General features: G+C 40.4%; 1 protein-coding gene across 1 annotated transcript; it reads right to left on the bottom strand.

Moving 5' to 3' along the window:
• Positions 1-34,887: 34,887 nt before the first annotated feature.
• LOC126263519 (uncharacterized) lies at positions 34,888-36,656 on the bottom strand. Its single transcript, XM_049960612.1, has 3 exons — positions 36,562-36,656; positions 36,233-36,358; positions 34,888-35,337 (listed from the first exon to the last, which is right to left on the bottom strand). The coding sequence occupies exons 1-3, from the start codon at positions 36,640-36,642 to the stop codon at positions 34,888-34,890; spliced, it is 657 nt and encodes a 218-aa protein (XP_049816569.1). The 5' UTR covers positions 36,643-36,656.
• Between the last annotated feature and the right edge of the window lie 107,523 nt (positions 36,657-144,179).

Genomic DNA, 144,179 nt, shown 5'->3' with positions numbered 1-144,179 from the left:
CTGTTGTTTTTTGAGATTTATGATACATGGAGTTGTTCTACAGTAAATTTCAGTTGTGCATTGTCATCATAATTTTGGATAGTCTGCAGGCAATTGACAGCACACTTTAATTTATCTGTAACACTAGGCAAAATTTCCCCTTTCTCAACCACTGAGATTACATTTTGTAAAACGTTTATGGAAGTAATTTTCTTCACATCATTGATGGATGCATTAATTGCAAAATGAATTCCTTCACTAACATTTATCCTAAAGCTCAAATCACTATTAACAGTGATGAATGCAGTAACACAAGGTATTCCCCTGTCTAATCCCAAAAGATATTCAACTTTCCGTCATCTCTAATCACAGACCACTTGTTGCTGCTAATTTTCTGGCCTTATAGAAACACAGAAATGTCATTGAGACACTAAAGTGAATTTTGTTGGAGGTGTAAGTTGTTTGACTCAGTACTGTCCTGAATAGCTTTTTGAAGATTATCGTCTTCCACATCAGCAAGGCGCCTCACTTTTGTAATTGATTTAGAACAGTACGAGGAAGTGTTGGGAAAAATAGTTGGCACAGCATTTTCGGTGAGTTTTGGGATTATTCTGGGAAATTCTTTCAGTTGTCCTCTGTCCATAATTAAGTCCACTCGAATTACATATGATTCATTGAAGTGTTTTACACAAATATTTGGCCGTTTTAGTTTGGTTAAGTGTGTTAGGATATTTCGAAGCCACAGTGCACGTCGACTCTCGTCAGATGGCAAAGAAAATGTAGTCGTTCTCTCGGTTTCGGAATCCTTATTCGACCTATAGCCGAACACACTACATCGACATGGCATTTCAAGAGTTCCAGATCTAGAAATAAAATGAAACAGTATTTCAATACATTACTTCGAAGTTACAGTGAGTTTGAAGATCTCGAAATCACGTCAGGATAAACACATACAGACGGTTAGAAGCTTCTAAAGTAGTAAACGAAGATGCATTTGGCTTACAGTTATCAATGTTTCGCACACAACACCGTAAATGTAACAAATTGTGGATGTATCACCACCACACAGATTAGATTATATTAGTACTTGTTCCATAGATCATGAATACGACACTTTGTAATGATGTGGAACGTGTCGGGTTAATAAAAGGTGTCTATCCAAGATATTACATTACACAAAATATTCCATGGCACTCAATATTTTTAATTTTTTTGTGGGGGGTTGGGAAATTACCCACTTACTATATCCAAAAATTCATCTATTGAGTAGGATTTGCCATTAAGAAATTCTTTTAATTTCCTTTTAAATGGTATATGGCTATCTGTCAGACTTTTGATGCTATTAGGTAAATGACCAAAGACTTACGTGGCAGCATAATTTCCCCCCTTCTGAGCCAAAGTTAGATTTAACCTTGAGTGGTGAATATCATCCTTTCTCCTAGTGTTGTAGTCATGTACACTGCTATTACTTTTGAATTCGTTCGGATTGTTAATAACAAATTTCATAAGTGGATATATATATATATATATATATATATATATATATATATATATATATATATATATATTGTGAGGCTACAGTGAAGATTTCTAGCTCTTTAAATAAGTGTGTACATGATGATCTTGGATGAGCTCCAGCAATTATTCTGATTTTCTGATTACGCTTTTGTGCAATGAACACCCTTTTACTCAATGATGAGTTACCCCAGAATATGATGCCATACGAAAGCAAGAATGAAAATACGCGTGGTAAGCTAATTTACTGAGATGTATATCGCCAAAATTTGCAATGACCCTAATAGCATAAGTAGCTGAACTCAAACGTTTCAGCAGACAATGCATACACCTAGAAATTTTGAATATTCTACCTTAGCTACCGATTTCTGATCGGAGTCTATATTTATTAATGGTGTCATTCCATTTACTGTGTGGAACAGTATATACTGTGTTTCGTCAAAGATTAATGAGAGCCCATTTGCAGAGAACCACTTTATGATTTTCTAAAAAACATCGTTTACAATTTCACCAGTTAATTCTTGTCTGTTGGGTGTGATATCTGTACTTGTATCATCGGCAGAAAGTACCAGCTTTGCATCTTCGTGAATATAGAGTGGTAAGTCATTAATATATATTAAGGTCAGCAGAGGACCCAAGACGGAACCTTGCTGCACCCCATTCTTGATTGTTCCCCAGTTTGAGAAATCACCAGTTTTTTTGCATATTATGTGAACTGTTTATTTCAACTTTCTGCACTCTTCCAGTTAGGTATGATTTAAACCATTTGAGCACTGTCCCATTCATACCACAGTACTTGACCTTATCTAGAAGTATTCCATTATTTACACAGTCAAAAGCCTTTGATAGATCACAAAAAATCCCAACGGGTGACTTCCGGTTACTCAGAGCATTTAATATTTCATTAGTGAAAGTATATACAGCATTTTCCGTTGAAAAACTCTTCTGGAAACCAAACTGACATTTTGTTAAAACTTTATTTTTACAAAGGCGTGAAGCTACTCTACAATACATCACTTTTTCAAGAATTTTGGATAAGGCAGTCAGAAGAGAGATTGGGCGGTAGTTGTTGACATCAGACGTATCCCCTTTTTTATGCAGTGGTTTACCACCGTGTGCCCGAATAGACTACTTCCGCAAGCGGATTCCTATGGTTGAGAAACCGTGCGATGGAGTGAACTAGCGCAGCGCAACCCAGCCCAGCACACGCGTCCGCTCACTCCGACAGCTACTCAGCGAATGACTCTCAGCTACACAAACGACTCAACCTTTTCAGTGGTTTGCCCCGAACTGCTCCCGTATCTGTCGGATTGGGCTCTATACAGAGGAATCACGATTAAGATCCTTCTGTCCATTCCCGTCGCTGCTTCCCAGGAGGCACAGGTCCCTTAAAGAACTACCTGACATTAAGCTCCTTTCCAGTTGCTGACTTGGTGGGACTACTTCATACTCAGGGCATGGACGTGCAACTAATATTACCTGTACATCTACTTTACTACTGAAAAACAAAATAACTAACTTGTTAACTACTACTCATTTATTTTTGTTATTCTACTTGTGTCTTTAAGTGGGTGACATGATGTACAGCAAGAGATTTTCTCGACTTCAGACTTTCGAGCTCAACAGAATTCGCATGGGCGATCCTGCGTACATTTACAGACCCATAACAGACCGCAAATAATTTGACACAATCTTTTCTGCCGGTTAGACAGACAGTGGGATTTCACAGAACTTTCTGGCCTATCCGAAATTCCCCGACTGTTGCTTTTTGTCTGCTTGTTCTTTGTGTCTGTGCCCTGCTACTTTTATATTCTGGAGCACCTGACGTACGATTTCCTTGTGCCTAAGTCTGGGTCTTGGTGGGAAGTCTACAATGTCACGTATTAATTCTGGAGGGTGCTTGTTTAGCACTGTGACCGGAAGGTTAACCTGGTGTGCCGTGTGGCAACCCATTGATTGCGTCTTGTAAGTTTCGCAAGTACACGTCCCATGTCGCGTATTTCTTAGCACAATATACTCTGCAAAGGGCCCCCAGGTCCTTCATAACGCGCTCATTGGATTGGAAGTAGGATGGTACCTTCTGATGTATATCGGTCTGATGTGCTGTTGCAATGTGTCCTGCCACTTCTGTGAACGGTATTGCGGGACATTATCTGACAGCATGCGTTCGACCCACCCCACTTGGTGCAAGAAGTCCCGACGCATTGCGTTGCTGATGGCTGTACCTGTTGCCATTTTTAGAGGGGTCAGCGTCACAAATTTGGACGTCAACTCAGTAACAACCATAATGTATGTATACTCTCGTGCTGTTCTAGGCAGGGGTCCCATGAGATCTGACGCTGCTGTTTCCCGCAATTTGGAGAGAACAGTTGGATACATTGGTGCCTGCGTACGTACAGTAAGTGTTTTGGCTCCTTGACACTGTTTGCAAACGCCCAGTACTTTGCGTATTCTCCTCTCCATGCTCTGAAAATCACACAGGTTCTACAACTTCAAGAAGAACTTTTTCGGGCCAAAGTGAGCACTACTGAGGTGCGTGTGCCAGATTACTTTGTTTACAATGTCATCTGGCGCACACACACTACCCAGACGGTGCTATTCACCTTACACCTGTAGAAAAGTACTCCTTTCCTGAGAAGGTAATGATGCCTGAGCTGCGTCTGTGTCCTATCTCTGTATTTTTCTTTCACGCTGTGGAGGTATGGGTCCTTATCTTGTTCCACCTATATATTCCTCATCGATGTTGTTATAAAGTTTTCGAATGCCACCTTTTTGATATAGTAAATCCAGAAGGGTTCGTCCTCAGCATCTCTACCCTTTCGATTCCTGGCTCCCGATGGGAGACCGAGACAGTGCGTCAGCGATGATGTTTGTGGGGCGTGGGACGTAGATCTGTGTGAAGTCATACTCCTGGAGTATGGAATTCCACCATCCCAGGCTCCCTGTTGTCAATTTTGCAGTCTTTAGAAATTCGAGTGCCTTATGGTCTGTGTACACTCGGGTCTTTCGGCCAAATAAGAAATATCTACAGTCTGCTAGAAAAATGTATAAACACTTCAAGGAACGAAAAGTATTAATTGTGTGTTTATTTTACATTTAATAATTGATCACACATGTTGTACAAACCTCAGTTAAGCCAATGGCTATTTTAACACTTTATAGGGCACAACAGTTTTTTCCTTCAAAGCAGCAAACACAAACATTACTAAGTTTCTATTCACACATGGGAACAGGAAAATATGGCTTTTCACACTGACAAACAAAAATTGATTTTTACGAATTTTTTTGCTTGGCAAAAAAATCCATTTAAGGTCACATACATTACCTGAATGTTTTGTGGTCCATTGTTTCGACCACAATCTTTAGATTCATGTATTTAACTCATACATTAATAAAAAGTCATCTCTTGAAGGAGGTTAACAATTTCTTCCTGGGTTTGACATTAAAACAAATACTTTGAACAAAATTCACATTTACAAAACAATTTTTCTATTGAAAAAAATTCACCTTTCTAACTAAATTGTGTAAGCATATCCACCTTTCAGAATTATTTTGATAACCAAGCAAAGTGCATCCAATAACACACAATCATTTCATACCGTGAAATGGTGCAAAGCATTGCTTGGAAAGTGCTACCTTGCAGGAACTACAATTAAGAGAACTACTTTTCGGTTTTGCTCGGGTACTGCACATTGCGCATCTCCTTGAAGTACCTTTCACAGGCATGTGTGCTGCAGTAGTAGGAGACAAGCTGATCTTGGAAGTGATGTGTGATTTATTCTTACTAATAAGAACCAAAAGGGTGTGGTACAGTTGCCGTCCTTTATTTGGAACAAAAACTACCTATACCAATATGCTCCGGAATGTTAAATGTGACTGCTGTTTGCTGTGCATGGTTAGTTTGCTACTGTCTTTGTGCAGAAAATAGGCATTCGCTATTGCTGCATCTATAAAGTAGTAATAAATTTTCATCCAGCCACGTCAGGGATTTTCTCTGCCTCGTGATGACTGGGTGTTGTGTGACGTCCTTAGGTTAGTTAGGTTTAAGTAGTTCTAAGTTCTAGGGGACTGATGACCATAGATGTTAAGTCTCATAGTGCTCAGAGCCATTTGAACCATTTCATCCAGCCACGCCTAGACTCCCATATAGCGGTTGTAATCAACAATGGCTTGAGGGCAAGGGATCATTTGCATCCTCCCCTTCTTGTCACGACGTGTAACGAATGTTTTCTCTGTAGGATTGTGCATACTGCTTGCAACAATGACTGTAACAAAATGGAAAGATAGGGGTACTAAGTCAGACACATCTCCTGACATAGTGAAGTCAGATTCCCCCATACTAAGTTCTTTATCGGTTGAGAGAACTCCCTTTGGGAAATACCCCCTCGAAGATCAAATCGTCCCACACCCGAAAGTACATTTCTGCAACAATTTAGATAGAGCTGTTACAGAGCAGCATAGGCTAGGTAATAACTGCAGCATCTTCATGTTCATCACAGGTACTATCACTGAAGTCTAATTCCTCTGTCGAACTGCCACCCTGTACTGAATGAACTATCAGGGAGGCACTGACTGGACCCACCGACAGAGCTTCCAGGTTCTGTTAGCATAGTTTCGTTCTCACTTCGAGAGCACTCTGTTTCCGAAGGTGATGGTTTTGTGTGTCCTCCCATTCTCCATGTATTCCTGAAAGATGACAACACAGAGACCAGTTTGTGACCTATCTGTGGCCATGCAGAAGTCTTCCGAGAGGTTCGGATGTGACAAGATCGGAGCCGCGACAAAAGCTGCCTTTAAACTGTGAAATTTTCGGTCCGCGATCTCGTCCCACACAAATGGCGTTTTCTTGCCGGTCATGACACACAGTGTTGGGGTGGCTAATTGTTCCACATATATGAACTTGTTATGAAAATTGACCTCTCCCAAAAATCCACAGATCTCTTTCCTAGTCTGGGGTATACCGAATTGGGCTATCGCCGCCAACTTTTCTGTGACTGGTGATATCCCATCACCTGAAATTGTATGCCCCACGGAAAGTACCTGATTTGTCCTTATACTGGACTTTGTGATATTAAAAGTCACCCAGTGTGCTCTCACTTTGTGTAGCAACGCACCAAGTACTTCGTTGTGGCTACTCCAATTGCGTTCTCCTATCAAAATGTCATCCACATAGCATGTTATCCGTTCCCGGACCGCGAGTAAACGTTGCAGAGGACACATGGTTGGCAGTTGAATTGGAAACATCGTCCGAACGCAATGAAGGCTGTGTACTTTCGACACTCCGTCGCCAACCAGTCTGACATAAACTGGACCGATGATCGATGGATGTGAATACTGAAACGCCTTGGTAATGCTGCAGTAGCTTCTCCAATTTCTGTTGCCGGTCAGTTTCCTCTATAATGATTGTGTTTATCTGGTGTGAGTCGAGGACAAGGTGGATACTCCCATTTCACTTATTCACGACCCGCACCGGACTATTAAATCTCGATGTTATATATTCAGTTATACCATCGTTTAGCATTTTCTGCAATTCCAGCTGTACTTTTCCTCGATACGCCAGAGGAATAGCGTAGTTCGCCCTATCTCTCTCGCCTGTTCCAGTTAATTTATTTAATTTTTCATCAGTGGCATGATGGACTTCATACATTGATGCATCAGCCTGGTTACTGTTACTCAACCCTCGATTGTAGCGTGAATGTTGGTCAGTTTGTTTATTATCCTGCTTCTCCAATCTTAAACAGTGGTACGGAATTTGACCTTTTGCGACTTCCTCTTCAAACCGGATACAGATATCCTCACCTTTTCCTAATACAATGGTACCACGACCCGTGTCCTTTAATGCCTTCTGCCCTGTAAAGGCGCGTGTCCACTAGCACGTAACTTCAAGTACTTTCTGAGGTGTTTACATTAGTACGAAAACTTCCGCAAGTACTTGCAGCAAGTTCATGAAATAAACTTGCAGAAGTCAATTTGCGCAAGTGTATCCACTACAGTTCGCGTTGTGAGACAGGCAGGGCCGGCCTTAGCCATCCAGGTGCCCCGGGCGAGTCGTCCAGTTGGCGCCCTTTATTGTATAAATAGCGAACCTGGCAGTGCTTTGCAACACGGTATTTGACTGTTTTCTAGAAATCGTCTTAAGTGGTTAATGGCGTCATCTTATGATCATAACATGGTTTTTTCCATCGTAAATTTGAATATTTTATTTTTTTAAATGGAAATGAAATCCAAATAATCTGAAAGCCCGCTAAGACGCTCCATGTGAGTCTTGTGTAGCCTGTGTCGTCAGTCCAGCATGCTGCTGTCGCTGCCGTAACAGTCAGTATAGCAGTGATATATTGTTTGGGCATTCACGTTTTGGGAAATTGTCTAAAAATATTGCGTAGTACTGCACTGTACATCTACAACAACTCCAGAAAATTATTTTTGCGTGTTCCAAACAAAGAAAAGATGCGTAAAATGTGGTTGAAACAGGCTCGTATATCCCAAATATTTCTTTTCTTTTCTGAAGCACCCCTGTACTAAAGCGAACAAAACAAAACAAAAATTATTCAAATTGGTCAAGCCATTTCTTTGTTTTGGTGAGACTAACACACAACAATTGATTTTTATATATAGGAGGTAATATGTATAACGAAAAAACACTAATTTTGAATTGGGTACCATATTTTTATTGAAATTAATATAACTGTAAGCCATAAACCTATATTTTCTGTCAGTCATCTGAACACAAAACATATTACGCCTAATGAAAAACAATTATAAACGACTAAAATTTTACTTTTCTCGCTTTTCTGTCGGCAAAGTCTCTGATCAGATTAGCAAAGTCCAGGTTTTCTGCAACTTCATTTTCAATGGACAGTGAGGCCAAACTGGTTAGTCTTGTTTGAGACATTGTAGACCGCAAGTACGTTTTTATCAACTTCAGTTTGGAAAAACTGCGTTCGCCGCTTGCGACAGTCACTGGTATTGTTAGCAAAATACGTAACGTTATCCAGATGTTGGGATATAACTCTTGAAGATTATGCTTTTTTATGAAGTTTAAGGCTTCAATAGGCGTTGCCTGGTTGTCTTCGAGATAGTGTTGCAGGCCTAAAATTTCGTCGCACAGCAAATTTCCATCAATATCTGACTTCATGTTGACAGTTAACTTTTCTTGTAATTTAGAACAGCATTGTATTAGTTCTTCTTTATTTTGATTTTTTTAATGTCAAACAAGAAACTCCACGTCGCAGAAAATTCTTGCATCTGTTCAAATCTTTCTTTCATGGATATGTGCACGGTGTCCAACAGTGCATTGAAAAACTCTACTTTAAACTTCTTTTTTGGGTTAGTTATTTGATCATCAACAGCCTCTTCACCCGGCCTGCGTTTAATACGTCTTAATTGCATTTGTGGTTTAAATAATGGCTGCGTATCAAGATCCGAAGCCAGTTCAGTTGCTGTTACAATAGCTTGTTCGAAACCTGTTTGTCTATATGTTTCCAAGTAAGAGCAACATTTGTCAAGGATTCCCATAAACGCGACAAAGTTGATTGTGGGTGACTGACTTGCTTTACTCACAACGTTAATTTGAAACAGAACATCATACCATGTCACGAGAGAAACAATGAAGCTGAAGTGTTTTAATTGTCCTCCTAGTGTTGTCGCTTCGTGTGACACCGCAGCATCGCTTTGTTCAGTAGCATCAGCCAAGGAAACCAAAGCGTCATGCATTTCGCATAATTGATAACGAACCGCTTTGACGCTATCAATTCGAGCTTCCCAGCGTGTGTCACTTACATTTTTCAGGGTATATATCTTCAAATGGTCGGTCAAAATTTTCCATCTATTTACCGATCCAGCAAATAGATTAAACATTTTTTGTAACAGTGTCACGGATTTTACTGATGATTTTGCCGCATCACACAATACCAAATTATAACTATGACATCCACATGGCACAAAAAAAGCTAGTGGATTTAACTTCTTAATTCTGTTCTGGACGCCTTTATTTTTCCCCTTCACGTTCGCGCCGTTATCGTAGCCCTGTCCTCTGCAGTCATTAATGTTAAGGTCAAGATCACTCAATGTTTTTAAAATGCTTTCTGTGAGGCCTTCACCGGTTGTATCATCTATTTGCAGAAATGAGATGAAATGTTCTTTTACACTTACGCCATCCTCTGTTATGTCGGCGCATCTTAAAGTTATCGAAAGTTGTTCTTTGTGGCTTATATCTGGAGTACAGTCAGCTATGATTGCATAATACTTTGAACCCTTTATGCGGGATACGATTGTAGACATAACTTGTGATGCCATGAGTTCTATTAATTCATTTTGTATATTTTTGCCGCAATAATGGTCAGCCAAATCACCATTCAATGCCAGTCTGACGTGCTCTTCCATGATTGGATCAAACTTTGCCAATAACGGTACAAGACCTAAGAATTTTCCATTATTTGGGGTAAATAATTTATCTGATAACCCTCTGAATGCCATATTATTTTTAGCCAAATACAAAGTAATGTGCATCAATCTTTGAAGCACATTGCTCCATCGTAAACTTTCTTTAGAAATTAGCTTTTGTTCTTCCTTGTCAATAGTTAATCCAGCTTTAAACCTGATTTCAGCTTCAGTCCATTGAGTAAATGCTTTTTTGTGGTTAGGACTATTTTCATGCAGTTTCAGAGCTTCACTTAAATGTTTCCAATTTCTGAAACCCACAGTGGTAGTCAAATTAGTAGTTGACTTTAAATCAAACAGTCGACAACAAAAGCAAAAGACACTGTCGTTTGATACAGAGTAAACTAGCCACCGTCGTCTGATACTTTCTTCGTTTGATAGTTTTCTTGTGTAATGAGTTGAAGAGAAATGACGCCCATTTTCATCTTTTGGAAAGTTATTTAGACGTACTTGTGAGGGTCCACATATTATAATGCGATCTACACTCCTGGACACTGCGAGAGGGCTGTACAAGCAATGATCACACGCACGGCACAGCGGACACACCAGGAACCGCGGTGTTGGTCGTCGAATGGCGCTAGCTGCGCAGCATTTGCGCACCGCCGCCGTCAGTGTCAGCCAGTTTGCCGTGGCATACGGAGCTCCATCGCAGTCTTTAACACTGGTAGCATGCCGCGACAGCGTGGACGTGAACCGTATGTGCAGTTGACGGACTTTGAGCGAGGGCGTATAGTGGGCATGCGGGAGGCCGGGTGGACGTACCGCCGAATTGCTCAACACGTGGGGCGTGAGGTCTCCACAGTACATCGATGTTGTCGCCAGTGGTCGGCGGAAGGTGCACGTGCCCGTCGACCTGGGACCGGACCGCAGCGACGCACGGATGCACGCCAAGACCGTAGGATCCTACGCAGTGCCGTAGGGGACCGCACCGCCACTTCCCAGCAAATTAGGGACACTGTTGCTCCTGGGGTATCGGCGAGGACCATTCGCAACCGTCTCCATGAAGCTGGGCTACGGTCCCGCACACCGTTAGGCCGTCTTCCGCTCACGCCCCAACATCGTGCAGCCCGCCTCCAGTGGTGTCGCGACAGGCGTGAATGGAGGGACGAATGGAGACGTGACGTCTTCAGCGATGAGAGTCGCTTCTGCCTTGGTGCCAATGATGGTCGTATGCGTGTTTGGCGCCGTGCAGGTGAGCGCCACAATCAGGACTGCATACGACCGAGGCACACAGGGCCAACACCCGGCATCATGGTGTGGGGAGCGATCTCCTACACTGGCCGTACACCACTGGTGATCGTCGAGGGGACACTGAATAGTGCACGGTACATCCAAACCGTCATCGAACCCATCGTTCTACCATTCCTAGACCGGCAAGGGAACTTGCTGTTCCAACAGGACAATGCACGTCCGCATGTATCCCGTGCCACCCAACGTGCTCTAGAAGGTGTAAGTCAACTACCCTGGCCAGCAAGATCTCCGGATCTGTCCCCCATTGAGCATGTTTGGGACTGGATGAAGCGTCGTCTCACGCGGTCTGCGCGTCCAGCACGAACGCTGGTCCAACTGAGGCGCCAGGTGGAAATGGCATGGCAAGCCGTTCCACAGGACTACATCCAGCATCTCTACGATCGTCTCCATGGGAGAATAGCAGCCTGCATTGCTGCGAAAGGTGGATATACACTGTACTAGTGCCGACATTGTGCATGCTCTGTTGCCTGTGTCTATGTGCCTGTGGTTCTGTCAGTGTGATCATGTGATGTATCTGACCCCAGGAATGTGTCAATAAAGTTTCCCCTTCCTGGGACAATGAATTCACGGTGTTCTTATATCAATTTCCAGGTGTGTATATCTCTAGCATTAAGTACTTTTGGCCACGTACCTACATCAGAAACATTGTATTCTTTTATTGCAAGAACGTTGATACTTTCGTCGACCACAGATGTCATGTGTTGATTTTGACTTGGAGAAATATCAGAGGATTCATGCAAAGATGTACTGCGCTGGTCAATTTGATCACCTTCAATAGGTTGCGAGGTGCCGGGGCTAGCAGTGTATTTAACACTAAATTCTTCTAGAATCTACATATGTAAATGATGCTCTAAGCCCCCCCCCCCTATTCTAACTCCGACTTTTGCTGTTGCACAAGGATTAAAAAAAACACGCGAACTGACTCTAATCAACCCTGCCAGTGGAGTAGAAGAGAGTTTGGCACCTGCAATAATTTAATTTGATAAATAAGTTAAATAAACGAAGGTTTCATTAACATAGTGAGAAATGATGGGTTGCTCTACCGATTAACAGAATGAAAGTTCTGTCCAAAATAACAATATGATTTATTAAGACTAAACACAAAATAATATAAAAATAAACACATGAAACATTTATAATACATCAAATTGGCTCAAATTGGAGACTCATACAAACACTGTGAAGGTGAAGTTGTCCCTAAACTAGATTATGAGGTTTAAGACGAAGTGGTATGTGGAGCCAATTCCTTGCCACTCAAATCTTAAGAGAGACACACAGCTAACCCAACATTAATTACTGCTACTCAAGACAGAACAAAGTTAGAAAAAGACGAACAGGCGCGCTCTGCTGAGCTCTGATTATCACCTAGGAAAATCCCTATCTGCTGGTGCTGCGGACATACATTACCAAACTGTCTTCTTAACTGCCAGAACACGATCTGGCGTACCGGAGGCGATGGCTGGTTGCTTCGACGTCCTCGACCGAAAAGGTGAGAGCCGACTACACTAGAGCACCCGTACATGCCGAACACCGAACATTCCCGCCCCCACGACAGTGGCCGTGGTTAAACGTTCCAATCAGCAACTCGAAAACCGGCGGAAAATTCCACTCCATTGCTGGAACACTACCATTCCACCAATGGAGATTCTTGGCGCCAATTTCTACGCTGATTTTGCTACGTCACGGAGCTATGCCCTGAGCAAGCCAATCACAGTTACTATTTTGCAGAAAGCGCGGGAATTTTCCCGCCACAACTGCCTGGGTACACAAGTCATTCCCACGCCACGCTGGTAGCCCGCCAGAAAGTGTTTTCGCTAAGTTTCTGCGAAGTAACTGAACCTCTAGCCCAGCCGCTACTTCAGGCCCCTGCGGGCGTGTCTCTTGACAATGTAGGCGTCTGGAAAGCATTCACTCGACTCCTTCACACGCGTCGGCTTAACCCTCTCGAGATCCGCAGAGCCCGCCTGTCACCTTCTTAATATGGAACACTAATACTCACATCACACATCCATACCCAGGGAGCCCCTTCCAAACACCGATTCACACAGACATTCACGCTCTAAATATGGCCCGGGCATGTGAGCCAATTATGGAGCAGTTTATTCTTTACAATCAGAGTTGGAGTGCTCCGCAATTAAATGCCCAAGATTTTACAACAATTTGAATCATGAAACTAACCTGAACTCACTCACACATGATACTATTTAAGTTAACAATCTCTTTGCGAGCTTTCAGAATCTAGTTACAACCTCCGATTCATTCTGTCTCCCTGCAGCAAGAATAACCTTAACAAAATGTTCCCTGAACTGATGGTCCATTCACAATGACAGTGGTGGTATCTGCTTCAGTTTACGGGGACTTCAGGCACACTGTTTGCATACACACAACAATAAATACAAAATACAAAAAAAACATGGTTTTGAGAACAATACAGTAATTTGTAATAAGAATTACAGTGTAAAAACACAAACACATACAAGGTATAACATACATTACAAAAACAACACTAGAGAAAGAAATTTAGAAAAAAAAACAAGGTTCATGGGGCATCAAGTTGTGCGTACACATTGCACAAAGTTCACGACTGTGCTGAGAATGAGGCACTAAATCACATTGTTAGAAATATTCGAAGCACTTCACAAATTCCACAGTACTGATATCACATAGGGCTAAACGTCGGGTGTTGTTGCTACGTTATTGCAACGGCAATAGGGTATGCTGGAGAATCTGCAGTACTCTGTTGAGATTGCACCAAGACCTACGCATATGATCACGGCAGTACGGTAGGAAGACACAGTGATAGGCTCTCCTCACGTCGATTAATTGTCTCTGAGGTCTATTTGTTGGGATACATCACTAGTCTAGGTCTCTTCTCTCGCTGGACAGTACTTTACGTTTCCCAATATTGCAGTTCGACGAGGGATGATGGAACGTGGAGTGACTCCACAAGTGTGTGAGGACATCCATACAGGATCGAACTAGGAGCGACGATTGCTAAAACTGCTCTCTAATAGAGAGGAGAAGTTAGAAATGAGACCATACCTTTGTTAGTGAGACACGATACTGCTTTGTGTATACAGATCGGCCAATGCTAGTGAGTTGTAAAAACCCAAAGAGGTGAGTATAGAGCGTCCCTTTCTGTCCTGAGGCACATGAGGCGCAGGTTCTGACACGATATGTGATCTTCTTCGTGTACTCACGACAACGTGGTCTGCCGCAGGGAATCCCTCCAAACGGCTGCTGCGTCCGGAGAGCTAGCAGGCTGTCGCGTGTGGGTCGCGTGTCAGGGTCAACGGCCAGCCTCACTTTCGCTTGTGGCCCGGCGAGGATCCCGCCTAATCCCTCAGGTATACGGCCCGGTGACTGTCAGCTTGCAGGACCGGACGCTCGCCCTCTTGCAGGTAGCCGAAGACCTCTTGTTTCTGCGCTGGCTGGCCTCTGCATTGCCACGATACCCGTCATCTGCACAGTTCTGACAAAAATCTTATGCCTAACTTTTTCCCATGACCTATGTTATAATAAATTTACATAATGACACATTGATGGTCTGTCATTTCAGACAGTCTTATTTTACTTTTATAGTTATCAATCTACGGCTATCATTATAACAATCTTGGTGGATGTAATCTAGACATGGAAATAATCTATCTTGATATTTGTGCAGAGACCGATCTCACTACTGTACATGGTGTGTGACGCTATACTGGATGAACAACTAAATGTGCGGGACTGCACCAATATTATTATTACTTATATAGATCGACAGTAGACATGCTCAAGAATCAACTACCATTTGCCAACGATCTACATTCTATGTCTTTTGAATAAATTATGTTATTATGCAGGTCGAAGTTTTACTGAGCTTATGAAGAACAAGCAACTATTCTACGTTCGCTCGCCGGTCGTCCCTCCATCTTGGGTCTGTGATTTGATGACCTGAAAAATAACATCCCAACAGGCGCACGCCAAACACTTGTGGTAGAAAACCCCCACAATATTAATCTAGTTATTGTTAAATCCTACAGTTTAACTTATCCTAGTATATCGTACCTTTTTTCTATTTTTATTTATTTATTTATTGTTTACCTTATACAATACTCTTACGTAATTCCTGTTACGTTGAGATGTCTCGCTGCTCGCCGCTATTGACGACAGTGATGTGCGTGCCGTACGACATGACCTCCGAGATTTCATTACGCCTCACTGAAACTCCGGAAACTGGGTTAGCCATGGCTATACAAGACAATAAATTTATAGTTGAACTTAATTTTGTATGTGATGCAGTTTTAGCAATGAAAGCGCACCTTTCCAGAGGCAATGTAATATTACCAAGCCAAGACTGGTTCCTGTTGAGGATTCAGTCGCCCACCACACGCCAGCTACAGAGTGTGTCACGAATCTCCAAGTATAATTCCTTGGTTATTCATCTGTGACAGTCACGAGCAGCACGCTAAATCCCCAACCTGCACATTGGCATGGTAGGCTTTATGCTCGAATTTCTATCGTCTAGGGCACTATTGGGGTCAAACGCTCACAGGTTCACCCCGACTTGCAAGACAACGATGCTGGCGCAGCTCTGCAAAAACTATACTGCCCATATTCATCCTCGAAATCACGCAATATACCACAATCTTGCAGTGCACTGACGCGTGCCTGCAAGCATTTGTATGAACGGTTGTGGCCGCTATGGAGCGTATCACGACTTCTCAGAACGCTTCTAAGAGCACGTTCTTGTATGCGCCCATTTGTGCGACATCTCGTCACTCATCATTATCCCTCAACATGGACACCAGATAGGAAAGGACAAAAACATTGCTCATGAAAAGGTAGTGTCTCCTACTCCATCGACATTGGAGATCGCGAACATAAACAAAAAGAGGATAGCAGCAGTAAATTCTTATGCAAGACAACGCAGCGTGTTAATACTTTAGCAATCTTAATCTATTAATGTAACGATTATTGTTCCCCGAAGAAAGGTTCATATATTTGCCTATTCTACTATGTACACCACTTAAACTACTATTATTCCACGAACTTCTTTGTGTGAGAGTTGTGGTGGAGTCCTATGGACTAGTGCCAATCCCTTGTCAGACTCCCCCTCCTCTGACGTGCATTAGGATTTGCAGGTCTAATTTCAATCTCCTGGTTCTCGTGTGGTCCTTGATTTCGCTCTCTCCAGTTACGGTCGCTTTGCCGTTCGTTATTCCTCCTGTCCCAGATTCCTTGTCTAGATTGACCCTGTTCCCTGACGTTCTGGTTTCCGTGTCTCTGGTTTCCATAATCTTGAATTGCGTAACCTTTATTTCCGTAACCCTGGTTTCCTAACTGACGAGCGCGATTATGCGATCTGTTGTCGTCTGCCCTTGCTGGCCCGTGGTATTTGTTATTTTGCGCCTCCTTCCTGTCCTTTGCGTCTTGTTTATCGAAGACTACTTCGAGTTCGCGCAATAGACTCTTGAATGCTTCTATGTCAGATCCACACTTGCCGACAAGTGTCTGTTGATACCTAACAGGCAATTTGGAAAAACAAAATTTGATGATTTCTCCCTTGCTATATGGACTATCTAAAAATTGATTCTTCTTGAGTAAATCATCAAAAAATTTGGTTGCGCTCCTTTACCCGGACACTTCCAGTTCAGGACAAAATATCATTTCCTCTTTAATCCTGTCTTGCGTTTCCTTTGACCAGTAGATCCCCAGGAACGCATCAACAAATTCCTGATAAGTCTGACACGTCGCTGCCACACCCCGCATCTTTTCCGCGGCTTGGCCTTCGATGTGTCCACACATGAATTCTAATTTTGCCAGGGTTGGCCATGATGACGGTAATGAATTTGTAAACTGCATCACCCAGCTCTTGGGATGCATCGACCCTCCATTATCTCCGAACTTTTGGAATTTTAGTATCGACAGGAAGTGATTGTGATCAAAATCCTGTCCGATCCTCGCACTGGTGTTGTCACTCGTTTCCGATACTTGCACGTCTGCTGAGTGTCCTGATCTATCTTGCTGATAACTGTGATGTGCTACCTCTGTATTACAGTGGCAGTGGCACTCAGAATTCACTCTCCTAAGTGGGCTAAAATTATTGGAGCTATTACTAGGTGTTTCTGCGTGTGCATTGTTAGTTCCGCACTCTGTCACTGGGCTAGAGCACGGCGGGCTTTTCCTCGGAGACACAATTCTGTGTACTCCATCATTGGTATCCGAACGCGCAGTGCTCGTGTGCCCGTTTCGCTCTAGCTTTGCTATCCGACTCTCTACTTCTTTCATTCGTTTCGTGATGTTCGTAACCGCAATATTACTTTACGTTTTTAAGAACGCTAGGGATTTTGAGTGGGCTTGTGTCGCACGTCGCAAGCGACCTGCAAGTTGAGAAGTTACTTTTGCGATTCTCATTGCCCCTGTTGCTGCCGTTTTGGCTAGGCCTGCTACTTTTTGTGCTACCATTGACAATTGTTTTGCTTCTCCACATTCTTTCTTTATTGTTAGTAATTCCCCACGGATTTCTCCTATATGCGAAAGTATAGTCTGAGTGTCCTTCTTACGCTGTTTCTCATCTTCTTCTTTCATTGATCGTAGGAGGCTCAGTATTGGGTTAATGTCATCTTTTTGATCCTCGTCACACATGGGCGATGTAACTCTGGACACCTGGGCACTAGAGCTCTGACGTGACCGAGCTGGCCCCTGTCTGCTCTCGTTCGTTTGATTATAAACTTCTGCTGCCGTCTCGACCTGTGTGCCTGTCTCTGTTTCATCCTCTACCTCACTCTCATAATCACGGTCGCGACGTTGCTCTAAGATCGCGTCCAAATCACCGTCCTCATCAATGACCCTATCGTCCTGTCCTGCTAAAAATGTGCCCATCTCACCTCCGAACCGATCCCCGTCAGTAACGTGCCCCTTATCCATTATAGTATCCACTTTTGTTTTAGCTTCGCTCACTAATAGTCGTGCCTTACCTCTCGTTATCATTCATGAAAAACAAATTTATCTAAAATGCACAATAAAATTAATCTACTCCATATATTTTACACATACACATAAAATTTCAACAACGCCTCTCCAACGCTGTAATTATACACACGATTTGTTGTGGTACAGAAACCGCACACAAACCCGACAAAGTGTGATGTGATACGGACACACCATCAAAGGAACACAAAAACAATGAACAAAAGAATATATACACTGAAAACAAAAACTGTAATCATGCGCCGCTACTTAAAACTAAACGCGGAACTACCAGAAAAAAACCTTGGGTATTAATCAATAAAAAATTAAGCAAAAAAAATTAAGAGTGTCCCTACTACTAATAGTACTTGCTTATCAGCGATTCGCAGGAAAGATCCGAGGCCAAGGGTCGCCATTTTATGCGAGGTGCCGGGGCTAGCAGTGTATTTAACACTAAATTCTTCTAGAATCTACATATGTAAATGATGCTCTAAGCCCCCTCTATTCTAACTCCGACTTTTGCTGTTACACAAGGATTAAAAAAAAACACGCGAACTGACTCTAATCAACCCTGCCAGTGGAGTAGAAGAGAGTTTGGCACCTGCAATAATTTAATTTGATAAATAAGTTAAATAAACGAAGGTTTCATTAACATAGTGAGAAATGATGGGTTGCTCTACCGATTAACAGAATGAAAGTTCTGTCCAAAATAACAATATGATTTATTAAGACTAAACACAAAATAATATAAAAATAAACACATGAAACATTTATAATACATCAAATTGGCTCAAATTGGAGACTCATACAAACACAGTGAAGGTGAAGTTGTCCCTAAACTAGATTATGAGGTTTAAGACGAAGTGGTATGTGGAGCCAATTCCTTGCCACTCAAATCTTAAGAGAGACACACAGCTAACCCAACATTAATTGCTGCTACTCAAGACGAACAGGCGCGCTCTGCTGAGCTCTGATTATCACCTAGGAAAATCCCTATCTGCCGGTGCTGCGGACATACATTACCAGACTGTCTTCTTAACTGCCAGAACACGATCTGGCGTACCGGAGGCGATGGCTGGTTGCTTCGACGTCCTCGACCGAAAAGGCGAGAGCCGACTACACTAGAGCACCCGTACATGCCGAACACCGAACATTCCCGCCCCCACGACAGTGGCCGTGGTTAAACGTTCCAATCAGCAACTCGAAAACCGGCGGAAAATTCCACTCCATTGCCGGAACACTACCATTCCACCAATGGAGATTCTTGGCGCCAATTTCTGCGCTGATTTTGCTACGTCACGGAGCTATGCCCTGAGCAAGCCAATCACAGTTACTATTTTGCAGAAAGCGCGGGAATTTTCCCGCCACAACTGCCTGGGTACACAAGTCATTCCCACGCCACGCTGGTAGCCCGCCAGAAAGTGTTTTCGCTAAGTTTCTGCGAAGTAACGGAACCTCTAGCCCAGCCGCTACTTCAGGCCCCTGCGGGCGTGTCTCTTGACAATGTAGGCGTCTGGAAAGCATTCACTCGACTCCCTCACACGCGTCGGCTTAACCCTCTCGAGATCCGCAGAGCCCGCCTGTCACCGGACCACCTGGGTGACGAGAAACGCTGCGTGGGAAGTCCGCGTGTGAAGGAATAGCAACTTTTCACCGCATGCAATTAGAGACGAAAATCGTAAGATAGAAATATGAGAGGGGGCTCATGCCACCTCTCAAGGTGATTGTATATTTTTTGTGTATAATTGTTCACAGTCTGAAGAAATATTTCCTGATACATGGACTTTTGATTCAATATCTGAAGTATTTGTTTTAGAATTTCCTTTAAGGTACTTATAAATATTCATGTGCTTTTTAGTTTCTTCAAGAACTTTTTCTTTTTCAGCTTTTCTTTTTCGATTTTCTGAACCAGAAAGCTTTTTTTTTTAATCATTTCCTTCTCTTCTGGCATGATTTAATAATTTGACAAATTATTGCTTGGACACTGCTCTATTTCGCGACCACAATATTCGATCTATAACAAATTCACCTATCAGTAGACGTAACTAGAAAAAAACCTGAACTGAAAGATAAAAATGTTTTTCGCACCTACCAGAAAATTAAAATGTTGACACAGTCACGACACTCGTTTCACTCACAATTATTCAGCCACGAAAACATGACCGCTGCCTCCGACTCTTACTGACAATTACTGACATGCGGGTGCAAATCGTAGCGCTGCCAACATATGCAGTCTAACAAACATTGTGTGGCGCTGTATTATTTCAGTAAGTTAGGGGAGAATTCTCTATGAATGCAGTGCACGCATTGCATGATCTATTAATTAATGTACATGAGTCATTAAGTCACAAATATTCGATATAAATACATTCGTATTAATTAAATCATAATGTAATGTATATTTCACAGTCTGTATTTTCTTTTATTTGGAGCGACCGGTAGTTTCTGTTGTAAACGAGAGATGGTGAGGCTGCATGGGCTCTTCCTTGTTGCAGTTCTTGAAACAAATAAGAGAGGCGCTTTGGTAGAGCCCGTGCTAGCCCGCGTCAAACATGGATGGTTGCAGACAATACGAAGATTGCATTCAGCATGATTTCTCTTCTGCTACCCCGAATTCATCGCGCATTCGTGAGATTAGCGACGTATGTTGAATGAGACTGAATAATATTTTAGTTTCGCGAAATGGGTGATTGTAAATTGTAATTTTTTTTTACATGCGTTTAGTACGTGGCGCCCCTTGGGCCCCGGCGCCCGGGGCGACCGCCCGAGTCGCCCCACCCTAAAGCCGGCGCTGGAGACAGGCTAGTTGTAGATTAGTGTCGTGTGCACAAACCAGAGCAGCCGCCAGTGTTGTTGTATTGTTATTGTTAAAGAAAAAGCGTGACTAAAAACGAAAAGTTAAGAAAAAGAGTGATTTCAGTTCGTTCAGTAGTGTTTCTTGGAAACTGAGGTCTTTGCTCAGACTACAAACTTTCTGAGAATGTCTTTTGCAAGTTTGGAACACCTCTTATCAATTGTAGAATCAAATATTCAGAAACATGATACAAATATGTGGCAAACTATATCACCAAGAGGTCGCCTTTTAATTACTCTTAGATTTTTAGCCACAGGTAAGAGAATAAAACACTTAGATGTCAAATAAATATTATTGTCAACAGTCGTACATTTATATTAATTTCACTGAATTACTTTTTTTAAATTTTAGGCGATAGTTTTCACTCTTTAATGTACCTTTTTCGAGCACCCGTTCGCACAATCTCTCAAGTTGTTACGGACTGCTGTGTGGCTCTATATGAATGTTTGAAAAGAGAATATTTGAAGGTTAGTGTTTTGATATGTCATAACTCACAAAATAATTCGCTTAAGCAGAAAATTTACGAAACAGTTACCTTGTAGAGGATGAACTTGGACAGTATCAGAAATAATAATTACTTTCTCTGATGGTGTGGAGATGAAACTGCTTTCACCTGTCATCCTCAGATACTTAGAGTATTGCCTTTTGTATTATCCTACTTAATTTTTTTCGACTTGACATTTGTGTTAATAGCCTTAATTCCGGTGCCGCATAGTCTCCAAACACCTGATGTTCACCAACAGGTTTGTGCATCGCTTCTGTTGCCTTGTTTAGAATAGTTTCTGAATTTTCCTCGGTATTTTTTTTTCTTTTCAAAATTCTTCTTTCCTGTGCTTTTTCCTGACTGTGTCTGTCTCACACTCATCTTCCTTGGCGTTTTCTGCTCCCTGAAATAAACATTGTAATATTTATCTTCAAAGGGATAAATTTGAGAGATACGAGTAATTTTGTTTTCTATAATTTTAGATAGCTTCAGCAGAAGAAGAATGGTTACAAATCGCTGCTGGTTTTGAGAGTAGATGGGATTTTCCAAACTGTATTGGTGCTATGGATGGAAAACATATAGTCGTACAGGTTACCAAGAAAGAAGGCAGTGTGTACTTTAATTATAAAGGGAACCACAGTATTGTGATACTGGCACTGATTGGACCCGACTACAGAGTTATATGCTTCGATGTGGGCAGTAATGGTAGAATATCTGATTGTGAAGTTTTTAATAATTGTAGACTGTTAGAATGTCTTGAGTCTAATTCTTTGAATGTACCAGTTCCTCGAAATTTACCTGGTAGAACTGTGGAGATACCTTACGTCATTGTTGCTGATGATGCATTTGCTCTAAAAAATTATAATATGAAACCCTAACCTTTTAGAGGCCAACCAGTGCAAAATCGTGTGTTTAACTGTCGGCTATCTAGAGCAAGAAATGTGTCTGAAAACTTTTTTGGTCTTATATGCACACGTTTTCGAATATCACGAACGAAAATTCTTCTAAACCCAGAGAAATCTAGGCAAATTGTCAAAGCAATTTGTTCTCTTCACAACTTTTTACTCACAGTAGAGAGTTATGCCCCACCTGGCACATTTGATTCTCAAGATTTACAGACGCAAGGAGAATGGCGCCAAGACATATGGACAGAAACGAATATACCGCTGGAACCAATAAACATACGTAATTGGCCACAGATGGCCACGGAACTCAGTAATGAATTCACAAACTACTTTGTTTCACCAGAAGGGGAAGTATCCTGGCAATACAGACGCCTTTAAATTTCAGTTTATTTCTGATGAGAGTGTAAACATAAATACATCTGTAATAAAAGTAATAAATACTATATGCAGAATATTATATTTGTTTCACGTACCATATTATGTTCGGTTTCTTTTGGTGTGTAGGAACGAAACATAAATTTTATGGAATCAAAGAATTCCCATTTACTTTTATATAAGTCGACTGAACTTTGTCAACTTTTCCTTTTCTTCGATTTATTTAGTTCTTGATTATAGTGCGTACGCAAATTGTGGATTTTTTTCCCGTATTTCTGGCTCTGTAGTGTCGAATTCTGACGCAATAATTTCCAATGCGCCTTGTTTTTTAACCGATTTTTGAAGTCCATGTGTTGTGTGTCCCAAGACACGGGAAAACACTCCACTCGCCGAATAAGCCATTGTGTTTTTTCACTCGTCCACACGAACTTCAAGACGTACGGTGTACACTTCTGCAAGTTCCGAAAAAACTTCCCCGCAACTGGCAAGTCCAGCATGTAATTGCAGCAAGCTACGGAGAAACGTTACACTAGCATGCGGAAGCTACTTCTCCAAGTTGACGAAACTTGCGGAAGTCAGCTTGATGCGGGTGTTTCCACATGCAAAGAACTTGCAGAAGTAGTTTCTGCAAGCGACTTGCGGAAGTTTACTTGCTAGTGGACACGCGCCTTAAGAAAATCCATTCCTTGGAGGACGCTTGTAGTCAAGTGGGGCACTACAAAAAGATTTGCCACGAGAGGATTAACCTGGCACATGAACTCTAATATTACCTTACGCGTTATATCCGTACTTCTGCGCGAGATCGCCCCCCCCCCCCCCCCCCCCCCCCCCGATTTTCGTCCTCTGAATTGTTAGCGTTGGTGCATTTGTACATGCGCCACATGGCTTAACTATCTGCTCGGAGATAGCGGACAGCTGACTTCCCTGTCCAGAATAGCATTGACTTTAATGTCCCCAGTTATTATGTCTTCCATGGGGTATAAATAATGTTTTTGTTTGATTTTCGCTTCTTCCATCAGCATAATCTAGCATTCGAATGTGACTGTTACCGGTTTTGTCGATTATCATTACCGCGCCAAATATTTGGCCCCCGGTTCCGATTATTTACCGGATTACCGTCACTACTATTCTGCTGATAGTTACTTTGTGATTGCTCGCCGCTGTTCTCTTTCTGTTTACGCTAGGTCTTTGTTTGCTCTTGCGATATCACGAATTCTTCTCCTCATAGGATCGCTTGAAAACCCTCAATGCCTTCTCCGCATTTTCCTACAGGGGCATGTTGGTACGCTGGCGGCAGCTTCATAAAACACAGTCGGATTATTTCACTGTCCCCCGCAAGGCATATCTAAATGGTGATTTTTCTTAAATATTTGATCAAAGAATTTTATTGCGCTCTTGAAGCCTGACTCTTCCATGTCTGTTTGCATCATTATTTCTTGCTTGATCCTGTCCTGTGGTACTTACGACCAGTACCGGTTCAAGAAAGCATTACGGAATTCATTGTAGTTTTGCATGACTGTGTTGTCTTTCTCATCGTCTCTGCGACCATCCCCTCTAGATGTGTGCACACAAAATCCATATTATTATTATTTTTTTTGTTATGGTCAATACGGTTGTATTGCTTCCGTGAACTGCTCCAGGAAACTACGAGGATGGAGCGCATTGTCTTCTTCTTTAAATCATCATCATCATCATCATCATTTAAGACTGATTATGCCTTTCAGCGTTCAGTCTGGAGCATAGTCCCCCTTATAAAATTCCTCCAGGATCCCCTATTCAGTGCTAACATCGGTGCCTCTTCTGATGTTAAGCCTATTACTTCAAAATCATTCTTAACCGAATCCAGGTACCTTCTCCTTGGTCTACCCCGACTCATCCTACCCTCTACTGCTGAACCCATGAGTCTCTTGGGTAACCTTGCTTCTCCCATGCGTGTAACATGACCCCACCATCTAAGCCTGTTCGCCCTGACTGCTACATCTATAGAGTTCATTCCCAGTTTTTCTTTGATTTCCTCATTGTGGACACCCTCCTGCCATTGTTCCCATCTACTAGTACCTGCAATCATCCTAACTACTTTCATATCCGTAACCTCAACCTTATTGATAAGGTAACCTGAATCCACCCAGCTTTCGCTCCCATACAACAAAGTTGGTCGAAAGATTGAACGGTGCACAGATAACTTAGTCTTGGTACTGACTTCCTTCTTGCAGAAGAGAGTAGAACGTAGCTGAGCGCTCACTGCCTTAGCTTTGCTACACCTCGCTTCCAGTTCTTTCACTATGTTGCCATCCTGTGAGAATATGCATCCTAAGTACTTGAAACCGTCCACGTTTTCTAACTTTGTTCCTCCTATTTGGCACTCAGTCCGTTTATATCTCTTTCCCACTGGATGCATCATCATCTTCTTTAAAATGATGGAATTTTCGATTTGCAAGATACTGCTCATGATTGAATGCCATCTCCAACTCTATCCGTTCTCGGCTGATCGGGTGTGACGAGCTCACATGCGTAACGTGGGAGTCACAACGTCGCCGTGGTATGCAGTTGGAAACTGACTGCATCACTGACTCTCTGTGTATTTGGTTGTTTGCATGCTTCCGGTACTTCGTACGGTGTTCGGCGATGCAATTCTGTCCTCTGTCGGTTCGTTCCTTCGCACTGCCTATCGTCTGTGTGCATGTGTACGGGTTCTTGCGTACTTGCTTGCGGTCACACCGGTATTGACATTTGTCTTGAACTTTGTTTCGTCACCTAGCACCGTTATTACACGTGTTGACTGCTCTCTCTGTTCAGCGATTCAACGTTAGCATTAGTGACGCACCTGTCCTCACTTCCTTCTTGTGCCTCTGCACTGGAGCTGATCGACGCGTCTTTCCTCTAAACTTCTTTCTATTGGGTCATTCCATGGCAAATCAACACACTGAATTCAGACTTGATGTCTCAGATTTCCATGATTTTTGGTATGCAGCGATACATCGTAGACTTATGGAAAATACCAAATTTCAGTTATGAAGCACAATTATCTTTGAAGGTATTAATTTTTAAAGATTTAAATTTTTATGAGGAAATTTCATGTTTTGGCACCTTTGGATGCATATAGGCTGGCAACGAGTGATGATATAAACCTGAGAGTGGTCTCATTTTAAAGCTGTTGAATGGGGCTTTAATATGATCTGCCACAAGGTAGGGGATACAATTTTTTTAAAAATTAAAAATTTTAAATTTAAAAACGTCTCAAAGTGGCAATTTTAAAAATTCCAAAAAATCATCCAATATAGTTTGTAATGTCTTAATACATATAGCAAAATTCTATCATGGGATCTCAATGGGATCAGGAGATACAGGCCTTCAGAAATACACGTTTTGCGAAAAATATCAGAATTAGTATCGTTTCAGAAAATTTTGAATAGTTCATTGAATGAAACTAGCAACACATTACAAGGAAACAAGCAGTAGCTATTGCTTTTACATTTTTTTAATGGAGAAATATCACATAGACATGTAAGCGTAACATTAAAAATCCAATATTATGAGTAAAGTTAAGGCCCGTTGCACACTTAGGATGGTCCGAGGACCCGCGTGATGGTTCACGCAGTCGGGCGGATGCGTGTGGTTCTGTGCAGTCGAGTGAACGCGGTCTTCCCTGCTCTGTGCTGGATCTCATCTGTAGTGTAACACATCGTCCTGTTTGATCGGATGTATAGAGATGAACTCGTTTCAAGTAAAAGTCATTTCAGCCTGTATGATATACAAACAGAGAAATTCCACGCTACAGAGACGGTTTTGGGTGCATCCTATTGTGGAACAAAGATTTACGAAAGGAGTGTTCGTCACAATGTATTCCGAATTGCGCAAAGACGAAGACAAATTTAATACATATTTTCGTATGTCTATTCGTTGCTTTGACGAGCTTGTCGGTAAAATACAAGACAACCTGACACTTGAAAATCTCAAAAGGATACCTATTACTCCGACAGAACGAGTAGCATAAAATCACCAAATAAGCAGCAACCAGTCGTAAAATCGTGTTTTATTTATTTACTTTTGCAAATCGATTTGCAAAAGTAAATAAAGGAAACATGATTTTGCGACTGGTTGCTGCTTATTTGGTAATTTTATGGCTTACGGTCGCTGCACAACTTGGGAACCATATGGAGCCCACCATTCAGAACGAGTAGCAGTAACCTTAAGGTAAGAACATCAATATGTATACGGATGGCGATTAATTTTAATAATATATTTAATCATTCATAGCTTTGCTACAACTATGTATTACATTCGTTTGGCAATAGACAATTTTACATTTGTATTTTATTACTACTGAATTCCTATAATTTTCATAACATATCCCAAGATGATGATGACGTTGTTTGGGCTGGAGAGGGATGGGGAGTCGCAACTTGTGTCTGTACGGACGGATCCTCGCGGTACTGCATTGATTGGTTAGGATGCTGTTGGGATATTGAAGGTGGGGCGTAGGTAAAAGAGGTCGGTGGACAGTGGAAAGAGCTGATGGCAACTGGGGGGGGGGGGGTGTATGTTTAAATTAGCTTGAGTTGTTTGCTTAATCGACATAAGCAGTTGAAGTACCTGAGTACGAAATAATAGCTTCTGATCAACATTTAATGTCTTCACAGAGGGCAACAGCGAAACAAAGAATGCTCGGTCGTCGTCTTCCTCCTTTTCCTTACCATATTTTAATAATGTAAGTAAATTATCTTCAAATTTTGTGTTCTTGATAGGCCTCTTCCTCCTGAAAGATTGTTTTTCGGTTTTGACATTCAGTCGGACATCATCGGTTTGTTCTTCAGAGGGTTCGTCTCGACTGTTTTCTGTGAGTGCATTGTTGTTATACAGATTATCTTGCACGACCGATACTGATTCAAAGTTACTCTCTGTTGTTGCATCTCGGAGACGGTCAAGAAAGTGTAACTGCTCATGGTAGATGTATTCAGGTCTCTTAGACGCTGCTGATCCGGACCTCGTTTGATTTATTCTAGTGAGGCTTTTAAAATAGGCATCCCGTGCAGTTTTCCATCTCGTCTGGATCTTGTCAACTGAAATAACAAGGCCGATAAGTCTTTTATTACTGAGGACGTGTACATGTATTATTTTAAGAAGGAATACATCTAAGGTTTTATGTCAGCGTAGCCGACTTAATACCTGGAATTAAGTCTACTTTCCTCTGTGAATGTACATAAGTATCAAATATATGCTTTACACGTTACGGGTATCTTGGAAGCGAAACACATTTACAGATCTGCATTACTCTTATTTAATGGGTGCATCAACGATTGGACAGATTACAATGCAGGTGAGCGCCACTATTTGAACTACGTTAAGAGATGAATGCATGCCTGAGCCCGCAACAGACAAATGGAACAAAATTAGCCATGGTTTCCAAAATGTCGCCAATTTTCCTCATTGCATCGGAGCCCCGGATGGAAAACATATTCGTCTAGTAAAACCTATCAAAAGTAGATAACTTTTCTTCAATTACAAGAATTATTTCTCCCATTATTCTTATGGCTATCTGTGACACTAACTATTGTTTCACGTTCATTGATGTCGGAGGATACGGAACTTTGATTCAAATATTTTAAAAAACAGCGTCTTTTGGAGGTAAATGGAAAATTAGCGTCACCCCCACCAATGCCACTGCCAGGTACTCACGACTCTCCAGTGCCATATGTTCTTGTGGCATTCGCATTAACACAACATGTGTTAAGGCCGTATGCGCGAAAAAACATGACTCGCAAAAAGAAGATTTTCAATTACCGACTTACCCGAGCCCGAAGGTTTATTGAATGTACTTTTGGAATACTAAGCCACAAGTGGAGGGTTTTTCACCGGTCTCTGAAAGTCAATCTTGATCTAGCAGTATCTATTGTCAAAACGTGCTGCATTTGCATATTTTGTTCGAGTAAGAGAGGAATACAACTTTGAAGATACCCTGTATGTTCCGGCTTCGAAGATGTGGCAGAAACTACACCTGTCAGTAAATCGGGTAATACTGTACTAGGTAAATTTGCGGAATATTCTGTCGGTAGAGGAGCTGTGTCCTGGCAGGAATCAAAAATTCACTGAACAGAGGCCACTTATCTCAATGACAGGCATTTGCGGTTGTGTACAGTTTTTCTACATAATCAATGTTTGTACTGTGCATAAACTGAACTTGTGAATGTCTATAATTCTATAATTGTAAATCGTTGTATTTTGTATAGAACTACAATAAAAACACAAGGAAAATATTCGTCTACTTACCACAGTTTTTCTGATCTGCCTCGTTCGGACCTTCAAAGCCGAGTATTATATTTGCCCAGACGTCTAGCCACGCCTTCAATCGCATTTCACGGTTCTTGTAGTCCCCATGCGATGGATCCCATAAGTGATTAACATGTCTGTATCGATTTCACAATACATTCTGGAAACTTCTTAAATCACACCCATATTTACCACAATAGTCAAATGCTACGGCTGAAATGAGGTACTGTGCTTCTACTGCGCGCGCGGTATCCGCAGGACTGTGCACGCACCAACTTATTTCTGTGTATTCAACTGAAGAGGACGGTCCGCAGCGCGCAAGGGCTGCGCGGACGGCTCAGCCGCTTGCGGACCGTCCGCGTAACTGTGTAGTGCCCCATTCGAATACGTGACTACCAACCGCGCGCGGAACGGGGAGCGCGGACCATCCGCGTAAGTGTACGTTTACACTGCCTGTGACGCGATGCGATGCGAGGCGAGGCATAATGGCCAAAGCGATGCAATGCGATGGAGCGTTCACATTGCACACGATACAGCGCGCGCGCGACCTGGCCAGCAATTGAGCAGTCTCGGCACGATGTCGTTTTTCCTCGACCCAGTAAATTCTTTTTTATTAGAAAACAGTGCTCTGAGAATTCAACGCAGTCGTGAATGGGTGCATGAAATCAACAAGGAGAGGAGCTCTTTAGGAGAATTTCATCATTTGTACAGTGACTTGAGAAAAGATGAGGATAAATTTTGGAATTATTTCAGAATGAGTACAGAGACATTTGATTATATAACGTCGTCGGTTTCAAATAGATTACAGAAGCAAAACACAAATTTCAGAATGGCTATTACCCCTGAAGAGAAAGTTATGATCACTATCAGGTAAGTACACAATATTAAGTTTACAGTAATCATTTTATTATGAAAAATTTACAAATTGTGATAGATTCAAACTTTCTTTTAATAAATTTTGACGTAGTTGACAATGAGAAGTTAAATACATCACAGCTCACTCACTTAAGTATCAAAGTTTTCAGAATCTTGGTGGCTTGAAATAACAATGTCATCAGGTTGAATTTCAGAAATGACTATTTCATTTTGCGGATTTCCAGCAATTATGCACCTGAAAATCCAGTTGAAATCCTAAGGTGACATCAACGAATGTGCAGTGGATGTGGTTGATTGTTCCAATTCTTCCAAAAGCACCTGCTGAATTTTTATCCTGGCTCTCAACTGAGCTGCTGGTGATAGTTTTCGCATTGCTGGCAGCAAACTCACTACAAAATAATAGCTGTCATCTTGCGTTTCTGATTTCGACAGTTGTTGCTCAATTAGCTTCAACTTTTGCTTCTCTATATTTAGCAACTCAGAGTTTGTCGATTTCTTGGATCTTTTGTTTTGGTTTGTGTATAGGGTGGGTGAGGGAGGAGGCAACGAAACGCTACCCTCTGAACTTACAGAGAGTGTTTCACCGATGAAACCAACCAAGCCAGGTCTTCAAGACTGTCTGTCTCTGTAAAGAGCTGGTGAAAATGGTACGTCGTCGTGTTGCGAGCTGTTCTTTTACTCTGATGAACATTAGTCTTCGTCTTCCGTGGCGTCATTATGTCAGTCAGGAAGGTCATTAGCTCGGACCACGGCCAATTGGATTGGAAAGGCGGCATGCCACCTTCGTCTCCTGAACGTTCAGCACGAGTTTTTTTGAGTTCAGAACGGAAAGTGTCACGTAGGTTCTTCACCTTCGTCTCCGGAACGTTCAGCACGAGTTTTTTTGAGTTCAGAACGGAAAGTGTCACGTAGGTCCTTCCATTTATTCTTCAGTACCTCGCCTGAAAATATAGACGTGAAAATATGCGTAAATAATTAAGTACGCTGTATACTTAATACATTTTTTGTCCTTAGCACATAACTGCAAATCCTACGGAGATCCTGTGGTGTTACCGCCAGACACCACACTTGCTAGTTGGTAGCCTTTAAATCGGCCGCGGTCCGTTAGTATACGTCGGACCCTCGTGTCGCCACTGTCAGTGATTGCAGACCGAATGCCACCACACGGCAGGACGTCCTAGTAGAGATGGGCAAAACTGTTCTTTTCAGAGATCGGATCAGAACTGTTCACTCACTGAAATGAACTAGCTCTTTTTCATGACTCACCACTCATTCACAATAGAAAATAAATGGAAGGCACATTGCCCTTTAAACTTGGTTTATTCCAGTACTATACCTGTATTTTGATCTTATTTGATCCTATTTTGAAGTAACACAGATAATGAGTAAGAATTTTGTATTGTTTATTGAAATTTCCACGATATGACAAAGTTTTTGATTATTGATTTATTTTGCACTATCGTGGTTTTATGGGTGATCGGAAAATGTTTTAACTTGAGATTTAAATTAACAATATATTTGGCTATAATGTATTAAAATTTCATTAACCTCGTACAAATACATCGCAAGCCATATATTTTTAAAGTGAACATTTCCTTCTGAAGACGCCTAAAACCGTAAAATCCGTACCAGAATAAGAAAAAAAAATATAAATTTGACTGTAAGACTAAAGTGCTGCATATAGCCTTATGCAGAATAAAACAAGGAAAATATTGGCGTATCACATTTTGCGATACGTTTATCGGTTCGCTCGTAATTAAAGCGTAAATTCGAGTGTCCGTAATAAAAATCATATAGTAAGAGGAGTCGTCAGGAACCTAATCTGATCAGTTTAAACAAATAAAAATAAAATAAAAACAAATGATGTATACATAACATAATAATGTAATATACATAGCGGTATTACTACGAAGAACAATATCCAGTAGAGACAAACTCCAATGCAGAGGCGCTGAGTCAAGCAGGTCGAGCCGCGAGCTGTATTACTGCGTGAGCTAAGACCGCAGAGACCAGAGTGACACCTGAGTTGCTTTGCTCAACGTTCTGGCTAGAGTCGAGAATGGTGGGGTGAGCGTTCAGCGGGCGAGTTCCGAGGGTGGGGGGAGCGGTGAACGGCCACCAGTCAACCGCTCCGAGACAAATCGTCCGTTCTCTTGCGAGCAGGTTGTTGCAAGTAGTTCTTATGTTCTCCGCTAGGAGGCTCTCTGTCTTGTTGCTCGCATCAACCGCCCAGAGGGCAGGACGTGCGACTGAAACGATCGCCGACGGAGTGCGATGCTAAGTTAAGCTGCTCCAGACACTGCACGCGGCAGAGGAAGCACAGAGACGGCACGACATATGAGAAACACAAAATCCAATGGGGCACTGCACAATGCAGGCAGCCAAGGCAGAAGCAGGGCAGAGGCCGGCGCTGGCTGTGTTGTGTGGCTTGCTGTGTGCTCTGACCAGCAGAGGCCCCGCTGATCTGCTCCGACTCACTCTCTCTCTCTCTCTCTCTCTCTCTCTCTCTCTCTCTCTCTGCTGTGGGAAACGTTTGGAGCTACCGTTCTTTTTTTCTGAATCACTAATTGTTCATTCCTTTGAAAGATTCAACTCTATGAATCAGTTCAGGAGCGGATCCCCCATCTCTACGTCCTAGCACTCGCCCCAGTTGTACAGCCGACGTTGCTAGCCATGGTTCACTGACAAATTACGCTCTCATTTGCCGAGACGATAGTTAGCATAGCCTTCAGCTACGTCATTTGCTATGACCTAGCAAGGCGCCGTATTCAATTGATATTTATCTTGTGAAGCATGTACAGTCAAAAGCGATGTTCTCCAATTGTGGATTAAAGTTAAGTATTCTACCAGTTACCTCCTGTTTTGCGAGTCTTACTTCTCTGACCTGTTCCAGACCTCACGCCAGTCTGCGTGTAATTAAACGCGTGCATTTCGGCCTCCTCTAGCAACACGGTGTTGGCTCTTCTGCCAACACAGCAGATCCTACACATCCTTCAATTACGCTCATTTCAGTCTTTTTCAGATATTTGTCGGTTGGGATGTCTTTCCATTCACTGTCACAGTCGTTTCGGATGAGTCTAACTACAGTCGCACAATGTGTGCATGAAACGTGCGCCACAATATGTGAAATTCTGAGCCCTGTACACCTGCCTTCTCCTACTATACCACTGCTTCAAACCGCTGCAAAACACATGTATGCCAACTGGAATTTTCCGAATTGTGTGGGGGCCATTGATGGTAAGCATGTTCGGGTTAAATTTCCACCTCATTCTGGGACAATGTATTACAATTACAAAAAATATATTTCGCTTGCTTTACTAGCTGTAGCCAATGCTAATTGCAGATTAATAGCAGTTGACATTGGAGGCTATGGCAAGCAATCAGATGGTGGCACATTTAGAGCAAGTAACTTGCACAATATTTTGAACGAAACTGAAAACTGGCCTCCACCGAAAGAACTACCAGGTACTTCAGTAAAAGCCCCATTAGTGTTGGTTGGAGACGAGGCCTTTCCACTACTGGAAAACTTAATGCGCCCTTTCCCTGGACTATCACTGACTGAGGAAGAGAGGTTATTTAACAGGAGGCTATCGAGGGCTCGAACGGTGGTGGAACGCACTTTCGGAAATATGGCCAGCAAGTGGCGTCTTCTCCGAAAGAAAATTGAAACTTCTGTAGAACATGCAGACATTATTATTCAGTGCATCTGCGTCTTGCACAATAAAATAATCGATAAAGATGGGCCTGACATTTCCCTTCAATTGTCTATTGACCAGGACATAACAGAACACAGTGCTTTAGCAGCATGCTTCCAAAATGACAGAGCAAACAGTAGTGCTTCAAGAAGAGCGAGGAGTGTCAGAGAGGCCTTCAAAAACTATTTCAACAGTCATTAATGCAAAAATATTTCATGTCAAAATTATCAAATACTGTAACTATTGTGAACGTCATTTCATTATCAAAATACTGTAATAGTATCTATACACAATTAAAATTATAAAATAAACGAAGTTGTTTGTGTTACTTATTTCTTGGAGTCTTGTAGCTATTTATTTTACTTTTTTCTACTTACTGGCTGTTCCACAATCTTCAGCTATTTCGTTCCATGCTTGACGAACAAAATCCCTATTGTGGTAACATTTATTTTTCCGGTCCCACAACACGGGGCGTTCACGCACATTGTTAATTAGTCTTTCGACGTCCATCGCAAGCAAGCAATTACTCCAGACGCAAGCGCAAACGAGCAATCGCTCCAAACACTCGCGCAAAACGCAAACTCGGTTGCGACTACAGCGGAGTCATCGCATCGCACCGCATCACATCGCTCGGCCCAGCCTGCAGTCTAAACGGTCATCGCTCTGTTGCCACTGTTAAACCTAGCCTGCTCATTGTCACGCGATTTCAGCGCTTCATCGCTCCGCTCGGCTCGGCATCGCATCGCATCGCGGGCAGTGTAAATTTAGCCTAAAGCCCGTCTCACACGGAGCAAGGTTCGCGGCGAGATGGCGTGCGTGCATGCCTGCCGGCTTGCAGGGAAAGGAGCCGGCTATCTTCCATGCCGAAGCTCTCCCACGGTGCAAGATCGGCAGCTAGTTGTGTTGTGATCGGCTGCGTGTTGTATCGAACGAAGATGGCTGCTTCAGGTACAGATGTTCAGAGCAAACTGGCATTATTAGCTCTTTTGGTGCTAAACGATGCAGAAATACATGCTACTGAGAGAAGAAGAAAGAAAGAATGGACGAAAAACTGGATTAAGAGGAGAAACGCTGGGAAAGGTGTGCCCTCCATAAGTAAATGACATAAATGAAGTAATGGAATGACAATTTTATAATTCAATGACTGTCATATTTCTTTACTGTATGTTGCACAACAAATAAAGATATTGTTGGCCCAGATGTTAGTGGAAATTAAAGGGAACTTGGAAGAAAGGAATAAAGTAAATAATTTTAAATACCATTTATTTTCTGTACATCATGAAAATCACAAACTTACACAATTTCACTTTCACTCGAGTTCTGCATTTGTATCTGTAGATCTTTCAGTTCTGCTTCTGTTGTTACATTAACAAGGTCTCTTATTAACTGCATTCTGATTTCATTGCTCTTGATTTCCTTTGCAAGGTTACCAATGAATATCATGCAGCTATCCAAAGTTAGCTCTGCCGAGGGTTGTTGGCGGTCTTGGGTGGCACATATTTTATTAGCTATGACCTCAACAGCACTCATGTACCCATCACCAGGCCTCTTTCTTCTTCCATCCCTGCTTTGAGTGGCATGGGTAGGTGGTGGTGGTGGTGGTGGTGGTGGTGGTGATGCTTCTCCACATTGTTCCCCAATGCATACATCGTTCAGCACATCCACATCAAGACTATAACAGCCTTCGATGTTTTGATGTGGTGATGGTTGTATATCCACACTTTGAGAAGAGAGACTGCATGTCTGTAAATTGCAAAAGTTCTGAAATTTATTGCAATACTATAACTGAACGAAAGTTTTGTAAATAATGTAAGAGACAGTTACTACATAAGGGTTAACTTCTATATAAATTACATTTTGTTGTTATAAAAGTGGGGGGGGGGTGTTCTTTGCCCCAATTTCAGGGAAACTGAGGCAACTTTTTCCCTCTGACAAATTTGATCAAAATAGCTCCACAATATTTTCATTGCTGTCTTTCACACCTGAAGCAACTTGGGATGAATCTTAACACATTGAAAGGAATACTGCTTAAGAGATTAGTGTTATTACAGTGGGTATGAATGCGAACAAAAGCCAAGAGCACACCAATATGCAAATTACAATACACACAAAATCTGAAAGAATTCCAGTAATCCATAACAAATGGAACATTTGCTAAAAATGTCCCAAAATGCTTCTGAATCAGTAAAAGGTACTAGTAAACAACCTGATAGAAGGAAGAAACCAGGCAGTGCTTGATTATTCTAGTGATGAAGACCTATCATAAGAACAAATTGCAGATGAGGAAGTTCAGATGAAGACTGGGAATCATACAGAAGAAATAAAACCATATCAAAACCACAGAGAAAACTGACACCTATCCACAAGCAAATTAGGCCTAATCTGCACTAGGGCTACTTTGCTCCAGTTTTTAAAAGGTTAAAAAATTTAAAAAATAATCCCTTCAGGGTTTACTATGGTTCTTAAATAGCTTCGAACAGAATAACCTCATTTTCAAAAGTAATTTTACAAAACTACTACCCACTACATGATTTTGTATGAATAACTACGACAGTGGAGCACAGTATTCTAATTGCATTTGTAATGTGTTTAAGACCCATGAAATTCAGTTTTTGTCTTAAGTAAATAGGTAACTTACCTCTTCACTTTCATTGTCCTCAGTCATGGAATGTTGAGTCAGGCCTATGGCTGTGCTTTTTCGTGGCAAGCAATGATCCGCCAAAAACATTAACTTCTCGTAATACCATAAAGATGGTTTGTATATCTGAAAAATTGTAAGTTCATATTAACATAGTAAAATGTACGTGGGAGAGCTACATCGTAATCCATTACCATTCAAGATTATGTGCTTTCAAAAATCGGGTGAATATTCAGTGTGATATTTCTAGGAAATAGTCTTAAATGTGTCCGATTTTTGCAAATAGTAGGTTTCTACATTCAACACAAAATTCATAGTTTCGTACTTACGTCGTTCATCCCAGCGCCACTGCTTTTCGTTGATTTTACTTTGGCGTGCTCCACTTTAAATTGAGTTCGTAGATTGTGCATTTTGCTGTAGCACTCCTTGCTCGTCGTGTATGGTCGAACAAGACACACGGCACTTGCAACTCTTTCGAGTGCTTCTGCACGCAAGTGTTTATTGTAATAATTTGCGCTTTTCACGGCGTACAGACACTGTTCTTCCCTATAAGCACATATCAAAGTTTCAATCGCTTCCTTGGACCACTGCGGAGCCATTATTTAATAATTATAACTTCCTACCGCACCTCACAACAGCAGAAAAGCAACTATGAACAAAGGCTTCCAGCTCAAGCTTTCTGCGTCTGACGTCACAAACGAAACGTCTCATGATTGGCCAACGCAGGTAGCATGCAGGGAACCTTACAAGAAAAATAGCACCGGACCCATCCTGGAAATCTTACAAGGTACCCAGCAAGGTAGCCCGCTAGCAGACGACTGAGCCTGCAAGGCAGCTGTCACGCGAGCCAGCAAGGAAACTTGCAGCGAATCTTGCTCCGTGTGAGACGGGCTTTACTAGAGGCAGCCGAAAGGCACGCATTTTAGCTCACACAGGCTGGCGTGAGGTCTGGAACAGGACAAGGAAATTAGAATTTAGAAAAACGGACGTAGCTGGTGGAATACTTAACTTTAATCCGTTAATAGTGAACGTCGCTCTTGACTGTACATTAATCACAAGACCAATAGCAACTGATAATGGCGCCTTGCTAGGTCGTAGCAAATGACGTAGCTGAAGGCTATGCTAACTATCGTCTCGGCAAATGAGAGCATATTTTGTCAGTGAACCATCGCTAGCAAAGTCGGTTGTACAGCTGGGGCGAGTGCTAGGAAGTCTCTCTAGACCTGCCGTGTGGCGGCGCTCGGTCTGCAACCACTGATGTGGCGACACGCGGGTCCGACGTATATTAACGGACCGCGGCCGATTTAAAGGCTACTACCTAGCAAGTGTGGTGTCTGGCGGTGACACCACAAGAAACATAATAAATCCAACAAAATCACTGAAAACATTTTTATTTACATTTTACAGAATGTCCATTGTAATGGACAAAGAGTATCAACAGTTGTTACATCCTGCATTCTGGAACATTTTGAAACAATTCCTTCCTTTGACAAAACATAGATGAGCATTACATTTCTCACAAAATACATGAGTTTTATTCTTACAACCAGGCATTTTGCACCTTGAAGCTTATTTAGTATCATGGTACTCAGGAAAATGTCCAGTATCATCATTCCGAATCTCTGGTGCCGGACGAATCTCAGTTCTTGCTCTCTTTGCTTTTATGTCCTGTAAATCACTACTGGGTCTGTCACGTTTCACTTTGGTACTAGTGCCCATTTTTACAAGAGCCTCTCCTATTCTCATCTTAAAATGAAGCAAATCCATTGTCTCTTTCTCTCCCAGTAATTCAGTATTTCTTTTGTATTCCAACCAACTGTTCACACACGCTAAATCTACAGTGTGGAACAACATTCTCAATGTCCATTTTCTAGATTTAATAAAAATCCTATACATGCTAATTAACATATCTATTTTGTCAACCCCACCCATAGCATGGTTGTAACGACGTACAACTTCAGGCCGTGAGACAGAAACATATATCTTTCTTGATTTTTCCCAGCGCTGTACTTCATCTTGACTACCACATCCTACAAAATTTGATGCCAGAACTACGGGTCTGTTGTCAAACCATTTACACATTACGTCAAACCATTTACACATTATCACTGCTTCATTCATGCTCACCACTTCTTCAGAAAAACCACGCCCTTTCTTTTTCAAATCCTTATCACTGGTGAAAGGTACATTTGGCATGCGACATAGTCTTGCTGTTCCTGCTGCATATATATTTTTTATTTTTAATATTTCTAGTAAGTTGAATGTTGTGAAGAAATTATCAAAATATAAATAAGCATGTTCCCTGTTAATTCTCTCAACAAGTTTTAGAACAATAGATGCCCCTAAACCAAACTTTTTTACAAAAGTGTTTGAGATTTCTGGAGTATCTCCTTGGTACAACAGAAAGTCATAGCACAGACCACTTCTTCCACATAATAAAAACAGTTTTATACCGCAAGGTTTAGGCTTTCCCTTACAATACTGTTACTCCTAAATGACCTTTGAAAGGAATCATTTGCTCGTCAACACACAATTCTTCCTCAATCTGTAGTTCCAAACATCTACATCTAATACAATCATAAATGGGTCTCACTTTGTAAAATTTGTCTTTGCAATTTTCTGGCCTTGCCAAATTGTCCACTACATGGAAATTTGATCTCAGTTGGAAAAATCTCTCTCTTGACATACTTTCCACAAAGAGATCTAAATGCAATGCTGAATCCCAATACATTCTAACTCTGGGGTATTTCAAGCATCCCATAATTATATTAAGCCCTAGGAAAGCCTTTACTTCTGTTGCATTTGTCGGTGTAAATGTTTTCCCATGTTGCAATACAAACATGTTGATTTTTTTCAACCATTTTTTCTAAGCAAGCATGAGAAATGTACTCTGAAAAATATTCGATGAAAAATATTCAGTGGGTGTCATATCACACACTGATGGCTGCACTGAATACTGGTCTTCACCTATAGGTATGCTTTGGAGTGTAGGCGATTTTCTTCTCCATCTAATATTACTTTTTTCAGTAAACACCCACTCAGATGGAATAATAGAGTCTTCAACATGTGAGTCCTGTGCATAAGTATGATTTTGGTCATCTTCTTCTGTGCTGCAACTATCGTCCTCCAGTTGTTCCTCTTCGTAGTTTGTGACTACATCAGCACCTAAAAATGACAATGCAGTATAGCAACAACCAGGTCAAAATATATATAATAGTCAGGTGAGATTGATCGTTTTATTATTACATACCAGGTCTAGTGCATTGTGGAATAGATTCTGCATCATCAGGGCCACTTTCATCGTTCTCTGAGGGCTCTAAGTCAGAAACCTCACTTGACATCAGCAAATCCAGTATTTGGGAAGCATCCCTCTCAATATGATAAAATTCTGAAAATCAATACGTCAGATGTTTCAACACTGTTCATGAAATTGCTTACAAGACGCAAATACCAAGTCTGAAGCAATAACATCAAGTACAACTACTGCAATATTGTACATAAATGCTTGGAATTTTATCTACTGAACCTTTGGTAACATAAAATAAATTAGTTTCGTCCCCTACGTTACAAAAAAGGCGCAGTTGCATCAGAGAAGTTATTTTCATATAGCAGAGATATATTACAAGCACACAAGTAAAAACAACCATTGGGACTAAATGTCCATTTCAATGGACATAAGTTTTGTAACGTCGATAATACAGTGATTTTCCGAAAGCATGTATCTAATTTTGCTATAGAAAGCATCCAAAACCTTACTAAAACAAATAAAACTTAAAAACAAGGGGAACTCTAACCTTTAAACACGTAAAATTGGTCGAAATATGTACCCACCTTTTACATGCTTCCTCTGTACGGCCATCTTGTGTCAAACAACGTCCAAATACTTAGTGACTTCACCACTAGATGGCAGGATCGCCCATCAGATTGAACCAAAAGACTTCCATTGCGACGTACAAGCAATCCTAAAAACATCTGTGCTCTCAGATATGAGATATTACTCTCGAAAAGTAGTGTCCATTGAAATGGACAAGGGGTCTGAAAGGGTTAAAAAACAACCCTCGTATATTGGCGCTTGGCCGCAGCTGCCTACGGCGCGCCACGCTCGAGGCTATTCTCGCTCACAATGCACAGTTGTGATGTGTTTATTTTCCACATGTCGTCTATGAAGGCATTTACAGTCACAATTTATGTTAACGTTACATCTTTAAAAGGTTCATCATTTTAAAAGTAGAAAAAGACATTTGCAGATTCAGGTGCAGAGTTAGCTATTTGTTGTATGTGTCATTTTTTCTTGTCTATACTGTTTCATTAACAAAACATTAAACAACTATTATCAACACAATTTTTAAGAAAGTAAGTAAAGTCGACCTGGTAAATGTTTACCTTGCTATTAAATGACAATAGAGACGAGAAAAAGAATACACTTTGCATTCTAGTACAGCGCGAAATGTTCTTAGAATGAAGATAGTTCGCTTCGTAGCCGCGAGGCGGCCAAGCAAATAGACTGAATTGTTCTCTCCTTTCTTTTTTTTAAGCTGGTAGTCGCGATGGATACTCGACACTGTGCAGTAGTGGCATACGTAGGGTTAAAAATACTGAAAAAGAGAAAAATACACCGAAAGTACTAGGTGCATCCAGTAGTGAGTAGTCGGTTGTTGCAAGGGGCGTTTTACGTTATATTTAACTAGCTACGAGAGGATGAAATGAAATTTTTCAACTATTTCCGAATGTCTTTCTCAAGCTTCGATGAATTACATCACACGCTTAGAAACGCTTTACAGAAGCAAGACACGAACATGAGACTCGCCATACCTTCAATGGAAATGCTGGCTATAACTTTAAGGTAAGTGAATTCTAATGTGTAAGTATCCTGTCTCAGCCAAAAATTATCTCCGCTAAAATTAAAGAACCCAGTAATGTCTATCACTAGTTTTAACAACACTTTCATTGCAATTTTTTTTTAAAAAAAGATAATGATTAGGTCAATAAACGAACAAGTTTAATTCTCATTTCTTCATTGATATTGAATGAAATGTTACATGTAAATCTGTCTATTGAGGATAAGAAACATCAATTAACTGTAAATGAAATTAACAGAATGGACATGCAAAAAGGGAAAGTAACTCCTTTTAATTCACTTTTCTGCAAAAACCCTCTACTCAAGAGTCAGAATCAATAAACTCTGCTGAAATAGAAGGCGATTGTTCTCTAGACGTCAGAATTCTTTCAGCTCGATAATGTTGAGACTGCATCTGCACTAATTGAGGAGCTGCACGCTGGTTGTACATATTTCCTTGTGTATGTAATGTTTGGAAATGTCCTGGGCTTACTGCATGCGTTGGTGCATGTTGCATAGGTTGCTGACACGCTGCATAACAGCCATGAAATGGTTGCGATTTTGCGTTTCGGATGCGCTGAAGTAGGCGTAAAACTTCCATACGGAATTCTAGTTTTTGATCAAAATCAAACTTACGCAGCGTGGGCAACAAGGAATCAAAAAACGATTTGTCTCCGTCCTCAGCGGACGGAGAACGAATTGGAGGACTATCCAGAAATAAGCATAATTTAGCTTCAAGGTCTGTTTTCACGCTTCTCACTTTCGTTTTCTTTTGTGGAACTGATGAGCCTACTGAAATCTGCTCAGGTGTTGAGGCGTCAACTGATGTTACCGGATTGCCGGTGTCGTCTTCTGCGAGGGAAAATTCCAAAGGATGTTCCAAGTGCTGAATTTCGTCTTCCTGTAGACTTGAAACTGAATCTCTTGTTTCTAAAACAGGTGCCAAGAACCCCAGCTGGTCAGTGTACACGTATTTTGATATTCTTACTGCTTCTGAACCAGATTTTTCACTTTCCTTACATATTTCCGATAATAGTCCCTAATGTTACGCCACTTTTGTTGTGCATTCTGGCCTACAAAGGAGAAAAAAAGAAACGGAAATTTAACGTAACTTTAAAATCTTTAACATTTCTGGCCTACAAAGGAGAAAAAAAGAAACGGAAATTTAACGTAACTTTAAAATCTTTAACATCATTAAATAATGACTAAATATTGAACGTCATTTTTATACATTTATATCTTTGGTTTTAGGTATTTGGCTACTGGTTGTCACTTAGTTGATCTGCTTTATACATACAGAATAGGCAAGTCAACGGCCAGTGACATAGTGAGGAAAGTGTGCTGTGCGATTTGGGGCTGCCTGCGTGACAAGTGTCTGCCTCAGCCGACAGAGGAGGAGTGGAAGAATATTGCCAATGGATTCCAAATCCGTGCAAATTTCCCAAATTACATAGGGGCAATCGATGGTAAACACATTCGGTTGGTCAAACCTAAGACGAGTGGTTCACTGTTTTATAATTATAAGGACTTCTTTTCCATTGTTCCTTTAGCAGTGGCAGACTCAGATTATAGATTCGTTTTTGTTGGCATTGGCTCGTTTGGAAAAGATTCAGACAGCACAATTTTTAAAATATCAAATGCTTCGTCACCAACAAACACATACGGTGTAACTATCCCAGTGGCATTTGGTTAGCCAGAGGGCTCTGGTATACACAATGTATTTCCGGTCAGACGTTTCCACAGGGTAGGACTCTCAAAACACGTACTGCGACCATATGGTCGTAAAATGTTGACACGCGAGAAGAGAATTTTCAACTACCGTTTGTCACGGGCTCGTAGGTACGTTGAATGTTCCTTCGGCATATTGTCGAACAAATGGCGCTTGTTCCAGCGAGCCATGAATGTGAAATAGGATTTTGCTGTTGACATGACAAAAGCATGTTGTGTTCTGCATAATTATGTGCGCGAGAGAGATGGGCACCAAATTGAAGACACATTTATTGTGAATGGATTTGAGACTGTAACAAACTTGGATGAAAGAAGTGTGTCAGCAATAAGAAACAGAGTGTAATGGCAAATTATTTTGTAAGTGAGGCTGGTAAAGTGCCTTGGCAGAACAGCAAAATCTGAGGTGTTACATAGAGCAGAAAATGAACTTTTTTATGCATTTTCCTTAATATTTACAGTTTTATTAATTTTATTGTTCTGGCTTGTTATTATCGGTAATTACACCTGTAAATTCACCTGAGACTTAATAAAACTAACTAATCGGCTATTGTTTACTCTTTCATACACTATCCAGAAACTCGTTTGAGCAGTGCTTACTGAACCTGATTTGTTTAATGTTATATTTTTAGTGATTTATCACTCTATCCAAGATTGTAATTGTCCAAGGCGATCATGTGGCTTAATTCATGCGATGCAAAAGAATCGTTACCATTATTGCCAATTCTTACATATTATTGTCCAAATATGCTGTTCTTTTCTATTGTTATATTTGTGCATTGTTGTTACATGATCAATGTGTAACATGTCAACAATAACAGTAATGCAGGACTTTCTCAACACTTATCATTGTTCAGCAATCTCTAAACAAAAATACTTAACGAGTTCCAGAAAACTAATTCGTTAACTATGTCGCAATTCAGTGATCTTTTAACCAATTGTGTTATTCTAATAGTGGACGAAAAACTTACCAACGGATTTTTTCTCTGTGCTTGAATGATCTGCGAAATCATCGAATAATGCACAGCAGTTTTCATGCCATGCTGCATCCTTCTTATTTCTGTCCTTGTATTCCTCGGTCCTTACATCCCAAGTACAAGGCCTTTTTTCCACTTCCATTATCAGAGAAACTCCATATCTCTTTTCTGAATGTCTAGTGGGCACCTCGTGGAAGTCACTTTGTAGTCACACGGAACGGAGCACGCTACTGCCTGCTGCAAATGGCCACTCTACTCCGCTCCCAGCACTGACTGCTGTCAGCTGGCCCTTCTCCGCACACCTGTCGCACCGCCCGTGTGAAATGCCCAATTGATTCTCATGACCCATAGCGCTGCGTGTGCCGTAGCAGGTTTTTCCGCCTCGCTATGGGCGATGCGGCTGGCAAGCGGCAAAATTCCGCAGCCGCAGACGTTCCGCCCCGTGTGGACATCTACCCCATGCAGCCATAGCGGTGCGGTCATTTACTGCGCTTCTGACGTTCCGCAGCTATTCCGCTCGTGTGGCCCCGGCCTAAGTGTGCAACGGGCCTAACACATCGTTCTGTTTGATCGGATGTATAGAGATGAACTCGCTGCAAGTAAAAGTCATTTCAGCCTATATGATATACAAAAAGAGAGATTCCACGCTACAGAGACGCTTTTGGGTGCACCCTATGGTGGAAAAAGATGTACGAATCAATGTATTCCGAATTGCGCAAAGACGAAGACAAATTTAATACATATTTTCGTATGTCTATCCATTGCTTTGACGAGCTTGTCGGTAAAATACAAATGTCAGGTTGTCAACCTGACATTTGAAAATCTCAAAAGGATACCTACTACTCCGACAGAACGAGTAGCATAAAATTACCAATTAAGCAGCAACCAGTCGCAAAATCATGTTTTCTTTATTTACTTTTGCAAATCGATTTCAACTGATTAACAGCCATCATCGGTGCTTTCAACAGACAATTGTGGAATGAATGAATGTATGTGACTCCGTAAGTTATTATATCGATTTATGTGGCAAGTTTGATATTGTACAATGAAATTTGCTCCTGTATTAAAGTGTTAATATTTTTAAATTATATTATTTTAACATACACTGATTTTTCTCGGTGAGTTGAGTTCGTGTTAAAATCTCGAAAACAATTTCTACCCTTCACAAGGCAGAAATGAATCTTGCATTCTGTGCAGAAAACTCGTGCTCTTACACTTTTACATCCTAGTCGTCTACAACGATGAGTCTTTTCATCGTTCGTGACCTCTGGCATGTGAACAGCACTGCTCTTTCGTTTAGCATCACTCGGAATTGGTGCTGGAAGACTTTGTCTTTTCGAGGAGCTGGAAGCAGTAAAAACTTATTTATCTACACCTTTAGATTCGTCATTAATATCAGATGTATCATTTCCTGAATGGATAAGCCACTCTGATACCTCAATTTTAAATTGTAGATAGTCCATCGTATTTTTCCTTCTTTTCTTCAGTGCATTTGTACTCTATCCATGCCGCAGCACAAGCAAAATCAAAGAGATGCAGGATCATTCGCACTGTCCACTTTCTTGTTCTTGCACTTTGTCTGTGAACAGCCATGATGCGATCCAGGATGTCGACCCCACCCATGTATTCATTATATTTTTCGATAGCAAGAGGCCTTCTGATATTTTCATATTGTTTGTGTTGCTTTGATCAACGCCTACACCGTCCTAGAGGCAATTTTCCTTCTGCAGATGAGGCAACAATTACAGATTTGTTGTCATACCATTTAATAATGGCAATTTGTCCATCGCCACGAACAGACTGATCAACTGCACTCCGACCTGACTTTTTCATTTCTGCATCCGACTGATGATCGCTAGCGCTTGAACTTGACAAGACCGTATTGTCCCTGTAGCCTGACAGCGTCTGTCTGACTGCAGCAAGGGCGCGGCATCTGTGCACACCCGCCGCACCGCTTCCACGTACGTTAGCGGTAACGCGGTTGACACAGCTGTCTGTACTGGTTCCGCACGTGGCACCTCGACAAGGCGGCGATGGGGGCAGTTGGATCGCACGTGGCCTTCCCATCCACAGCCGGCACACGTCCGCGGTTGTCCGTCGTAAATAATAATGGCTCGGCAACCTCCGATGAACACGTACGACGGCATGTGTTTGCGGAGTTCGATGCGTAACTGTCGGACGCCTTTGAGCACGCGATAGGTTTCAGAGGTGTTCCACTTCTCTCCCGTGTAGCTTAGGACCGTTCCATATGGCCCCAACGCGTCAGTAACGAGCGCTGCCGGGACCTCGAACGGCAGTTCGAATATGCGCACCGCGCGCCACACCCGTGTTGTCCACGGTTACCGTGCTTACGTTACCGTCAGAGTGGCGAAAGCGGTAGCCGTTGGTGGAACGTGTGACTAGTTTGTCACACGCTTCTTCGTTTTTCATCTTGAGATAGACAATACTGACAGTGATAGACAGGTGTATGCCTATCAGCTCGTGGGGTTCGACATGCATGTCGTCTCTCACAAACCGTTCAATTTCGTAAGCCTTTGGACGCGCGTAGGAATCGTCGAACGTTTCACCGTCGTCTGACGGTAAGAGAACGCCATATCTTGTGAGAGCTCTAAATCACAACAGCGAACGCATTACCTCGCGCGGCGAGTAAACATACACGTGCGGAGCGCTCCTTAGCGCGCCCGAGCCGCGTTGCGGCTAAATGTCGACTCGAGTGACTGGTGCCTCGGTGTCTGCGAGACTGCCTCTTCCCGCGTTAGCGCCGCGGCAGCTGCTACACCTTCACCGGTGGTCTGGCTTTCGGCGGGTCCTCTGCCACCGGCGCGTCGATTTGCCGCACTGACTACTAGACGATCGGCGTTGTGGCGCGCGGCGCCGGGTTGCCCCCACCACCACTCTAAGTGGAGGAGGGGCCCCGCGCGGCGCACTGGTGTTCGCGTCTGTCGATCTTCATCTTCTGTTGTCCACTCTTTGTATTCCTGCACCGTCTTGGGAATTAACATTTTACGACGCCTTCTTCTTCGACGGCGCTTCTTTCCCGTAGATTTCCTGTCTGCAATTCTGTTGTGGCGGGAGAATGCCGGGTAGTCGCGCCAACGTGCAACATGGGGCCCGGCGCAGAGGGCGCAGGCAACACCGACTGGAACGAAGGCCTCGGCGCTTGTTCGTGACGTCACGTCACCTAGGCACGGCGAACGCCAGGTCTGTTGCAGGCAGAAACGCCTGGGCGTGCTTATCACTATAAATCTCTTATTGTTAGACAAAATGTTTGGTATTGTTTTGGATACTGCAGTTTTATTTAGATGAAAGATTTTCTTACTATCGTAAAGCTACAAATGAAGTTCATAAGTCTGTATTAATGAATCGTGTCGAAACAAACGTAGATCAATATGAGAAGATGCTTTGCCCCATTGCAAGCTTCGGAAATTTTACATTCAACTGCACTTCTTCTTGGTGTAGCATTTTAAATGGCCAGTACTGTAGAGGATAAACCGGAATTCATTGGACAAATATATTATACTAGAACTGACAAGTGATTACATTTTCACGCAATTTGGGTGCATAGATCCTGAGAAATCAGTATCCAGAACACCAACTCTGGCCGTAATAACGCTCTTGATACGCCTGGGCATTGATTCAAACAGAGCTTGGATGGCGTGTACAGGTACAGCTGCCCATGCAGCTTCAACACGATACCACAGTTCATCAAGAGTAGTGACTGGCGTATTGTGACGAGCCAGTTGCTCGGCCACCATTTACCAGACGTTTTCAGTTGGTGAGAGATCTGGAGAATGTGCTGGCCAGGGCAGCAGTCGAACATTTTCTGTATCCAGAAAGGCCCGTACAGGACCTGCAACATGCGGCCATGCATTGTCCTGCTGAATTGTAGGGTTTCGCAGGGATCGAATGAAGGGTAGAGCCACGGGTCGTAACACATCTGAAATGTAACGTCCACTGTTCAAAGTGCCGTCAGTGCAAACAAGAGGTGACCGAGACGTGTAACCAACGGCACTCCATACCATCACGCCGGGTGATACGCCAGTATGGCGATGACGAATGCACGCTCCCAATGTCCGTTCACCGCGATGTCGCCAAACACCGATGCGACCATCATGATGCTGTAAACAGAACCTGGATTCATCCGAAAAAATGTTTTGCCATTCCTGCACCCAGGTTCGTCGTTGATTACACCATCGCAGGCGCTCCTGTCTGTGATGCAGCGTCAAGGGTAACCGCAGCCGTGGTCTCCGAGCTGATAGTGCATGCTGCTGCAAACGTCGTCGAACTGTTCGTGCAGATGGTTGTTGCCTTGCAAACGTCCCCATCTGTTGACTCAGGGATCGAGACGTGACTGCACGATCCGTTACACCCATGCGGATAAGATGCCTGTCATCTCGACTGCTAGTGATGCGAGGCCGTTGGGATCCAGCACGGCGTTCCGTATTACCCTCCTGGACCAACCGATTCCATATTCTGCTAACAGTCATTGGATCTCGACCAACGCGAGCAGCAATGTTGCGATACGATAAACAGCAATCGCGGTGGGCTAAAATCCGACCTCTATCAAAGTCGGAAACGTGATGGTACGCATTTCTCCTCCTTACACGAGGCATCACAACAACGTTTCACCAGGCAACGCCGGTCAACTGCTGTTTGTGTATGAGAAATCGGTTGGAAACTTTTCTCATGTCAGCACGTTGTAGGTGTCGCCACCGGCGCCAACCTTGTGTGAATTCTCTCAAAAGATAATCATTTGCATATCACAGCGTCTTCTTGCTGTCGGTTAAATTTCGCGTCTGTAGCACGTCATCTTCATGGTGTAGCAATTTTAATGGCCAATAGTGTATATTTACTTAATCAGTTTTGTTATCAAAACTTAACCCAACCTCGTTACAATGAATTTGTTTTCTTATTATTCTTATTTATTTATTTTCGTTTAACATCGTCACTGGAAATGTGAACTAATTTACATGTGTAAATGTCCAACTGTTGCCAGTCATTAGATTACAATCGTTTTCAATGAAAGGAATTCTTAACAGGAAACAAAATAGCTTCATACATCGAAAATAGTGCTGAGCTTAAACTTTTTTAAATATGCACATTAGAAAAGATAAATATTCCCCTCTTGCAACTGAAAGGAGAAAGTTTATAAGATAAAAAAATTTTATGTGGTAATACAAGTATCTCTCTCTTTCTCTCCCCCACCCCCTCGCCCAACGTGTACAATCGCAAGATATTTCATCAACATTCGGTGCTCCTCACCCCACAGTCAACCAAAATACCTAAACAAGAGCACCAATATGTTCACAGTTTCTTGTAAAAGCAACCCAGTACAGACATAACTTCCTCAGGTTTACAAATAAGGTAAGAAGCCCACATTTCCACCTGTTTTAAGGATTGACATAAAAAAACAACTTCATGGTCCAGCACCAACAGAATTCAAGTTCGGGAGTACACTATTTGTTAAGAAGTGTAATAAGTCGCATAATTGATTGATTGCAGAAATCTCTCAGAACAATGTGTGTTGGTCAACTACCGCCAATAGTTTCACATTTTCCTATGTCAGAGAGGGAGACACCACCATTATGAGTATAATAAAGATAGTCCCAGGTGCTAACGGTTCATACACATTTAAATTTTTGACATACAACTCTTTCACTAATATGAAAGAGTAGCTATGAAACCCACTATGCATGTGACACATTTTCAGATCCCTCAGAATATACACTGACTGTGCAACAAACTAAAAGTTAACTGAGATTCAAGTTCAGCAGTATATGCTTTGCTATGAAGTGTGATGAATTATGGATTTCACTGGTTGCACAAGTCACTCAATACAAAATGTGTTGCTCAACTCAACTGTCATGTTTTCTTGTTAATAGGAGAAACACACTACCATTATGAATGTAATGGGAAAGAAAACAATCTTATGTGATAACACTTCAGAATGTATGCAATAAAAATTAAATTTCACATCTTGCAGTGTAATGGAGAAACTTTATAAGCCAACACAATTTTAAGAAATAAAATAAATATCTATGTTTCTTTCTTTCTTTCTTCTGCCGCAATGTGTACAGAGACAAGAAATTTCATTTCATTAACTTCCAAAGCTCGAAATACCATGTTGTTGTGGTCTTCGGTCCTGAGACTGGTTTGATGCAGCTCTCCATGCTAATCTATCCTGTGCAAGCTTCTTCATCTCCCAGTATCTACTGCAACCTACATCCTTCTGAATCTGCTTACTGTATTCATCTCTTGGTCTCTCTCTACGATTTTTACCCTACACGCTGCCCTCCAATGCTAAATTTGTGATCCCCTGATGCCTCAGAACATGTCCTATCAACCGGTCCCTTCTTCTTGTCAAGTTGTGCCACAAATTTCTCTTCTCCCCAATCCTATTCAATACCTCCTCATTAGTTACGTGATCTACCCATCTAATCTTCAGCATTCTTCTGTAGCACCACATTTCAAAAGCTTCTATTCTCTTCTTGTCCAAACTATTTATCGTCCATGTTTCACTTCCATACATGGCTACACTCCATACAAATACTTTCAGAAACGACTTCCTGACATTTAAATCTATACTCGATGTTAACAAATTTCTCTTCTTCAGAAACGCTTTCCTTGCCATTGCCAGTCTACATTTTATACCCTCTCTACTTCGACAATCATCAGTTATTTTGCTCCGCAAATAGCAAAATCCTTTACTACTTTAAGTGTCTCATTTCCTAATCTAATTCCCTCAGCATCACCAGACTTAATCGACTACATTCCATTATCCTAGTTTTGCTTTTGTTGATGTTCATCTTATATCCACCTTTCAAGACACTATCCATTCCGTTCAACTGCTCTTCTAAGTCCTTTGCTTTCTCGGCGAACCTCAAAGTTTTTATTTCTTCTCCATGGATTTTAATACCTACTCCGAATTTTTCTTTTGTTTCATTTAATGCTTGCTCAATATACAGATTGAATAACATCAGGGAGAGGCTACAACCCTGTCTCACTCCCTTCCCAAACACTGGTTCCATTTCATGTCCCTCGACTCTTATAACTGCCATCTGGTTTCTGTACAAATTGTAAATAGCCTTTTGCTCCCTGTATTTTACCCCTGCCACCTTCAGAATTTGGAAGAGAGTATGCCAATCAACATTGTCAAAAGCTTTTTCTAAGTCTACAAATGCTAGAAATGTAGGTTTGCCATTCCTTAATCTTTCTTATAAGATAAGTCGTAGGGTCAGTATTGCCTCACGTGTTGCAACATTTCTGCGGAATCCAAACTGATCTTTGCCGAGGTCGGCTTCTACCAGTTTTTCCATTCGTCTGTAAAGAATTTGCGTTAGTATTTTGCAGCTGTGACTTATTAAACTGATAGTTCAGTAATTTTCACATCTGTCAACACCTGCTTTCTTTGGGATTGGAATTATTATATTCTTCTTGAAGTCTGAGGGTATTTCGCCAGTCTCGTACATCTTGCTCACCAGATGGTAGAGTTTTGTCAGGACTGGCTCTCCCAAGGTTGTCAGTAGTTCTAATGGAATGTTGTCTACTCCCGGGGCCTTGTTTCGACTGAGGTCTGTCAAACTCTTCACACGCAGTATCGTATTTCCCACTTCATCTTTATCTACATCCTCTTCCATTTCCATAATGTCCTCAAATACATTGCCCTTGTGCAGACCCTCTGTATACTCCTTCCACCTTTCTGCTTTCCCTTCTTTGCTTAAAACTGGGTTTCCATCTGAGTTCTTGATATTCATACAAGTGGCTCTCTTTCCTCCAAAGGTCTCCTAAATTTTCCTGTAGGCAGTATCTATCTTGCCCATAGTGAGATAAGCCTCTACATCCTTACATTTGTCCTCTAGCCATCCCTGCTTAGCCATTTTGCACTTCCTGTCGATCTCATTTTTGAGACGTTTGTATTCCTTTTTGCCTGCTTCATTTAGTGCATTTTTATATTTTCTCCTTTCATCAATTAAATTCAATATTTCTTCTGTTATCCAAGGATTTCTACTAGCCCTCGTCTTTTTACCTACTTGATCCTCTGCTGCCTTCACTACTTCATCCCTCAGAGCTACCCATTCTTCTTCTACTGTATCCCCCCCCCCCCATTCCTGTCCATTGTTCCCTTATGCTCTCCCTGAAACTCTGTACAACCTCTGGTTTAGTCAGTTTATCCAGGTCCCATCTCCTTAAATTTCCACCTTGTTGCAGTTTCTTAAGTTTTAATCTACAGTTCATAACCAATAGGTTGTTTTCAGAGTCCACATCTGCCCCTGGAAATGTCTTACAATTTAAAACATGGTTCCTAAATCTCTGTCTTACCATTATATAATCTATCTGATGTTTTCTGGTATCTCCAGGATTCTTCCATGTATACAACCTTCTTTTATGAGTCTTGAACCAAGTGTTGGCTATAATTAAGTTATGCTCTGTGCAAAATCCTACCAGACGGCTTCCTCTTTCATTCCTTAGCCCCAATCCATATTCACCTACTATGTTTCCTTCACTCCCTTTTCCTACTCTCGAATTTCAGTCACCCATGTCTATTAAATTTTCGTCTCCCTTCACTACCTGAATAATTTCTTTTATCTCATCATACGTTTCATCAATTTCTTCATCATCTGCAGAGCTAGTTGGCATACAAACTTTTACTACTGTAGTAGGCATGGTCTTCATGTCTATCTTGGCCACAATAATGCATTCACTATGCTGTTTATAATAGCTTAACCGTATTCGTATTTTTTTATTCATTATTAAACCTACTCCTGCATTACCCCTATTTGATATTGTATTTATAACCCCGTATTCACTTGACCAAAAGTCTTGTTCCACCTGCCACCGAACTTCACTAATTCCCACTATATCTAACTTTAACCTATCCATTTCACTTTTTAAATTTTCTAACCTACCTGCCCGATTAAGGGATCTGACATTCCACGCTTCAATCCGTAGAACGCCAGTTTTCCGTCTCCTGATAACGACGTCCTCTTGAGTAGTCCCCGCCCGGAGATCCGAATGGTGGACTATTTTACCTCCGGAATATTTTACCCAAGAGGACGCTATCATCATTTAACCATACAGTAAAGCTGCATGCCCTCGGGAAAAATTACGGCTGTAGTTTCCCCTTGCTTTCAGCCGTTCGCAGTACTACACAGCAAGGTCGTTTTGGTTAGTGTTACAAGGCCATATTAGTCAATCATCCAGACTGTTGCCCCTGCAACTACTAAAAAAGGCTGCTGCCCCTCTTCAGGAACCACATGTTTGTCTGGCCTCTCAACAGATACCCCTCTGTTGAGGTTGCACCTACGGTACAGCCATCTGTATCGCTGAGGCATGCAAGCCTCCCCACCAACGGCAAGGTCCATGGTTCATGGGGGGACACAGTATACACTAACTTCCTTATTAATTGTATTAATAATGTATAAACAGCAACAGCTCTGTTGGTGTTGGACTATGAAATTTAAGCATGACAATATATGCTTTTACACAAGCAGTACAGTATGCAATTCATTAAATCCCTTGTCAGTCACTTGAACGGTATGTGTTGAACACTTATGGTGTAGTACAGCATAAGTTTCATATTCTTGTCTGGGAGGACCATAATCATTAAAACGGAAGCAGAAATTTGTTTGTCCTAGCACTATAAATAAATTTCAACTTTTGACCTACCACTCTTTTACCAATACTTGACATAATCTTCTATCCATGTATGACATTTTCAGTGCCCCGAGTGGCTAGAGTTTAGAGAATAAATGAAAATCAATTTACTTTTGTTTTAATAATAAGAAGGCAATGACTGTTACATTCATATATTTCTTAACTTAAAGTCTGTACTTTCCTCTTCTTTTTAGCATTACAGCAATCATTAATTTTCTTCACATAACCATTGAGGAGAATATTTGTAGAAACAAGTAATAGCTCACTCTATCTTTAGAATGTCCTTTTTTACAAGTGAAGTGTGGTACGAAGAAACCTAATGTGTTTACCCTGTTAGTTGTCAAATTAATTACAAGCTCTCTCTGATTGCTGTTTCTAAGGAATTCAGTCTCCCTGCTACTTTCAGTTAGCTTCTGTACTGCTATGTAATTGTACATGATAGCATTCAGCATATCCAAGTGTGGATACAGCAGGTCTCCCCTGTCCTTAGCTGCTATTAAAGTATTATTACCAGTACTGTGTTCAGGTAATGCTTCCCTGTCCAAAACCATGACTGAAGCACAAAATTCTCACTTAAGTCTCTTTAGAGCAATCCGAGTACAGTAACCAGATAATATGTAAGAAGAGGAAGCGGTTTCTCCACCTCCTTTACATCTATAGGTGAATATTCAATATGAATTGTGACACTAACAGTAGATAGAGATGATCCTTTTCATCAGTATTTGCAAGAGAAACAGTTACATTCCCAAAGAAACTGGATTGCAATGAAATGAGGTGTTGAAGTCTTACCTTACATTCAGTTTCAAAGACTTGTCTTAACGATACTTAGTATTGTGAACTTGCATATGTTCTGTAATTGCCAAACCTTGCCTCAAGAGCGTATGTCTGTATTTTACCTGGTAAAAAGTACTTGAAGGCAAGTTCATTAATACAGTACTTCGCCATTTCAATTAGACCATGAGTGGTGTTTGATAGTGCCCACTGGGTGCCTCGTGTAAACAGTTGTACTTTAACCCTATCTGGTCCCAAACATCTAGCCAGTTCACAAACTTATTCAGAAACAAGAAATTATTCTCATTTCCTGTCACAGTCGGTGGATGCTTATGTAAATTTTTCAAACGTTCACTTTTGCATTTTGTTTGTACATTCACCACTGACCACCAATTTTCAATTAAAGTCATAAAATCTGCAGTACTCTGATATTCATACAGGTTGTGTTCCTTACCTAAAGTGAGAAGCCCCTGTACGTTTAAAGCATATTTCACATTCTGCCTTTCAAAATTTCATGGACAGAGAGATTTCATAAACAAGCATAGGAGTACTTAATGATTGAGATTAAAAGTTGCTTCATTTTCTACTTTGAAGAAACTCCACGCCTTGGAAAGTAAAACAAAGTTTTGTCCATGTTTTCAAAATTTGGATATGTGAGGACCTGTTGGGAATTTTTCTGGTTGATCCAATTGTTCCGAATGCATTTCAACACATGCACACTATCAATGATAAAAAATAATGGTGAACGAGGGTCTGAAGGATGAGGATGAACCACACTCTTTTTTTGGTGGTGTTGAGAAATGTGCCATACATTTTCTGTTTATGGAATTGTTATCAGTCACAACACAAATCACTTTAAAACCAATACTGTGCAAGCCTTTTATATCATTTTTAACGTATGTAAAAAGATCACGTGCCTGAAGAGTGCTTACAGGCAGAATATGTACAACTTCTTTAAATGAAGACAAAAGGCTCTGGATCGTAAAAGCACATACACAGCTAGCTGCAGTGGCACCATTGAATGCAGTCCCAAGAATAGTGGCTCCCTTATAGTCCAAGTATGGTCTAATGTGCTTCTCATCTATCATTAATGAGACAACATGGTCCTCTGTCTTTAAACATATCTTTTGAAATTTGGTGCAAGCCATCATTTAAAGTGTACGAGGATGTGGCACAAACATATAATGAGACTTTCTCATAAACCTCTGAGCATGTGGGGAAATTGAAAATAATATGGCACAGAAAACTATAAATTCAGGAGAATACTTCAACCGTTTTTGGGTTACAGTCAACAGCCTAACTTGTTCCACTAGAAATTCTATATTTCTCTTTTTCTTCTATAACTTTACTAATGTTTTGCAACACATCACAGATTATATTAATGTTGTCTTGTGTGCTTTGAACATTGGCACTTATGGACAGAAGTAGTTCCATAATATCATTCACTTGACCAATATCCTGCATCTTTTTCGGGAAAATGTGACTCCCTACAATTTTTAAGGCTGTTTGTTCTTTAAAAACATTTATCTCTAAATCACAAGTTATACAAGCGGACACTAGTAAAAATGGCACAAAATTTGAAGTCTCGATAAAAACAAATAATACACATTCCTTTTTCTTCACCACAGTCCAACATTCACTAAATGTTTCCCATTCCAAACAGTCCATATATTCGCTAAATGTTGTGAATCTTGCCCTTTCCACAAACATTTTATATGTACACAAGGGTTCAGATATTGCAGCAGACACAGCGCTGTTGTCCAATCATGTTCTTCTTGCCTCTGTGTCTTCTCGTTTATTCTGTATCACTGTCAGGCATTGAGGACAGTTAGGAAAAATTGATGGCACAGGTTGAGCTCTTTAAGTCGCGGTGTGTAGAGTGGAGCCACTATTTTCCGTCCAGTTTTCTGATCAAAGCACTGCTGTATGTTTCAGAAAATGCTCTTTTGGAAAATGTAGTTCACATACCTGAAAATAATTTCGAAAATAATGACTGAAGTTGAACACTAATTTGATTGTATTAGAGCTCATAACTTCGAATCTACACATCGTACTGTTATTTTCAATGGAAATCTTTGCTAAAACCTGACTTGTCACAACACAGCTAACAGTATGATCTTTCACTCTGAAAAGCAGTCTTTGCCTACATGCAGGTCAAATAAATCGTGCCTTCGAGTAAATAAAAAATAATGTAGAAAACGCGATTTCGTCTATTCAAGTGTGAATACTAATTGCTGAACTGACCGGTCAAAATTCGTTTACTACGTAAGAGTGACGACACAAAACCAGTAGTGGTGCCTGTGTACAATATCGTACAGGTCTTCAAAAGGTATAAATAAAGAATAAAGGACTATAAAAACTGAAAACATGGGACACTATCGGATTTACTTACTTTGGAATATTTGGTTGGTGAAAATCCATCCCTATGAATGGCGGCAATCCACTGGCGACGAAGGTTTTCGTCGTTAGGAAACGAAAACACATGGACCTTCGGTCCATTTGGATAATTCCCGTTACAGCGAGGAACACAACACTTGTACACTATGGTGAAAACTCTCACTATAACTGCTGTAGTCGAAAAAACACAATAAGTAACACAAAAGGAACGCCACTGCACAACCAACACTCACGATCATACGCCATGTGGCATGCCTAGGCGTTGTGACGTCAGTCACGACTGATGACGTAGCACCAGGGCCTTCTATAGAATCCGTGCTGGTGCAAGTCGGTTTCTCTTCTCTTCTTTGGTCGCACGGGAGTTGTTGTATCTTGTGCACTAGGCATAGGCACAGCGCAGGGCGTTACGGCAATACTTTGCCATGTGGCCTACGTTTTGACACATGAAGCATTGTGGCTTCGTGTCCATGTTGGGCAGGAGAGCTTCCATCTTCATCGGGAAGCCTAGCAGCTTCTTCTGTGCGAAGATGTCGTATACCGTTTACACGACCACGACTAACAGCGGCGGCTTCGTCCGGTTATGCCACCTGACGTATGCGTTTCCGAAACCGGCGCGCGACAGTCCTTCCATGACTGTCTTCTCATCGCAGACCCAAGGCAGTCCGCGAAGTAGGGCCTCGGTCATCTTCTCTCACCATTTTGGTGGCGTCTGTCTCCTCAGACGCCTCCACGATGTGGGCGGCCAAACGCTCTTGAGTGCTTCGTGGTCGGCCATTGTTGCTGCCTGCAGCTCTATAGAGGCATCTGAATCGACAGACTTGACACTGACTTCTTGTTTGCAGCTGCTGAAGATCGCGTCGTACATTTCTGTCCATCCCACGTCCCTGTATTTAACGTGCAGAGCGGGAACTGGTGTACTATCGGCTTCTTCCCTTCTACGATCGGCAAACTTGCTGAGTTCGACGATCGAGGGTCCCTTCACTGCTTCTGCTCTCTTCTTTGCTATTTGCCCATGCTGCTGCGCGAGAACATGACAAAAATTTGCCTTGTGTCTTTAAAGCAACACGCAACACTATTGCTTTGCCTCGCGGCAACCGAAGCATGCCGTCACAGCTCTCTCGCAGTCGCCAAATAATTATATGCCGGGTCTGCGCTCGGCAGTCTGCTGGCTGAAAATTGTTTTCCTGTTAGAATCGAAGTATTAGCCTACTGGCTTCGGCTTCGTACTTGCCTTGGACTGGGATTGGGTGTGGCAAGACTGTTGTGGTTGTCATGTCTATTATCTGCAGTAATGCCTTTTTTTTTTTTTTTTTTTTAGTATAGTTAAATACGAGATAGTTGATGATGGGTATGAGTGTATGGTGATGTTTGATGGATTGTGGAGATATGAGAAATGATTTTGTAGATAGATAGAGACGAGTTAAGACATGAGCAAGATGATTAACGTGAGTTATGTTATGATCTCGTATACATTTCGTGTTAGTGCGTGTACTTCTAGGTGTGACAGTTTTTAATATACCCACAAAAATGCTATGACTAGGCTAAGATCTAACAGGTTTTTACATACTCCCTAAAGTGCTACATGTAGAGTTAGTGTTTTAGTATTTTTTTCCTTGTTAGATACTTAACCTAGTTGCTGAATTTGGCGTGGCATTCGAAGTGGCCGTGCGGTTAAAGGCGCTGCAGTCTGGAACCGCAGGACCGCTACGGTCGCAGGTTCGAATCCTGCCTCGGGCATGGATGTTTGTGATGTTCTTAGGTTAGTTAGGTTTAACTAGTTCTAAGTTCTAGGGGACTAATGAGCTCAGCAGTTGAGTCCCATAGTGCTCAGAGCCATTTGGCGTGGCATTACAGTGTTGACCTGGTAATTGTATTAGTAGCTTAGTTGCTATCGAGGTGTGTCTTTACATTTTAGATGATTTTTCGTATCATATTCAACACAGTGTTTACTTCAAGGAGAACACTAAACGTTAGATTATAACATATACTGGAGTGGCGTTTACGTGCATGCTTCTAGTATGTGACAAGTTTTAATATACCCCTAAAAGTGTTGCATCTAGTAAGTAAAGTGTGTTTTAGCTGTTGTTGTTAGGTGTATAACGCTTAAGATACTTAATCTAGATGGTGATATCAGCCTTATTGATCAGATTGGCCGAGACTTACAACGTTGACAAGGACTTGATATATCGACTTATTTACTATCTTGGTATCTACTTACAATTTCAGGATGATAATGCGTATCATATCCGATACAGCATGTTTGCGAGAACTCTAAAGAGAACATTAAAGTAAATATACATTTTGTTTAACTGACTTGTTTGCTACCCAATGGACTAAATTACAGGTGCGATCGTTCTCAGTTCCTCGTTAAGTCTGGCCATCTTGTGTTGGCCAGTCCGTGTATTCTGCGTCCTAGATTTGAATTACGGTGTTGTGTGAGTTCTGCGTTTTCTCATAGAATACCCGCGCTGACTGGCGGATTCTCCCCTATAGTGGTTGGACTTCTGCGAGGTGATGCAGTTCAGCTGTCGTGAAGTCTAGTGGCAGGTTTAGTCCACGCCTGAGGATGCGGTTTTGCACTCTTTGTAGTCGCCTGATGTGGGTGTCAGCTACATTTCCCAGCACGACCGCGGCACACTCGAGGACTGGTCTCGCCATTGTGAGATACAGCACGTTCCTCAGTAGTGGGAGTAGGAACGATGCTGGGTTCAGGACTGGGTAGAGTTGCCTGAGAGTACGCAGTGCTTTTGATCGGTCTGTCTCGATGTGGGGTTTCCATGTGAGACTTTTGTCCAGGGTTAATCCAAGGTACTTGGCTGGTAGTATTCGACTGTATATGGCTGTGGCCTGGGTCTGTTTGGGTTAAAGGACAGGCGCCATTTCTTTGCCCATTCTGTTATGGTGTCACAGGCTCTCTCTAGTCGCTCTTGTAGGCGACTGGCGCTTCTGCTCTTAGAGTACACGGCAGTATCGTCTGCATATAGGGCGAACTGTGCTCTGTTCACCGTCGGGAGGTCCGCAGTGCACATGATGTGAAACAATGGACTGAGCACACTTCCCCATGGTATCCCTGCTTGTATTTGTTGTACTCCGGGTATGCCGTCCTATGCCCTCACGTGGAAGATGCGCCCACTGAAGTAGGTGTGGCTCAGCCAGACGTGAGACACTGGTACCCCTGTACGAGTAGTTTGTACAGGAAGCCCGAATGCCAAACACAGTGGAACGCGCGTGATACGTCAAGTAGCACTGCAGCAAAGTACTCCTTGCGCTCGATAGCGTCCAGAGCCTCTTCGACGAGCCTCAACAATTGATGTGCGGTGGCGTGCCCGCGTCGATAGCCAAACTGTTCTTCTGGCAGCAGTTGCTCGGCTTCTACGTGTTGGAGGAGACTTTTAGCAAAGATCCGCTCGAATATTTTTGAGACCACTGGCAGAAGGCATATCGGGTGGTAGCTGTTTGGCGATCTGGGGTCTTTTCCCGCTTCGAGTATTGCTGTAATCTCTGCATGTTTCTCCATGCTAAGGGGTACTGGGCAGAGGTCAGGATGGTATTAAATGCCCCAGCAAGTAGTGCGTTTGCAGTTGGCAGCATCTGTTGAATTAACTTGTTTCTTACTAGATCTGGACCACCGGCTTTTCTTGGGTTGAGGGCTTGAATTTCTTGCTCTACCTCTTCGACTGTGATAGATTCTATGGCAAGCTCATCCAAGAATTACGCCCGTCGGGCGCGGCCGGTCTCCGCGGGCACAAGGCATTGTAGCTCAGCGCCCCGTACACGACCGTGTGTTGCTAGTGCCGGCATAGGAGCGAGAGAGAGAGAGAGAGAGAGCGCTGCTGGACTGTCCCGCGGTCAGACCCGACGTAAACAAAATAACAGAGGAAGCGCAGCTCTGTAAAAGTGGTCTGTGAGCGGTAAAACAGGCAAACCATTTACTGTTGAGGTAACAATTAGGGTTCGTGTGGCAGAATTACTACGCAAAGCTGTAGAAAACAATATCCAAAAGAAGAATCGAAGAACAACTTAGTAGTTTTCTGACCTACAGGTTGATTTTATTAGTATTACACATGCACACTCGTCTTATGTACAGTAGGCGTCTTCTGAAAGATACATCAATTTATTAAATGAACTAATGTCATAAATATTCTGTTTCTTTTTTTTTTTTTCTTTCGAATAACCCATTTGGAGGGTACGATGAATCAACTTTGGCTACTCTTCATTGTATTAGATTTCTTCAGTTTCCAAATTTCCTTCATCCTTTTAGAGTGTTGTTCCCTTTCTTCTTGAGTCCACTTTCGTCTAGTTATTTTCGATCTCTCCTGAAATTCTGCCTTTTGAACTGCCTTTCTGAAATGTGTTCTGTTTTCTATTGTGTCTGTTGTAACTCCAGCATTTTCAATGTCCTTTTCAGTCTCTATGAACCATGCTGGCTTGGATTTGTAGCTATTGAGTAATGTGAATATCCGCTTGGTTAGTCTGTTGTTATCCATTCTGAATATATGTCCAAAAAACTGTAGTCTCCTCTTCCTCATTACATCAGTTAGTTTCTCCGTTTTCAGATATAGCTCTCTGTTTGGTCTTAACCTGTATTCAGCATTATCGTTTCTTTTAGCTCCCAGTTTTTCCTTAAAATTCTTCTTTCGACGTTCTAGTTTCTCAAGATCTCCATTTCTTGTTAGTTAAGTGTTTCTGCCGCATAGAGAGCTTCAGGTCTGGCCACTGTTTGGTAGTGTATTAATTTCGTGTTCCAGGACAAGGATTTTTTATTATAAACCTTTTTGGTCATATGAAACACTCTTTCCATTTTGTGCACTCTAGTTTCTATAGCTATCTTTTATTTGGCATTGTATGTAATCCACTCTCCTAGGTATTTAAAGGAATCTGTTTTGTGTATTGTGTTGTTGTCAACTGCAATATTTTGAGGAGCATCACAGATGTTTGTCATAAACTTTGTTTTTTCATAGGATATTTGTAGCCCTACTTTGGCTGCTTGTTTTTGTAGTTCTCTTATTTGTTCTTGGGCATTGTCTAGTGAATCTGTAATCAATTCCATGTCATCTGCGAAGGCTAAACAGTCGACAGTGATCTTGTTTGGATTTCTCCCTAGCTGAATCCCTTTAGTATTGAGTTTGAGAGCTCTCCCCTAAATTTTACTTTCGATTTTGTATTTGTCAAAGTACCTTTAATTATTGCAGTTGTTTTAGCATCGAGTCCCAATTCTTTTAAGATATCAAGCAGTGTATTTCTGTCAATTGAATCATAGGTTTTTTTAAAATCCACAAAAGTAATTACATATTTTAAGTTCCTGATTTTCCTCATTTCTATTATGTTCTTTAAATTTAGTATTTGTTCTGCACATGACCTTCCCTTCCTAAATCCAGCCTGATACTCTCCTAGCTGTTTGTCAAGTATCTCTTCTGCTCTTTTTAAAAGCGCCTTAGACAAGATCTTATAGGTCACTGGTAAGAGGGAGATTGCCCTATAATTGTTAGGATCTGTTTTCTTCCCTTTTTTATGTAGTGGATGTGTTAATGCAGATGTCCAGTCTGGTGGTAATCTGTGTGTTGTCCAGATTTCTTTTAGTATTTCTGATAGACACTGTATCATGTTGTCACTAGAGTACTTCCATAGTTCAGCCAACTATATTATCCTCTCCAGGGGCTTTATTATTTTTAAGCTCTTTTATGATTTCTTTTATTTCTTCTGTGGTTGGCGGCTTGGAGTCTGGTGGTGTTGGGTTTACAATATTGAAATTAAATTTTTCTTTCGGTGGATAACAGTTATGTAGTTCTTCAAAATATTCAGCAAGTATTCTACAGTTCTCTATGCTATTGTATGCAGTTTTCTGCGTTTTTGGGTCCGTGAAAAATAGACTAGGAGGAGAGTATTTCTTTAAGTTACTTTTGAAATTTTTGTAAAAGTCCCTAGCATTGTTCTGTTTGAAGTTGGAGTCTATTGATGCTAGTTGGTCTTTTATGTATTGAACTTGGATCTTTTTAAGGCCTTTTGAAGCTTGCTTCCGGGCTTCTTTTAGGGAGTTCCTATTTTTATCATTTTTGTTGGCATTCCAAATGTTCCAAGCTCGCTGTCTTGTTAGGATTAGTTTGTCACACTCATCATTCCACCAGGCATGTTTCCATTTTTTGGTAAGGAGAATGGTTTCTTCTGCTGTCTGTACTATATCTTTTTGAAGTTGTTCCAATGTTTTAGGTGTTTTCTTTTTCCAAAAGTGTCCTGAAATTGTGTTCCTTGGTTAATTTATGAGTGTCAAACTTTTTAGGTTGATATTCGCTCTTTCTTTTATATATTGGTCTAATTTTGAATTTAACGACAGATAGATAGTGATCTGAATCTAAACTTGCACTCTTAGCAACTTTTACATTGAGTATCTCTGATGCAGACAGTCTGCTTATAGCAACATGGTCAAGTTGTTTCTCCCCACAGACTGGATTCGGGGATACCCATGTAGTTTGTTTTCTAGGGAGTTTTTTGAAATATGTAGACTTTAGAACTATGTCATGTTCTCTGCATAAACTAATAAGTCTTTCTCCATTTGCATTGGTTCTTTTATGTGCAGGGAATTTGCTTACTATGGATTGGTGATGTTCTTTGCCGATTTGAGCATTAAAGTCTCCCAACAATATTATTGTGTTTTTGGATGAAATCTGGTCTAAGGTGTTTGACAGTTCCCACCAAAAAATTTCTGTTTGTTCTTTTTGTGTTCTGTTTTTCTCATTTGTTGGTTGTGAGTTTACAATGGTATACAGTTTGTTTACTGATTTGAAGGTTAATGTTGAAAGCCTTTCATTGACAGATTTAAATTCTACTATCGAGTTTAATATATTTTGGTTTACAATGAATCCTGTTCCAAATTGGGGTACATTCTTCATAACTCTTTTTCCTGGCTTCCATTTGAAGATTCTGAATCCCTCTGTTTCTGTTTAAGAAATAATTTTACATAATGGACATAGAATCTCATTTTTACTGTTAGTAGTTACAAGTAAATATTTTTTGTTGTACTTCGTGCTACAGCTTTTTGTATCCCTTTTCGGAATCTGATACTTAGTTTGCTGTTTTATATGCAATAATTTTAATTGACATAGTGTGAAAACGTCTTCTTTAACAATGTTGACTGTAAGGATTAAAGGTCTTTATAACCTTAATCCTATTTCTAATACAAGTAACATTTTACACGTTTTTCTTTCTCGAGGAAATGGTTTTGTCTAGGTTTGGTACATAATTCCGGGAGAGTGCTAACCTCAAAGAATTAGTCAAATTTGGCCGCATGCTTGTGCAAAAGATGATACTTCTCTCGTGGAAAACAGCTGTAAAAGTCATCCAAAGCTTTACTCGTAAGAAAGCGGTACTATCGCACTGCAGGTCAATCAGCTCTACTTGAAACTCTTATGAGACGTCCTCTGCCCGAAGGAAAAACGGGCGAACCGATATACGAGGGCCGTTCAGAAAGTAACCTCCGGTTGATTTAAAAAAATACACCAAGTTAAATAAAAATATTTTAATATATACATCTTACAACTACATCTTTGCACTATTTTTCTACATAGTCTCCATAGCGATTGAGGCACTTATCGTATCTCTTCACAAGCTTTGAAATTCCTTCTGCATAAAAATCACCCGCTTGTGCCTGGAGCCAGCCTGTGACCGCATCTTTGAGCTCTTCGTCGTCATCAAACTGCTGTGACTATCTCGTACAAGAGAGTCTTAGAAATCTGTGGAAAACCAGTAGAAAACTCCGACATTGAGAAACGTCGATTTTCACGAACTTTTGCATCAACTGTCTGAACGAGTTCGTCAGTCACCAATGATGGTCTACCACTCCTCTCTTCATCATGAACGTTTTCTCGTCCACTTTTAAATAAACGTACCCATTCACGGACAACTCCTTCACTCATAACTCTTGGTCCGTACACGGCACAAAGCTCACGATGAATAGCTGCTGCAGAATATCCTTTGGCTGTAAAAAACCTTATGACAGCACGCACTTCACATTTGGCGGGGTTTTCTATTGCAGCACACATTTCAAACTGCCACAAAAACTAAACTAGCGCAGGTACGACGTTCACTCGACCACGGCTTGATGCCGACTGACCTGTTGAGTGCGTGAACGCACAGATGGCGTCGCTACTCCCCCCACAACCCACACTGTGACTAATCGGAGGTTACTTTCTGAACCGCCCTCGTATCTAAGGCGGTTGAAGCTCACTTATCTCCAAAAATCTGTTTTCATTCTCTTCTTGTAATTCGCAAATAATTTGCACATAAACTGAAAAATCCATATCTTCTTTAAAGCTGTCTAATGCAGGTAAGTGTCCACAGTTATCCTGGTAGGGGATGTCTGGGTCTTCAGTCCTGAGACTGATTTGGTGGAGCTCTTCATGCTACTCTAGCCTGTGCAAGCTTCTTCATCTCCCAGTACCTACTGCAACCTACATCCTTCTGAAACTGCTTAGTGTATTCATCTCTTCGATATGAGCCAGAAATTCTTTAAATTGGTGGTATATGAGGAGTCCATGCTAGCGAAGATAATTAACCGTTGGAACAACTGTGTCCATAACATTTTTTATGTTGACAATTTTCGCATAAAGTGCGTCCTGGTATATCGGACAATGGACTACCGCGAATAACGAACAGGCGACTTCAGCGACTCCAGTGCGTATCCCTCGTTGCGCAGGGACTCCATCCATTGTTACACTGGTCAGACGTTCCCATTTTAAACCCATTGACTCGAACATGTTATCCACGGATAGAAAAATATCCAGACCCGCGGTTGTGTCTTTTAATGGTATAAGGTCGAGAAATTCGTCGGTGTCGCGCGGATTGTCGTCGACACCCCGAATGAATAAGACGAGCTGAGATATGTCCGCAAGGTCCGTGGACTCATCAAGAGCGATAGAAAATGAAACGAAATTTGCCGCTCTCTCCATTAATTGCCGCTCCATATCTGAGACCATATCTTCGACTCGGCGAGCAATAGTTTGAGGCGAAAGAGCTAGTTTTTCAAATTTTTCCGTGAGGTCTTCTGAAGCTGCCGAGTCGACCTGACAGTCCTTGATGAGATTCCCAGACGCAAAGGGTTTCCCTGCTTGAGCAATTCTCAACGACCATTTGTAACTTGCGCGCAAACTTTGGACACCTGTTTCGCAAAAAAGAAAACGTGCAATTAATTTTGCACAGTCCTATTTTTGAAACACTTCTATCATTTTATCAATTGTTTGATCCATTGAAACCAAAACAAAAACTAACAAAAAAGATTAGTTTTAGCTGCGTTTTCCGCCAGTTCCTCAGAAAAGCGGTCATACACTCTAGCAAGGACAGCAAAATACGGTCGCAAAATAAATTTTTTTCTATTGGAATATTTGCGTTTTAATTAATTGAAAACAGATCAAACTAGAACATATGTTTTCCCATCCATCAAAACACAAATGCACAAAAACAAAGATTGGCTCTTAATGACACTTTGTCGTCCGAGAGAGCGCTTGTGACGGCTCTTCAGAAAGTGACAAAAAAACAATGCACCTGAAACTTTTTCTTATGTCTGTGTCACGCGGTTTAATGCAACCCAAACACAAAAATTAACCAAAAAGAGATGTTCCTTGTTGCTGACAATCTGATATTCGATAACTGGCACATTGCCAAGTGACATACCAGATTATAAAATACAGTTTTATTTATCATCTTTGTAAATAATAAAGATCATACGGTAGGAAACACTGACTTCACTGTCATGCCGCTTGAAATTTTCTTTCTCTTCAAGATTTGACTGGCGTTCCTCTTGTGGGTTGAACGGCCAAATTCCGGTTTTCCTGAAACCACTTAAAGCACTACTAGTAGTAGCAGCTTTCCCATATGCCTCAAAATATTTCAGCTCCCTGAAATTGAGTTATGACTCTTCCAGGATGATTTTTTAACCACATTGTGGTGTACTGATCATAGTAAGTCTTCAGGGGGCCATAGAAACATACGTCCAGAGGTTGCAGCTTGTGTGTGCAATGAGGAGGAAAAGAAATCATAATTATGCCGTTTTCTCTCGCGTAAGTGACTACTTCTAAGCCTTAATGCGTACTATGTCCATCTAATAGTAATAAAACCTTGTTATCCTTGCTTCCATTTGCATACTTTTGAAAATCTTTAAGTCAAGTGAGAAATGAATCTCCAGTCATCCAGCCAGACTCACTAAAGAGCCCTAGTGATCCTGTAGGGCCAGCCGGTGTGGCCGAGCGGTTCTAGGCGCTTCAGTCTTGAACCGCGTGACCGCTACGGTCGCAGGTTCGAATCCTGCCTCGGGCATGGATGTGTGTGATGTCCTTAGGTTAGTTAGGTTTAAGTAGTTCTAAGTTCTAGGGGACTGATGACCACAGATGTTAAGTCCCATAGTGCTCAGAGCCATTTGAACCATTTTTTTGATCCTGAGGGTGCGCCATCTAAAAGCTCGTGCTTCCATCTTTTCCTTGGGAATAGTAGAGTTGGCGGGATAAAGTTTCCTGATGAACTCGTGCAGCATACAACAGTAATACAAAATTGTTAAGGCTTTCTTCGCCCGACGTTCATCTAATAATTTTTCTGACTTTTCGCCAGCACGAGTGGCTGGCATAGTCAAAGCTTTACCCACCATTGCCGGTGGTGAACTGGAGCCGAGCTCGCGGCCGCAGACTATATGTACCTGGCGCGCCAACGTCCGAGGGATTCTCCGCGGTCATTTCCGGTGCGGTTCTCCTCTTGCTACGTGCGACGGTCGTTCGCTGCAGTACGGGAAGCCAGGATCCGTTTACCTTAAGGCTTTCCTCTTTCTTATTGAAACTGTTCGCGTGTTTTTGTATTTATACAGCTTCTCTGAACGAGCGCGTGTGATAGTGCTTCTCTACAGCCAGAACTTCCGTCTCGGCGAATTTTATTACGTGGTCGGTCTCATTCAGTGCGTGCTCTGCCACGCCCGATTTCTCCACCTGCCCCAACCTGCAATGTTGCTTATGCTCTTTGATCCTGGTGTTAATTGATCGTCCAGTCATTCCGACATTAACTTTTCCGCATGTGCATGGTATACGGTATATTCGCGACATTGCAAGTGGGTCTCTTTTCTCCTTCGCCGATCTAAGACACTCTTTGATCTTCCTTGTCGGTTTGAAAATCGTCTTTACGCCATGTTTGCGCAATATACGGCCGATTCTGTCCGTCACTCTGGGAATGTATGGCAGAAAGGCCGCACCCGACATTTCTTTTTCTGGTTCGTTACTTCGCCGAGTGTTTGTTCTGAGGAGCAATGGGTACTCCACAAATTATATTAGAAGCGTAACAGAGCCAGTTTCCAGGTGTTGCAGTTCTCGTTTGAGGTGTTGCGGCTCACATATTCGTCCTGCTCTCGTTACGAGCGTACTAATCATGCCTCTTTTCTGGCTCGGGTGGTGGTTTGACAGTTTGTGCAGGTGCCAGCCACTCGTGTTGGCGAAACGTCAGAAAAATCATTAGATGAACGTCGTCCGAAGAATCCGAGACAGAAGCCAATAGGCAGTTTGTCATACAACAGTAATATGCTGTCCTCTGCACTGGTGATTGTCCCAACTTGTTTTTTATCAGTTGACACAAACACTTCTTGAGGTTTCTGCTCTGTTGAAAGTGCTGATTGGTCAACATTCCATACCTTAGCGGGTTCAAAATTATTTTTCTGTAATGTTTGTTTAAGAATGTTAAAAAAATTTTCTACTAGCGGTTTGTTAAAAGACTGGGCTCTAGCTGCTGAGCCGGCCGCGGTGGTCTAGCGGTTCTAGGCGCTCAGTCCGGAACCGCGCGACTGCTACGGTCGCAGGTTCGAATCCTGCCTCGGGCATGGATGTGTGTGATGTCCTTAGGTTAGTTAGGTTTAAGTAGTTCTAAGTTCTAGGGGACTGATGACCACAGATGTTAAGTCCCATAGTGCTCAGAACCATTTTTTTTGTTGCGGTGTGTAGGGTGCTGTCAGCCTCTGAGTAACGCCTTCTGCTTGCAGTATGTCCTTAACTTCCTTACTGTCGAATTCTCCACTGTTGTCACTCAGCAGCTCTTTGACTGTATGACTCAGCATCTTTGAATGTTGAAGAACATATTTCAATGCATCTTTATCTTCAGACTTTTGCCTTACAAGGAAGCAATACCGAAATTTTGTGTAGCTGTCTTTGAACACAACCATATATCTCTTCTTCTGAAAAGATTCATTGAAAGATCCGCAGACATCAGCTGACATTAGTTCACCTGGGCAGGTTGACTTCTCTCTGTGACCAAATGGTAAGCGATGTGCTTTGCCATAAATGCATGGCTCACAAAGTGACTTCTCCAAGGGAACATTTATGCCTAATTCCCTTTCTGACATTCCTTTGACATGGTGTTTATCCTGATGTCCCCACCTCTCATGATACAGCTCCAATAATGAAGTTTCTTCAATGGCATTTACTTCAGCAATTTCTTCTAATTTTTATTACTTCTAATTTTTCTAGTGGTTCAGTTTGCTTAAAATAAGGCACCGATGACAACAAAAACTTTGTCCCCTCACATTCGGCTTGTGACTCCAAAATTTTGATCTTTTTCGCTTCCATTTCAAGTAGTTCTCTCTCAAAACTAGCAGATTACCTCCACCGTCACTGACACGGTCAGCGAAGAGAAGACAGTGATGTGACATCCATAGAGTTATGGTCTTCTGTGCTGGGCACGAACTCCTCAGTCAGAACACAATCAACGTGACCATCGAAGACTATACCTTCACCAAGATCAGTTTCTGGCACTTCAGTGTCACTGTCACCATTTGATGACCGTGATTGTCGATATTCAAGCGCCACATTTGTTCCAGTCTCTCTTGGTGTCATTATGTCCTTCAGAAACGTCAACGCCTGGAAATAACACAACTTGCTTACTCCATGCATTAGCTGCATCACCTGATGATGTTATTGGTATCTTCTTCAGTTCTCTTCGGAAACAGTCTCTCAGGGATTTCCATTTGTTTTTGGCATCGTCTTCTGAAACCAGATAAACAAATATGTAATAAAAGTTATCTTTGTGACTGTGAATATGTAAAACAACTGCAGTATACCTGGAAATATTAGCCAAAATGAAAGGAAAATGTCCTCAGTTTTCCACTTGAGCAAAAATGATAGAGAATAAGATGAAAGTGAAACTTGTTATTCCACAAATTATATACTACTTAATTTTTAAGTACCATTGTAAAGTAGTCAGCTAATTCTTTGGCTTCTTAATTATATTAAAACATTACGTATTCTGAGTCAGCTATCAGAACAGTATTCAGGCCTTACACACACATAACAGCTTCAAAATTTATAATCGGAACAACACAAGCAGCAGTGAAAAATGTAATCCACATACGCTGCAGCTACCACACATATCATTAGGCAAGTTACTGCATATTAATTGGATTTCAAAACATCCCTGCATAACATTCTAATACTAAGTAGCATAATTACAGTCGTCTTCACATTGTCGAAAAAATAAAATGATATTTCATTACATATATATTAATGAGACTGCCTACAATAGTTAATGAACGGCAAACTATACCAGAATGTTTAGGGATATTTAAGAACACGATAACTTTCAATTCCAGTCCTTACATTGTACTTACAAAATACAGAAGAAGAAAAGCAAACGTAGGGCAGATGCCATGAAAAAAAGTAAAATCTTTTGAGTCATGGATTTGTACAGATGAAGAAAATCTGACGTTGAGCGCAATGTCTACGTTTGCACACCTCATATACAGCAGACATATCGTTATAAAAGTCAAAACTGAAGCGTATATTCAGAAAAGCCTTATTTTAATGATAAATAAATCCCTAATGTCTATTTTTGCGCGTATTGTGTAAATAAAATATAGAAAATTTAAGTGGTGAAAGTACGTAATTTCTACATTCATCACAGACGCCAATGTACATTACTAAGTATCGTAATGTAAAATGCGTCGTAAACAGTAGTTCTAATCAAATATTTGAAAAGTATCGTACATGTTTAATCACTTTTTGACAAATGTAAAACGGAATCAGAAAAGAAATAACTCCAATGATATGAAATTGTAACTGATATACGGTCACAGACAATAAAACAAACTTTTTTTGGATATCGTAATCACATAAATATGAATATTCGCACATGCAAAAGAAAAAAAAACAATACTTACTTGTTGAGCCCACTGCATTGGCCACAGCCGCCCATTCTTGGTCACATATGAATCTGTTGTGCTAGTTTTTCTGTCTTATATCCCATAAACAGCGCCTCTTACTAACTTCTGCTATTAAAATTTCGACGAAATCCGTCGACATATTGTCTGCTGCCTCACAAAACCGTGTACAGTTTGGACTATGGCTGCCGCTGTCGCACACGCTACAAGTGACAAGATTCAAACGTCGCCAGTTGCAGCGGGAGACAGATAGCGACACAGATGTAGCTCATGTAGGACACTTCCATAGCTATACCTGCGGTTGTATTTTGTCGCCTGAAGCTGCCGGTCGCTTCTGTCGCCCACGTAGGACATGGTCTAATAGCAGCGTCGTGGTGGCAGGTGGTAGAACAGGATGCAGGCAGTCTGGCTTGAGTACTTATAAGTGCGAATTAATTTTGTCAGCTCCAGCTAGTGGTTATTTTGCAAAAGGGAAGTATTATATTAGCTGAAGAAGCAGTAAGTAAATACCTGAAATTGTAATGGCAGATGAAAAGTCGATGGTGAACTCAACTGCCAAATGCGCACTATGTCACGGGGGTGATCCGTACGGGCGACTCCAGGGGACTGTAGGAGTATAAATTAGTAGCAACGGGGTAGTGGGGGGGGGGGGGGAAGAAAAGGGGGGTGGTATGGACGTGTTGACAAAAGGCTTACACGTCCACTTCATCAGCATGAGCGCAAAAGGGCAGGGTTGCATAATCAATGCTTGTAATCGGTACGTAGGCGGAATTCGCGGTATGTAGGAGTTTCATAAGTGAGTTTGCTGAATTGGAAGTACTGGATGTTGAGGTTTAGAAAGAAAAGCGATTTTACCAATGGGAAGAATCGTGTTGCGTTTAACGCAGAGTTTGTTCTGTGTATATTGGTGTACAGCCGTCCGCGATCGCAACGCCAGGGTCGCCCGACATACTGGCCAGTTATGCCGAGAGGCCCACCCACGCCGAACCGGGAAACAGGCTCAGGTAACGGGTTTCAGAATAAAATTGATTCAGCGGCGATACCTACTAGTTGCAGGGTACGGAGATAAGGGATCGGATATACACGTCTACTGGGTGATCGGACACTTGCTCGGATAACTAGCCAAAACGCAGATTTGTCGCAACGGTAATACCTCAGAAAGTAGTTAACGGGCCACTGCAATCAAGGGAGGAGCGATACCTCTATGAAATGGCTGGAAAAGCATGTCTAATATACAGGGTTATATTAGTTCTTGTGGTCCTGCCAGAAGGCATAGCCAAGCTACCCTTCCCTGACAGAAGAAAGGAAAAAGACAGAATAGAAACGTTGACCCGGCAGTAGGGTAAGAGAAAAAGGGGAGGGCAAAAAATAAAATAAAATAAAAATATCTGCAGCGACTAATACGGCAGTAGGGTGTTACCGTCCGTCCCCAGGGACTTCCACAGCAGAATGAGTCGCCTAGCGCCAGCCTAGCAGGAGAGTAAGGAACCGAGTCAACGAAATTTGGCCTCTACTAAACTGGGTTTACAGTGGGCCAAAACAGGTCTGGTCTTAGTTAACCGGCAGGGAACCGAATATGCAGCTAGAGGAGCAGGAGGCTAAACGCGGCGACAACAGAGAAATTCCGACTGCAGAAGTCGTATTGGCATAGGAAAGGCTTCCTTCCCCCTCCCTCTGGGGAGGAGCCAATGACGCGTAGATAAAAGAGATAGGTAGGCGTTATACATAAAACATATTCAAGTAAATGCAGTATCTTCAATAGTGCAGAAACGCTAGGTTGTTACCCGGATCCTCGTATATAATAGGTTTTAGTAAACAGCGACAAGTGTCGACACGGTAATTGAGAAGGGTCTCAACAATAGGCACATATGCATGTGGACAGAGGGAAACATAGCTTGGTGCTCTAACGAGAAGTGAGAAATGAAACAGAAGATTCAGAGTGTTGGAGTCGAAGAAGAAAAGATGACAGACCCCAAAGACAGGAAAACCCCCCACTGTTCCAATACTTCACTGTGGCGCCGGAGGGAGAAGTGTGTTCAGCATTCCCTGCAGAACGGACTTGCCACAGCTTCACCTTCCCAGTCCCCGAAAATTGACCCCACCACTCCCTATTAACTGATCAATGAAGGGTAAGCAATTAGCATTTTGCAAGACAAAGTAATGGATATCGAATTTAAATTGCAAATAACACAGGAGCTTCATATCAGCATTGAAAAAAATATTATGAGGTGAAGGACAAGGGCCCAAGAACAGGTGGATAGCCTAGGGGCATGACACTGAGTGAGCCTCTTCGTTCAATGGCAAAATAACCTGAGAGTAGGCTGGGTGCAGGAAGAACACCGCTAGACAGTAGTATTCGTATTGAGAAACAAGAGCCACTGACGCATAGACGAAAGGGATAGGTAGGCGATCGACTTACGAAACCGAAAATTGAAAGAATAAATCGATCAGCTGGGCGCTCTGCGGGCACTAACCGCAACGTGTAAGGTACACGGCCCTGGAGGGACGTAGAGAGTAATAAAAATAATTATGTATAAAATATCTCTGTATAACCATGGAACTACTTAAATATTGTATAAAATATCAATTAAAAGCTTTAAAATTACTGTACAGACGATGTATACTCAGTGTGCCCTCTATGGACTAAGGTGGTACTACCAACTTTGGTTGTGTTGTAATTCATGATCATTCACGGTTTTCCAGTGGAACCATCTACAGGTTTATCATGAAACTTGGTCGAGATCAGTCGCGTGTTTCTGTTCTTTTCGGGAGACAAGTGACAACAGCGTAATATCTTGTGCAAATCCAAATTTTGTATCATTCGGAGGTCTCCTGCTGGAAGCGTGGAAATCTAGAGGTATTTCCTTTTTTTTTTTTTTTTTTTTTGGGGGGGGGGGGGGGGCGGCTTCGAGGAGAGTTAGCCCTCGCTTTGTGAGCTCCCTGCACAACTCGACAGAAGAGAACCAATTGTCAGCAGCTGTGTTCCTCCCCGTGTTTTTTGGTATGTTGGCTAGTCATAGAACTGATTGTGTTGGGATTTACAGTTGTTATTCTTATGTATTCAGCCCAGTACCTTCTGGCTCTTAGCCTGTATACAGATATGTGTTGTAAAAACATAAATTTCTTGCATCAGTGAGACACTTGATTTTGAGGACATAATTCGTAGGTTTATTGGCATATACTGCTCGAATTTACGTCTCCCCCAAAACGGCACTAACAATTTGTCAGTGCAAACAGAGCTGCTTAGGCTCATAGGGGCTTGGTAAATTCTTAGAAACCTTTCAAAAACGAACGAAATATGAGCATATATGTCATTTGTTCTCCTCCTCACCCATGTTTTCGCATTATCAAACCTGATGGGTGTCCTTAAAACTCAAACCGTTTGACTGACATGACAGCACGGAAAATTGGTCTTCCTTGAAATCCCAGTAAAGAAAAGAGACTTTATATGTTCAGTAGATGCTTTTTAAATCGAAGTGACATGCAGCAATTTATTTAATCAGACTTCGTATCTCGGTAATTCCCCATTACTTTCACGTTTCTTCTTGCAGATCCGTTCATCATAATCCTGTTATTTCACGAGCTGAAGCCAGTTTCTTGTTACCCCATAAGACTATTTCGTCAATAAACACCTTATCAGTTAAAAAGTCCCAAAGGTGTTTGGCTGTTGGTTTGTCCCCAAGAGCACAGGCAGGACCTTTCACACCTGAAATAGCGGTCAGAATATTACGTCCTGGTGTTCTTACTCTCTTACTAGGAGGTTCCGAGTGCCTTTGAAAACCATCTGCAGCTTAGTAAGTTTCAGGGATGCGTAAGGAAACATTTCGTTGGGGCACCCTTGCGATTTCTTGTTCAGTATAGTGTTGTTGTGGGCGTCGATGCCCACTGCTGTCTTCATAATCGCTGTCAGTGTCACCATCATATTCATCTTCTGATGAAGGCTGACAATAATAATCTTCTGTGTCATCAGAGTCAGCAAGTAAATTGTCTTCTACTTCCCCACCAGCACCATCTTCTTCATCCGATGCTGATCATAATTTCCCTTATCGATGTATGAATCATCTTCAAACAAAATTCTGTGCACCATTTCTGGAAATTCCGGATCGTCAATGTGAAATCTGTTGTGTGTGTGTGTTTTTTTTTTCCCTTACTGACAACCGAAATTGCGCGCACGCGCGCGCGCACACACACACACACACACACACACACACACACACACACACACACCGAAATTGCGCGCACGCGCGCGCGCGCGCGCACACACACACACACACACACACACACACACACACACTTGATATTTAGACACAAACACAGATTTTTCCCAATTTTGCAGGCTTGCTGTCAACTTTGAAAGGAAGAGGGGGGGGGGGGCGGCGGCGGAGAGAAAGTACAGCGTGAACATCGAGGTCTTTTTCACTGGGAATGGAGAGAGCAATTCGGTAACTACAGAACTGCAGACAGGCGCACAGCAAAGATAAGACCTACCTCGCATCTCCCTTGAACTGGGTATTTCCTATGTTTCAAATGTGGTTCATGTTGTTATTCTGACTGATTATAACATTTAAATAGCGTTTACGATCAATATTGTCACAAAATGTTATTTTTATGTAATTAAAGCTTATAAATCATTAAATATCAAGATCTGGTCACGTGATCGAAAATGCTCTTTTATTGGGTGATGCTCTGGTGATTTCACAGACTAGGAGTAAGACGAAGCTATATTTGTGTTACAGGAGTCTTAGCGGAAGTTACGAGGTTTTACATACTTTTACTGCAAACAGTTTAGCTATTTAGTGATGGAAAACGCAATTACAACTTTTAAGTAACAATAGAAAGGAATTTTGTGAACACCAATAGTGGAAGCTTTTCGAAAGTTGATGCTTTTGTTCTCCACCCATTTAGAACTGGCATATGTGCAACGACACATTCTTTTCCCTGCTCCGTACATCATTACTAAACTCGCTCGAAACTAAGGAATTGTCAAATGGGTCCATTTAGTATAGCTAGACTTTGGACTGTCAGCCATGAGCTACGACCCAAAACACAATAAAACTGTTTTTGCCAAAACTTAGCGCTGTTTTCCTTCGTAGAAGAAGTATAGCAGAGACGTTTGTCCAGCAGGCGTTCCATTGTGCAATAGATTGCGCATTCGATTGCGGATAAAGAAGTCACATGATCGAGTCCTGGGAGTGTGAAAAATTATAAAAGTTTTACACGAAAATAGCGTTAGCAAATACTGATTGTAGCAGTTGTTTCGATTGTGAGATGTGTTATACATAGCTTCACATTAGTCTTAGTCTGGGAAATGGACAACAGATGATAAATGCATTTACTTTGCGAATAAATAATTCACTTTTTTGGAAAGCGTTGCTAGTAGTGAAAATGTCACCATACGCCCACAATACAACGAGGTGTTGGACGACGAGAGGTTACACGGAAAGGTATAAGGCGTCTACAACATGCAGGTGACAAATGTAAGGGCTCTGATGTTTGTGACTGCAAATTAACGTTAGCGTTTGAAGCAGACTAACTTCATCTTTGTGTAAGATGATAAAACTGCAGTAGTTAAAACAATAAGGATCCTAGCTAGACAGTCCAAAGATAAAAAACATTGTTTGTAGTTAAGTTAAAAGTGTATAGTCACATTAACTAGAAAATATCGTTTTGAACGTGTTTGAACAGCAATTGAAAATGTAAGCGTGTGTAAACAGCCAGGAAAACATAATATACTGTTTCTGATCGATGTGATAAAATTTTGTAATTTTGATGCGGTTTTCACACGAGAGGACTGTAGAGTCGTTTTACAGATAAGTTAAGATGTTCTTTTGTGTGAGATTAGAAACAGCTATCTATGGATATTATCTTGCAAAATTCGACAGTCTACCTCTAACCACTGACGTGTAGTTGGGTTAAACAACGATTTTTAGAACACGCTTAATTTCGTTGAATGGCGCTATCCTTCGTTGATAGGAGTAACTATGACTCTCCTTTCTTGGGTAGTAGCTACTTGGGAAGTGATGCGCAATACATGGGCCTAGCCCTCTTAGCCTCTCCTTGCCTGCGGCTTCCCCCCTTCTCGTGGGCCCGCCGATACGCCAGCCCTCTTTGGCTGGTAAACAGAGTGGAAGTCCGCACTAGGGGCTTTGGGGGGGGGGGGGAGGATTACCAGCCCTCCATCGCATAACCCTTTATGGTTGGGACCACAAGAAATAATGAAAGTACGGGTACCGGGCCTTCCGCCAAAGGTCCTGGCCCAACTGTCCCGACTCCTAGCCCGCCAACCCTTCCTGCAGTAGGAGAAGCCGGAGAGCTGTAGTTCCAAAGCGGCATCTGCAGCCGCGCGTTCCGAACCAAGATTGGACTCCAACAGCACCGCCGCTGCACCCATCCATACGCGGCGAACGCGGATGTAGCCACCAAGAGGAAGCGAGCTCGGTGGATGGAAGAGGAGACGTGGGAGCTCGCTCTGGCAGACGCCAGGCTTCTCTGTGCCAGCGACTCAAAGTTCCTATTTGCCAACCGGGAACTGCTGCCCTTGTTCCTGCATCGGACCGTGGACGCCATCAAGTGTAGGAGGAGGACGGCGGCGACAGGGCCATGGTGCAACAGTATGCAGAGGCACTGGCGCGAGAACAGCAGGCACAGCACAAGCAGCGCCACCCACCCGCCATAGAGTTGCTGCCGGAGGAGCCACCCCCTCCGCCAGAGCTGGAGCACCCGCCACCAACATCTGCAGTTGACGAGGCAATATGGAGGCACCTCGGCAGACTGCCGCGATCTGCCTTACGCCTCTTGGCCTTGGGCAACATCATGAGTTTAGGGCCGGGAATGCTATTGTTGGTGGTCGCAGCCAGGTTGCCGGAGGCCCTCCTCGCCGTCGACTCCGAACGGGTGGGAAGGAGGAGGATGAAGCTGCTGAGCTCACCATCTGAGCGGCTGCCTGGTGGTGGCCCCCCACTCTCCAAGCAGAAGCTCCACCAGTGGGAGTATGCGAGATGCCAGGATGCCTTTAGGAGGAACCCTGCGTGATGCCTGCGAAGCCTCCTGGATGACACCCTGCTCTTGCCGCTGCCGAACATCCCTGGGCTGGTGGACTTCGGCGCGACCTCTTCATGTCGGAGCCACCCTCCACTGCAGGCTCCATCCCGGAGCGGCTCCTCCCACTCTCGGAGCCAGTAGACTTCTTCAGCAGTGATCGGCCCCCACAGGCACTCAAAGTCACAACCGCCTTGCTGCCCAGAGGCTCCGCTGTTGGCACAGACGGCCTCTCACCGGCGCACCTGCGCCGCCTTCCCGCAGAAGTCACCACCAAGCTCCTCAACCACTTCCTTCTTGCCCGCAAGCTTCCCTCTTCCCTCCTCTGAGCCAGGACCACCTTGCTGGCCAAGACAGCCGCCCCAGCATCCCCAGTCTGCTCGGTGTTAGCCTGAACCTTCCATAAGGTTCTGGCGACTCGCCTCATTCGGACGTGTGCTGTGGATGAACATCAGTGGGCTTTCATCCCACGGGATGGGATGCTGGAGAACACTTTCCTTCTCGAGCGGGTGCTTGTTGGCACCGTCTGCCACTGTCGCTCAGTCTTTGTGGCCTCCCTCGATGTGTCTAAAGCGTTTGATTCGTTGGGCCATGCGGCCCTTCGCCCTGTGCTAAAGCCCATGGTCTTCCGGATGAATTTGCCGACTACATCGAGGGTTGCTATGCGGACAGCACGACGGTAATTGCGGGGGGTGGGGATGAGTCCCCGGCTGTGCGGCCAGCAAGAGGTGTTCGGCAAGGAGATCCTCTGTCCTCTCTCCTCTTCAACCTTGCCGTTGATTTTGTTTTAGACCAGTTGCCCTCGCACGTGGGTGTCAACGTGCTGGGCCGCCAGGTCAACGCCGTGGCTTTCGCAGACGACATTCTGCTCTTCACCTCGACGAGGGGGGCCTGCAGTCCTTCACCAATGTAGCAGTAGCAGCCCTCGGCCAGCTGGGGCTGCAGGTGAACCCCCGGAAGTGTCTCACCCTTGCGCTTGTGGCGTCCGGCTGCGATAAGAAAATGAAGGTCGATGCAGGCGTCACCTTCACTGCCGGCGACACTACTGTGCCAGCACTGAGCTTGGGAGAGATCTTCCACTACCTCGGACTGCAGTTCTCCTCCTCTGGCTGGTGCGTCTTCCACCCTTGGCACCACATAGAAGAGCAGCTGTCTGTCATCACGTGGGTGCCGCTGAAGCCGCAGCAGTGGCTGTATGTGCTCCATGAAGTCCTTCTCCCGGGCCTGTGCCTTCTCCCGGGCCTGTGCCATTGCCTAGCCATGAGCCGCACTCACATCGGTGTGCTCAAGGCCATGGACAAATGTGTTCGGGCTGCGGTAAGGAGATAGTTCCACCTCCCAGCGGACACTCCCCTGGGCTACTTCCACGCTCCAATACCCCAGGGGGCCTCGGGATTCCATGTGCCCGCTGGATGGGGCCGACCTTGAGGCGAGGCACACTCCTTGCCTTGTTGCAGCTCGAGCACTCCGCCACTGACGCAGACCTGGGGGAGGCACGTCACGAAGTGGCGGTGCTGGAACGGCACCTCACGTGGGAAGGTCACCTGCTGCAATTGGCTGTGCAAGTCGGAGACATGTGGGTGGCACGCCTGCATGTCACCTTCGTCGGGGCAGCTTTTTTGTTGTCTGCCAGAACACCAGGCCAACATAGCTGGATAGAAGACACCAGTCGCTTCCTGTTGGACCGCAGCACTGTGGATTGCGTCCACACTTGGATTAACATGCTGCCAAGCAAATCACGTTGTCCTGGACTGCGGACTCACCAGTCGAGCCCATGTGCGGCGTCATGACGCAGTGGTGAAATACGATGCGCGTGGACTGGCTCAGCGCGGGTTCGACATCTCTGTCGAGCCACACTTCTGAACACCAGAGGGAGTCCGTAAGCCCGATATCGTAGCGGCATAGGACGGCGTGGCGCACGTCATCGACGCGTAAATCGTCAACGACCACCTCGACACTGACTGGTGTTACCGGCAGAAGGCGGCAAAGTACGATGTCCCGCCAGTGCAGCGCACTGTTGATGCTCTCAGTCCGGCAGCCAGCAGCACGGAGTTCAATACGGTGATGTTGAACTGGAGGGGGACATGGGCACCAACATCCGCCCGCCAGATCCTCCAACTTGGCTTCTGCAGGCAGGAGCTCAGCGTTATAAGCACGCTGGTGCTCGGGGGAACCACCTGGATCTTTGGCCTATTCAAAAAGATGACTGCCCTGAGGCCGATGTTCAGGGAGAGCATGGGCTAGAGAGCCGGTTTGTTTTAGGTTAGTTAGCCCTGACTCCTGGGGCTTCAATAGCTGGAGCAATGCCGTGCTTTATTCTTGTCCATTTTGGTTATTTGCATTATGTTTAACTATAAGGTATCTGCGGTTACACCACCAGTGGTAACCGGCGCCCCTGTAAGCTCCCTTCAGGGGATATTGGCGCACTATTTATAAGAATTTACCTTGTTTTATTCACATGTGCTAAATTGGGAATACAAGATGGCTTTCGTAGCCAAATAGTGGCATACTGGTTATGAACGGACTCTGCTTTTCGAAGTACAGTCTTCTCTTGACTGGCCTGCTGCTGTAAGGCTCCATCCTTGTGCTGTAGCTACTGGGTGAGTGATGCACAATACATGGGCCTATCCTTCTTAGACCCTCTCACCTGTGGTTCCCCCCCCCCCCCCCCCCCCCCCCCCTTCTCGTGCGTCCGCCGATACGCTGGCTTTTTTTAGAGCCGGTAAGCTAAGTGGAAGTCTACAGCAGGGGATTTTAGGGGTTACCTGCCCTCCATCGCGTAACCCCTAAACAGTTGGGAACACAAATGAAGAGAGTACAGGTACTGGGCTTTCTGCTGAAAGTCGCCGCCCAACTTTCCCGACTCCCAGCCCACCAACCCTGCCTGGAGTAGAGGAGGAAGGAGAGCTATAGTTCCACTACAGCATCTGTCGACGCGCCTTCTGGACCAAGAATGGCTTGGTCAGCATCGCCGCAAAGCACACTTGGAGGCAGCATAAATGGAGATAGTCACCGATAGGAAGAGAGCTCAGTGGACAGGTGAGGAGTCGCGGAGCTCGCCCTGGCGGAGGCAAGCTTCCTCTGTTCCAGGGATTCTAAAGGCGGCGGCACATGGGAAGAGATAGCTAACTTTGACCTGGTGCTCTACGAGTTTTGTGACGTCACTTCCTGCTATTCCACGTTGAGGAGCCACTTTCTCATGTGAAACGCTTCTGTTCTGTTCTGCGATATTTCGGTAATGTGTCTCATAAAGTAAAACCAATAGGAACCAAGAATGCTCTCTACATCACAAACAGCAATGTTCTTGCTGGTTCTGACTTCAGACATATTTTCCTAGGAATAATGGCTACCTCGTGGATGAAAGAACAAATGTTGTTGTTTTTGTGGTCTTCAGTCCTGAGACTGGTTTGATGCAGCTCTCCATGCTACTCTATCCTGTGCAAGCTTCTTCATCTCCCAGTACCTACTGCAACCTACACCCTTCTGAATCTGCTTAGTGTATTGATCTCTTGGTCTCCCTCTACGATTTTTACCCTCCACGCTGCCCTCCAATGCTAAATTTGTGATCCCTTGATGCCTCAAAACATGTCCTACCAATCGATCCCTTCTTCTAGTCATGTTGTGTCACAAACTTCTCTTCTCCCCAATCCTATTCAATACCTCCTCATTAGTTACGTGATTTACCCACCTTATCTTCAGCATTCTTCTGTAGCACCACATTTCGAAAGCTTTTATTCTCTTCTTGTCTAAACTATTTATCGTCCATGTTTCACCTCCATACATGGCTACACTCCATACAAATACTTTCAGAAACGACTTCCTGACACTTAAATCTATACTCGATGTTAACAAATTTCTCTTCTTCAGAAACGCTTTCCTTGCCATTGCCAGTCTACATTTTATATCCTCTCTACTTCGACCATCATCAGTTATTTTGCTCCCCAAATAGCAAAACTCTTTTACTACTTTAAGTGTCTCATTTCCTAATCTAATCCCCTCAGCATCACCCGATTTAATTTGACTACATTCCATTATCCTCGTTGTGCTTCTGTTGATGTTCATCTTATATTCTCCTTTCAAGACACTGTCCATTCCGTTCAACTGCTCTTCCACGTCCTTTGCTGTCTCTGACAGAATTACAATGTCATCAGCGAACCTCAAAGTTTTTACTTCTTCTCCATGAATTTTAATACCTACTCCGAACTTTTCTTTTGTTTCCTTTACTGCTTTCTCAATATACAGATTGAGTAACATCGGGGAGAGGCTACAACCCTGTCTCACTCCTTTCCCAACCACTGCTTCCCTTACATGCCCCTCGACTCTTATAGTTGCCATCTGGTTTCTGTACAAATTGTAAATAGCCTTTCGCTCCCTGTATTTTATCCCTGCCACCTTCAGAATTTGAAAGAGAGAATTCCAGTTAACGTTGTCAAAAGCTTTCTCAAAGTCTACAAATGCTAGAAATGTAGGTTTGCCTTTTCTTAATCTTTCTTCTAAGATAAGTCGTAAGGTTAGTATTGCCTCACGTGTTCCAACATTTCTACGGAATCCAAACTGATCTTCCCGGAGGTCGGCTTCTACCAGTTTTTCCATTCGTCTGTGAAGAATTCGCGTTAGTATTTTGCAGCTGTGACTTATTAAACTGATAGTTCGGTAATTTTCACATCTGTCAACACCTGCTTTCTTTGGGATTGGAATTATTATATTCTTCTTGAAGTCTGTGGGCATTTCGCCTGTCTCATACATCTTGCTCACCAGATGGTAGAGTTTTGTCATGACTGGCTCTCCCAAGGCCATCAGTAGTTCTAATGGAATGTTGTCTACTCCCGGGGCCTTGTTTCGACTCAGGTCTTTCAGTGCTCTGTCAAACTCTTCACACAGTATCTTATCTCCCATTTCATCTTCATCTACATCCTCTTCCATTTCCATAATATTGTCCTCAAGTACATCGCCCTTGAATAAACCCTCTATATACTCCTTCCACCTTTCTGCCTTCCCTTCTTTGCTTAGAAATGGGTTTCCATCTGAGCTCTTGATATTCATACAAGTGGTTCTCTTCTGTCCAAAGGTCTCTTTAATTTTCCTGTAGGCAGTATCTATCTTACCCCTAGTGAGACGAGCCTCTACATCCTTACATTTGTCCTCTAGCCATCCCTGCTTAGCCATTTTGCACTTCCTGTCGATCTCATTTTTGAGACGTTTGTATTCCTTTTTGCCTGCTTCATTTAATTGATGAAAGGAGAAAATATAAAAATGCAGTAAATTCAATATTTCTTCAATTACCCAAGGATTTCTATTAGCCCTCGTCTTTTTACCTACTTGATCCTCTGCTGCCTTCACTACTTCATCCCTCAGAGCTACCCATTCTTCTTCTACTGTATTTCTTTCCCCCATTCCTGTCAATTGTTCCCTTATGCTCTCCCTGAAACTCTCTACAACCTCTGGTTCTTTCAGTTTATCCAGGTCCCATCTCCTTAAATTCCCACCTTTTTGCAGTTTCTTCAGTTTCAATCTGCAGTTCATAACCAATAGATTGTGGTCAGAATCCACATCTGCCTCAGGAAATGTCTTACAATTTAAAACCTGCTTCCTAAATCTCTGTCTTACCATTATATAATCTATCTGATACCTTTTAGTATCTCCAGGATTCTTCCAGGTATACAACCTTCTTTTATGATTCTTGAACCAAGTGTTAGCTATGATTAAGTTATGCTCTGTGCAAAATTCTACAAGGCGGCTTCCTCTTTCATTTCTTCCCCCCAATCCATATTCACCTACTATGTTTCCTTCTCTCCCTTTTCCTACTGACGAATTCCAGTCACCCATGACTATTAAATTTTCGTCTCCCTTCACTACCTGAATACTTTCTTTTATCTCGTCATACATTTCATCAATTTCTTCATCATCTGCAGAGCTAGTTGGCAAATAAACTTGTACTACTGTAGTAGGCATGGGCTTTTGATAGAAGCAGTGAAAGAAGAAAAGTGTCTTTATAACGTGAAAAGTAAAAATTGTTATAACGAACACTGCTGTACGGAAGTGCTCTTTCATGCTTTTTGAAAAGTGAAGCGTGTTAGGCCTCAAGTGAGTAACCAAGCAAAGTTCTGTAACATGAGAAACATGTGCAACATGCAGAATAGAAATGGAATGGGAGCATGAGAAGCAGAGCTGGAACACATGATGTAAGTATTCACCGTTCATCTAGTGGATTATTAATAACTTCAGCACCAGTATTCAATAGTGCACTCTAACCTGGAAATGAAGTAGGCCTACCGTACAGCACGTTTCATAATTTGTTTTCAATCGTTTTTCAGGTGTATACGCCAGCTTTGTGGTACATCCGCAAGTTAGAATTTCCAGAAGAACACTACATCCCTCCCAATACTATGGCAACACCATTATCGTAGTCATCCTCACCATCAAGTGAACACACTTATAGTTTTCAGGTTTGTACATTTACTTAAAACCGATTTTGTCCTAGTGTTTGGTATTCTGAAAAGCACTGTTAACTACTTGGAATATTTCCCCGTTATTTATCTAGTTATATTCAAATTGCAGACTATTTGTGGTATTAGGAAAGAAATGTGTTGTGTATAGTGTACTTTTCTAGATTAGATTCAATTAGATTAATACTTGTTCCATAGATCATGAATACGACATTTCGTAATGATGTGGAACGTGTCAGGTTAATAGAAGATGTCTGTACAAGATATTACGTCAGACAAAATATTGCATGACACTAATGTTTAAGTTGTTGTTGTTTTTTTTTCCCTTTAATTTATATCTAAAAATTCAGCCAATGAGTAGAAGGAGTTGTCATCTAGAAATTCTTTTAATTTATTTTTAAATGTTAGTTGGCTATCTGTCAGGCTTTTGATGCTGTTTGGTAGGTGACCAAAGACTTTTGTGGCAGCATAATTTACCCCTTTCTTGCCAAAGTCAGATTTAACCCTGCATAGTGAAGGTCATCCTTTCTCCTGGTGTTATAGCAATGAACACTGCTATTACTTTTGAACTGGGTTGGATTATTAACAACAAATTTCATAAGTGAATATATAGACTGTGAGGATCCCTAGATCCTGAAATAGATGTCTGCAGGATGACCATGGGTGGGCTCCAGCAATTATTCTGATTACACGTTTTTGAGCAATGAATACTTTTCTACTCAACGATGAATTACCCCAGAATATGATGCCATACGAAAGCAGTGAATGAAAGTAGGCATAGTAAGCTAATTTACTGAGATTCTTATCACCAAAATTTCCAATAACCCTAATAGCATACGTAGCTGAACTCAGACGTTTCAGCAGACCATCAATGTGATGCTTCCAGTTTAACCTCTCATCAATGGACACACCTAAAAATTTTGAAAATTGTACCTTAGCTACAGACTTCTGTTCAAAGTCTATATTTATTACTGGAGTTGTGCAATTTACTGTACGGAACTGTATATACTGTGTTTTATCAAAATTTAAAGAGAGAGTGTTTGCTGAGAACCACTTAATAATATAGTGAAAAACATCATTTACAATTACATCACTTAGTTCTTGGTTTTTGGATGTTATTACTATACTTGTATCATCAGCAAAAAGAACTAACTTTGCATCTTCATCAATGTGGAATGGTAAGTCATTAATGTATATCAAGAAGAATAAAGGACCCAAGACCGAACCCTGTGGGACCCCATACTTGATAGTCCCCCAGTTTGAGGAATCAGCTGTTGTTTTAACATTACATGAACCACTTATTTCAACTTTCTGCATTCTTCCATTTAAGTATGAATTAAACCATTTGTGCACTGCCCCCCTCAAACCATAATGATTTAGCTTATCTAAAAGAATTCCATGAATTACACAATCAAAGGCCTTTGAGAGATCTGCAATGTGCAAGTAGAATGATTGTTAAACTTGTGTCTATTTACATAGTAGCATCATATGTAATATCTAATTGAAGCATTTCGTGAGTTGAGAGTGCAAAGAGAGGATGGGAATATTACTTTGTCAAGAATTTTCACCTTTGAAAGTGAATCTGCAATTGTCTTGAAGTGTCTCTCTGTATTTCACTGTTAAGTTCGCATAGGTCTCTTTTTAACCTGTTACGTGGTACTGTTGTTTATTGGTTGATTTTAATACTCACCAGTAGCAGGAGTGTACAGATTACTACTATCAATTAATCTTCATTTGGAGTTTCTATCTTAATGTTTTTTAAAATATGATTTGGATGTTGTCTGGCAACCCATCCAAATGCATTCTGCTGCTGCTGCTGCTGCTGCTGGTGGTGGTGGTGATGGTGATGGTGGTTACTGCTATCAGTGTGAATTTATTGTCACATGCTCATACAAAGTAATTTTTGTTTACACCACCCTAAAATACAAAGATGGATACTTTCAGCTGAGTTGTTTTATGTATTTTAGATGGATGAAAGCTCAGTCGAGAATAATGTTGTGGGAGCTTCCACACATGATGTGATAGCGGAGAATGACATAGACTTCAGTGAAGAAACAGAATTAATAGTTGAAGTACCTTCACCAGTAACTACATTGAGTGTAGGACAGAGTGGTGCAGCAAGAAATTCTACACCAAAAAGAAGGAAGCGGTGTGAGGAAGGGAACTATTCAAGTACTCTTCAATTAATAGCTGAAAGATTACAGACTAATAGTGATTTATTTATTTATTTATTTCTTTATTTATTTCATGTTCCATAGATCCATATGGGAACATATCCCTGGATACAGAACGAGTCAGGGTTTTTTAAAGATTATTGTTTGTGCACAGACACATTGATCTTATCATTAGATAAAAGAAACTGTGAAGTTTAGCCTATACCCTTACAGATTAGTTAAGATACAGGACATCTGAAAGAATATACAGTCATACATAAATTTGGGTATTGTTCTTAAGTTATACAGGTGTCATATACAGATGTACATAAATTTGGGTATTGTATTAAGTTACACTGTACTTACGGAGTATCATTAATCAATTGTAGAGGTCACACAGTAAGGTTTAAGCACAAACAAGAGATTCTATGAATTTTTGCTAAGAAATTCATCAATACTGTAACAAGATTCGTCTAAAAGGAACTGCTTCAGATTTTCTTTAAACTTTGGCAGGTTTCCAACCAGTTCTTTAATGTGCGGTGGGAGGGCATTAAAAATCTTGGTGCCACTGTATAAAACCCCCTTCTGGACCATGCTTTTCGTTTTTAGCTCATAATGGATATCCAGTTTCCTTAGAGTGTTATAACTGTGGTATGAGCTATTGATTTTGAATAAGTTGCTATTTTTTTAAACAAAGCACATCAGGGAAAAATATATTGGGCAGGTGTTGTGAGGATTTGTAGAGCTCTAAACAGATCCCTGAGTGCCTAGGATGTACTCCACACATCATTCTTATTGCTCGCTTCTGTGCATGGAACACTTTTTTTGCTAGTGTTTGATTTCCCCAAAATGTTATACCATAGGCCATAAGATGATGAAAATAGCCAAAATATGCAGTTTTTATTGTGCTCATTTCCCTAGTGTCTGAAATTATTCTTAAGGCAAATGTTGCTGAGCTTAGCCTTTTGCACAGATCTTGAATATGGTGGTGCCACTTCATTTTGCTATCTATATGCAGACCCAAGAATTTGGAGGACTCAACCTTCAAAATCTCGTGCTCACCCATTTTTAGGTTAATTTCATTAGTAACATTTGTGTTAGAAGAGAAATGAATGTAACTTGTCTTCTTTAGGTTGACTGTAAGGCCATTGGTTTCAAACCAGTTTGTCAAATCTGCAAAAGCTTTATTTGCAGCCTCATTTGACACATTCCCTGAGAGATTATTAACTGATAAAGTGGTGTCGTCAGCAAACATGAGTATTTTTCCATATTCTGTACATAGTGCTAAGTCATTTATAAATATTAGAAAGAGCAGTGGGCCCAATACTGAGCCTTGAGGCACTCCTGCAGTAATGGAGCCCCATTCTGAAGATACCTGGGCACCATGCTGTCCTTCCATGATGACTTTCTGCTTTCTACCACACAGATAGGATTCAAGCCACATGCCTACGGTTCCACCCATGCCTAGGGTCTTGGTTTTACTGAAGAGAATATGGTGACTTACACTGTCAAAAGCTTTTGACAGGTCACAAAATATTCCAACCGTCATCATATTATTATTTATGTCTTCCATAACATTGTCAACAAAGGCATGTATTGCATCCACGGTTGATACCCCTTTCCGAAAGCCAAACTGGCTACTGCTGAGGCTGTTGTATTTACTAAGATGCTCAACCATTCTGCTATGCATCAATTTCTGTAGTACCTTGGAGAAAACTGAGAGTAATGAAATTGGTCGATAGTTTGTAGCTTGAGTCTTTTCTCCCTTTTTATAAATTGGTCGTATAAGCCCATATTTTAGCCTGTCGGGAAAAACGCCTTCTTCCAATAACGTATTACTAATATGGCAGAGGACTATACTTATTTCTTTACAACAGTATTTTAGTAACTTGCTGGAAATGTTGTCAACTCCAGCAGAACTTTTACATTTTAAAGACATAATTATTTTTTCTAATTGTATCACTGTAGTTTTTCGAAGATGCATCTCATCTATTTTGTTAGTTAAAGTGTTATGCAAGTAATCTGTAGCTTTCTTTACAGGACCCTGGCATCCCATTTGGTTGGTGACTGTTAGGAAATGATTGTTAAAGATATTAGCCACTATTTCAAAAGCATCCACTGAAAGGCTCCCAGTTCTTAAGCTAATCACTTCTTTGGCAGATAGGCTTTTCCCCATCTCGCTGTTAATATATTTCCATATGGTTTTTATTTTGTTATTTGATTTGTTAATTTCCTTTTTTAGATACATACTTTTAGATTTCTGGATCAGCTTCCTTAATACCTTAGAGTACACTTTATATTGCCCCATCACTGCTGTATTGTTAAACTGTCTGGCTGAGGCATACAATTCTCTTTTTGTTTTACATGAAATTTTGATGCCCTGGGTAATCCATGGCTTAAATGCAGGGTTACATTGATTTTCTCTGAGTCTTTTATTTGGAAATACCTCCCCAAAAGATTTGATGTTAAATTAATAAATACATAAAATTTTGTGTTGACGTTGACATCTGCTGAGTTGAATACTTCAGACCAGTCTACTAACTGTAGCTTCTGCCTGTATGTCTCCATTGTTTCTTTATTTATTGGTCTCACATTTTTCCAGATAGCTTTCGGTTTTCTGTTAAGATTTAAATGGGGGATTGTCAGAAGTATAGCATCATGGTCTGACAGTCCATTTAGGACCTGACTGACTGTCAAGCTACTGTGCCTAGACTTATCAACAAACACATTATCAATTAGAGTACTGGAGTGGTCAATTTCCCTAGTGGGATATTCAACTACTTGCATTAGATTGTAACAGCTCATTAGTTGCTCCAGCTCCATTCTGTCATATTTCATTCAGGAAATTCACATTAAAGTCACCTAGTACTATGACTGAAATGTTTTTTCTGTACAGTTTTGATCACATTGCTTCAGTCTGTTTGAGAAAGATCCCAAGATTCCCTGCATGTGCTCTATAAATTGATAATATGGCTACTGATACACTATTTGTTGCCAGTTCTATACCACACACTTCAAAGTGCTGCTCAATACAAAATTTGCTTACATCAAGAGTTCTAAATACTACATCATTTCTAACATAAATCACTGTTCCGCCCCTTTCCATGTTAGATCTGAAATATTAAACTTAAACGATTTATTGCAGCAAAATAGCCATTATAGTTATACATTAGATTACAATCATTTGAGAGTGAATTACGAGGACGTATTGAGTGTCTGCATAATTCTTAGTAGTAGATTACATCCAGTGCAGGTATTATAACAGATTATCATTTGAACCATTCATTGCATAGTCTTTAATTGATCTGGTCCTCTTGTTGCATATTTCTATATGGTATCTCTCACAAGACTGTCAACATAGTGTACACTTGCAAAGGTTTGACGGTTTGTGGTATGTTGTATTTGCACAAATTTCATGGTGGAATCCGTGTACTGCGAGTCTTGTAAGTACGTGTCTCATCTCAAAATTTGCTGCTGTCCAAGTGCGGTCGATCATGGCCCCGGATCCATAGAGTTCCGTTGGTGCTTCCTCTCTTTTCTTGAGTAGTGATCTTAGTAGGTTCTCCGATGCTGATGTGTTGGGAAGTAAGAACCTTGTCCTTAGATCCTCTATGAGGAAAGATTCTCGGGTGAGAAGGTAGACTAATCTTGATCTTGTGGTTTTTGCTACCCCTAATGCTCTTTTGATATAGGTTGCTTTTACTCTTTCCAATGTTTCTAAGTTCTTTTCATTTAGGTGTATCCATATGATTTCTATCCCATAAGCCAGTATCGGTATTATTTTAGATTTGAAGAGTGCCATAGCTGTGTCTAGATTTAGTGTTCTGATGGAGCTTATTTCGTTTATCGCTCTGATGGCTTGTGTCGCTTTCTCTGTTGTGTGTTTAGTGAAGCACTTTACGGACAGCTGGAGTGTTATCCCTAGAGATTTGTAATCTTTTGTGATAGACATTTGGTTTCCTTGTAGTGCAATTCTTGTCATTTTTGGGATTTGCCCGCCTGGTCTGAATACCATCATTTCCGTCTTTCCGGTGTTGATTACGAGCTTGTGTTTTGTGCACCGTTTTTCCACGTCTTCTATAGTCTCCTGTAGTTTCTTTAAGTTTTCTGAGCCTATCACAATGTCCTCCACATAGGCATATGCTTCGACATCTTCGTCTTGAGCAATTTCCATAATGTCCTTTGCTGCCAGAATGAACAGGAGTGGGCTTAGTGGGTCTCCTTGGAGTACTCCGTTTGTTTGCCTTATTGATTCAGACAGGTCGAGGTTGTCAGAGATCCTTCTCTCGTTCCATTCATTTATGGAGTTTATGATCCTCGTCCAGGCGCTGTCTCTTCCCAGGGTTTCGTCGAGCATCCTTTTTACTAATGATCGATCGAGGAGGTTGAAGGCCTTTGTGAAGTTTATGAATACAGCATAATATTTTTGCTTCTTGTCGATTGTTTCCCATATGTTTTTTAAAAGCAGCTCCACTGCTGTGATAGTGGATCTTTTTTCCCTGAACCCGAATTGAGATTCTGGGAGGTGGTCTTCCAAAGTGTGTCTTATTATTCCTGTGACTAGTTTTGTGAATACCTTAAAAGGGTTGTTTTCCAAGGCTATTCCTCTGTATTTGTTTGTGTCCTTTGGGTCGCCCTTCCCTTTGTACAATACCCTTACTATTGATTTTCTCCACTGGCCTGGGATTTTTGCTGTTTCAATGCATGTGTTATAAAGTTTTGTCCAGGTTGGTGCTAGCAGATGGGCTGTGTCTTTAAGGTATTCGTTGTAAAGCATGTCTGGTCCTACTGCTTTCTTCCTTTTTTGTTGATTCAATGATGTTTAGGACCTCATTTGGAGTGAGTGGGGACCAGGCTGGCATCTCTTGCAGTGTGAGCTCTTGATTTGCTACCTGTGCTCCTTCTCTACCATCTTTGTTGAGAATGTCTTTGAAATGTCTTGTCCATTCTTCCATGCTTATATAGTGTGACTGTGCCTGCTTTCGGGGGTGGATTGCAATGAATGGGTCTCTCCTGGCTTCTTCAGCTAGTCTTCTTCCCTCTTCTTCCCTGTATGCCATTGTCTTCTCCCTTGTTAGTGTTTTGTAGGATCTTCTTTTCTCAGCGTATGTTTGTAGTAGTGAGTGATTATCTATGTCCGTTTTTAGTCGTGTAAAGCTTGGAGTACTTCTTTTCTTTGCTGATAACACTCTTGATCGAACCATGGTTTAGCTCTTCTCACTTTCCTGGGGGTAGTTGCTTGTTTTAAGCATTTCTCCAGTTCAAGCGCTGCCTCCTCTACATTTGAGTTGTCGATTAAGGACTCAATTTGTTCTATCTGTTCGTGGTATTCTTCCACTTTCCTTGGATCCAGTCTCCTCGAGAGCGGTTTCTTCTCTTGGTTCTCTCTTGCCTTCCAATCACTTTGTATGGCTATGTTCATCGGGATGTGTTTTCTTATAGGCGTGTGGTTTGCATTCCAAAGTGGGCTTATGTCCCCTTTTATGTTTCCTGTTATGAGGGCGATATCAATAGCACTTTCGCGATTATGGCAGAAGTATGTAGGGACGTTTGTGTCGTTTAGCAGGATGAGGCCTCCTTCTTGTAGTGATGCGATTACTAATTTTGTTTTGTGATTCTGTACATCCAACCGACAGTTTAGATCTCCTGCGATAAGTAAAGGGATGTCTTCCTTGCTCCGTCTTATTTGTTGGCCCAGTTCATCAGTTATGTCTATGGCCGATTCACTTGGCTGGAAGTAGGTTGCTAATATTGTGATGTGTTTTACTTCTATTACAATGGAGTGATTTAGTTCTGTTGTCGCTATAATTGGTGCTATCTACGGTTTCAGTAGGACTGTTATTCCCCCTTGGGGTCGCCCCCTTTCTCCTTGCTTTGCCAGCATATTTATGCTATAGAATTTTGGGTGTTGCCAATGATCTGTGAGAAAAGTTTCTGTGAATATTGCTACGTCATAACCTTCGAGAAAGTCTGTTGGAGCTATGCATCCTGCGTTTTTCAATCCTTCTACATTCCGTAACATTATCTTCATGTTTTTTCTCCCTTCGTTTTCTCCTGGTTTTGTCACCTCCGGGTACATCTGGTTTTGACACTCTAGTACCAGTGTGCTTCTCAGATTGTCTGCTATGTTGTGGCATCTCTGGTCTTGGGCCAGTGAAAATCCTGAGTTTCATTTGATGATCTGAAATATTTAGATGCTAAACTGAATCTATCTAAGCACAACATCTGAATAGCACAAGTGACATGATGTTCAGTGAAGCATAGTATATCTGGTTGCTTTTCTCTTTCAATGTCATTTATGTTTATTAGTAGCTGGTATAGTGAATTTTTAAGTCCTCTTAGGCCAATTTCCTGATAGAAAATTGAGAGTGGTTTAGTCTTTCTAAAATCTGCACCATTTTTACAATTAGGCTTACTTGGTATCAGGGTATTTCACTGTGGACATGTAGGTCTACTGTTGGTTTGAGCTTCAGAACTTCTGCTATATCCTCTTCCTCTGCATTGAAGGATACAAAAATCCTCCTGGGGCCTGGAAGTTATCTTTCTTCTTGACTGCTTCACCACTTTATGGTCGCTGCTGGAGATTCCAATGGTTCTCTCTGGCTGGTTTGTTGAACACTCTTTATGTTGCTGGCACAGGATACAGTATTTAAGTGAGCTGGCAAATCAGTTGAGAACGAACTGTTTTCGTAAATTAGGCTACTTAGTTCAGTCTTTTCTGTAATCAGTTCGTTTAATCTTTCACACAAATATCGCTTCCCCTCATAGTTCAAATGTAATCCATGTGCAGTATGCATGCATTTATCTAATGTCCCTATATCCAAAATCAAACATTTTTCATATCTTGAACAAAGCAGTTTAATCCTTGCATTTGCTTTTCTGATCTCTTTGTTAACACACGAATGGTATGTTAAATCATGCTGATGTGGAATGGTATCAACAAGAGTATTTTTAGATTTGTTTTGTTCTAGAAACATGGACAAGCCTTCGACACAGGTCTCAGCTTCATTAAACGCCACGTCATTTGCGCCTGCTATACATATGATAAAATCATTGTCCAGCAACATTTTGCGTTCTAAGTCTACATTTGCTACGATGTTTTTGGTTCTTGCTCCTGGCTTCACCAAGCTGCTTACTTGGATTTTATTGTTTACACTTTGCGGGGTTTCCGCTAACTTTCTTCCATGGCTATCAGCAAGCAAGAGAATATTGCACTTCGATTTGGATTTCCGAGTGAATTTACAGTTGTCATCGCGCAGTTTATTGGGCTTGTTTATCTTGTTAACTGTCTTCTTTCCAGTTGTCTGGACTGTTTCACTACCTTTAGTTACAGGGCTTCGATTTATGTAGCAGTTTTCTTTTGTGACCTGGTTTGTTTTGATACTCACTCGCTGCTTGTGGAGTTCATTGTCCTTAGTGTGTTCATCACTATTTGTCGACAGTACTGTGAGCCTGTTTTTTTCGGCGAACACAATATCATTTACAAAGTTAGATGCATGTTTTGCACATCCTTTCCGCTTCTCGAGATAATCTACAGCTCCAGTTTGCTATTTACTTACAGTATTATGGTTAGGAACATGACACACCTTCTGCAGCTCGGTATTTTCATTTCTGAGTTGTGGAATTTCACGTCTTAGGACTTCCACGATTTTTTGTATACTTGAAATGCGTTCGTTTAATTTCGCTATTTCACTGCCACACTTCCCACAATTTCCTTTTTTTATGGCAAAACTGTAACTTTTTTTCACTTGATCACTATGAATTGATTTGATTTGATTTGATTTATTGAGCATTCGTTTTATCATGTACAATGATATGGGATTTGTCATGTGTTACATACAGAAAAAATATGAATAACAACATATTATGTAAAAGATATCAGTGAACAAATCTGAATTAAATATATAGGCAAAAACAATTATAGCTTACATGATATAAATTTGTAACAATATAGGACACAAATAAGTTACATATATTCTGTGTATAATGGACAGCAACAAGAAACAATGATTATAACACTCTATATTGACAAATTAATTAATTTTTGTGTGCACATAAAAGAGTCTACCCCACGACACAAGTTTGTATATGAGTGAATTATAAGATAGGTGAAGGCACACTATCTTTCTGAAGAATTCATGTATTCACTAACACTGTGAAAACAATTACTAATTAACATTCTTTTGAGTTCACTTTTAAAACTGCTCAGCTTCTGAATACTTTAATTTTTAAGGGAAGAGCACTACAGAGAATTTTCGGGTGGTATATTGCACTCTTGTTGTACTGGGCTTTCTTATGCACTTCTCTGTAAAAGTCATTACTCTGTCTTGTTGTATAGTCATGGAACTCACTGTTTAAAGAAGAAAGCTGGGGGTGAGACTTCAGAAAGATTACGCTTTCTTAGATGTAAATGAGTGGAAGCTTACGCTTTCTTAGATGTAAATGGGTGGAAGAGTCATGATTTTATATTCCTTGAAAAATTCCCTACATGGATCTCTAGGTGCAGCTCCTGTTATGATCCTTATCACTCTTTTTGAATAATAAAAGAGCGTTTTGCCTGACTTGAATTGCCTCAAAATATGACACAATACCGCAAAAGACTACGCATAAATACATAATATGTACAAAATACTGTTTGATCACTGCAGCAATTTTTGAGCATTCTAAATACATAGCAACATTTACTTAATTTTTTATTGAGCTCATCTATATGCTTATCCCACTTTAGATGCTCATCTAACCAAATTCCTAATAATTTTGTATTTGGCGTTTGTAGTATATTCTGTTGCCCTAGCTTCACAGCTATATTGGGCTTCAGATTATTTGACACGTCTGTAATTCATCCATAATGTTTTTTTCTCATTCACAAATAAACTGTTGTCCCTGAACCATTTACTTGCTTCAACTGTTGTTGTTTCAATTTTCTGTTAAGGTCAGTCTCATTCTGAGCTTTAATAAAGAGACTTGTATCATCAGCAAAAAGTACACAATCAGCTTGTGTTAAATAGTTTGGCAAGTCATTTATAAAGATAAAGAACAACAAGGGTCCAAACACCGAACCTTGGGGCACCCCATAACTAACTTCCTTATAACCAGAAAAGTATGACTTTCCATCATGAACTATTTCTATTTTCTGGCATTTGCCAGATAAGTATGACTTAAACCATGCATGAGCAGTACCACAGACTCCATAGCAACTAAGTTTTTCGAGCAGTAGTTTATGATCAATAACATCAAAGGCCTTTGATAAATCTAAAAAGACCCCACAATTTACTTAATTATTATCAATGGAATTTAGGACAAGTTTTAGAAAGTTGTATATTCAGTTGATCTATTCTTTCAAAAGCCATTTTGTTCATTGACCAATATTCCACTTTTTTTAAGGGAATAGAGAGTCTTCCATACATTGCTCTTTCTATAATTTTTGAAAAACAAGATAACATTGATAAAGGCCTGTAGTTTTTTATATCATATAACGATCCCCATTTTTGTCTAATGGTTTTATAATTGATTGTTTCAGCTTTCTAGGGAAAGTGCCAGTACTGAAGGATGCATTAATTATATCTACAAGAAGAGGAGTAATATATCTGCTGTGTTTAATGATTTTGTCTGGAATGCCGTCAGTGCCACAGGATAATTTATTTTTTAGTTTGTTGATAGCATTCTCTACCTCATGTACTGTTACAGGATACAAAAACATAGTTTTGGGATTCAGTGTGATGTTATGTCTGATGCCTGTACTACTTTGGGTTCGTATGAGGTTTTGAACTACACTTGTATAGTGACAGTTGAAAATATTGGCAATGTGTAATGGATCATTTATAGTTTTGTCCTCAGTTTTAATAAGTGTTGTTCAAAATTCAAATTGGTTCTAATGGCTCTGAGCACTATGGGACTTAACATCTGTGGTCACCAGTCCCCTAGAACTTAGAACTACTTAAACCTAACTAACCTAAGGACATCACAAACATCCATGCCTGAGGCAGGATTCGAACCTGCGACTGTAGCAGTCGCGCGGTTCCGGACTGTGCGCCTAGAACCGCTAGACCACCGCGGCCGGCAATATGTGTTGTTGTTTCTTACTTTGCTTCTTCCTAAATTACTATTGATCACTTTCCAAACTGATTTTTTTTTTTTTTTTTTTTTTTTTTTGTTGCCATTATTTCTACTGATATATGAATCATTATTTAACTTTTTTGCTGCAGTAATTACTTTCTTGTATAATTTCCTATAACACTTAACACGTTGTTTCAAAGCGGGATTTTGCCTTGCTGATTTACTTAACATTCTGAGTTACTCTGCAGATTTTCTTATGCCCTGTGTTATCCATGTGTTAATTTTGCCTTTTACTTTCATTTTCTTAAGGGGAAAAGCAATTTCAAAGTTATGTTATGTTTGTAATCATCTAGAAATGACTCAAACTTCATGTCTATACTGTCATGTTTATCTAGATCACAACTTTTATTAATGAGGACAACATTAGGATTTTTAATTCCTTGTTAAAAAATACATCTCCTGTGGGTGTGTTTCTCACTTGGCCTAGAGTTTTACAGAGTACATTATTTATACTAAGTTTTAGTGCTTTATGATCCGAGAATCCAGTATCAATCACTTCTACGACATTGTCTAGTTTATGTAAGTCAAGAAATATTTGGTCTATTATTGTTTCAGAGTTCTTTCCATGTCTAGTGTATTCAAAGATAGTTGGTGCTAAATTATGTGAACAAAAGACATTGCTCAGTTTTGTAACATTTAAACAGTTGGTTTAAAGTTGACATTGAAATCTCCAAGTACAATAATGCTTTCTGTAGAATGTCTTAACTCACTAAAAAGACTTTCAACACTGTCCAAAAATTCCATAAAGTTGCCTGATGGGGAAAGGTATACACACACAATAATTATTTTAAGGTCTGTAAGTTTGCAAACGCAATATTCAAATAGTTTTTCAATGTTTTTTAACTTACTGAACTTGATTTCTTTACATTCAGTTCCTTGTCTGACATAAATGCATGTTCCTCCCCTTTAAAAGTTTCTCTACAGAAGCTACTAACCATTTCAAATCCTGTTATTCTGGCAGTAAAAGCTTGATTTTATTTTAGCCAATGTTCACATACACATAAAACTGAAAAATCCTTTAGTTCATCAAGCAATAGTACTTCTAATTCTGGAATCTTACTAATTATACCCTGTACATTTTGATACAAAACTACTAATTTTTTATGCTTAGCATCTGTTGCAGTGCTCACCGCATAGGCTGATTGCTGCCTGCCTCCAATAAAAAATCTTTGAGATGGCCTAGTGGTGACACTCTTCTTTTGCTTAAGGGGCATGTGGTTTTCATTGCTTCTGCTGGTTTAGTTGGTACTGTTGTTGAACCTGTCAGTGAAGTAAGTTGATCTGCTTCTACTGAAGACAGTGATTGTAGTACTGGAGAAGATTCTGTAGACTGGGCTATTGGAGGCAGAAGAATAATGGGCTCACTTTCCGTAGTAGGTACTGTTGTTGAAGCTGCCAGCAGTATAGGCTGATCTGCTTCTGTTGGAGATGGTGATTGTTGTCCTACACACGATGCTGTAGACTGGGTTACTGGAGGTGGAAGAATAATGGGCTCACTTTTCTTGCATCTGCCTAGTGAACAAAGGAAGTCTCGGATTTTTTGTCCTAATAGAATCTTTCCCCTGTTGTTTAAATGCAGACCATGTTGGGTATAATGTTCTCTCTCCAGTGAATCTACACTCATGAAATGTGAGTTCTGGAATGCTTTGCATATCTTCTTGAACTGTCTGTTAGCCTTAATGATTTCTTTATTTACAATAGAAGTAGTCATAAGATCGTGTCTATGGGGAATACCAATGACAATTACAGGAGTTGTAGCAAAGCTCAAAAATTTCTTTCAAATTGTTAGTGGATTTGTAAAGTTCATTCCTGTAGACATCATTAGCTCCACCTGTTGTAATTGTACACTGAGTTGTGCTGGAGCAATTTCCGACTTTTATGTTTGTCGTGATTTCAGACATGGGTGCCCTCGGTTTTACAATGGTGGTTGCATTTACACGATAAAATTTCAACAAGACCACGTCCGTGGCTGTCAGAATATATACACACATTTGATTCAGAAATCTGTGAATGTAACACTGTATTAATTTGCGCATGTTCCTTTGTGTGGTTTACAGTACCGGTAGGCCTACCTGTAGTTATTTCACTCTGCGTATTTATCGCTGTGTTTACAGCAGTATGAAACATATTTTTACACTGTTTCTGACGCACTGCATTAGACATAACGAATTCTTCCCCGTACGTAGTTTTACCTGTACTCACACCTGCCTCAAGTGCACTGAGACGTACGTTTATTGTTGTGTGAAGCATGTTTTCACACTGTTTACGATGCACTGGATTAGTTGTAACATATTCACTACTGTTATAGTCGTTAATATTATCTGAGTTGTTAAGAAGGCTTCTCATCATTTTCTTAAGTAGATTTGTATACTGTTCGCACATTTCCACATCACACTGTAGAGAACATAATACACTTTTGTCTTGTCCATCGGCAAACATTTTGGCTGGAGTCTGTCGGCCGTTACACATTGTTACCCTGCACTCACAACTTGGATTATTGAAGTTAGTAACACCAAAACATTCTGTATGGTACCATTTTTGCAATGTAGAACAAATTTTTATTCCTTTATGTACTATTTCACTACATAATACACACTTTATAGACACAACACAATTAATTTTCATGGAGCGATTCGTTAGTCCTACTATACCAGATGCCATGTTGATCACACACTAGACACCATCTTGCACTCTGAACCAGCACAACCGATGATGATGATGTTGACACATTTGTGAAATATTTGTCCACTGAGATGAAGGCCATTAGAAGCCATGAAACAGGAATGTTAGTTAAACAGCAAATTCTCCAACTCGTGTATGAGCTGTTGTCAGTCAATAAATGATGCGTGAATTCTAGTTGTTGTTTTTTTGTTTATCTACTCATTCTTTAATGGAACCCACGGAGAATGTATTTTCTTATCAACTATAGAGATCTGAGTGTAGCTTATTCATATGATGTGTGGCTTATCAAAATACTGCCAGCAGCAGCAGTTATGTACCTTTTTGCTTCCAAATCACCTTCATACTGATGGGATTTGATAACTATGGTAAGGTGTGGGTAGTATTAGTCATAATTTCTTGTATTTTTCCATCATTTGTGTGAGGATTTGTGTACCATAACTATGGGACTAAACTTTTAAAAGCTCACAAGTGAAAATTGTAAAAGTAGCTGCACGATTCATGTGTACATTGAACACTACTGCTGGCAGTGTATGTTTTGAAAAGTAAATCAGTGTAAAAGTTAAAGCATGGCTCCACAGTTTGTGTGTACTTAAACCACAACTCCCATTTTTAGTGTAGAATTTTGAAAGGTAGGTAGGTTAATTTTTTAGTTATCATTTGGAAATGGCAGTGTGAGTATAGTTGTTACACATTTCAAATCCACATTCTCAGCACAGCTTTTTCAAAGTCATAAGTGATTATTGTAGAGTTCAGCCTCAATATTTTCTGTTACTCATTTTATACATGAGTATCATCAGTTCTTAGAGGCAGTGTACAACCTTGAGGTTTTGTCATCTTCATAACCAGAAGCAACAACAAATGATTAATAACGCAACAGTAAATAATTGATAATACAATTCATACAAAAAAATGATAAACGTAATTTAATAAAGTAAATAGTGATGGAAAAATTTTAGGCCTATAATAGGCTTCAAGTTCACCTAAAAGTAATTCTCACCCAGAATAATGAAAACTGTCATAGGGGTTGTTAGGCTCAAATGGCTCTGAGCACTATGGGACTCAACTGCTGAGGTCATTAGTCCCCAAGGGTGTTAGGCAACACCTCCTTATAGCCAAGAAAAGTTAACACTACTGAGCTGCTACTTTTATCTTATATTCCAAATGAAGTTGGTGTAACTTTAACCCAAAACAGATACTGGTTAGTTAGTTTCATGTTCCACAGATCATTTGCACGAGAAATTGTAGCGACACAGAAAAAGTCATTTTTACATACACATTGTAAATTAGTTTTGAAATATGGCTATATGCTGGACATTTATAAAAATTGTTTAAAACAAAAAGGTAATTCCTGCCCACCACCTTTTATACATTACAGTAATAGAAATTCTTCTAGAGAATAGGAGTTGTGAAGGAGAAACTTAAGTTTGCTTTCAAATTTTACTTTGCTGTTGGACATTTTATATTACTGGGTAAGTCATCAGTTTTTGTCGCAGCCTTGTGCAAAACTTCTTTCTGCTAAAGACAACCTTAAAATCAAGTAATGAATGTCAGTTTTCCTTCTGGTATTGTAATTTTATACATTGTTGTTCCTATTGAACTGCAGTAGCTTGCAATAAATTTCACAAGGAAATATACTATGCAGGAATAGTTAGTTCCACTCCTTAATGACCACAAGATCATAATGGGTGCACCAGGTATTACTCTTGCAGCACATTTTTGAGCCATGAGTGACCCCAAAGCATTATTCCATGACAACTTACTGATTTAATATGATGATCTCAGTAAACTGGTAAAACTGAAAGTTATTAATGTATACATTATTGTTAACCAGTATCTGCATACCACAGTTCAACAGTTTTTGAAGAGTATTTCACTGTTTCTGGTAAATTATTTGTGTAGATCAGGAATAAGACAGAAAAGTACTACCAAACCTTGGAAAAATCTTAGAAAATAGCATCAGGAGTATTTATGCTGTTTGGTTCTACCAGAACACAGTTCATGAGCTCATATATTTCTCCAGTATATTTCATGGAATACACCGCTTTAGCATTTCCTAATATTGTCAGGAGTGTTATGGTAGGGAACAAACCAATGTTGGATATTGGTAACTGTGCCTTAAATCAGTACTATTAGAGACTGAGTAAATATTGAAATTACCACCAATTATGATGTAACAGTTAATTATATTTACTCTTCTGTATAATTGTGAGCAATAAGCAAAACTTCATAATAATTGCTGTAAGTCTTTATTGTTATGGAAAACTAAAATTTTTTCCCAACTGGGCACTGGTGTATTATGTACAACTTCTGTAAACAATAGATGTTGAGTACAAATTGCAGAACAGAAATATGGATGATTTACAAAAAAATGTTTCTCCCATAACAGATATAAAATACATAAAAATTAATGACATATAAATGTGTACTGTTTTCCAAAGTTCTACTTTCATCACCGCCTCCCAGCATCGACAGCCTCTTCTTGCCATAGGACAGCACCTATGGAGTTGAAATACATCTTGAAGTCATCTCTGGCTTTCAATGCATCTGCAGCTGCATGTTGTACTGGTTGTTACCTATCTCATTTCTTCACAACTGAACAATTGTGGAATCTTACACGGTATATTGTGGTAGGACCACACTCTCACCACGTGTCTTTGAATGAGAATAATACGAGTAGTTCCAGCACAGTTTCAGCAAGACTTATTTATTAGTAGCTGCTGAAAGTTTACACACTGCAGATCTCGTTTGTCTAGGGGTTTTCAAAGTTTTGTCTGCAAAATAATTACTCCAACAAGCATGGCCTGGGTTTTCTTCTTGTTTGAAATAAACACTACCGGATTCAAAATACTTTCAACTAAAAATTATATTTATTCGTACTTTTTGTTTAGTAACTGCAACATTTTCACTATGAACATTGATACTCTAAATGCATTATATTGTACTGGTCACATAAATACGTCCATCTCCCTCCAATACCGACAAAGAAGTGGCGGGCAAGCCAACATGTGCCCGGAAGTTGCAGACATTCCTGCATTCGTTTGGTCTACTGACCTTAATAAACTCCAAAGATACATATAAATAAATACATATAAATATACAACATTTAACATCTCAAACGAATCCATTATTTATCCTAAAAGAAAATATTCATAATTAAATAAATTAAACACATTTTATGGCAACATAATGAAGTTGCCTTAACTCTTTACTGTGGGCATTGTACTTTTCGCATGAGATGAACTTTATCTCTGACAGCTAATTACATTACAATGTCTTCCATGTTGTCTTGGAATTCCTTCCACCCTTGAGTCCATAGATATGTTATGTATGTCTCCTGGCACATACCATCTGGGATTTTGCTCCAGAATAAATTTGTGCAGAACACAGCAGGTTCTGATGATTGTGTCACCCTTATTCAGAGATAAACGAATTGGGTTTAGTAGAATTCCAAATTTTTTTGACATCATGCCAAAAGCATTCTCCACTACTCTCCGGGCTCTGCTTAATCTGTAATTAAACGCCTTCTTCTCTTTCAACAACCCTCTCACTGGATAGGGTTTCATCATATATGGTTTGAGAGCAACAGCGTCTGCCACAAATACACATGGCAGCAGGTCAAGCCCTTCGAAACACTTCACTTTCACAGGAGGTGGCAAATTCATGTTATTGCTCTGTAAGGCCTCTGATAGTTTGTTTTGGTTAAAAATTGCCCCATCATTAACTCTACCATTGGCACCAATGTTTGTACATAAGAACCCAATAATGGGCATCAACGATCGTCAGGAGTACAATGCTGTTGTGGCCTTTATAATCTCTGAAGTAGGCGCCTACTACTCTTGGCGCGCGGAAGCTTATCTTTTTACCATCAACTGCACTTATGCAATGGGGGAATTGCCACAGCTAATTGAATGAGTGCACTACTTGATTCCACTCGTTAGCTGTGTTTGGTATCTGAAACAGTATATTTACATTGCACATTAGTATCATTAGTGGACATCTTGTAAACTCCCATCTTAGAATCCAGATAGGTAATGCAAACTGTAAATTTTTAAATTACTCAAAAAAGAAACACAGTTCTCAACACCAGATAAAGTGATTCAGTCTACTGAGAACAGTTGTAACATGCAGCACCAAACACAACATGATGTTCCCTTTCATTAAAGCCATTCACTTTATAGCTACTATTCTTCTCCAAAATATGAAGTCTATGACAAATAAGTACACCTGCTCCACACTGATCTACAGTCCTTGCACAGCTTATAAGTGGTACGCATTAGAGACCACTGGTATGGACACAAATACAGCATGTAGTGCTGTCATCATACAAATGTGCAAGTTGCTACTGTAGATGTAGCTGCCTTGCAGGGGGAGGGGGGGAAAGAGACGTGGCACACATTTTAAAGCTGTAGAAGATCTGATCGCATATAGCACTGATAAACGGTCCAATTATTTATTTATTTATTTATTCATCCATAAACAAATTTCTTTGTATGGATGTCATCATTATACATACATATGTACATTATTTTGTCACATAAGATAATGAAATACAAGCTATATATAATAAAAAAAAAATCATTGAATTACATAATGCAGAAGAATCTGCTTCAATCAAAAGAAATAGATCACAAACTCCTCTAATACCTGTATGGGTAAATTACAATCTAGAATGCCTGATTATTTATTTATGCTGCATGAATGCTCTAATTGAGTAAAAACTATTTAAAAAAATATTCTTTAAGGAATGCTTTAAATTTACAGAGTTCCTTTTTGTTTTTGATTTCTTTTGGCAATTTATTGTATATCTTGACATCTTGGTAAAACATAGTGGTTTGGGTTTTAGTTTTATTCATTCTGTCTAGGTATGAGCAATTATTGTTTCTGGTTTGGTGATCATGTATGCAGCTGTTTGCTAAATATTGCTCAATATATTTGCGAATAAAAACTGTAGTTTGCAAGATATATTCACTTGGGATTGTCAGAATACCCCATTTTTTAAACAGCTCACTGCAGTGTGCTCTTTTGTGACTCTCATTCATTATTCTGATAGCTCATTTTTGTACTCTGAACACATATTTCACATTTTGGGCATTTGTACCCCAGAATGTTATGCCGTAACTTATTATAGAATGTATGTGTGCCAAGTATGTCATTCTCTGGCATGAACTATTGCACACAGTGACTAATATTCGTAAGGCATAGTATGCTGTGCTAATTTTTTTCCCAAGCATGCTAATATGTTCATCCCATTTTATTTGTTGATCAACATACCTACTGTCACGAACCCGCTCTACTGTGCAGGAAAAGTTCTCTCCATAAGGACACCGTTACGTTGTGGCTAATGGCTGTATAGTACTTTAGTAGAGCTGGCCATGATGTCTCCTTTGTTGATGCTGCTGAGTCTGTGTTGTCCATGTGGCTTCTTGTTGTCTAGGCGATGATTCCTTTGCTGCTCTGGGTCCAAGAAAAGGTGCGGGTTTTTTAATTATCACTGGACTATCGAAAACTGACGCAATATTCCACGGTTTCTTTGTATTAAAAACACATTTATTGCCAAAACTATATACACAACTACACTCAACCGCGGCCAACACTCTAGTGGCCGGAAACCCGTTGTAGACCAAAGATCATGGTCATAAGCTACAAAGAACATACAATTCCAATATCGATTATTGATCGCAACACCTAACTTAGTATTATCTTAAGCAAAAGCCTTTTTTAACACAACTTTAGTGTATAATAAAATAAAATGACGTCTATTTGTCAGTTCCATTACAATAGGCCCCCAAGAATTTTGTAAGTATGAAAATGCGAACAAAATTCTGACACCAGAATAATGGAAGTGCCAAGAATATGTTTTTAAATAAATTAAAATTTTTAATATGACTGTTTCCTTTGAATTATGCTAACACTGAAATTGTTATACTCAGTAAAGGAAAACATACAATTTTTTTAACCTTAGAGTAAATGAAATATGAAAGAAGATTCACAATTTTCACTTAGAAGAGTCCATAATGTTGTAGCACTTCACATGAAACCATTGAAAGACCGTAACTTTTAACTGCAGGCTTGTTTTATTTTCTTTTGTTGCCCACCTTTCACACTACTCACAGTCTGTCCCACATTGTCCATCTGCACATAGGTGACGTCCGTGAAAAGGTCTGATTCCTGCTTGTCCTGCAGTGCGTCTGTTTCCAAAGCTTAGCTGTTTGTATTGCTTTGTTGACTATAATGCCATGTTATCTAAAAATCACATAAAGAGATCACCTTTTGGTCACATAATGTTTATATGTAAGTACATGGTTAGGATACATAGTTAACCTTCTGGTAATGTTTATCTAGTGGGAGAAGTTTACAGTATCTGTCTGAGTAATACTACACAGATATGAACTGGTCAAAAAAATAGTCTTTAAATACTAATAAATTCTATAAACGTGTAATACAAATGCATTAACTTATTGGGTGTAAAATATCTTATCACAGAGACATTACTCCAAGGATAAAAAAAAATTCAATTGTTTGTTACGAGGGTTCATATTCACAGTAAAAGTGCTAAGGTAGAATCATGGATGAAAGTTTTGGAATGGTATGTATTTATCAAAATTAAAAAATATTACTGCCTTTGCATTTGCAGTGGTTGAGAGAGAAATATACAGATTCATGTGGTTTACTGAAAATGATTGTCTCCTTGTAGAGTTGGACATTTCAAGCACTTAAGTGTGTAGTAATTAGGACTCTGCCTTTAAGAGTAAAAAATTTAAAAAAAACTTAATTGTTGCAAGACAGATTCAGTGCTGATTAGTGGCTTGCATTTTAAATGACGTCTCAACAAGTGTGGTGTGAGAGTTACACAAACTAAAATTACACAAATTATTAAACATCAATCAAATTGCATAAACATACAGAAATATCAAAAACTAACATGGCTAGCATATTACACAGAAAATTCATTGCAAACACTTCATACAGTGAATACATATTAAACAAATAATAAACATTTTCAAGGGCACAAAACTGTATCAAAATCAGACAATTTTTTATATACAAAATTTCCAGTGAAAAACTTTTGTTTGAGTCACCTTTTAACTTTCTCAGACTAGTCTTATCCCTTTTGTTTATACAATTTCTACGAAACAATATTCCTCAGCCCAAGAACTTTCCTGGATTTAGGATACACCAACCGGTATGCATTTGGGTGTGGATGCTCTACAATCTCGAATGGACCCATGTATATATCAAAGAATTTCTTTATTTCAGAAGTTAGAATTTTTTATTTCTCATGTGATTTTACTAAAACATAATCTCCTACTTTAAACTTGGATGCTTTGATCTTACCATCATGTCATCTTTTTCTAATTTCCCCCTGTTTTATCATTGTTTCTTTGACTATGGCTTCACGTTCATGCATAGTCATCATTGTGCATGGTGGAAATTCTACGAGTTCAGTGATAAAGTTGTCTGGTTTTAGATGAAACATAATTTCATAAGGTGAAAATCCTGTGGAAGTGTGCTGCAAGCTGTTCATAACATCTTCAAAGTCTCGTACATGGTCGTACCATGTAGGATGTTTATGACTGCAATATGTACGACATAAACGACCAATCTCGCGCATATACCTCTCAGCTGGGTTTGACGATGGATTATATACAGATATTTGAACATGTTTGATTCCCGATTTATCAACAAAGGCTTTCCAAACTTTTGACAAAAACTGAGAACCATTATCTGACAAGATTGCTTTTGGTTTCCCAACATTTAAGAAATAGTGTTTTTCAACCTTTATAACTATCTCTTTACCTGTGGCTTTTCTGACAGGATACAACTTGATTAGTTTAGAAAATACATCCACCATGACAAAAATGTAGCAGTGGCCACTCCTACTCCTTGGAAGTGGCCCATAGAAATCAACAGCGACTAAGTCTAGAGGTTGTGCAGGAATAATGTTATGCATTTCACCTTGACATTTTCTGTTACTTACTTTGACTCGTTGGCACTTATCACAAGTTGACAATTCTTTTCTGACTTTCTTGGCCATATTGTAGAAGTATATGTTTTCTTGTAATTTCTGCATACACTTCTGTATGCCACAATGACCATAGCTCTCATGAGTATATCTAATTAACCTCTCAGCTTCCTCCTCAGGCCAGCATAGTTTCCAATTATCCGAGTCTTCGTCAGTTCTCCTAAACAGAGTACCTTTAAACACCTTATAGTACTTATCTAATTTTTCATAGTTCTTTTTCCCTAAACAACTCTTTACTAATTTCCAATTTGCATCACGGTTCTGGTTCCTCCTGATTTTATCACACAGTGATCTAACAACTTTTTCATCTGTGACCCCTTTAATATACCTCATTTTAAACTGTTTTTCTTCATTCTGATCAAAAATTTCTGTTTCCCCTCCTACTGGTAGCCTTGATAGAGCATCCGCAACTATGTTGTCAGTGCCTTTAATATACTTAATTTCAAAGTCGAATTGTTGTAAATACAATGCCCATCTTGTAAGCCTATCATGATAGAGCTTGCATTCCTGTATATAGCTTAAGGCTTTATGATCAGAGTACACTATTACCTTATGTCCAAGTAAATAGGTCCTGAATTTTGAAAATGACCACTGTATGGCTAATAGCTCTTTTTCTGTTACTGTATAGTTCTTTTCATGCTTCAGTAACATTCTGCTTGCAAATGCAATTGTGGCATGAACTGTCTCCCCATTGACTTCTTTTACTTGAAATAATTCAGCACCTAGCCCATAATCACTGCTGTCTGTATGTAAACAGAAAGGTAAATTGAAATCTGGTCTGTGTAACAGGTTCTGGTTATTCAGTTCCCTTTTTATTATGTCGAAAGCCTCTTGACAATCTTTACTCCATATCCAAACAGTGTCCTCCTTTAACAAGTTACTGAGACAGGGCGTGTTTAGGCTTTGTTTACTTACAAATTTTCTGTAGAAGCCACATAGCCCATAAAATGATTTCAGTTGTTTTCTGTTACGGGGTATAGGAAACTCTGCAATAGCTTTAATTTTGTCTGGATCAGCCAAAATTCCTTTTTCTGTTATGACATGTCCCAAAAATTTTAACTCAGGTACTGCAAATTTGCACTTTTCTAGTTTTAGTGTCATTCCCCCTCTTCTAAGTTTCTCACATGCCTGTCTTAAAAGCCCAACATGCTCATTCCAATCTTGTCCAGTTACTAAAATGTCATCTACATAAATCACTTATTTGAATACAAGTTCCTGCCCAAGCACATGGTCTAAAGCTCTAATGATTTCTGCTACCGATGAGTTCAAGCCAAACGGGACTACACAATACTGATAGCAACGGCCATTGTAAAGAAAAGCAGTGTATTTCCTAGATTTGGGTGCCAGGGGTACTTGGCGAAAGCCTGAGGTTAAGTCTAGACTTGACATTAATTTTATGTCCTTGAACTTGTGCAGCTCATCAATGTTTTCAGGGTGGTCTGTTTCCCTGTATAAGATCTTGTTTAAAGGCCTGGAGTCAAGAACTATTCTCACTCCCCCATCCCTCTTTGACACAACTACTAGCGGGTTATTATAAGCACTGATACTCCTTTCAATAATGCCACACACTTCCATCTTATGTAATTCTTTCTCAACTGCTGTACGTTTTGCTATGGGCACACCATATGGTTTTATGAAAAATGGGTCATGTGGTCTTACTAGCAAAGTACATTCGTAACCCCTAACTTTCCCTGGAATATTGCTAAAGACATCACTGTATTCCCATAACAAAGACTCTAGTTCCTGTTTTTGCTCATCATTTAGACTGCTAGCTTCTGAAATCTTAGTGTTTACCAGAGTGTTGAAATCTACTTCACTTAAATCTAGCTCAGTTATGTGTTTGTCAACATATCTTTTCTCCTTTACAAGATTTATAGTGCTAAATTTATCATTACACAAAACTGTATTTGATCTGACAAACTTGGTGGAGATACACCCCCCATTTGGTGTTATGATAAGTTTTTGTCCTCCCCAGTCAAATCTTGCATCTACACTCCGAATCAATGACATCCCGAGAATACAGTCCTCACTGAGGCCTGGTATAATTAGGCATCCATGTGTAAATGTCACTCCCTCAATTGTAAAAGATAACAAAGTTTGTCTTTTCACAGTTTTACTATGTTTTCCTATAGCCCCTCTTATTTTCACCCTAATGACTGGCATTTCAATGTAATCTTTCTCGCACTTCAGCTTTTTGCTTAGAATTTCAGATATTCCTGACACCTGACTCCCTGTGTCTATAAGGCACTTGCCTTCCCAGGTACCAACTTTTGCTCTAATGAACGGACTACCTATGTCACCACCTTTTTCTGGCTGAACGTATTCATACAATAAATCATTTTGAATTTCACTGAAACAGTGACTTTCTGACTTACAAGTACCTATATTACTGTCACCTTTATTATCTACGGTCATTACATTAACACACACATCATTAGCACTGTCACTTGCATTGAAAATTTCCTTAATCCAAATATTTTCACCCATATAACATTGTTCACCACTAAGGTATTTATCCTTCAGTTGTTCAACAATAATATGTTTAGTGTTTTGCCACCAATCAGGATATAAAATTTGAGACATATTAAGAATCATTTTTCTAAAATTGCTATCATTTTTAATTGCATCACTATTTAGCCACATATTATAAAGAAATAATTCACCTTTGTTCATTGCAAATGGTAGCCTACTTGCACAGTCAGTTTTACTGTTCAGGGAATCTTTATCAACTGCCCAGGTTCCTTCATAAGATGTTGGATTACAGAGCCTATTGGTTGTGATACTGGCATTAACACCACTTAAACTGTTAATAACATCTTTGGGTACATCTACAACATGCATATCAGTATCTCCCACAACACCAAATGCCTCCATTCCCTCTTTCAAGCAAACAAAATATTTTTCACCATCGTCATGTATCATTAAATCTTCATTTCACCACATACTACAATCATCAACCTCTCTCTCCCGAAAACTTAAAACGTTGCTTTCACACCCAAGTGTTTTTAATTCTTTGCTCGTTAAATCAGTGTCAACAATTTGCTCACTTGGTTCCCTCATCAGTGCATCAATTCCTAAATCATTTAAATCGTTAATCTGCAGGTCCTCTGACAAACTACAAGCTTCTGCCCATTCATAAAATTCAACTAAGTCAATTATTTTCTCTGGCTCTTTATTACAACCAATGTGTTCATTCTTAACAGGTACTGTGTTTAGAGGGTAGTACATATTCATAAGATAACTACTCATTACTTGAGACGTATCTCTTGGTGCAATGTTGTCACTGTTATTGGTCCATCTATTATCTATGCTTTTCGCCCCTACCTTGTGGACCGACAATGGAGCGCACACTAGTTTTTTACTTCAGGACTTCCCATAGCATTTTGACCCCTGGTGTCACTATGTTCACGCCAATTCCTGTTTTCAGAATCCCTGTAATTACTTCTGTTCCAATTGTTCCCAGATTGTCCTCTTGAATGGAAATTATAGTTTTCCCTTGAATGGAAATTATTATTAATATTGTGACTATTTTGTTCCCTATGATGAAAACTATGGTTTTTGGGCCTACTGTTTTCCCTCCTGTTAAAATTAGTGTTTCCCCAACTATGATCCCCATCTCTTTGTGCGTGATTGAAATAGTTTTTTGGTTTCCCCACTTTGTCTATAATCCTGTCAAGCTTGTCCACATAGTTTAGAAATTGTTCAATGTTGTCATCTGGTCCATACACTAGGTCCCATTGCACATCTGTTGGCAACCTTCTCTTTAAAGCATCTACACTCCTGGAAATTGAAATAAGAACACCGTGAATTCATTGTCCCAGGAAGGGGAAACTTTATTGACACATTCCTGGGGTCAGATACATCACATGATCACACTGACAGAACCACAGGCACATAGACACAGGCAACAGAGCATGCACAATGTCTGCACTAGTACAGTGTATATCCACCTTTCGCAGCAATGCAGGCTGCTATTCTCCCATGGAGACGATCGTAGAGATGCTGGATGTAGTCCTGTGGAACGGCTTGCCATGCCATTTCCACCTGGCGCCTCAGTTGGACCAGCGTTCGTGCTGGACGTGCAGACCACGTGAGACGACGCTTCATCCAGTCCCAAACATGCTCAATGGGGGACAGATCCGGAGATCTTGCTGGCCAGGGTAGTTGACTTACACCTTCTAGAGCACGTTGGGTGGCATGGGATACATGCGGACGTGCATTGTCCTGTTGGAACAGCAAGTTCCCTTGCCGGTCTAGGAATGGTAGAACGATGGGTTCGATGACGGTTTGGATGTACCGTGCACTATTCAGTGTCCCCTCGACGATCACCAGTGGTGTACGGCCAGTGTAGGAGATCGCTCCCCACACCATGATGCCGGGTGTTGGCCCTGTGTGCCTCGGTCGTATGCAGTCCTGATTGTGGCGCTCACCTGCACGGCGCCAAACACGCATACGACCATCATTGGCACCAAGGCAGAAGCGACTCTCATCGCTGAAGACGACACGTCTCCATTCATCCCTCCATTCACGCCTGTCGCGACACCACTGGAGGCGGGCTGCACGATGTTGGGGCGTGAGCGGAAGACGGCCTAACGGTGTGCGGGACTGTAGCCCAGCTTCATGGAGACGGTTGCGAATGGTCCTCACCGATACCCCAGGAGCAACAGTGTCCCTAATTTGCTGGGAAGTGGCGGTGCGGTCCCCTACGGCACTGCGTAGGATCCTACGGTCTTGGCGTGCATCCGTGCGTCGCTGCGGTCCGGTCCCAGGTCGACGGGCACGTGCACCTTCCGCCGACCATTGGCGACAACATCGATGTACTGTGGAGACCTCACGCCCCACGTGTTGAGCAATTCGGTGGTACGTCCACCCGGCCTCCCGCATGCCCACTATACGCCCTCGCTCAAAGTCCGTCAACTGCACATACGGTTCACGTCCACGCTGTCGCGGCATGCTACCAGTGTTAAAGACTGCGATGGAGCTCCGTATGCCACGGCAAACTGGCTGACACTGACGGCGGTGGTGCACAAATGCTGCGCAGCTAGCGCCATTCGACGGCCAACACCGTGGTTCCTGGTGTGTCCGCTGTGCCCTGCATGTGATCATTGCTTGTACAGCCCTCTCTCAGTGTCCGGAGCAAGTATGGTGGGTCTGACACACCGGTGTCAATGTGTTCTTTTTTCCATTTCCAGGAGTGTATCTGTGTGAGCTCATCGAAGGGTTTACTCAAATGTACAAGTTTCTTCAGTTGATTCTTACAAAACTGTTTCATAGTCCCCTGTGTTTCTCTATAATTTGGCCCATTCAGGAACTCGCTCTTTATCCTGGCTTGTTCAGTTTCAGACCAGAACCGTTTTAAGAACTCAATTTCAAATTCTGCATAAGACATGTCCATACAAAAATTTTGATTGGCCCATGACAAAGATTCCCCCTCCAAAAATTTTTTAACAAACTTAATTTTGAAACTTTCACTTATATTGGGCAAAAAATTGTCTCTACAACTCTGCAGAAAGTCAACAGGATGCAAACTACACTCATTAGAAAAGTTTTTAACTGGAATATTGGATAATAAGGTACATGTGTTCATAGAAAAATTTTTGTTAGCTACATCATTGCTAAATATTTCAAACTTTTGGTTTAACTCTGATACTGTACTTTTTAATTCGCTAACATCTGTCTTAGTTTCAATCTCGTGGAGTTTTACTGTGTTACTGACTGTTTCCACTTTATCATTCACATTTAGTTTCGAGTCTACTCTCCTTTCAAGATCTACTGCCATAGCTTTTACATTTACACAAACTGTATCTATTTGACTATTAACATTAACAAAACACTTTGCATTTTTCTCTTTGTCTGTGACCAGTTCATTTTTTACAGACTGAATTTTGTTACTCAGACTAGATTTTACTTCTCCCACTTTAGATTCTACTGCCAAAATCTTTGTTTCTGCCTTGCTAAGTTTCTTGTCTATCTTTGATATATCCTTGCGAAGTTTATTACCCTAAAGTAAGACATTATCAAATTTTTTGTTCATAGCTCCCTCTAGACGCGACACTTTCTGATTTATAACCCGAAAACTGTCCGCGACCGTCTGATTCATGCTTTGCAATTGTTCTTCATTAGCTTGTAAGCGGGCTGCAACAGTCTGATTTAAAGCTAACGATTGTTCCATCATTTGTAACAGTGATTTCAAGTCCGACGTCTCACGTTTTGATGAATTAAGACTTTGATCCGCTTCTTTGACTGACTCATCTTCCATTTTTATCGGCATGTTTACGTCCCCAAAGACTAACAAATTTTCACAATCCTGCTTGGATTCAGCACCACTTTCCTCTTTCACAATGGTCATTTTCGAGAAATTTCACACACAAAATAATAAAAGGAATAAACAGCACTACACAAATGTACTTATCTTTTCAGTCTGGGTCCTCACACGTGTGGTCAGTCCACTTTACTGCTTTGTTTCGTCTCCCTTGACTTCCATGTATAGCACTTCGTACCACGTGGTCATTAGACTTCTGCACAACAGATTTCGTCAATCCAGTACATATAAATGTCTTAATCCCGGCAACGAGCCCCCAGTTGTCACGAACCCGCTCTCCTGTGCAGGAAAAGTTATCTCCATAAGGACACCGTTACGATGTGGCTAATGGTTGTATAGTACTTTAGTAGAGCTGGCCATGATGTCTCCTTTGTTGATGCTGCTGAGTCTGCGTTGTCCATGTGGCTTCTTGTTGTCTAGGCGATGATTCCTTTGCTGCTCTGGGTCCAAGAAAAGGTGCGGGTTTTTTAATTATTACTGGACTATCGAAAACTGACGCAATATTCCACGGTTTCTTTGTATTAAAAACACATTTATTGCCAAAACTATATACACAACTACACTCAACCGCGGCCAACACTCTAGTGGCCGAAAACCCATTGTAGACCAAAGATCATGGTCATAAGCTACAAAGAACATACAATTCCAATATCGATTATTGATCGCAACACCTAACTTAGTATTATCTTAAGCAAAAGCCTTTTTTAACACAACTTTAGTGCATAATAAAATAAAATGACGTCTATTTGTCAGTTCCATTACACTACCCAAAATTTTGTGCAGGCTACACACTCTATGGTTTCATTTTGAACTTTAAGTTTTGTCATATTTGGTTTTTTCTTTATATAGAAGTTTATGTTATTAGTCTTTTTTACATTAAGGGTTACTTTGTTGTTATTTGACCAGTTGTGAACTGCCATAAGTGCCTTTTCAGCTTTTACATTTAACATTTCTGGCGTCCTATCTGTAATTATTATATTGCTCTTATCAGCAAATAACACTGTTTCACCTTGCGTTACCCACTGTGGGAAGTCATTAATATAAATAAGAAATGGTACTGGGCCTAACACATTCCCTTGAGGTACTCCAATGTTCAAATATTCTTCATCTGAAAGATGTTTCACTAAATAATTTGAGCTACTTGAAATTTGAGATATCTCCACCCTCTGCACTCTGTCTGCAAGGTAAGATCTAAACCATTTATTTACGACCCTCCTGATTCCTAGTGCTTCAAGTTCACCTAGTAGTATTTCATGGTCAACTGCATCAAATGCTTTACTGAGATGTAGGAAAATGCCTGTTACTTGTTCTTCTTTATCTAGGGCTTCTAGAACTACTCTTGTAAATTTTTCTATAGCTGCTTCTGTTCCCTTTCCAGTCCTGAAACCAAACTGTTCTTTGCATAGGATTTGGCATTTATTTAAGTTTTTCATAATAGTTTCCATTATTTTTGAAAAAGAAGAGAGCAATGAAACTGGTCTGTAATTCTCTATATTTTCTGTATCACCTTTTTTGTGCAGGGGAAGAATTTTTGCGTGCTTTAGATAATTACGGAAGCAACCTACTGAGAACGACTCATTTATAATGTTTGCTAAGGGTTCTTTTACGCTGCTAATGCAGTCTTTTAGTATACACATTGGAACTTCATCAAAACCTGTGGATGATTTACTCTTGAATTTATGTGCAATGCTACTGATTTCCTCTCCATTGGTGGGTAGCAGTAGCATTGTTTGAGATACATAGTTCTTTGCCATTGTGTGTTGCGTTTTAGGAAGCTTTTCTTCAGTTTTGTTGCTACACTCCTGGAAATTGAAATAAGAACACCGTGAATTCATTGTCCCAGGAAGGGGAAACTTTATTGACACATTCCTGGGGTCAGATACATCACATGATCACACTGACAGAACCACAGGCACATAGACACAGGCAACAGAGCATGCACAATGTCGGCACTAGTACAGTGTATATCCACCTTTCGCAGCAATGCAGGCTGCTATTCTCCCATGGAGACGATCGTAGAGATGCTGGATGTAGTCCTGTGGAATGGCTTGCCATGCCATTTCCACCTGGCGCCTCAGTTGGACCAGCGTTCGTGCTGGACGTGCAGACCGCGTGAGACGACGCTTCATCCAGTCCCAAACATGCTCAATGGGGGACAGATCCGGAGATCTTGCTGGCCAGGGTAGTTGACTTACATCTTCTAGAGCACGTTGGGTGGCACGGGATACATGCGGACGTGCATTGTCCTGTTGGAACAGCAAGTTCCCTTGCTGGTCTAGGAATGGTAGAATGATGGGTTCGATGACGGTTTGGATGTACCGTGCACTATTCAGTGTCCCCTCGACGATCACCAGTGGTGTACGGCCAGTGTAGGAGATCGCTCCCCACACCATGATGCCGGGTGTTGGCCCTGTGTGCCTCGGTCGTATGCAGTCCTGATTGTGGCGCTCACCTGCACGGCGCCAAACACGCATACGACCATCATTGGCACCAAGGCAGAAGCGACTCTCATCGCTGAAGACGACACGTCTCCATTCGTCCCTCCATTCACGCCTGTCGCGACACCACTGGAGGCGGGCTGCACGATGTTGGGGCGTGAGCGGAAGACGGCCTAACGGTGTGCGGGACCGTAGCCCAGCTTCATGGAGACGGTTGCGAATGGTTCTCGCCGATACCCCAGGAGCAACAGTGTCCCTAATTTGCTGGGAAGTGGCGGTGCGGTCCCCTACGGCACTGCGTAGGATCCTACGGTCTTGGCGTGCATCCGTGCGTCGCTGCGGTCCGGTCCCAGGTCGACGGGCACGTGCACCTTCCGCCGACCACTGGCGACAACATCGATGTACTGTGGAGACCTCATGCCCCACGTGTTGAGCAATTCGGCAGTACGTCCACCCGGCCTCCCGCATGCCCACTACACGCCCTCGCTCAAAGTCCGTCAACTGCACATACGGTTCACGTCCACGCTGTCGCGGCATGCTACCAGTGTTAAAGACTGCGATGGAGCTCCGTATGCCACGGCAAACTGGCTGACACTGACGGCGGCGGTGCACAAATGCTGCGCAGCTAGCGCCATTCGACGGCCAACACCGCGGTTCCTGGTGTGTCCGCTGTGCCGTGCGTGTGATCATTGCTTGTACAGCCCTCTCGCAGTGTCCGGAGCAAGTATGGTGGGTCTGCCACACCGGTGTCAATGTGTTCTTTTTTCCATTTCCAGGAGTGTATATTACTAAAGTAGTTGTTTATAAGGTTTGCCAGGCCCTTAGCATTATCTATTAAACTACCTTTATTTCTAATTTTTATGTTCATCTGCTTTGATTTTGAGTTACCAATTTCTTGTTTTACTATATTCCAGATGGCTCTGCTTTTATTGTTTGAGCTGTGTATGGTCTTTTCATTTTGGATTCTCTTAGCTTCCTGCAATGGCTTTCTGTATGTCCTCCTGTACCTGAGAAAAAAACTCTAAGAAGGCTGGATCACTCTTATCATTTTTGATAGATCTCAGATGTTTGAGTGTTTCCGAGGATTTTATGATACCTTTTGTTAGCCAAGTCTTCCTACTAGATCCCCCAACATAATGTACTACTTTAGGAAATGTTTCCTCAAATTTTAACTTGAATATATTCATGAATTTGTTTAATTTTTCATTTACATGTGTTCCTGAATATACTTCTGACCATGTCTGACGAGTCATCTGTGTTGCAAATTCACACCTTTCTAATTTAGGGGGAAAAAAAAAAAACACCTTCTGTAGCTAAGCACTTTTGCTTGTAACTTTGTAGATATTTTAAATTTTGCACTTTGACCAAAGTGGTCTGATATCCCAAGGTTTTTAACAGTTACTCCACAGCATTTGTGGTTAATATCTGTTAGAAAATGGTCAATTATTGAAGATGAGTGTTTGGTTACTCTTGTGGCATTTGTTACCTGTTGTGAGATACCATAACTGTACAAGATATTCAAGAACCTAGTGCTAACTTCACCCATTTTCAGCATATTGATATTTAAATTTCCACAAATAATAATATGTACTTTAGTATTTCATATTTTGTCCAACAATTGTATTAATTTAGCGAAAAAATTTCGATATCACCCCTAAGAGACCTATATAAACACAGTATATACAATTTTTTAAGGGTATTTTGTTCTTTTAACTCTACTAATGAAAATTCAAAATGTTTTTCTTCACTCAAAGAAATCATATCACTCCTAACTATGAACTGTAGTCCTTTTTTCACATAAATACATGAGCCCCCACCCCTATTTAATGTTCTGCTACAATAACATGCTAATTTCAGATCCTTTGCACCAGTGTTCAGTAATGCAGACTACCAAGCTATCTGTGGCTTCTAGTTCAATTTCTAACTGTTGCACTTTGTTCCTTATTGACTGAACATTCTGGTGAAATATTGTTAAATAATTATAGTTACTTATCTTGGGTGCTTCTTCTTCCTTCCTTCTATTAAAAATCCTTTAGATGGGAAGGAGGCACAGATCTTCTTTTGTTCACACTGCTACATGATAGATCTTCTACTGTTGCTGCTGCTGTAGCTGTTGCTTCCTGACCTGTTTGTGGTAATAACACTGCTCCCATCACTACTTTTGTTCTTATGTTCACTTCACTGCATCGTGGATCTTATATATTACTACTGGTTTTGCATTCCTTGTTGTTACTGCTGTTGTAGTAGCTGTTGATGCTGACACTGATTCCTCTTCCGCCAATGTTATCAAAGCTGCTCCATTTGCAACTGTTTCTTCTGTGTCATCTAGATCTTCAATATCTTCAATGGCCAGTTGCTGTTTGAATGTTTGAGTGGAATGTCTTCTGTCTGGATGTTCTGTTGCCGCCAGTGGAATTGGGTCATATATTTCACTGTTTATGGAAATAGTTTTCATTAACTCCCCAAGCTTTTTACATAAATAGGACTTGTTATTTTCAAACATTTTTACCGTTGATACCACTTGTCTAAATATTTGTTTATGTTGTTTAAAGTTATTAATAAAAACAGGATTTGTAGTTTCCGTTGAGTAGGCTGTTAATATAATTTCCTCTTATTGTGGCATGATATTTTTATTCTTGCTGTGATACACGTTTTGATATTTCATATAGAATTCTGTAGGTAGTTTATGGAAAAGCTATTTCTAATTTTAAAAAATTTCTATGTTGCCATAAGTGAATCAGACTGTATTGTTTGGACTGTGAACATAACTTCAGTAAGTCTTCTCAAGAGAATATAAAATACTCTAAATTTTTATCTCTGAGCTTCTTTACAAAAGATCTCTTCTTTTTTTAGTAGTGGGGTGGGGGGGGGGGCATTTGTTTCTTGGGAAGTAGTGTTGTTAGAGTCTGGGTCTCATGATCATTAAAATCAGTGTATACCATACAACTTGTATGATGTGGGCATATTTGTTTGTATTTATAAAAGCCTCAATGAAGTCTCCACGTGTGATTAATATTTTTCTTGTGGGTGTTGTATTTTTCTGAACAATTTTCCATGTTACGATAAAAATTATTTTTATCGCTACCTAGTGACATGGGTTATCAGTGTATTTTAAAATGACAGTTATCTGTTAAGAGTTCTATGTCTGTTTCTCTGGACAAGCTATGAATTCTATATTTTAACAGACATGTATGCAGAAACCTCTGTGCCTCAGTTTCTTCAAAACTTGCCCTCTAATTTGAACTGAGGGGGTATCCTCAGAAAAACATAAAACAGAAATATCACTAAAATTGTTTATCAGTATTTCTGCTTCACTTAGCTTCTTGCAATTTAAAGTCCAAAGAAGAGGATATTTGGTTTCTTGCTTGACCACTTTCTTCTTTTTTTTAGATTTGGTGTCATTAGCTGTGTTGTGTGTGTGTGTGTGTGTGTGTGTGTGTGTGTGTGTGAGTGTGTGTGAGAGAGAGAGAGAGAGAGAGAGAGAGAGAGAGAGAGAGCAGGAGGAGGAGGAGGAGCATATCAGTTGGTTTGCTTGATTCTAGTTTCTTGTGCTGTTGTCTGCCTAATGGTAATCCACTAGTTGAGCAGCATTTCTTTCAGTCCAGGCATTGGAGTTCAGTGGCTTCCACACTGTTTTTATTTTAATTAAACCGATGTGTCCAGGCAGATATGTTGGTTCAAAGATGAATGTACTTACTTAGTAAAAGCACTAATTTCAACTATTTAAGAAAACTAATTGAATAGTTGATTATTCCCTTCTCCATTTAAGTGAAAACTATGACTTGTCAATTCATGAAGTATCTTCCCTCATCAAAGTTTATGGATAGGTTTTTATGAGTTTTGACAATTTCGAATACCTAACTCTCTCTGCTCACAGTGTTGATTAATCATTTTGATCTTGTTTTTGTTCACATATTCTCTGTGAAATCTTTTAGGAATTTGTGTAAAATTACATTTGTGTTAATACGAAACTGGAGAACACTTGGTTATGATGCAATTCTTCACTATTGTGTGACACCTCCATTAATATAGTAGTCCCACTGTGTCAAGCATTCCGCTAATTTATCAATTCTACATGGATTGAATAAAAAGTAATGGCAACACTGTTGTAATTTATACCACACTTTATTGGCTGGCATTCACTGTGTTACAGGCCCTCAATATAATCACCTCACATCTATTCATTTTCCCCCACATACATAGAAGAGAAGACATCATCTGTGGCATAGGGTGGTCCTTAAGAGATAATGCCAGAGTTGGATGCACAAAATGGTCTATGGTATCTTCTGTTGTAGCATGTGCCATGAGAAGGTACTTTCATTTCGGTGAACACGTTGCATGGACTCGTATTGTGTGAATACGGTGATGTTCCAACATCTCCTACCCCCAGATATGCATGAGCTCCTGCACGGGGTTCGCCATGTGAAATCGTGAATTGTTCATGAAAAATGATGAAATGCAATGCCAGAAGGTGCCATCACTTTCGTCTCGGTGCAGGACAAAGGTGATGTAACAATAAATTGCAGCAGTAGGGTGCAGTGACTGTCCACCCTGCAGTACAATGTGATGCTGGATTAACTCACGGAAATCATAAGCCACAATAACCATCATTTTGTTACAAGCTGGTTGACGGCACATGTTCTGTGAGTGAGGAAAATCAGTGTGTTTGCAGTTACTGTGTTGATCTGGAATGACATCCATGCCATCAGAAGAACTTGCACCCAGACTACATGCCACCTCTGTCTTTGTCCACACACGCTTGAGTTGGCCTCACATACTTTCAGACAGTACACACTGCAGTTGACTCAAAAGCAACCATCAGTGTTCTCTGCACTACTTTAACTGATCTTCTGCTATCAGCTAAATATAGCACGCATACCATATTGGACACAATCCTTTATGTTATGGCAATGTTTCCACTACTTTTTTCCCCCCTAGTGTTAACAACTTCATGGTATGGAGAATTTTGCTTAATACAGCTCCGAATCTCATGATTTGATTCGATTTTTTTTCTCCAGATGTTACTACAATACCTACCTTGTCTATCACTCACTGTATATTTCTATAACATATTTTTTTGGCATGTAGCTTTTGTGATGTGATTAGATGATCTATATTGTTGCACACCACAGGTATCTTTAAACACAGTTTCTTGTGCTATTTTGTTTTCTTTGATTGATAAACAATGTCTTTGTGTTTCACTGCCTTTTTGCTGTCTGTAAGTACACTTACTTGTTCTGTAGGCTTTTTCCTGGATGGCATTGCCACCACTTACATAATGAGAACATGAGATTGTCTTTGATGGTAGTATTAATTTACCTTTGTTCAGTGCCATTCTCATTGTACTTCACTTTTCTCTGAGTCCGTGTCTACTTTGTTTTTGTACTAAGTTATTGATTCTCATTGGTAGTGTATGTCTGCCCTGTTGGAAGCATTAATTATCTCATCTTTCACTGCTGAGTCTGTTGTGAGACTTCCATGTCATTGCACCACAATGCAGTTCTTAAATGTCAGCCATATAGACAAACATTTGCAATTAACTACTTTAAAAACTCACATGTAACACAGACATTCTTTGTCTCCACTTTTACCAGACTCTTACCTTATAATAAGCGGAAATTTATATCAGTTTGTGAGAGCTGTGAATAAGTTACAATTTTACTCTGCTGAATCTTGAAAAATAGATCTCTTCAAATTAACATTTTTGCTACCTGAAACGTTGTTGTACTCAGTTCAACATCTGTAATTCTAATGGCCTGCTGACATCAAAGGTCTATACTATTTCACTACTTGTTGAAATATCTCTGAACACTACATACCAATCCCTTCCTTGAAATATCTGCATCTGTCATCCACTCAACAGCCTTTTCCAACCGTCTCCTTATCAATGGCTTGGTCTTCCTAAATCTTTTCAGTTTCACCCCTAACCCAATCCTAAGAAACATGTTGCTGATTTTTGATAGCTTCTTGTTGTTCAAATTCTTCATGTGTGCAACCATACTATCCATAGTTGCTTTGCAATATAAAAGGTATTTAAAATCGGTATTCGCAGCTTCTTTGGATATCAATGAAAATAACAGTTTCTTGGAAATAGAATGTAATTGGATAGATAAAATATCTACACATCAAATGGGAGCAGGGGAACACACATGTAAACAGTATCACAGTTTGCAAGCTTTCAGAGTCAATGTCTCCTTCTTGTGGCAGAAGGGTTAAATGGGAAGAGAGAGGGAAGAAGTATTAGGACTGGTGAGGTTTAGGAAAAGGGATAGAGTTCAGAAAATTTGTGAAAAATCCGGGTCGGGGGAGATTTACTGAATGGGATGAGAAGAAAAGACTGAGTGGGTGACTTTTCCAAACTCTATCCCTTCTCCTAAACCTCCTTTTCCTTCACCCCTCTCCCTTCCCCTTGAACCCTTCTGCCAGAAAAAGGATCCACTGGCTGTCCTTTTACTGCATTGAAAAAGGAGTACTCTGAAAGCTAGCGAGTTTCCTTACTTTCTGTATGTGCCTATCAATAATTCAGAGCTTTCATTTCATTTCATTTCATTTTATTATCTTCCTGTAAATCATTTACATGATGTAGGAATTGTCACATCAAATTTATCGTACTAGTACAAGTACTACAGACATAATAATGGAATATCACTTTCAAGGCATTTTTTAAAAGTACAAATTTAGACATATAAATTAAAATTTTTGGCAATAAATTTACACACAATCAAAGTACTCATCTACGTCATAGAAAGTTTTGCTTAAAAGGTAATTTTTAAGCTCAGTCTTAAATTTTACTTCATCTATTATTTCCTTCATGTACACTGGCAGAGCATTGTAGAGTTTTATTCCAAAATAACTTACATGCTTTTGGGTTTGTGTTGTCCTTACCCTTTCTACGAGTTCTAGTATTATAATTATGGCAGTCCTCATTTGTACGTAGATTTTTCATATGTGCTCTTGTACACAGAATGCTTTTAAAAATACACAGTGATGGTATTGTGAGTATTTGCAGTTCTTTGAAAAGGGGCCTACAATGAGTTCTTGGAGAGTTATGTTTTATGATTTGTATAGCTCTTTTCTGAACTTTGAAGATATCTGTTAAGCTTGATTTAGTTTTACCCCAGAACACTATGCCGTAAGACACGATGGACTGAAAGTAAGCAAAATACACTAGTCTAGTACAGTCTGTGCTGCATACTCTAGATAATATCCTCAATGCAAAACATGCCGAATTGAGTCTGTGGGATAAGTACTTGAGATGGTCTTTCCAGCTTAAGTTTTGATCAATGTGCATGCCCAAAAACTTTGTGGATTGTACACTCCCTATCTTCTTATCCATTAGTTTTAACTGGAGGTCCATATCTTGAGATGCTTTGCCACACTGTATATAATTTATTTTACTTAGATTAAGTGTAACTCATTAGCATTAAACCGATGTTGCATATATTTCAGGACTATATCAGTTGTGGTGGTTAATGATTTTTTATCATCACTTATAATTATGCTAGTGTCATCTGCGAACAACATTATTTTGGTAGAAATATTACGATTTATTTATGTCATTTATATAAAGCAAGAATAATAAGGGACCAAGAACACTGCCCTGTGGGACACGTATTTCCAATTTCTTTGCATCTGAGACCCACTTGATTTTCTGATTTTTATGTTCTGCGATGATTTCTACCACCTGAGTTCTATCTTTAAGGTAAGATTCAAACCACTGCTTCACAACTTCCCTTACACCTATTGCCTCCATCTTGTTTAGCATAATTTTGTGATTTACTGTATCAAAAGCTTTAGATAAATCTAAGTTAATTCCCACTACACATTCTTTAGTGTCGAGACTCCTGACAATCTCTTTGGTATAGGCATGGATAGCTGATTCTGTGCTGTGGCCCGAGCGAAAGCCATGTTGATTACAGTTTAGAAGTTTGTGAGCAGCTAAGTAATTTATGAGTCTGGTTTTCATTAATTTCTCTAGAATTTTTGAAAATGATTGGAGAAGGGATTTTTGTCTATAATTTTCTACCTTGTATGGATCTCCTTTTTTAAACAGAGGTCTAACCTTAGAGATTTTCAACCTCTCAGGAAACACACGTTCGCTGAAAGACAAATTGGCAATATGTACCAGGGGCTTTCTAATTTGTTGGGCAACTTTTTTTATTGTTGACACAGGCACTTCATCCATACCTGCAGACACATTTGATTTTAGACTCTTTATCACCTTTAATATTTCATTATCATTTGTGGGAGTTAACAACATACTATTGTCTACTTTTGGGGCTGTTAATTTCTCATGTTTAGTAAAGTTTTTACTTAATGACACTGGTACACTTAAAAAGTAATTATTAATGTAATTTGCCAGAGTTTCATCTTTTAATTCAATATTTTCACTATTTTTGAGTACTATTTCCTGATCCTTGAGGACCTTACATGTTTCCCTTTTCACAATTTCCCAAATAGTTTTTGATTTATTGCCTGATTTTCTTATTAATTTATCATTACTTAGTAATTTTGCTTTTGAAATTACTTATATATATATATATATATATATATATATATATATAATTTTGTAATTTGTTACATGTTCTTTAAACTTGGGGTCAGTCCAACTTTTCAGTCTATAGTTAAGCATTTTCATGGTCCTGGAGGAATTTCTAATACCTGTTGTGATCCAGGAGTTAGCATGTGTATGCCCATGTGTGTTTGTTTTGACAAGTTTCTTAGGAAAACACATTTCAAAATTCAACATAAACAGGGAAGAAAAAACATTATATGCAGTGTTTGTGCTAGTTTGTAACAGTACTTCTGCCCATGATTGGTTAGTCAGTGTATTTATGAAGTGACTGCAACTATTTATGGAGAAGGTTCTTTTGTACATTTGGTATGAACTATTTTTGGTCACAGGGGCTATGGGAAATTTAAGGATGAGTGCATTGTGATCAGATATTCCTAGATCAACATTTATTACATCTATATCTATGGCATCTATATTTGTGAAGATATTATCTATGAGACTTTTTGAAGAGTTTGTTACTCTTGTAGGGTTAGTTATATGTGGATACAAATTGAAGCTCTGTAAAACATTCAGGAACTGATCTTTGCATGTACCTTCAGTCAATAAGTTGACATTAAAATCTCCACTTATAATTATTGTTGATTTTTTATGATGTAATATTTTGAGCAATGCCTCTAACTTATTTCTAAAAATTTCAGGATCACCACATGGTGATCGGTACACTGACATTATTATTAATTTACTCTTTTGCATATTCAACTGTATTGCTGCAGCCTCAAAATGTTTTTCTTCACTCAAGGATTCAGTTACGGTCATATTTTAACCTTTACTCCTGGTTTTACATAAATGCAAACACCACCATGTCTTGTTTCCTTCCTGCAATAATGACTTACTAATTTGTATGGGGAAATGCAAATATTTTCTAGTTCATAACTCATGCACCAATGTTCTTGAATGCAAATACAATCTATACTAGCTTCACTGGCTGCAATCTCAAGTTCTAATATTTTATTTTTAATGCATTGTATGTTAAGGCTCATTATTTTTAAATTATTGAAATTAGATTGAGAGGAGTTTGTACTTATGTTTCCCAATGTTACCGGCTGTTCCTTGCTGAGGCTGGGTACCAAAAATCCTTAAGAATTACACATTTCCTGCTCCTTGTATTTCTTACCTCTGGACGTGCCACCATACTTTTTGTATCTGTAGTTGTAGCTGCTGTTTCAGTGGATGCTGGAGGTGTTTCTGAAGCTGATGATTCAGTGGATGTTGGAGGTGCTGCCAGTTTTGATGCTGAGTCCATTTTTGTAAATGATGTTCCAATTGATACTGGAACTTTTTCTGAAACTGTATTTTCATTTAAATCTTGAACTACAGTTGGCACTGACGTTACTGTGGATGTTGAAGCTGCGTATGAAGCTGATAAATGATGCTTTGATGGTGTTGATTTTTCTTCTGTTGATGATACCTGAGTGGCATTTTGTACCACTGGTCTTGCCTCTTTTCTTCTGATTGATGGACTAGTCACAGATTCTGGACTTGATTTTGAACCTGCTGGGGAAGGTGGTACATCTGCTGCTGATGATAATGGTTCAGCTGTTTTTGATAATTTCGACACTACTGACAATTTGGCTGATGGGGCTGGACGACACTTCAGATTTTTTTACTTCTTCTAATGTCAAAGAATCTACTGTTGCTACCAATGATTGTGGGACATCAGCTCTTCCTATTTCCACTAATGTTGATACTTTAATAAGGCCGTTTTCAGACAGTGTAATAGTGTTTCGTTCTACTTTAGAGTCTTTAATAGCATTCGATATTTCAGCACTCATGGCTTCTTTCCCTTTCATGTTTCTGTGAAGTCCCTGCTCTGTAAAATGCTCTCTGCAATCACTATTTATCCTAACATATGTAGCATTAGGATAACCTCGACATATCTTAGCGAAAAGTCTGTTGGCTGTAATAATCTCAGTATTCACGCAAGAGTTTTCCGTGAGATCATACCTATGAGGGATACTGACAACAAAAAATTTCACTTCAGGCATTTTACAAATTACTTGCTTTAAAACTGTTGTAGCACATCTAGTTTCATTGTGGTATACATCATTGGCGCAAAACAATTATCACACATGTGCTGCCATTCATCATAAATTGATTACAGCTATTTAAAACTTCACATAGTGGCGAACCTGGTTTGATTACGCCAGTTACCTTGAATCTTGTTTTCTTAGAACTCATAATTTCGGCTACACCTCTTCCATGGCTGTCTGCTAGAATAAGGATTTCATGTCTATTTTCCAACGTGTGTTTTTTGTTTTGTTTACAAATAGTAGGCCGATTTGTTTTGCTTTGTGAGCGCAATTTAGCGTTGATCACTGAACTGTCCGTGTGGATGATGGTACAATTTGATTGTTCTTTCTCCTCTGTGCTATTTTCAAGCACACTAAACCTATTACTTAGTTTTAAAGTAAGTTCTGCTGTTTTTGTTTTTGGTTGTGTGCTGCTTATTTGACTGGTATTTGAGAACTCTTGTAGGCTAGATTTTGAGGAATTTCTCACACTTATTACCAAGTTTACAAGCATTTTTGCGTATTTTATAATATAATCGACTTCTTTCCGAAGTTCGTTCTCTACATTCACTTGCAAACCTGCCCTGTCATTTCACTGGCATTGTCCCGACCGTTACATTCCATACCGCAGTCGCACTTATTTAGAACTTCTGTTCATGAGAAACAATGGGTATGGCACCACTTATGGTTGAACGCGCAAATTCTTAATCCATTTAACACAATTTTATGGCATATGGTACACTTCACTGATGAAATACGATCACAAATTACCAACCGATTTGAAACTACGTGTATACTCACCGCCATCTTCTGCTTTTTGGTGAGTGGACTCCTTTAATCCACAAGTATTTGCATTCTGCCAGAACAATCCTGTAACATTTTAAATGAACGGTATTTTAAATACTTTTCATAAACTCAGTGGTCAGTTTGACAGCCTCTTGCTCGTCAACTGGCAAAAATATTAAAATGTAAGGCTACTACCATTGCGCCTCTTGTCTTCCTACTTGGTCTTTTGAAAACTGACGCAAATCATATGGATGACAGATCTCGAACTGATTTCCAATGGAAAATTTTACCACCTGGGTCTGCTTCAAGACTTCATTTCTTCAAGCTTGTGAGGTTTGAAATATTATCAAGTGCTGTACCTCAACTACACCAAAGTCCTTTAGTGCTACACAGCTGGACTGAGACATGATTGTTAAAATCAGTTTTTTTTTCTGAAACTGTAAAAGTGTGAAAAGATGAATAAAGAGAACTAGGTGATGAAGAATATAACATTTAAATTTTTAATGACACTGTATCTACACAATAACTGGTATGACAGATATTTTTCATTTTTTTTAAATTTTGTTTTGTTGAAGATTGCTGTTCTACAGACAGCTAAAACATGAATGCTATGATACTGAGTGAGTGATTGTTGTGATATTAGAATACGAAAACATTCTTGTTTATTAAGCAGAGCATGGAAGTTTGAAAACTTGATACACTGAATACTTCCAGAAGTGTATTCTATTATTGTTTCTGAATGAGTGATGTTCCTAAGCTGTACCTAATGGAATGAAGTAATTATAGAAATACCAGAAGTGCTCTGTCACAAATTTTTCTTTTTGTAAGTTTTTCAAAGTTGCTAAATGATGCATTTTGTGCAAAATATTTTAAATCATTAGGCTGCTTTATTGTGCAGACCTCTCTCATCAGTAACTGTACTGAAATTACATTGTGTCTGACATTTCAGCTGCACAAATTCAGTATGAATAAGTACCAAACAATTCAAAAACCTGGATGGAATAATGGCATTATGATGAAGAAGAATGGATTGCTACTCACCATATAGAGGAGATGTTGATTCACAGAAGGCGTAACGAAAAGACTGCTAAACATGTGAGTTTCCCGCCAAAAGGGCTTCCACTAAAGTAGACAACATGCACGCATTCATTAACATGTTTGTGTCATCTACTTGAGAAGAAAGCCTTTTGACCAAAAACTCTCATGTGGGGCAGTCTTTTTGTTGTGCCTGCCTGTGATTCAACATCTCCTCTACATGGCGAGTAGTAGCCTACCATTTAAATAATACTGCATGATAAATTATACCATTTACATAGGCTAAGAAGTACTACTCATGAAAAGGGTTGTGGATATTGCCTATTTCAGTGTTAATAATGGTATCAAATTCTTCACACACGTTGTATTACAGTTCTTAGTATGTTTTAAAACAGTGAGGGTGTATCAGTTTTGTAGTATTTAGTAAAGGCTATTTTATAATTCCTGTGCTTTATGTAACTGCACATATTTTCTGCTTTTCTTAAACTTGTGAAAGTATAAATTCTAAGACCAGAAAACAAATAGCAGAACAGAGGAAGATAACCAGTGTGTACTGTAACTATACAATTGTAGCATTATAATGTATTTGTATATTTCAATCTTTTCCCAGAATTTAATGATAAATGACACACTTTATCTGTATTTAACAGAAAAATTTAGCTATGAAGTGAGATGTGATTTTGAACAATCAAAATTGTTATCCATCATATAAGTGTAGTTCATTCTCTGTAGAGAGACAGCAATTACAGATGTAACACTTGATAATTTTACTTTATTAATTTTCATTTGTTGTAACTATTTGAGAGTGCATATTGTTGAGTAGTGTGCATTAAAAAGGCACATATATTTGCTAGTAAGTATGCATTTAAAATGGAAGTTGATAATTCATCAGCACTTATCTATGTAATATAACTATCAGTGCACCTTTTCTGTAATCTTATTTGCTCTGACTTATTGGTACAGTGCAAGCATCAAGACACTGATAAATGTGTAGCTCATAATGGTGGATGCACAACTGCTTTGTTTCCTGCCTGACAAAAAAAGTAAAGCACCAAAGAGACATGGTCTGATGTGAGTGTAACTTTAATCATCTATATACATACCACTGGTGCGTAGATGTACAGAGTTGCAATTCTGTGAAAAAGATAGGACAGCCAACAGGGTTCATTAGTGTTGTTAATGTTCAGTATTGTCACCAAACCTGGTGAGTTATATAAGGAAACATTGTGTCAGATTTTGTATTATGACTCCAAAGGCCACTGACATAACATGTGAGACAGTATTATTAACACCTGACTGTTTGAAAGGGGCATCATTGGGGGATTCCATTTGGCAGGCTGGTTGAATTGTGTATCTCAAGATTTGTGGGACATTAAATGTGACAGTGGCCTGATGTAGGACTGTGTGGAAATGTGAGAGCAGAAATAACTCATTGCCAAGCTTCTGGTCCACCACATTTGATGACCACAAGGGAGGATCACCATGTTTTGCACCAACGCCTTCGCGACTGTGCCTGCCATCCGAGAATAAGTGATGGACTCTGTGCAGCATTGTGCACTGTTCTGCACCATTTGTTGAAGACTAGCAGCAATTGGACCATGGAATTACCAACCTGTGAATAGGGTGCCATTACCACCACAATACAAATGGATGCTATTGGAGTGTTGCCTTGATCAAGAAGCATGGACTGCTGGTGAGTAGTGTCACATTGTGCTCGGAGAGGACTTGTGCTTTTGCACTACGCCGTATGACCGTTGTTGGCGAGTATGGAGGTGACGTGGGGAGTGGTCCAGTCCTCCCAATCTTCCGGAGATGTGCAGCGACTTTTCACCGGTTGTGGTGCAGGGAGACATTGGTTGTGACTTGAGGTCATGGCTGGTAGTGATGCAGGGAACTCTGAGGGCACAACATACGTCGCAGAGCTACTTCATCCTCGTGTGTTACCTCTCATGTGACAGTATTGTGATGTCATTTTTCAACAGTACAGTGCTCGTCTACACATTGAATGTGTGTCTATAGAATGACAGTGTGACATTGATATACTACTGTGGCTAGCAAGATCGCTAAATCCATACCCACTAGAACATGTATGGGACCAGTTTGGATGTCAGCTCCATACCAGTACAATTATTCAGGGTATCGAGGACCAGTTATGACAATTAGGACCAGTTTGCTTCAGGAGATAATACAACAGTTTTATGACACTCTTCCCAGTCAAATTAGTAGATGCATTCAAGCCAGGTGGACTGAAATGTCATTCTGCCAGTTTCATGGGAAATGACTATTTTGTTATCACTGAAATAACAACACATGCTCTTTCTGCTCGTGAAATTTCAGTCTGGTTCCTAATCCCCTTCTGGGTGCTTGACTTTTTTCTTGTCAGGCAGTGTATTTGTAGACATAATGTTAAAACTAAAAAAATGAACATCACTGGTAATACCAGTGGTTGTACGTTACTATGTACCATAGGTTAAGTTACTGCATAGAGTCAATATGGCAGCGTTTAATGAAAATGTGTGGAATGCATATAGAGAGAATGTAACATTATCAGTGGTGCAAATCATTATTTTCATTTTACCACTGAAATGAATGTAGACTCTTCTTGAACAGTTGCCGTTTATGAGGGATATAACGGCAAAGTGACAGCTTGTATATACACAGTTTAAGCAACAAGAGATAAAATAAACGCACATGTGGTCCTCCCCACCCAAGCACATTCTCATGGCTTTTACAAGAAATGAACAGTTGGACATCATAGCATCCCTTTTGCTACAGCTTCTTGTTGCCTTACTTGTTATCTAAAGACACACACTACAGTGTAATACCTTGATTATATCTCTGAACTGCTGGAAGGCAATCATCTCTCTGGACTTGCATTCGGGAGAACGACGGTTCAAACCAACCTTCGTCCAGCCATCCTGAATTAGGGTTTCCATGATTTTCCTAAATTGCTTCAGGCAAATGCCAGGATGGTTCCTTTGAAAGGGCATGGCTGACTTCCCTTCCCATCCTTCCCTACTTCGACGAGACCAATGACCTCGCTGTTTGGATCCCTCCACCAAATCAACCAACCAACCATTTCTGATAAATTAGCAATGCGGCTAGGTAATTGTTGCTTTGTGCTAGTTGATAACATTTTCTAAGTATAGAGTATTGTTTTGCTTTGTTTGTTAATGTTATTACCTGATGAAATATTATGCTTTTTGGAATAAGTATTATTTATTCAACCATAGGAAATTTAACTGACACAGGTTATTCAGAAATGTTGGTTTGTTAATTGAGACAAAGCTTTTCAATAGTGTCTGCCATGTGCATTGAAGAATTTGGTATATCATTAAAGTCAATAACAGTACAGCCAATCTTTAAATTGTCCATTTCCTTACTGAGTACTTAATGTTATTTGTATTTTTTAAGTAACTCTGTAGAATGTACCTGCTGCATCAGTTTCAGTTTAACATTTGTCATTTACATTTTATTTCGTTCATTCTCTGAACAGATTTATTTATTCCGTCATTCCATAAAAAGCCAAGTTTTGTACTTGCTTACTATACTGTGAGCTGCATATTGGACAAAGACAATGGACACTGTTACATATCATTCCACAGTGGATGGTTTGGTCAGTACTTGCTTTTATAGTTTTCAGGCAGACAAAAACTCTAATTGAGGTTCCACATGCACAATATTTTGAGTAGGTATGTTCATTTCTGGTGAAGCTATTTCTTAGTGCTATCACCAATCCAACTGCTACCATCAACAGTGCACCTCAGATCCAAAGGAGGCTGAATGAAGGAGAGGCTCGCTGGCCTTGGGCATGAATAAGGCGTCCTGACACTTGCTGCATGGCGTTTATACAAGAGCTGCTGCCAATCCCCCAAGAGATATCTGCATAACTCACCATTGCCAAAATATTAATTTGGCTTTTGTAAACAGATAACCTATTCATCAGTACCTGGACCATCCAAGCAGCAAATGGGGGAACAGAATTACCATGAAGTGCAACTGAAGTGAAATGGATACTGGTGACTGCAGTCAGTTTACACTTCTCAGTTCTAAATAGCATCAGATCACTGGACGGATACCATGAAAACTTTACCTTATGTTACTGTGTGCAGAAAATACTGAAGCCAATAAAGACACAACATGCCAGACAATTGATCATATACACTGAAGCACCAAAGAAAGTGGTATAGGCATGTGTATTCAAATACAGGCAGAACATGGTGCTGCAGTCATCAACGCCTATATAAGACAACAAGTTTCTAGCGCAGTTGTTAGGTCGGTTACTGTGCTACAATGTCAGGTTATCAAGATTTAAGTGAGTTTGAACATGGTGTTATTGTCAGTGCACAAGCCATGAGACACATCATCTCCGAGGTAGTGATGAAGTGGGGATTTTCCTGTATGACCATTTTACAAGTGTACCGTGAATATCAGGAATCCAGTAAAACATCAAATCTCCGACATCGCTGCGGCCGGAAAATGATCCTGCAAGAACAGGACCAACGACGACTGAAGAGAATCGCTCAACATGAATTTTGCAGATTTCAATGCTGGGCCATCAACAAGGGTCAGCATGCGAACCATTCATCAATATGGGCTTTCAGAGCCAAAGGTCCACTCGTGTACCCTTGGTGACTGCATGACACAAAACTTTATGCCTTGCCTGGGCTTGTCAACACTGACATTGGATTGTAGATGACTGGAAACATGTTGCCTGGTCAGACAAGTATTGTTTCAATATCAAGCGGATGGGCATGTATGAGTATGGAGACAACCTCATGAACCCATGGACACTACATGGACAGCAGGGGACTGATCAAGCTGGTGGAGGCTCTGTAATGGTGTGGGGAATGTGCAGTTCAAGTGATATGGGACCCTAGACACATCTAGATATGACTCTGACAGGTGACACTTACGCAAGCATCATGTCTGATCACCTGCATCCATTCATGTCCATTATTCATTCCGACGGACTTGGGCCATTCCAACACGACAATGCAACACTCCACATGTCTGAGAGTGGCTCCAGGAACATCTTGTGAGATTAAACACTACTGATGGCCACCAAACTCCCCAGACGTTAACATTATTGAGCATATCTGGGATGGCTTGCAACGTGCTGTTCAGAAGAGGTCTCCACACCTTCGTACTGTTACAGATTCATGGACAGTCCTGCAGGCTTCATGGTGTCAATTCCCCCAAGCACTACTTCAGACATTAGTCAAGTCCATGCCATGTCATGTTGTGGCACTTCTGCATGCTCGCTTGCGCCCTACATGATATTAGGCAGATGTACCAATTTCTTTTGCTCTTCAGTGTAGAAAGGCTGCTGCTTGCCACTGACTGCCATACCATTACCAACTTTTCTTATTGTATGAGCAGAGCAGATGATTCCACACTTATAGGATGCACCAATGGTCTGAACAGATGGAGTAGTCATTCCAGCATCTACACTTGCATTGATTCTCTTAAGTGAGAGTAACCCTCCACCTGCAAGGAACATTGCAATTAAGATGCAAACATCATTTAGTAGAACCAAGTTATGGCGTTACTAAAGTGGAGCAACTTGAGAGATGCAGTATTGGCAACCTTCAACAACCAATACATCACCATCTTTCTCAAAGAAGAAGAAGCAAAATTATAGCAGTGTTTTGCAAGTATCTGTCTTTGTGTATTTGGGATTCCACTATATTGTAGCACTTTGTGGCAGTGTGGTTTGTGGCTCAGTTACTGGTTTGATCCATTCATCATCAGCTATGATGGCATGCGAACCATTAGTTTTACTTCTTCCAAGCTGAAAGAATGCACAGATGAAAAACGAAGCAATTTGTTGAATTCATACCTTGTACTGAATTCTCAGCCTGATAATCACGTCATTTGGATCAAAGGAAAAACAATACATCTAGTCTGGCTGTTTCAGTAATGGATATATCTGTTTGGCCTTTTCTGCAAGCATTTCTGTGCACATAGATATACATAAGAGAGAGGATGCAGATAGTGTACTGTGAATGTGAGACAGATAGTCAGCAGTCGTGATGAATGCTGTATTTGGACTCTAGATTGATGGTCAGAAAGTACTTGTATCAAATAAGTAAACATAAGAATGTGTTACTATCTGCCCTTGTTGCCCTGTTTTACCCGGGAAGACTGATAACTGTGTTTATTGTGGTACCAACAGGAATTACCAATTGTTGCGTATTGTGCTAGTGTATATGATCAAACAATGAAGGTGCAGTCAACATGAAATCCTAAATTTCTTCCCAGTGAACTGCAAATTTGGTAGACAAAAGAGTGACATTAAATATTCTCCTTAGCATTTTTGTATGTTGTTGCTTGGCTAATTTGGAGTTGGACATATTTGTGACCCCACTGAGTATTTTCTGTATACTGTGTATGTATATTTACTGAAAAGAATTTTTATGTTTGAACCTAACATGTGGTGCAAACAGTGTATTTCTTTTCTCTTACTTGCTTCTGTAAAGGGGAATTGATGCCATTAACACTTCCAACATATTGATTGTGTGTTTATAGTCGTGATCAGCTACAAATATTTATACCAATAAATAGATTTTATGAATAAATTATGTGTTGGCGTACCTACAGCTACAGTCTGTTCAATATGTTAAATGAAATGCATATGTTGTATAAGTTTTTAGATTCTTAGATAGAAAATAGATGAATTGTTCTGTGGTAAATGTTTTGTATATTTTTTGCAGCACTTATTCATAATTTAACATTTTCTCTAATTTAAAATGTATAATTCAAGATTTCTGAAGTCTGTAAAGCAACAAAAGTGCTTTTCGTTTTTTTTTTTTTTTTTTTTTTTTTTTTGGTTAAAAGCTATTGTTTGCTAACCAAAGCAGAAATGAGGTTGAAATAAAAATTAAGCATTTGTTTGTAACTTGAGTAAGTTGTATATTAGTACATAAAAAGTAATTTAAACTGATAATTGTAGATCACTTATAAATTGCAATTTTTATATTAAATTACGTGACTGTTTTTTGCTAATGCAAAATCTTGCACAGAACCTGAATGATGGATGAGAGGACATATTGAAAGTTGTTTAACTTGTGTGCTCTCAAGAGAGTGTTTGAAAGACTCAGTTATCAGTAAATTTTAAGTTCATGTTCACTGTTCAGGAACTCATCTTCCACTCTATTGTGAAGTTTTAGTTGTTGCTTTCATTACTGTGGAATTAGTAAAGGATTTATAGGTTATTCATATGTTTTATGACTGAGTTCTTACACATCTAATATGCATTTAAATTTGTACCTAAGTCAATGATATTATATTTGTCTTTGAAGTATCTGTCTTCAAGGTTTTGAAACCTGAGGACTGCTGCTCTCCTGAATCACTTGTTATTATTGAGATACTGTAATGTATTTGTTTGCATGGTCATTATTTCAATTTTTTGTGATCCGTTAAACTCGTTTATTTTGTAGAAAGCTGTAAAATCACATGTTATCCAAGAAGCATGTGGCAAGTTAATATTGAAATAAAATACTCTAAAAAGATCTACAGCTGTGTGTTTTAGTTACTAACCCACAAATAAATGGCATAAACCAGCTCTAATACTGTAGTTTTAGCACCATAACTTCATCAAAGAGTTGAAAGACCCATATATACCTACTCAAATATTGTGCCAAAGAAACATAACTCGAAGCATAGACATTTTTACACTAACAATGTGACTGATAATAGATCCAGTTTTTTTAAGTGCATTGTGTATTCCTCTCTCTTACGGTTAGCTTAGTTTCAGACTCTCATGTGAGTGTTTACACACACATACACACACACACACACAGAGAGAGAGAGAGAGAGAGAGAGAGAGCATGTATGCTGCAACATGGACACAATGTAGGGGTATAGATGTGTATGTATTTTACTCTAGCTCAGCAAAGGATAATTTGGAAAGATAGCAAATTTCCATTCTTTTGAGTATGTCTGTTGACAACTCAGTACTTCTGCTTTTTGGTGAATTGTCTCCTTTAATCCTAAAGTATTTACATTCTACAAGGTCTTTCCTACAAAATTTAGGTTACCTTAAGAGTAACGTGAAGCAAATCTTGATCACACATATGAATACTGAACTTCAGCAATGTGTTTTGACACTTCCCATTGTACAAGAACTAGGTGTTTCATAGTAAGGAATTCATTGCAGTAGGCTTATTCACTAGCCACATCTGACAATCTCTGGTGCTCCCACTTTGCTTTTACAAATGTTTCTGAGTAACGATTTTCATACACACAGATGATTCTCAGAATATTAACATTTGGTCCATGAAAATTATGCAGCAGTCTCTCTCTCTCTCTCTCTCTCTCTGTCTCTCTCTCTCTATCTCTCTCTATCTCTCTCTCTCTCTCTCTCTCTCTCTCTCTCTCTCTCCCCCCCCCCCCCTTCTCTCCAGATCATATGTTTTGTGTACAAAGTTTCTGTTAACTTGAAATACACCATCATTACTTTCATGCTCCTTTGCTGAAGAGCTATGTTAAACATGTGCTTAGGTTCCACTGCACCTGCAGGCAGGGACTTCTTGCCCAATCATTTTCTTAATTTTTGTTTTGTTTTGAATTAGTTCCAGAGTAATTAAGATCTTTCATAAAAACATTGTTACTGAAATAGAATCTCATATTTTGGCAACCTAGACAACATATTACTCCACTATTGAGTTAATCAAGTATGTAGATGTTTAATTGCGACTTGTGAAGATCCCAGAAAACAACAATAGCTGAATGTATTGCTAATTATTGCACACTTGTAAAAGAAAAGTTTAGGAACCCATTTGAATCGCTCTGTGGGAGGTTATGAGGTGAGCAAGGTATGTGCCCGAATTTACTGCATCATCTATGCAGACTAGTTAGCACAAACTGCAGTTTGTATCAAAATTTCGTGTCTGAGAGTTAACCAATAACTATTTTTTAATGATTTACTGTGAACTTGCAAATTAATCTCAAGAACTGTGTCAAACTTCAGTAATGCATTCTGCGAACTGTGACAAATAGTATCAGACTATGAACTGTGTCAATTGTAAATTATCTTTACTGTGCACATCATTTTTTCATCTAGATATAACTATCTACGTGGAAGGCCAGGATAATTAGCAAATGTATTTGTGACTTACTTGTCCCACGTTGATTATTGTGATCAGTATGCTTATTTTAGGACTGTAAACCGCTAAACCTCATGCAGACATCATCATTTAAAATAGTCTATTTCAGACAACCACTTTTCAATCACATTCGATGGAGGCACAGCTACTGATGGCACATTTGTACAGGTAAATAGTAATGTTTAGCGTTAACAGACAAATCCCGAAGCTGATTTTGCTTTTCACTCTGAGTCCTTGTGATGTTGACTAAGGATGATATAGGATTGGCAATGTAAATAATGCAAGCAGATCCTTCGAAAAGAATTTGTTATGATAAAATGCAGTATGAGAACATTGTTCTGAATTCATTGTGGTATAGTGTGAAGGTCTGATGGCACAATTGAATTTGCTTATCAATTTTTGGCAGGACATGACAAAGAAAAACTTTACATAATGCATCAAACTATTGTATGGAATAAAAAACAATGGGAACAATCTTCTTGACTTTGTAAATTAAGTATGAACTATAAAACCTGTTCACATATGGCTGTCCAAATACAATATAAATGTCTGAATACAGATTGCAAATGTAGAGGATTACACATTAGAAGTAAGCTGCTACAGGAACATTACAGAATATGAAGAAATTGTAGTAAAAAAGAAATTCACAACTGCAAACAAGAATATTTTATGCATAAGATATAAAGAAGAAGCATGTTTGTACAAGAAGGTACTTTGCACTTGGAGGAGGTAAATAACACTACAAGATGTAAAAAATACTATGTAATACTTGTTATTTAACATCAGTTTATAACTTACCACTGTAACTGGTAATCATCATCTAACAGATAGTTGCTCATGAGGACTAAATTTATGCATAACAAGATTGAATTAGCTCTAGTCAACAGGTCTACCCTAATGTAAACATCAGTCTGGGAAATGATTGAAGTAGTTACAGAATTCATGATAGACAGTTTCAAAGGACCTGAATTTAGATGGAGCAATATGTAATGTACATACATTAAATACAAATTATAAAAATAATAATTTTACAGATATTTATTTCTGCCTTCAGCAGCTATTTTTGATAAAAACTGTAAAATTGTTCATTAATATATAGGATGATTATAATTAGGGTTCCAGTTACAAACTGCTGTTAAAAAAGTTACTGCTGCTCAGAATGACATCAGATTTGAACGGAATGTTATTGAAGAAGGGGAACAGAGACTTAAACAATAATTTTCCCAGTAGATGGTGCTCTAAGTGTCTTAATGTAAATGGGTTTGGTTAAAATGACAGATGTACTGCAATATGATGATTGTGGTGTGAGTTGCACACTAAACCAACTGTACTGTGCAATGTGCATGATAACAAAAGTTTGGAATTCAGCAGTTGTGGCACTGTTAGTTAGGTAAGCCCACCCACCATGGCATGGTTGTACCACATTGGATGGGAAAAATTGTTTGTTAATTGCCCTGAGTCCGAAAACTGCATAAAAACTACAATGGAATCAGTTTTAACTGTTGGGAGACCACAAGACATGTTCAAAATGCTGTCCACCATTTTCTGCGACAAGTTGAGACTGAGAAACTGCATGTTCCACAAATTGGAGTGTCTCAGGGGTCACATTCAGAATATGCTGCTCTGTGCATGCATTCAGTTCAGGTACATTTTTAATCAGAGCACTGAACACAGCGTATTTCAGGTAACACCACAGATAGAAGTTGCACAGAATAAGATCAAGTGATCTGAATGGCCAGGCTGTAATGAAATGGTCTCTTGTAATTCTATCATTTCCAAAATTCCTCTGCAGCAGCTGCTTCTCTGGCTGTGCAATATGGACAAGAGGACCATCTTATATGAAAATGATCATACTCATTCATCTGTGCTGTTGAAGGGTTGGAATGACATTGGTGTGTAAAAAGACTCTTGTAGTGTTTACCAGTGACGGTACGAGTAACAAAACCCACAGGACCCACCTCCTCGAAAAAAAATATGGCCCCACAATAAACCATATCATCAACCCACACCACACAGTAACATTTGCATAATAAACAGAACAATTTGATGTGCATCTGGCTTTTCTGTTAGCCTTATTCTGCAATTCTGGGTATTGACATGTCCTTGGAGATGGAAATGAGCTTGTTCTGCGGCCGTTCATTGTCCATTTCAATGCGAGCAAGAAGTTCTAGAGCAAATGCTTGTTTTATTGGCAGGTCAGCTTGAAGCAACTGCCGAACACAGATAAATTTGTATGGATAGCAATGCAGGATATTTTATTGAACTTTATGTACCATACACAGAAATATGTCCAGAGTTCAGACATTTCCCCCTGCACTCCATGTTTGCACACCACCATTCAACCCCTCCTTCAATGCTGTGGCCACATCTGCTGACATGGGATCAATTGTCCCCCCCCCCCCCCCCTTCTGCCTCATTGCACTTCAAAAGAACCTGTCTTTTCAGATTCTTTATTCATTTTTTCCAGACCCTAGCCAGCCACCAGACCAACCTGGAGTGTTCGGAACTTCTGCAGAGCAATCGGTGCACAGTCAATGTTCTTGTAAAAGAGCTTTACCAGCAGCATGCATTTAGGCAGTAATGCCTCGTATTTTGGAGGTAAACTGAGTAACAGTCATGTACTCTATACACAGGACGTAACAAAAAGAATCATCTGATTAAAAAAAATCATAACTATTATGTTATTTGAGATATGTGTATAAACAATGTACTGCTGCAAAGAGCAAACTCATGGTTCAGCTCTAGTAAAAATGTTGTCGGAACAACTGAAAGTGTTTTGTATTTTGTGCAGTGTGGGTCAGTAATAACTGTTCACCATGACTTTCATACTAAGTATGGTGTGGATCCTCCTACAGCACAGAGCATTAGATGATGACATCAATAATTCTGAGGAACAGGTAGATTGTGTAAAGGCAAATCGCTGGGCCATTTCCAAGTGTCTGGTAGACATTGAATGTAACCGTCATAGTTTCATAAGGAGTCCGCAGAAATCCATTTGCTTTGCAGCTCGACAGCTCAACATGTCTCTCATGTCCATCTGGTGTGTATTGCATTGATATTTACACATGAAACCATACAAAATTAAGTTATTGAAAGCTCTTCGTGAAGTTGACAAACAACATGTGGTGTTTTGTAATTTCATTCTTGGCAAAATGGAGGATGACAATTTTCTTCTGTTTAGTGTTTAGTGGTGAGGCAACATTCCGTTTAAATGGAAAGGAGAACTGTCATAATGTGAAAATATGGTGTATGGAACAACGACATTAAGTTGTACAACATGACAGGTACTCTCCGAAATTTAGCGTGATTTGTGCAGTTTGAGAGGAAAAGGTGTATGGTCCATTTTTCTATGCCAAGAACACTTTTACAGGGAGCACATATCTGGATATGCTTGAGAACTTTCTTTTCTCACAGTTAGAGACTGATTCGAATGACTCATTTACCAACAGGATGGGGCACCGCGACACTGGTATCTGAAAGTGCAGAAATTTCTAAATGAAAGGATTGCTGAATGATGGATCAGTTGCACTGGACCAAATGATTCAGCCTTACATTACTGGCCTCCAAAGTGACTGGATCTAACTATGTGATTATTTCTTGTGGGGGATTATAAAAGACTCTTTTTGTGTACCTTCGTTACCTGCAACAATGAATGAACTGAGACATTATATAACAGCAGCTGTTGAAGCTGTAACTCAAGACATGCTCACTGCAGTGTGAGAACAATTTGAGTACAACATTGACATATGCCGTGCATCTCAAGGGGGCATATTGAACACCTATGAAAAGGTTCGAGTTTCCTGTTCCTCAAAAACAAAATTCATTGTGCAGGGTGATTCAAAAAGAATACCACAACTTTAGGAATTTAAAACTCTGCAACGACAAAAGGCAGAGCTAAGCACTATCTGTCGGCGAATTAAGGGAGCTATAAAGTTTCATTTAGTTGTACATTTGTTCGCTTGAGGCGCTGTTGACTAGGCGTCAGCGTCAGTTGATGCTAAGATGGCGACCGCTCAACAGAAAGCTTTTTGTGTTATTGAGTACAGCAGAAGTGAATCGACGACAGTTGTTCAGCGTGCATTTCGAACGAAGTATGGTGTTAAACCTCCTGATAGGTGGTGTATTAAACGTTGGTATAAACAGTTTACAGAGGATGGGTGTTTGTGCAAAGGGAAAAGTTCTGGACGGCCGAGAACGAGTGATGAAAATGTAGCACGCATCCAGCAAGCATTTGTTCGCAGCCCAGGAAAATCGACTCGCAGAGCTAGCAGAGCGCTGCAAATTCCACAATCAACTGTATGGAGAGTCCTACGAAAAAGGTTAGTTATGAAACCTTATCGTCTGAAATTGGTTCAAGCACTGTCTGCAGCTGATAAGATTAAAAGAATCGATTTCTGTGATTTTATCCTTGCTCAAATGGAAACAGATGAATCTTTCGTTTCAAAGATTGTGTTTAGTGATGAAGCAACTTTCCACACTAACGGGAAAGTCAACCGTCACAATGTCTGTATATGGGGCACTGATAATCCGCGGGAAACAACTCAGTATGAACGTGACTCGCCTAAGGTGAACGTTTTCTGTGCCATTTCAGCCAATAAAGTTTTTGGTCCCTTTTTCTTCGAAGGTGCTACTGTAACTGGACTACAGTATCTGGAGATGTTAGAGAATTGGCTGTTCCCTCAGCTCGAACAAGAAGCACAACAATTCATATTTCAGCAGATGGAGCGCCACCACATTGGCACTTATCTGTCCGTAACTACCTGAACGTCAACTACCCGAGGCGATGGATCGGCCGCCAGGCAGCCCGTGACAGAGCACTTCATCACTGGCCTCCAAGAAGCCCTGATCTTACCCCCTGCGATTTTTTCTTATGGGGGTATGTTAAGGATATGGTGTTTCGGCCACCTCTCCCAGCCACCATTGATGATTTGAAACGAGAAATAACAGCAGCTATCCAAACTGTTACGCCTGATATGCTACAGAGAGTGTGGAACGAGTTGGAGTATCGGGTTGATATTGCTTGAGTGTCTGGAGGGGGCCATATTGAACATCTCTGAACTTGTTTTTGAGTGAAAAAAAACCTTTTTAAATACTCTTTGTAATGATGTATAACAGAAGGTTATAGTATGTTTCTTTCATTAAATACACATTTTTAAAGTTGTGGTATTCTTTTTGAATCACCCTGTATATGAAATTCAGAAATATAGATGTGCCAAATCAGATGATTCTTTTTGATACACCCTGTATTCTACTTTGCATATATGTGCTTACAGTGCCACCTATTGGTAAAATTTTTGTTACTTTTTCCCATAATCTTTCTCCCTTCTTCAATAATATTCCATTAAAATTTGATGTTATTCCACACAGTGTTTTGGAACTGAAAGCTTAATTGTAATCACTTGTAATGCATAATAAATCATAAAAAAAAATTGAAAATAACTTTTTGTAAGTAAGGGAAAGTAAATAACAGTCAAGATAACACACAGACACAAGTGCTTCACGTATGTACTACTTCTCTATATCAGGAAAAGTTATTAAAAACTGATAAAAGTCCTTGTGATACATCAAAAAGTAATACATGTGGGAATTAAATGAAACTAGAAGCCTTTTACAGAACAGAATAATGTTCTCATTATAAAAAGCATGTGATACATTGAAGTGTACACAAGGAAATATTTTTTAACAATCAGTTTCTGGACACAGTAAGAAGATGGATGCAGTTATCTCAAGTGAAACAGGAATACAGTATACATGAGAAAATATCCAATTAATTTCCTATCATTCCTTTTAGGGATATGCGTGGGTGGAATGGTCATTTGTTCAACATGACAAATCATTTTATACAGAACACATGACTCACTATGATAAGAGGCTGATGAGTGCTGTCAGTTCCCTGTTGCTGTAAACTACTTACATGCTTAAAGGTGCATCATTGGGTATGATGTAACAGTGTTAGATTTTGCAGGAATTTTAGCTTGATTACCTTTTTATAGCAAGGTTGGTGGACCAGTAGGAGAAATGAAAATCAAGCTTCACAACAGTGAAGTGAAATGTGGTCCTGCTTGGGTGTGATATTTGTTTTTCAATTGTGCACTATAGTTACATGGGATCCAGCTTCGAAAAATCATATTGCTTGGTTAGATTTCAGAGATGTACAAACATCCAAGCAACAGAGAGAATTCAGGGGATTAGTCCCCTTGAGAAACTCGCTATAAAAGTACAAACAGGAGCAGTAACAGAAAACAGTGTGCTTGCCAGAATGTCAGAATATTTCAACCAGCAAAAAACTTGGAGATTATCATTTTGTAACAGAGCTGTACAAAGCCACTTGAAGATGGATGGAATTAAACGGTGTCACTGATGTCAGTTCTAATGTGCTAAATTTCAGAAAGAAGATAATTTTTTAAACTGAACTTATTATATACCTAAGAGCAGGATTTGTCTGAATTTAGAAGAGCTTGTTCTTCACTTATGCCATACAGTTTCAACATTTTGGTCATCTAACATTGGGGCATGGAGGAGACCCAAGGTGCTCATGAACAAACTACTCATGCGTCAGCACTTACACATATCAGTTGTTTTGTAAAATAGCTGCCTGAACAGTGAGTGTCCTGTGTGCTTTGAAAAAAGCAAAAAGTAGGAAATCAAAATAACAAGGCACATTAGACACAATAAAAAGAAGAAAA

This window comes from Schistocerca nitens, chromosome 6 (assembly GCF_023898315.1).
Source record: "Schistocerca nitens isolate TAMUIC-IGC-003100 chromosome 6, iqSchNite1.1, whole genome shotgun sequence".
In the NCBI taxonomy this organism is placed as follows: Eukaryota; Metazoa; Arthropoda; class Insecta; order Orthoptera; family Acrididae; genus Schistocerca; species Schistocerca nitens.
This window is presented reverse-complemented; position numbering and strand designations above follow the sequence as displayed.

Coding starts and splice junctions, on each gene's coding strand:
- LOC126263519 (XM_049960612.1), bottom strand. CDS start 36,642: ATGCACAATCTACGAACTCAATTTAAAGTGGAGCACGCCAAAGTAAAA. Junction 36,359..36,561: donor GTGGCGCTGGGATGAACGAC/GTAAGTACGAAA, acceptor ACAATTTTTCAG/ATATACAAACCATCTTTATG. Junction 35,338..36,232: donor AGGACAATGAAAGTGAAGAG/GTAAGTTACCTA, acceptor TGCAATTTACAG/ACATGCAGTCTCTCTTCTCA.